Source organism: Fundulus heteroclitus, chromosome 15 (genome assembly GCF_011125445.2).
Source record: "Fundulus heteroclitus isolate FHET01 chromosome 15, MU-UCD_Fhet_4.1, whole genome shotgun sequence".
Lineage (NCBI taxonomy): Eukaryota > Metazoa > Chordata > Actinopteri > Cyprinodontiformes > Fundulidae > Fundulus > Fundulus heteroclitus.
In genome coordinates, this window is record NC_046375.1 from 27,610,182 (window position 1) to 27,732,306 (window position 122,125).

Below are 122,125 nucleotides of genomic sequence, written 5' to 3' on the forward strand. Positions count from 1 at the left end.
AGCGTACACATTTGCCTCGGCCGTCTCAGAATATTTCCCCAAAATAGAGTGAGTGGTTAGAGCATTACATTTGTGTCCTGGAGGTCCTGGGTTCAACTCCCACAGACTGCCACACTGGGTCCCTGAGTGCAACACAGTGGCAGCCCACTGCTCCCTGAGGGGATGAGTTAGATGCAGAGAACATTGGAGTGTGTGTTGCAATAAAGATGATGATGATTATTAAAATGTTTTGGCCAAAGTGAGATGGACCTTTGTGTTCTGTTCAGTCAGGAGTGGTTTTGGCCTTTGAACTCTCCAAATGCCCAGCCTGTTTCTTGCTGTTGAGTCATCAACACTGACCTCACCCCAGGCCCGCAGCGCTTCAGATGGCTGCTTTGTGAAGTCCTGAGCTGCTGATTCTCTCTATTTTGTCTATAATTTTGTCAGGCCAGCCAGTCCTGGGAAGGTTCCCCTCTGTTCCACCTGTTCTTGCTTTATGGAGGATGGTTCAGACTTTGTGGAGACCAAAAGCCTCAGATGTGGCATTGTCAGGTCACAGTGCTGATGCAGGGGTAGCGCACACAACCCTGGCCTGGACCTTTGCCACATGTCTTCTCCCCACGCTCAGCCCCACTTCCTGTTAGCCTACTGTCACAAAAAGGCCACTAGTGCCACAAAAAAATAAAATACTGTTGTCAATTACTTTGTTTCATTTCTATTTTTGAATTGCTTGATTGGAGCATGAAGTGTTACTCTTTGAGCTCTTTTAGCCTATGAACAGGTTCTGTTTAAGGGATTTCTTGATTCTACAGATCTGGCACCAGTAAGGCTTTGGTCTGGTTGAGGGAATGGGGTTTTAATCTAAATTAATTCCTGATTTAAATTGGAGTAATCAATTTTTACTATGACTAGTTTGGATTGGGTAGATTTTTTTTTGGTACCACTTTAAAATAAGACTAGTTTGTAGATGGCTGGTTTCTTGCCAAACAGACGGTCTAATCTGTTCAATTATACATCTAATCTAGAGTTACTTATCTTAAACATTTCAGACTAAGTTACTACTTTGCAAGCACAGATGGGTTAGTTTTATATCTTGTTCGCCCTTAATTAATGCATAATAAACACTTATGGGTTCTAAAGTGTTCACAGATTAATTAATAACTATAAACTATTTATTATCCTATATTTATCTATAAGGGGAGCCGGATTGTAAAGTGGTAGCGATTATTTTCCCCGTTAATGAATTTGACAAGTTAAGTGATGTTAAAATAAGTTGGATCTGAAATATTTAAGTGTAACAAACAAGCAAAAACCAAAGGAATCTGGAAGGAGGGGGGGTGGGGGGGGGTGCATTACTTTTTACGGCACGATTCTTATTGACAAACTGGACCATATATAATTTAAATATTTTGGTCAAATTTGAATTTGACCTGTTTCCTTTCTCTGTAAGCAGCGGTGAATTTCTTCGTGAATCAGTCCCATTTAAATGAAAGAATTTGAATTGAACTAATTGCCACTCTTTGGTTACCAAATAAGTTACCGTATATGAAAGAAGTATAAAAAAACAACAACAAAAACAAAAAAACCCTTCTAAACTAATACCACCTGGCGTATTTGTTAATCCTCTGCCTTGGAACAAGCCTGGCAGGCTCCCAGGAGGTGTACACATTTATCCAGCGTTTATTACACCACACAAGGAAGTGCTCAGACACATAAAATCCCTCAGGCTTGTCAGGAAACTGATCCCGGATCAGCTCCTGACAAGGAAGTACATTTACCAAGAGCTCTTCCTTGCTGGTTAGGGGCAGTTCTTTCTCTTCCTCCTGTGAGTAATAAGGGCAGCAGCTTCACACACACCGGTGTGTTTGTCAGAACGGCTGGCTGGCAGGAGCGCTTCACACACACACGACAGCCAGGACAGAGGGATCCTGCTGCCATCCGCCACCCACCCAGCGTGTAAGTCCGCAACACCGTCCTGCTTCAGCTATGTGACAGCAGTACTCTGCTGTTTGTGGCAAATTTACATTTTTGTTTTTTTGTGGTCAGCAAGGAATCTTGACTTGTTAGAGCTTGTCTTGTCACGTCTCAGACAAACAGAGAAAGAGGTAGGTGTTAGGGTCAGACTGCGGTCCGGGCTGAAAGCTGCCGTACAAAGGCAAACACAGATGTTAAGTCACACAGAGTTAATCACAGTCTCGAGTTTGAGAGAAGAAAATAGACTTGAGGGATCTGAATGTCGAGCGAGGGCAAAGGATGTGGTTTGGTGCACTTTGTAGCAACAAAGTGCAAGCACAGAGAAGGAAATGTCTGATAAATAAACGCCCTAGACGTAAAAGCAGAAGACTGGCTTTTTTTTTTTAAAACAGATAGGTGAAGCTTCTTAGCTAAAACTAAGATAAGCTGAGCATATTTTCCTCATTCTTTAAACCTTAGGTTAACTTGTGGAGATATTCATCAAGGCATCCAGTACGACAAGGCGGACAATGATTGAAAGATTTAAAGAATGATTGCCATCTGTTGTGTTGAGACTGTTTCACGTGCTTCGTCCAAGGCGCGCCCTTTAGGTCAGACTTCAGAAGCATTGGGTTTTAAACGCTGTCAGACGTGACGAATGGCTGTTGGAGGCTTCAGGTGAGAGTATCGCTTGCTACGGCAGGCTGCAGGTTGGGTAACTCATCAGATGTCGGCCTCAGATAGCCCACATGAGAGCGGTCCCCGGCTGAATAAGAGTTTCAGGGAGTTCCCGGACGGAACGAGACAGCCACTGGTGGAATGGGGGCGACGCTGAAAACATCGCTGCCCATTCACATTGTTTCCATTCATTCATGTTTTGGTGGCTGTTTTCAGTGAATCAGGAGTTAAAATTAGACCGGAGATCACAGCGGACCCCCTGGCTTGCTCTCTGGGGGTGCGAGGGGCTTTCTTTGCGCAGCGTGACGTAAACTGGTGTTTGCACTTGCGTTGAAAGTCATGAGGCTGCGGTAACCAGAGCAGATTCTATCGCTGTACGTAAGACCACAATCTGATTGTCTGAAAACCCCTTAGAAACCACAGCTGTGCTTCCTGTGTTTTCAGTGACAGAGCTCCTCTCTCTCTCTCTCTCTGTCTGCACCCACAAGCTTTGACACCTGTCAACTGTTCCAAAACAGGCCGTTACCTTGGAGACCGGCATCGGCCTGAATAAGGAGGCGAGACGAGGGATTCCCACGACACACTGTCCTGAGAAGACGGAGGAGCGCAGGCAGCTAGAGCAATGGAGCGCCAGCGGCAGCACGCCAAAGTGGAGCGATTTCTCAAGCTGGGTTACCCTCACAATGAGATTATGAGGGTGCTGGAGAGCTTGCATCACGATGCCCAGACCAACGACATCCTGGAGGAGTTGATAAAGACCTGCCACACTCGCACCCTCAGCAACACGAGCGGACCGAACAGTCCCAAGCTGGTGCCCAGAGGCTGCAGCCCCGGGCCCAGCAAGGCCAGGACCGGCCCTGACCGAGAGTCCAACTCTGGCTTCAGACCCGTGGTTATAGACGGCAGCAACGTGGCCATGAGGTGAGTCGGCTAAAGCCATCAGGCGGTGGGAACTCTCACCTTCTTTCTCTGGGGCTCCTCTCCACGTTCAGCTCAGGAGGAAGTAACTTAGGAGGAAGTAAGAGCAGCAGTTTAAACTCAGCATTCTGAGGAAATTTAACATGAAAACACAAACATATTTCCTTTGTCTGCATCAGGTCACTGTTTTATGTAGAGGTGTTACTGCGGATGGATCATGAAGCCTCCACAGATGTTTGTTTTATGTGCAGAACCTCTCAGGTAGCTCCTGTTGCTCAGACAGTGCAGTGAATATGCTCGTACGTTTAAAGTGACAATAACAGAAGTGTCACTCCCAGCAGTAAGAAATGTTTCCATCAATAGCACTATCTACTTCTCAAGCCAAATAAAACAGTGTGGGATATAAAAGGATTATTCTTTTGACATTATTTGTTTTGACATGTTTTTCTTTCTTTACTTCCTGGAAAGATTCTTTGTTGTACGGTGATGCGTTTGGAGAGCAGCCGTTCGTCTCGGCTCACCTTAGCTGGCAGGATCCAACGTTATAATCCAGCGACAGTGGTTTAAAAATATATTTTTGTTGCTTTATATCATCTTTAAACTCAGCTTAAGCATGTGATCGGAGAACACTTCCTCTTTGCAGATTGGGTTACTCTGCTTTGTGCTTGAGGAGCAGCCGAGCATGTTGTTGGTTTCAGACCTGCTTTTGATCTGAGGTGTTTGCTCAGGCTTTAAGAGTCTCGTTTTCCATTGTTCTGAGAAGAACGATGATGAGATGACTCCTCCTGAGACTTTAATCCCCACATGGCTCTGCTCTATTAACTACTGTGTGGGAAGTGTAGATGGGAAATTATCAACTATTTTCATTTCTGTCCAATTATTAGGCCTTTTGCACAATGTAAGCATTGAACAATCATGTATTTAGCAACCGTTTTCAATTTAGGCACGTTGACTCAACGCCCAGGGCGTCACTGTGTTAGGGAGTGGAACAAGCACCTGCACAAAAGAAAAGAAAGAAAAAAGTTTATTGTCTTTTTTAGTGGGGACCCCCGTGTTCTACAGTGAATGCTCTGTAAATATGAATATATGGCTGAATGCCACTGCTCATTAAAGGAGCTGGCAACGAATGTGTGATTCCCGTTTGGTGCTGAATTTCATCTGGACTGGGTCTGAGCAGCTCAGCCTCAAAGCCAAACACTGCTGTTCAAAGAAATGATTCTATGCTCAAATAGATTCTTTAAAACCTTTGTGTGAGATTTGTGGAAGCTTTATTCCATTTGTGACATCACATGAAGGAGTATTTGTTAATCTGAGCGTGAAATGTATGCTAAAGACCGCCTTAAACCCAGATGAAAGTGTTTTACTCAGATTACAGACTCTTTGAAGCACTTGGACTGGAGATGCCTATTTGTGAAAAGAAATCAACTCTGGAGATTCCTTCTTTTCCCAGAATTACAGTTAAAATCTCTTCTTGTCTTGTTGCTGCTGAACTGAGTATCAGGTCAAGAAGGAGGGGCTGGCCCATTCATGCTGGAACCGTCAGAGAGTGTGAAACTCAATGAGAATCGCTCAATAACATGCATCTCCATGACCTAGATTGATGAAGAAGGAAGTACTACACTAAAAGTGTCCCACACAGAGAGCATAGCGAGAAGATGGAGGAAATGGTTTGAATTTAAAACAGAAAATAAAGGAGGGATGTTTTTACAACACATGTTCCGGTAAAGACATGGAGCGAGTCCAAAGAGGAAGAGAACTGAATTATTTACTCTTGGCCATTTTTCCCAGGTAGAACAGAGAGGGCCACCTCAGGGATGTTAGGCAAAGTTATTCTTAATTTACCTGGCAGTTGTGAGCTTCCCCGAGTCGTGTCTTTCACCCGAATCTTTGATGAGTTACACGAAAAGGCCCTAAGAGGTGGGAAGATTTCCTTTAAATCAGGTAACTTCTGAGAAACTAAAACAAGCTTTTAGGCTCAAACCTAAACAAAAAGGTCACATCTTTATTTCCTGTGATGTATCCAGATCTGCGTTTCGTCACATTCTTACCTGGTAAATGCCGACTTGTTTTCAGTCCCACCGAGCACTCGCTCAGTAGTTCCTTCACAGCAGTAACGTTCTCACACTTTTGTCACGCTCACTCACAAAGAGTTAGAGGCAATTATGCAACTGCTTTGAAATGCAGAATCAGCACAACCCACATTCGCTACACAGGCAAATCTGTAACTACTACCGAGTATCTGGAGTATACTCCAGATACTCGGTAGTAGTAGATATATAAATGTTGGATTCTGTTTTGAGCTCAATCCCTGACGAGGATAGAGTTTGCTCTTTTTTTGGAAAATATACATGCAAGACAATGTTGTAAATTTCAGTCAAATGCATTCATAGCAAGGGGTTTTCACCACTGGATCACACCACGTTATTATTATGCTCCAACGGAACAAGAACTGCGACACAGACTTCAAACCAGAACTAGTTGCGATGATTATTTAGGCAAAATGTTAAAAAGGTGCTGAAAGCACAGGAAGCTAGCACCTCAGTCAGCTTACAAAAACTTTTAAAGCAACCTGCGGGCTTTGAAACATCCAAATTTAGAGGAGTCGCACGCAGCTGCCTTAATGGTCACGACTCTAATCAAATTACTGTAGATTTCCTGCCAGGAACCGATGCAGAAAACATGCTGATAGGATACGTGTCAGACAAGCATTTAGGAGTAAACTAAACTAATATTTTCCAAACCTTTGAGAGGGCCACGGCTGAACTAAACAGAAAGAATATTTATGGGAAATGGTGTGAAACAAAAACTAAAGAAATATGTTGGCTTTATGGTGCAGCTTTGTTTGCTATGCTTCTTTTAAGGATTGTTCTCCCGCCAGAAGGCCTGACACACCTGATGTGCAGCCTAGAATAAAATGGCCATTTTATTCTAACCAAGAAGAAATTATAACTGGCTGCCACTATCTTTTTCTATTTGGATCCAAAAGGGAGTAAATTTTTACAAATACAGTTTGAATCATGAATGGACCTGTGCTGCACATTTCATTGGCCTAATTTTACTTAAATTATGGATTTGAAAGAAATAGTAAATCCTGATGGAATCAAAGGGTACGCGACATTTCTCACAGGAAGCAGAAGTGAGAAACAATCAACATTTTTACCATGACTCAACAAGAGGTTAAGGTCCAGTTGATGAAAACTATTGTGGGGATAAAATAAAGTGCTGAAAGACATAACGGATTAAAGAAACAGACTATCAGCTAAAACACGCTGGGCAGAACTGGGTATGGGATATGATCTTTTTACCTGTTGTATGCAAAGCAGCTCATCACTTCCTGCTGATGGAAAAAATGGGGAAACTCCCACGTATTCACACATGGAGAGACATACCCGCCCGCAGCAAGCTAATGAATCCAGGTTGCCAGCTCAGCAGCTCACGTCTGCTAATGGAAGTTTGTCAGCAGGTCTGGGTTCAAGAATAAATATGTTAAATTGTTAGAAACACGACTCTCTGCTGTGGCTGCCAGTGGATCATAGGATTTTCACTAGAATTGAAGGGGATGGATACGTGCTGTTGCTGTGGGGGAAATCAGCAGGTCTGAGAGAAAACCACTCAAATTACATCCAGTTCTGGGTTTACATCTGACACAACACTGACTCCTGCCAAATGTCATGTTTCTTATGTGGTACTGCACCAGTATAAGGAAGTAAATGCCTTTTAAAGTGCAGGCACGCCTCTGTGATAAAAAGCACCACAATGCAGTCAGCCAACAGTTTAAATGCGTTATTAGAGAGGGCACATATGAAAAGTTTCAGTTCTGCATCAGAAGACCCGATTAGATGCTCAAACAGAACTCTGAAGCACATGTCTTGCGACATCATCAGCTTCCTGAACGGGGGAGAGGAGGCGTGCATGTGACTAACGTATAAGGAAATGTAAAAGCAGAAGTGGATCTTTTTTTTTTTTTTGTTGACACTGACTTTTGTTTCTGCAGCCATGGCGACAAGAAGGTGTTTTCCTGCCAAGGCCTCCAGCTAGCGGTGAACTGGTTCTGGGAGAAAGGCTTGCGTGACATCACTGTGTTTGTGCCCCTGTGGAGGAAGGAGCAACCGAGGCCTGAGGCGCCCATCACGGGTAAGATCACCTGCTGTGGCTTCGTCCACTCACTCTGTCACGCTGGGAGGGAAATGCCACGCTTCGCTTCAGAAATCCCTCCCACTCATCCATGCTCCAAACTGGGGAGGCTTTGCAATATCCTGGCTCTGCTGGAAGAGGAGGAACCAGATTTCATTTGTATGTAATTTCAGCGTATGCCTGAATGAAAAGGACTGAATGGATGTGGTCTGTGGGTTTTAATGAGAAGCACTGATCAAATCAGTGAAGCTCAAAATAAACGCTTTTACTTCTCTTTTATAGATTTCTTTTTAAACGTTATATAGTTGCCTGGTAACATTAGTCGTCAAAATATTAGCCTCAGCCCACCTGTTGAATCAGGACCCAGTTGACTTTTTAGCTCTCATTATCATCTTTACACAGTTGTGGTTTCATAGCAGCTAAGGAAGTTTACCAGATGCCAACTTTGTCCCATTCCTTGATAAAGTTTGTAGGTTCTGAAGGCTTATTGGTGAAAGAAGCCATGGTTGGGGAATGGTTGCTTTTCTTCTATCAGGTCTCGTAGCAGCCATCCCCAGTGAAGCTCTACAGAAGCTCCACAGGCTTACCTTGCTGTAGTCCTCTGGGTGTCTGATTCAAGCTGAGTGAGCAGAGCTTGACTCCAGAGGGACCTTTCAGTTTTCACGCAGCCATCTGAGCTCAGCCACGCTCAGGTGGGCTTCTTTCTGAGCGACGCACGTGTCTCTCACTGGTGCAGCCCTCACTACACTTGGATCAGTCTCAGTCCAGAGGGTTTTCTGTAGTGGTCTGCTGACGGAGGATGGTTACTAAGTTCTAACAGAGCAAACTCCCGACTCCATTGTCTTGAAGAATTGGTTACCTTCGTAATATCTTAACTCCTGACATTTAGAAAAGTTAATTTGGATTTTGTTGTTGTTTAGTCCTCTTGAAAAACCAAATTACAGTTAGACCAATGTCTGAAGCTATAGTTCTCAACCAGATAAAGGACAGTCTCTACGTCACCTTATGCAATTCAAGATCTTTATTTACGGGTGATAGGAGAATATAATGGAGAATGTATAAATGGATCAGGGGGTTTGTCTGGTAGTAGTTTGGCCACAGCAGTGACAGACAAAACACCCTCCTGAACATATGTCCTCTGTTTTATTTATTTATTTATTTATTTTAATGTCTCACTGGGAAAACACTTGGTTCAAACTGAGAACTTGCTAAAAATTGCCAAGAACTGGTCCCTTATAGGGTCAGGACTATAACCCACCTTCAGATAAGACAATGGTTGGATGAATGGATGGACTTCTAAAAATATCTCTTATAAGACTTACGTGTCTAATGAGAAAAGGCTTTTTTTCAGCTCTAATTCCTTTTTTTTGTTGCATAAAAACATCCATTACATATACATGTCACCAGCAGACATTGGGCAAGAGGCAGGCACACCCCGGACAGGTCTGCAGTCAATACAGGACACACACCAATGAACCTAACAGTCATGCTTTTGGACTCTGGGAAGACACCAGAGTACCGATGCATGCACTGGGAGAACATGCAAACTCCATATATAAAAATCCAAGCAGGGATTGGAACCTGGTGCTGCAAGGCAACAATGCAACCAACTGCTCCACCTTGTAGATAGCAGAAAACCTCCTGCTTAAAAAAGTAAATATAGTTGGAATTACAAGCTTTTAGTCATTTTCTCAAAGGTTGTCAGACTCACAGTGAAACAGCTGACCCATCTAAAGTGGCACTTAGCATCCTGATGGGAATTAGATCATGTTACTCAGTGCACCCAGTGCATCTGGTAGAAGTAGAAGTAGAAGAGACTAACCTGAAACTGTGACACACATGAAACCCAAAACACGTGAAAACAGAAAAACTACTTGTTTTGTTCAACTTTCTGTTCTTGTAATATTGTTCAGCCCCAGAGGAAAGTGTACTTTCATAAGGAATACTCACATGAGAGGAAATTATACCGTTTACTGGAAAAGAGACACAACAAGCTGATTCATTTGAATAATACAACAGGAAAGTAGAAGTCATCCTGTTCATTCGGCATGTTAAAACAGCGCCAACCTCAACTCCAAATATAATAAGTAATAAAAAAAACAATCAAGGAAGTAAGCTGCACCAGGTTTAGAGCTGTCACGGCATGCAATGTGCAAGGGAAGCATAAACTGATCAGTGCAGGTAAATTCCCATCCTCCATCTTTTCTGTTGCATTCATCCTGTTTGGCAGCTGCAGCCAGTCAGCGACTCAAAGCACCCTCAGCGACTCCCACTGAGCTCAGGTGGTTGAGGAAGAATCCAAACCAGAACGAGGAAGTGTACAGACCAAAATGAAATCAGGTGTTTGTGTTAGATCATGTCAACAAAAACTCATTTATTCCAGGGAAGCGCTTATCAGCAGGAGGTAACTCAGCAGCTTTTATATTTCCTGCTTTGAAGGCCGCTGTCAGAACAAGTCGTGAACGCTCATGTGTGACGAGCTTTAGGTCTCCTGGTTCACAAAATCTAACTCATTGCAGAGGTTTGAACATGTTCACAATGGCTCAGCTCCATCAGCATTTTCCAGTAAACCAAATGAGTCAGCTACACGCGAAAACGTGGATGCATAAAAGGCCAAAGCATCAAATTTTAACCAAGCGATTCCAGAAATAATTTGCTTCCTGTTCATGTTTTTTTGAGGTAGGAGGATTCTTGCTGTGTGATTGTCATCTGCTGCTGCATGCAAGAGCAAATCTTGTAGAAATCTCCCAATGATCTTTTTGGCAAGTGGGAAATTTTGAAGTTGATCTTCCTGTTTGGGTAACCGAACAAGGCTCCAATTTTCACGGCATCACCATTCGAATCTTTGAAAGCTTCCTTTAAAAAAGTTGTTTGCATGTATCAAGGTCACAAAAGCCAGTAAAACCTTTAAAATGCAGCTCAGCCCTAACTCCCAAACTTGATAAAAGTATCAAGCGGGTAGTTCTGCCGACTACAGTAGGAGCTGGTTTAGTCCTAAAATATACAGAAAAGACATGAGAGGGAAACGGTTCTCTCCCAAACAGAAGATTTTTCATGAGCTCTGCCACAGGTTGGACTTGTACCAAACAGCATTGTCTTGTGTCCCATAGATCAACATATTCTCCATGAACTGGAGAGGAGGAAGATCCTGGTGTACACGCCGTCCCGCTTCGTCAACGGCAAGCGGGTGGTGTGTTACGATGACCGCTACATCATCAAGCTGGCCATCGACTCAGACGGGATCATCGTGTCCAACGACAACTACCGTGACCTGCAGACAGAGAATCCCCAGTGGAAGAAGTTCATCGAGGAGAGGCTCCTGATGTACACCTTCGCCAACGACAAGTAAGCCTTCCCCAGATGTGCACAGGAACCGTGTTCTGCATGCCTGCTGTGGGTCTGCTTTCTTGTGCGCCAGCAACCATTGACCTGGCTTTATCTGTGCGCTGCTGCACAGGTTCATGCCTCCAGATGATCCCCTGGGTAGAAATGGTCCCACCATTGACGACTTTCTGAGGAAGAAGCCATGGATCCCAGACAACAAGCAACAGCACTGTCCATACGGTTGGTCCCCCCCCCCCCTCATAACTCCAAACAGTTCATTAATCATGTTCCTCATTCTGCCCCATTGGACAGGCTTGAAAAATAACCCATGATTAGCATCATACTTGGTGATACTTTTATGTAAAAATCAGTTTTATTAATGTTTGATGGAACTTTTCTGATGAGCAAAACTGTTCAATATTTTTAAAATTCAACTTCAGAATTCAGAGTATGACCACCATGAGACTAAATGATTTGTTTAGTCAGAACAGTTTGAGACTTTTTAATTTTTGTCAGGTTTTCTATTTTTGTGTCCACACTTTGTAAACAGGAAACACTTTACCGGCAGTTAAAAATAGCAACATCTTCCCTGTGGTGCTCAGAATTAACATAGACTTCTCTGTTTTGTTTTTTTCTAGGAAAGAAATGTACTTATGGAATAAAGTGCAAGTTCTACCATCCGGAGAGGGTGAACCAGTCTCAGCTGGCTGTAGCTGATGAACTGAGGGCTCTGGCACATCAACCTGAGAACAGATACGCCCTGCCCACTCCTCCACCTGGAAGCAGAGACGACCTGGTTCATAGCGACCCCGGCATCTGTCATAGGGACAGCAGCAGCCTGAGAAGCCAGTTAAACAAGAGTCCTAATTTTTACCAGTTCCACAGCTCGGAAGGAGATGAAGCCTTCAGCTCCATGGGGAGCTCCATGTCCATGCTCAGCCTTCAGGACAAGCCGAATAGCCTGGAGCCCCCTCTGACCAGCTACAGCAGTGGCAGAGGCAGCTACCAAATGTTCGACTCCTATCCCATGAACAGCATGAGGCCTTCACTGACCGGACAGTGTTACTTCCCTCCCCAAATCGGTTCGGTGTCCAGTGAGTGTCACATGTGCGGCCCGTGCCGGTGTGGATACCAGAAGATCAGGATGCCTGACAGCCACCTCCATCATCATCTGCCAGTGTGGAGCTCCTGTCCTTCACTGCCTCCACACAACGGGAAGCAGCCTGCTCATATTTCACAGATGCCTGTTTCTCACAGAAACAGCCACAGTTTGCCTCGGGATCCCTGGGTGCAGCCCAGTCTTCCTGTTACCAGAGGCCAGTCCAGCGAGCAGAGGAATGACCTGAGGAGCCAGCTGAGCACGCTTTTCCCCCAGAGCACAGTGGAGCAAGTCCTGAACGCTAACCCACACATCTCAGACACACTTGAACTGATTAGTCTCATCCAGAACTACAGAAGCAGCAATATCTCCTTCTAGACTGAAAAACTCTTGGTACATTCAAACTGAGCCCACCCTGGAGTTGACGTCCTAGAAATGGTGAAACCAAAGTGAATATTTCCTCAAAGAAAAGAGACATTTTATTTTTGTTTGTTAGAAAATTTGTCTTCTTCAATGAACGCATTATTTTAGGCATTAAAAAGGAAGCTAGTCTGATGCAGCTCGAATGTCAGCTATTCCTTTATCCTATTACAAAAGTGCAATGCACTTAGCTCCATTCCAGCTACTTATTGTAGCAAACAAATGTTTATTAAAGCAACATGTGTTGTTTTCTCATGTTGCCTCAAAGTGAGGAACACTATAGTCTGTACTTTTGTAAAGAATGTCCCAATATAAATATGAACTGTGAAACCTTGTGTTTTTGTTGCACCTTTCAAATAAAAGTTTCTCAAGCACTCTTGGTTTATGTTTTTGGTGAGCATACATATTTAACTATAAGTCAGAATGGCAAAAACAGGACATTTTAAAATCGGAGCTGTCCTTCAGGCCACGCCTGCAGTGCTGCTGTTAAGTGTTCCAGTGAATCCATGACAAAGGAGACATTATGACATTAAATATATTGCCAATCAAAGCCGTTCAAAGTTTCACATTTTGATTTCAAATTTCCATACTTTTCCACGTTCTCATTTCCAGTTATTTCTGTTTAGTTTGAACAATAATTACAAGAATCTAAACAGTAAAAGCCACTAATTTATGCAGATTTTTACTAAGCATATCAGCCAATCAAAATGCTTTACACTGGAGCCTTATACACCCAATCATGCAAACGTTCATACACCGTCAGATTAGTAGGCAACTATTGATTCAGGTGCCTTGCCCAGGGGCACATCTACATGTGACAGGAAGAAGCTGGAATTGACCCACAACTTTTGGATTGCAAGATAATTACCCTTCCCTCCCTTTTATATTCAGGAAATCAATGAAAAAAATAAAGATTTCTAACTGACATTCTCTACATGGAGGCAGAGCCACCAGGATCACGGCCAGTGAAGCTGGTCTTCTGTTTTGGGCTGAAAGGACTCCTCGCATGATTTAAAAAATGAGTGCACTAAAATTCTTTGATGAATATTATCTACCTCGGGGCTTTGTTAAATTATGTCTAACTATTCAGCACCCTGTGTTCTAGCTGGCTGGTTGTTGTGTTGCACGTTGCTCTCACCTCCGCTAATAACAGCCTACGCTGCTTATATGCAAGTGGAGTTTATCAGCTGTGGGGACGACAAAGATGGCGAGGGACAAAAAGGAGCGCAGAGAAATCAACACAAAGAGTCTTAAAAATGTGGGATCTACTTCAACGTAACAGACAAGAAAACAGTCTGTGTACTGGAAAATGGCATTAGTATTCCTTACTAGCTGCATTTGGACCACCAGACAAAGATGCTCTTTATCCCCACTGCCCTTTGCTCTGGCCCTAGAGCCACTTCCCGGTTTAACCCTCTTATACAGGGATACGGTACTAAAGAAACATTAAGATTTTGCTTTAAGCGGATGATATCCTGCTGTATACAACTAATTCTCAATGCACCATTCCAACCATCTTGGACATTTGCTCTCTCTTTGGTACTTTCTTAGATTATATGATTCATTGTAATAAGTGAATTAATGCCAATTAAGACCTGAAAATCCTCATTATTGCAAAACACTCCCTTAAACATTACACACAATAAGTTCACCTACCTACAAATACAGGTGACCAAGGTTTTACACTTGGTTTATGAAGTTAGCTTCTCCCCTCTTGTGGCAAGACTGCAAAAGAACATTCAGTTTTGGAATGTTATTTCCCGGGTGGGTAGAGTTTATGCAATAAACTTTTTTTTTCTTCCTGAGATACTGTATTTATTTCAAAATATTCTAATATGATTACCTAAGAAATTCCATACTCCATTTCTATAGGATTACAAAGCCTATCGAATTAGTAAAATCACTGTTGCAAAGCAATAAGTCATTCTTATGCACATTACACTATTACAATGTAGTTAGATCATACTTACACATCCCACCTGAAAAGAGTACACTGTACCCCTTATGACAGCAGAAACTCTGATTTTAAACCCAATAAAAAAACACCACATATGTTTAATATCCACAGTGTTATTTGCATTTTGAAGCAGATAAAATTCCAGTGTGGAATTGAGTCCATATCCGCAGTCTTATCAATAGCAAGGAACCCCTCATTTGCCTCTTCTACTTTAGATTCAGGTTTTATACAATGGGTGGACTTTGGTATGTGAACCATTGGAGACCCGATGGGATCGTTGCCTCCTTTTCTCAGCTTCAGTTCTAAAATGGTCTCCATAAGCACAACCACTTTAGATACCTACAGATCAGGTTGTATGTTAAAATGGTAAATGGCTTGTACTTGTATAGCGCTTTAACTAGTCCGACGACCCCAAAGCGCTTTACACTACAATCATTCAAACATTCACACCCTGACGGTGGTGAGCTGTTAGTAGTCACAGCTGCCCTGGGCAGACTGACACAGGTGGAAACAAACACCCACACAAACAAAATACGTGCATTCTAGAAAATACAAAACAAGGTGAGTTTAATGAATTCTTTAAATGTTACCCACATTTATAATTTATTATTGTCCATACTTGAATTGACAGAACCACAGCCTCTGTGCAGGGCTTAGGGACAGACTGGGAGCAGGAGCTGGGATAATGCTTTAGAGAATTTAGACAAATGCTAAGCTTACTCTAGGCACAATGCCATCTATTTTAATTGCATTTAGACTTCATTATGCTGAGACAAAGTTACCCAATGTTTTCCTTGTACATCCCCACTATGTGACAAATGCCTGACTGACATTGCTTTGCTCTGTGTCCTAAGTTATTTCCATTTCGATCTTGCACGTTCAAAACTATCAGATATGTTGCAGAACTGACACTGGTTGAAGAAACTCTATGAGTTATACTGCTATTTAATTCCCCATTGGGATTAATAAAGTATTTTTTAATTGAATTTGAATATTGGTACCATCTGATCCCTGCGGTAACAAGATGAAAGTTCTGGCAATGGGGGAGGAGGATATGATGTGCGTGTCTTTAGTGTAGGTTTTTTTCCCCTCTTTACTTTCCTATCTTCTATGTAAAATAAAAAGAAGAAAAAAAAACAAGGACCAATCTGTATCACTGATTGCTTCCCCCCCCCTCAACTTACCAGACAAATTGTTTAATAAACAAGTACTCTTCCAGACTCATATTTTTTCTCCTATCCACAAGACATGAAAAAATAAATAAATCTAAAACCAAATTTAATTTCAAACTTTGAAATAATAGATGGGAATTGACATCAGAAGGCTACACCAACTTTTGGTTTATCTAAAACCAGATCCCAGCTTCCATTTTCATCAGATGCAAGTCAGGTTCAGTAAAACAGAGGGTGACAGATCTACTGATGTCTGAGTTTTTAGAAATGACAAGCAACACTTTATCCATTTTATTATCCCAGGGAGCAGACCTTCAGACTAGACCTCACAGCAAGATTTCAATTCAATTCAATTCAATTTTATTTATATAGCGCCAAATCATGAAACATGTCATCTCAAGGCACTTTACAAAATCAAGTTCAATCATATTATACAGATTGGGTCAGATTATACAGATTGGTCAAAAATGTCCTATATAAGGAAACCAGTTGATTGCATCAAAGTCCCGACAAGCAGCATTCACTCCTGGAGAAGCGTAGAACCACAGGGAGAGTCATCTGCATTGTACATGGCTTTGCTGCAATCCCTCATACTGAGCAAGCATGAAGCGACAGTGGGAAGAAAAACTCCCCATTAACGGGAAGGAAAACCTCCAGCAGAACCGGGCTCAGTATGAACGGTCATCTGCCTCGACCGACTGGGGTTACAGAAGACAGAGCAGAGACACAACAAGAAAGACAAAAAAGCACAGAAGCACACATTGATCTAGTAATCTGTTCTTCATTAGATGGTAGTAGCGGGTGAGCCGTCTTCTCTGGATGATGTCACAGTTAACAGAACGCCAGACCAGGTGTACCTACTATGAAGAAAAAGAGAGAGAGCAAAAAGTTAAAAGCTGAAATGACGACAGTCATTTCAATGTAATACAATGCAAAACTGGAGAACAGTAGACTGAAGAATAGTAGAAATCAGTAGAGTGAGAAAATTAGACCCTGATGTCCTCCAGCAGCCTAGGCCTATCACAGCATAACTATAGAGATAGCTCAGGGTAACATGAGCCACTCTGACTATAAGCTTTGTCAAAAAGGAAAGTTTTAAGATTAGTCTTAAAAGTAGACAGGGTGTCTGCCTCACGGACTAAAACTGGGAGTTGGTTCCACAGGAGAGGAGCCTGATAGCTAAAGGATCTGCCTCCCATTCTACTTTTAGAGACTCTAGGAACCACCAGCAGACCTGCAGTCTGAGAGCGAAGTGCTCTGTTAGGAACATACGGGGTAATCAGAGCTCTGATATATGATGGAGCTTGATTATTAAGGGCTTTATACGTTAGAAGGAGAATTTTAAATTATATTCTTGATTTAACAGGAAGCCAATGAAGGGAGGCTAAAATTGGAGAAATATGATCCCTCTTGTTGATTTTCATCAGAATTCTTGCCGCAGCATTTTGGATCAGCTAAAGACTTCAAACTGCATTTTGTTGACTTCCTGATAGTAAAGAATTACAATAGTCCAGCCTTGAAGTAACAAATGCATGGACTAGTTTTTCAGCGTCACCCCTGGACTGAACGTTTCTAATTTTGGCGATATTCCGGAGGTGAAAAAAGGAAACTCTGGAAACGTGTTTAATATGGGATTTAAATGACATGTCTTGGTCGAAAACAACACCAAGATTTTTAACTTTATTACCAGAGGCCAAGTTAATGCAATCCAGATTAAGTGATTGATTAAGAACTTTATTTTTTGAAGACTCTGGCCCAAAGATTACAACTTCTGTCTTGTCAGAATTTAAATGCAGGAAATTTAAAGTCATCCAGCTTTTGATGTCATCAAGACATGACTGCAGTCGAAGTAACTGATTGGATTCATCAGGATTTATGGATAAATATAGCTGAGTGTCATCAGCATAACAGTGGAAATTAATCCCATGCTGTCTGATAATTTTACCAATCGGAAGCATATATATAGTAAATAGAATTGGTCCAAGGACTGAACCCTGTGGTACTCCACAAGTGACCCTAGAGTTTGAGGAAGATTTATTATTAACATGGACAAACTGGAATCTGTCCGACAGATAAGATTTAAACCAGCCTAATGCTTTTCCCTTAATCCCTACAGTATGCTCAAGTCTTTGTAGGAGAATATTGTGATCAACTGTATCAAATGCAGCACTGAGATCTAACAGGACAAGTACAGACACAAGTCCATTATCCTGAGGCCATGAGAATATCATTAGGTGACCTTCACCAGAGCTGTTTCAGTGCTATGATGAGCTCTAAAGCCTGACTGAAACTCCTCAAGTAGGTCATTACTTTGTAAATGTTCACATAGTTGATTAGCAACTACTTTCTCAAGAATTTTAGATAAGAAAAGAAGATTAGATATAGGTCTGTAATTTACTAACTCATCTTGATCAAGAGATGGTTTCTTAAGTAAAGGTTTAATAACAGCTACTTTAAAAGCCTGTGGTACATATCCATTTACCAAGGATAGATTAATCATGTCTAAAATAGGACCACTGATCAGAGGGAATACCTCCTTAAACAACTTGGTTGGGATTGGGTCTAACATACAGGTAGAAGGTTTAGATGAAGCTAAAATTTTAGATAGCTCAGAAAGCTCTACTGCTTTTAAACAGTTCAGACACTGCGTAGGTTCTAAGGATTCCTCCAATGCTGCCTCACTTACTGAGGACGAGGTAATCATGTTTGGGAGGATGCCAGTTATTTTATTTTTAATGGAATCAATTTTATTTATGAAGAATCCCATAAAATCGTTACTGCTAAGAGCTAAGGGAATGGATGGATCAACAGAGCTGTGTCTCTGGGTAAGTTTGGCAACTGTACTGAAGAGAAAACTAGGAATATTCTTATTCTCCTCAATTAATGATGAAAAATATGCTGCTCTAACTCTGCGAAGGGTCTTGTTATACAACAATAGATTGTCCCTCCAGATTAGGTAGGATTCCTCTTGGTGTGTAGAGCGCCATTTTCTCTCTAATTTCCTAACATTGTGCTTCAAGGAACGCAGCTCTGAATTAAACCAAGGAGCCAGCTTCCTGTGAATAATCACCTTCTTTTTCAAGGGAGCTACATTGTCTAATGCAGAACGCAATGACGAAGTCATACCGTTTACAAAGACATCTATTTGTGAATTGGAAGAAACAACATTGCTGCCATCTACAGGGCATTTCTGCAATACGGAGGATATTAAAAAGGGAACAGACTCTTTAAGTTTTGATACAGCATTATCCGATAAAGATCTACTATAATGGAACCCTCTTTTGGGGGTGGAGAACTCAGTTAGATTAAACTCAAATGTTATTAAAAAATGATCTGAGAGGACAGGGCTGTGAGGGAATACTGTTAATTCTTCACAATCAATGCCATATGTCAGCACAAGGTCTAAAGTATGGAGCCAAGAGTGCGTCGGTTTATGCACATTTTGAGCAAAACCAATTGAATCTAGGATAGTTTTAAAGGCTACACTAAGGTTATCACATTCTGTGTCAACATGGATGTTAAAATCACCCACTATAATAACCTTATCAGTATTTAACACCAAATCAGATAAGAAATCTGACAACTCATCCAAAAACTGAGTGTAAGGGCCTGGTGGACGATACAAAACAACAAACAGAAGAGGTTTTATTGCTTTACAGTTTGGATGAGGGAAACTGAGGGTTAAATGTTCAAAAGAACTGTAGTTATTAATTGGCCTGGGACTAATTATTAAATCAGACTGAAAGATGGTTGCCACTCCTCCTCCTCTTCCCACAGATCTGGGAATGTGGAAATTTGAATAATTGGAGGGAGTTGACTCATTTATACTAACGTAGTCCTCTTGTAGCCAGGTTTCTGTGAGACATGCATTTCAGGAGCTCTTCACGCGCTCTTGAACCTTGAGTTTCAAATGAAATATAGGACTTGGATGACTATGTGCAGTCCAGTTCTCTCTTTCCACACCCCCGGTAGTGAAACACTTCTGTGATTAAGGAGTGGGTTAACACAAGGAAAGTAACAGCTGTAGTCCAAGTCCTGGATATTTTGGTGTGGAGAAGCTCTGCCTCCAGCTGGATGGGCTTTGATTCACAATCCTCTCAAGGCTGCTGGTATCCCTGTTGCTGGTGCACCTTTTTCTACCACATCAACGACCTTTCACTCAACTTTCCAGTAATTTGCTTGGATACACCACACTTTAATGTTGACGTTTTGGGTCTCACCCTCCTTGTGGAGGGCTCCAATGACTGCTGGACATCTGTCAAGTCAGTAGTCTTAACGCATGACAATGACGGCCATATCTGGATTAAATTAACTTTCATAAAAGAAATTGCTAAAATAACTCTTCAGTGATATGCTAATTTATTGCGCTCCAGCTGAATAGTTTATTCTCATGTAAAAACCAGGAAATAAACAGTAGATAGCTTGAGCTCTGCTGCCATCTAGAGGACAAGCACTCTGAAGGCACACCAACAACATTCAGAACATTTTTTTTTTATTTTTACAAATAACTTATCTGTTACAAAGACAGTTTTCCCAGCTAAAATCCAAAAACAAAAAAACAACTTTAGATATCCAAATGACTTTTTCCTCCGTTTAATAAAACATGAATGAACTGCCTCTTCACGCCAAGGTGCAGGTAAAGCTGAAAAATGGATTCTTTGGGTCGGACAAGGAAGAACAAAGATGTAAGTGCTACAGAGACGATAATTCTTTTCTACTTCTAAATGGGATTACATAATACTAAGAATTTGGTTTAAAAGAATGGCACTTGAAATTTTACTGAGGAGATTGTCAATATAAATTCAAAGGCACTAATGCAAGGCACCAGTTCACAAACAAGGAACAACTCAAAAGTAACTATTTCAAGGCTACTATATCTTAATCACATTGAGTAAACTTTAGAAGCTCCCTCTTTGATAAAAGGCTTAAGAGGATAAAAATGAGCCAATAAAGGTAAGGAAATACAGACGGGACAACCATGTGCTTACATTGTGTTCTCTCTGCATCAGAAGTGTAACAATTCTAACCTGTGGAAAAGGCACAAGGGTCACAGAAGAATCATTCAAACAGAGGAAATGCATTTTAATCCAACGCCAGTTCATTTTTAAACTCGGGGAGCTCCACTCAGGCACATGGCTGCATGGGAGCTTCAAATCCAATGGGCTTTTCCATGAGCACTTTGAAATCAATCCTGCTGCGTTACAAAATGAGTCTCTTCGCACTGAGGTGTAGTTGTCCCCAAAACGTCGATCCTACATTCCAGTTGTCAGATAGGATGGCAGTTTGTCACTTTGTTTTTTGTTTTAAACCCAGCTCTTCCACCCCAACCCCAGAAAGTCCCCAATATGTCCTGAAGAACAAAACAACAAGAACTTCTCCATCGCCGTTACATCAACAGATCGTACACAGGAAACTCAGCAAATACACAAGCGATGAACGGACCGACACGTGTAGCTTCATGATGACTGTGAGGGTTTTACCAGCTCTGCTCGTCTTCTTCTGCAAAGCTTCAGCTCTCACAGATATCAAATAAAAAGCTTAAAAATGGAGCATGGTGCTTGTCTGTTTAAGGAAACAAACAAAATAGTGGATAAAGTCTATAAAGCCATACTTACAGGAAATACAAGCGATTCATAGTGTGAGGAGAAAGGTTTAAAGGCACATTCTAAAATTATGTACAGCAAAGAGCTCAAGGAGAGCTTCTGCTTCAATGTACTGTACACAAAGCATGCAACTTGTTTTTTCATTTTTCATCGAGTCATGACTAAGTGGACAGGAAGGGGGCGCTGGAGAGGCAATAATAAGCACAGGAACCTGGCAGCAGGCTGCCCTTTGGCATCCTCTAGAAACAGCAAACAAACGTTCAAGTCCAAGTGTCGTCTTTTTCCTTCAGTGGCTGAGCACAGTTCCCATCACCAGGTCAGACCATCACGGAGGAAGAAGAAAAACTCAACTCTGCAATCAGGGAAAGGCACACTAGCACCTGGACTATTTGTGCATGTGTGCAGACGTGTGCCGTCACTGCAGGGCCACGCTGGTAATACTGTGAGTGGAAGCAGCGAAGTATCCCCGGGGGTAGAGTGTCACCCAATGAGCAGAAAAGGGGAACATGATGCCAGTCTCTAAGGTGAGGTGTCGTCCATGAGCTGTAAACACTAGCCAGTCAGGCCTTCCTCTGGATGGCATTACGCTAACCTTAGAGAACAGGAGAAACAATAACTGAGGAAAATTAGGCTGCATGATTTACGACGACAGCCTGCCGTCCATTTTCTCTTTCACCCAAAAGCAAAAGAAGCAAAAGTCTCGTCTGCTTTCATCTGTGAGACGTCAGGTGTGCAGAGGAAGGGCGCGGCGCCCCGTTGGCTCAGAAGTGCCGCGGGAATTCGCACTGTTCACAGCGGTTGAGGGCGGGGTGGTTGAGGAAGGTGCAGGCTGTGCAGTTCCAACGGGGGCCCTCATCCTCCTCCTGCTCTGGGGTGGGCTTCACAATCTTGCTTCCTGGGTTTGGGTGGAAAGGGAAAACAACAATGAGATGAACACACTATGTCTAAGGTCTCAGACATGTTTCACCATGGCCATGGCGGGTTTACAGGGGTGCGTGGCGTTAGTCCAAATATAGCTGCTTGCATGTAGTAGAAAAGTCCAGCTGATGATGACCCTGCTTTACCCTGAACTACAGCTTCCTCCCTGACCTGTCTGCTGGCTTCTTTGGGCTCCAGGATGCTCTTTGTTCAAATATTATGCCGATTCTTAAGAGAAGTAGATTTTATTTAGGGCTATTGAAATAAAGGGGACTGGATACAATGCACCCTCACCCTATCACAGAAAATCTATATGAAAAACATTGATGTTTGTGACAAAAAACATCAAAGGGTCTAAATACATCTGCAAGGCGGTGTACATGAAAACAGGAATGGCAAAACACTGGATATTAGCAGACAAAGAAATAGGCAGTTCATGCAAAGACAAGTCATTTTAAGAAGATGGCAGTAAGGACTAGAAGGTATCCAGGAGTAGCCTTACCAACGGATGAAGTACCTTTGGGTTTGGGTGGGACAGGACCAAGGAATCCCATGTTTTCATAAAAATTATGGCTTTCACTGGGGTTTAAGTGTGGTCCTGCACACAGATGGAAACAGAACGGATGCAATAACTTGGTCAATCCTAATATCAGTCTGACGGTGGTAAACAGAACAGAAACGTGTGTACAATCATGCTTCCCTGTCACATTTCTTGGCTACTAAGCAGCTGAATTTGGGTCTCAGTTCTTTTATTTTATCCTTCCACTTTAAGAGCAAACCTTGCCTCATGTGATTTATGCTGATATGGAGGATTCAGCTCGTGTGTGCAAAAATAATTTCTCATGAAAAGCATAACCAATAAAATATTTATGAGGGAGAGGCACCACATCCTTCCTTAACGGGTGTAAGTCGCCTGGCCTGTGGCAGGGCAGTCCTGCCGTGGGGGCTGTAAATCTCTCGTTACCCAGCACCAACAGGATGCAATTCAGGAAGAACTGGTAGCTAACAGCACTTTGTGCAAAGAGGATGGTGAGCAGCCTGCTCTTACTGCTCCTGCCCTGCTGTATTTAATGACTTGCTGTCTTAGATGCTAAACAACACCAATGTTAAATAGAAAATGTATGTTTGCAGTCTTTTAAGCCAAAATAATGAGTACTGTACGGAGACAGAGGAGTCAAAGACACATACCATTTGTTTGAAGGTAATCAATTTCTTTGCTGAGGAGATCGATGTCAATCTGCAGTGACCGGTTTTTGCATCGCAGATTCTTCATTTCATCAATCTGAAGGAAAGGAGGAGACAGATTCAAATACATGCAGCTTAAACCCAAAGAACATGTGACATCCATGCAGCAAATCTGTAGCAGTGAGGAGGACTGGTCTCCAGCTCTCCAGAGTGTCATCTGGCTTCATGACACGTCATTTAAACTTCTTTCACTCTTTATTGAAGAACAAACAGCTGACTCAGCTAAGGCTTTTTCACTTAATTTAAAGGCAGAAACCACCAATAAAGTCACAAATAATGACTGCGTTTACATGTGCAGTACAGGAAGAAAGACTTCCTATTGGAAGAGCTTGAGAAGGTTTCTACACAGCTTCAAAATGAACCAGGAAGTTTCTGTGATGGACATAGTGTGGCCTGTCACTGTGAACAGAAGGGAAGATATTACATGAACCGTAAACGGACATGTTGTCAGTATACTGATAGGTCAGAGGAGTACTTATCCACAGAAAAATCAAAGGAAAGCTGACCTCGATGGTTTTTCTGCTCCTGAATTTCTCATCGCTACTGTGTGAAACAACGTATGGTGTAGGGCTGAAAACATGCAATGTTATTGGTGAATGTCACCATGTGATGTAACTTGTGATAAATAAACCAAATAATTACAAAACGTGAATCTCTTTCTGCTTTGGATTGGGAGCTAACATAAACATAAATTTGAAAAAAGGTTTATTCATTATTTTATTACGATGCGAGCAGAAATGAGCCTATTAATCTGTTGGATGAACACAGAGTGGTGTAATAGTTTAGAGGCGCCCTTCGTTTTTTACACTGCTGGAAGAATGGCTGCAGCAGGTTTATTACTTACAACGATTCATGCAAATGTCATTTCTAAGCTGCAGCCAACTACTTCATCCAAAACATTTCTCTAAAATCACTGGACGTAAATGTAGTCGATGTCCAAAGAATACTCTCTGTTCAGTTCTCAGTGTGTTACATTTGTCTAATAAAATGCTGCTGAGGTGATGAGTCCAGAAACCCTTTAGCAGCAGATCAAGCTGAAATGCCCTGGTCTGCTAACAAAGTTGTTTCCTTGCATTCCAGGTGAAGTTGTGCCAGAAACTTTGGGCTCTCCGATAAAAAACTGACAGCTCACAACATATTTAGGGTAGATATTTCTATTAAGGACCAGGCTTTTGGGAAGGAAGCTACAAAATCCAAAAATTGATGGAGAGAAAAGAAGGTAGGACACTAGGAGCAAAAAATAGGAAGAACACAGAAGCAAGGAAGGAATGACAATGCAAGCAGGAAAGAAGAAAGGAGGAACACAATGAGGTTGGAAGAACGGGGTAGGAAGGTAGGAAGGATAGAAGATGGAGGAAGCAAACAAAGTAACGTAGAAAGGACAAAGGGCAGGGGGGAAGGAGAGGACAACATTTAGACAAACATATGGAATAAAGTCCAGAAACACAAACATTTGTCTATCCTCTTCTTTTTTCTAGACTTGAATAATACTGAATTTGAGACTTCTCCATATTATATAAAAATCATGTATTCAAATAAATCAAAGTGGTGAAAATCATCTCTGCAAAATGATCTTACAGAAGGAATTTGGGAGGCAGAGTTGGATCTCTCCAGCCTTCTATTGGTCAGATCATTCTCCATGTCATTCACTTCCTCTTTTAGCTTCTCCAGCTTCTTCTTCTTCATTTCCAACTCATGCCACAGCCTCTCCATTCGAGCTTTCTGATGAACCAACAACGCTGAAAGCAGTGAGAAAAAAACACATTATTAGAAGCAACGATTAAATCAAGTGCTCTGGTAAAGCGTTAATATCTGCTAAAACAAGTATATAAAGACAGTAAGGAAGTCTGATACCTTAAAATTTCCCAACTGCATTTTAAAACACATGTCGGTCATCTAACATAACTTTGTGGAAGATGAAAGAAGTGGAAGATGTAAAATTTCAACCCAGAAGGAGTCTTCTGGGTTGAGTAGCTGGATCTGTTTATAGGCTCTACCACTTGTGTACAGATAACACTGGGAGTACAGATATGGGTTTAGAAACAATGGGCCTCATATATAAAGTGTGCCTACGCACAAAAAGCTTGCAGTGCATTATGTGGAAGCGTGCAGAAATGAAAATGAAATAACAGTTACAAAACTCAGCCAAATCCACTGAAATATGACTTCATTCAGTTTTATTTACCTCCAGTATCAAAGCAATGTTTTTTTTTTTGTTTTTATAAATTTCAGCTTTTATGGTATAAACCCGTACAAAGACACTGAATCGCATTTAGCCCAAAACAGAAATGTTCCACACCTCAAGAAATGATGGAAACAACCTCAGTCAGATGGACACTCTAAATATTCCTCTATTTTGTCACATGTAGATATAAATGTGCATCAGTCTGTGCACCGAGGGGCATTAATTGGATTTTTTTTTTTTTTGATTGTGGGGTTACATGGAGTGTTTAGACTCGGTCAATGTCTTCCCAGCAGGAAGCAGCCAGACAGTAATGTCAGTCTGAAGAAGAAGCAAACAAGGGGGAGTCAAACTACAAGCGCCACAAACGTTTAGTTTACAGTGAATTTGGTCTCTAAAGTGACTCAAAGTTAAGATCTTTGATGCAAGTCCAACAGTGTTTACGACTAGAGCTGAACTACTGTCTGGCTTAAAGGGACAGACACAAACAGGTAGTGCAGCAGCCTGCAGGGAGGTGACTCACGACAAACACAGCACCTCAAACTTCTGTTAATTAACTAAACGGAAAAAAAAGATGAAATATTAAAAATCCTGCTTTGGCTAAAGACACTGACGTCAACAGATTTTACTGTTGACACCATCGATGAGGTCTACCGACGGCAGCGGCCCGAGTGCAGTTTGCTAAACAATGTTCAATGTTCAATGTTCCCTTTAATAAAGTTTAGTTTGAATACTAAATGTCAGGGATGTTCTTTTTGTTTTAATCTTCCAGGCAAACAGTGAAGAAAAAAAACTCCCACAAACACAAACTGTGTTCAATGAGCAGTTCAAAGCTGATCTACGATTAGATTTAAATTGTTGCCATGGTGATATTGGTGGTGGGTCGTACCAATGTTACCCAATGGCTCTTTTTCCAATCAAGTTCCAGCAATTTTGAACCCCAATTGTACATTTAATGTGTTTAGTCTATGCTCACCAAGACAATCCGCCATCCCCCCTTTGTTTGCTAGAAGATGTTCAAAGAAAAAGCAGAACAGGCGATCCAAAGACTTTGTTTTTGTCAGACTGAACCAGTCTAACAGTGCAACCACATTTCAAACAGGTTTTCACTTGCATATCAGGAAAACCGTTGCGCAACACCAAAAATGATTTTCTGCTGCCAAACAAAGAGATATGATCCCGGCGACTGGTGGTAAAAACATTAGTGCTTAATTAGCCGTTATGTGGTGACAGGTGTGTCTGCATCAGGTGGCTTTAAATGGGACTCAGCCAGGCGTAGCACGCACGATCGATGCAGTGTTTTTAAACAAATGCACATAAAGTGTTAAGAGTTGTAGTCGCCACAGAGCAAAAGCCAAAGCCGGTGACTCACGCATGACACAGTGAAAAGTCCTAAAAAGGAAAGAGCAGTGCGCTGCCACATGTTTGACTCACTACAGGATCTGTAGTTAGGGGCTGAAGGGGGCAAACAGAGCATTTACTGTGGAGGACTCACACTACAGTCATCACACCGGTCCTTACTTAGCAGGTCACCTTTGCTTCACTCTGGTGTGGAAAAGACCATGCAGACCATGTCTCCACCACAGCACTGACAGGACGTTTAAACAGCGCCACTCACCAAGTGCTTTCAAAGTCCATGTTTTTATAAGAAACTTTTTCAAACTATACAGTGAATACGTTTTAGTAACTTAAACTTCAAGGCAGACGTTCAAGCCAGTTGAAAAGCACTTAGGGATAATAAAAGGAGATAAAGAAACTACATTACAATTCAAACCTTTTAGAATGAATGTTTCCAACGTTAACTCTGGGGGGGAAGGATGGTTTAAACCAAGAGTACTCTTTAGCCAGATATTAGGATACTTCTCAAACAGACTAGGCCAATGCAATAGTCGTCATTACAACGTTATTTTTCTCCCTGATAAAATATACACAGTAGTCTTATTAGCTTCATGTACTGGAAGGTTTCAAAAAGATAAACATACAGGAGAGCCTGCTGTGAGTGGATCGTCTGCTGCTGCATCATCTCCCACTGGGAGATTTTCATGTAAATGAAAGAAAAATAAATTAAGATCAATGTTTACGTGCTCAGCGTGGTGGAAGTTATTTAAACCTGTTAAAGCAGCAACAAGGAGCTTTGGCAGAGAACAGGAAGGCTAACGGGAATACAGAATGTGGCTTTATTTTATTCAACATTGAAATAAAAGCTCGGGATCTTTACCACACTGAATATACACTGAGAGACTGATGTTACAGCACCAAATGGTAACACCTATTAATAACGGATAATACCATAACATCTTCCTGGTGTCGTCTGGATAAAACATTTTCTTTTAGCCATTTAGTGCAGCATCTCTCAATCTCTCATGTACAAAGACAGTTATGGCTCCACTCGTGAATTAATGCTGAATAATTATCAGGATGTAGCCCTTTTCAGCTTTATTATCAGATTTACACTCTGTGAAAACTGAGCTTTTAAACTGCATCAACTCTATACCACAATATTGCTACAACTGGACAAAAACGACCGTTTAGTTAAAGCACCAAAAAGCAATACGTTTGTGCGGACATTTGAATTCAGAAACCTGCGTCGGATCCTAACCGACCGCACACCCCGGGAAGGAAACGGCTCAAACGAAAACATGCAACACAAACAGCAATTTGGTGTCGGCTAACCCTGAACTGGATATCAGATGGTGAAAATGATTCAGGCAGGAAATGCGCACGGTACAAACATGTCAGTGTAGTTGATCATGCCTTGTATTTCCTCAGAGGAAAGAAAAAGAAAAACACGCTCAGCATCAGAAAGGCTGAGACTCAGCATTGCTCACCTTGTGTGTACGCTGCATCATCAGAACCCATGCTGAGTCTGCGCGCCTCACTCGGCCGCTCCCTGTGCGGGGACAGCGGGTCGGACAGATGCAGGGGCTCTGTCTCCACAAAGTGGTGGTCTGAAGGCAGGCTGAGGATCTTGTTGGGCTCAAAGGTTGGGGACACGACTCCAGGGGACACGGCTGGGGGTTTATTAGGGGAGACAGTGATTTTAAATGTATATTTGGTGTTGGGCTGAGTCACTACCACGCGTGGTGAAGAAGCGGTGCCTCCACCCCCCACAGAGGGACGAGTCTTAGGTGGGTGGTGGTGAATGTAGGCGGGGCCCATGCTCACTTGCCCCCCCATGTTCCTAGCTCCCGAAGGCCCCTGGATTTGAGGGTTAGCTGAGATGTAGACTGTAGGAGGGTTTCTGGGTCCACTCTCATCACTGGCAGAAATGTAAAACTTGGGCTGGGAGCGGGAACCTGGTGGGGCCACGACCGTCTCCTCAGAGGGGGTAGTAGCAGCAGTAGGTGGGCTGGCAGAGATGTAAACAGTCGGCTGGTTGCGGCTCGAGCCCGGCCCTCCGATGGACAGAGGGGTGCTGGAGACAGTAGCCACTCCGGATGAAGAGGAAGACGAAGTAGGACAGGCCGAGGAGGATGACCAGGGCACGCTGCCTGTTCTCAGCACAGCTGTGGTGGAATTGCTCCTTTGAGGAGATTCAAGTTTGATCTCGATCTGATTCTTTCGAGGGCCAGTGGAGATGTTCTGGATGTTGTACTGGCTGACGGCCGACAGGGAGGAGGGCATGACGGAGGAGGAGGAGGAGGACGAAGGGGGGCAGGAGGGGACACTAGACGAAGACGCCATGCCTCCACTGGATGGAATAGCAGGCGCCTGGGGATTAGTGGGGGAACTAATAGGCATGTAGACGTGAGAGGTCCTTGAGGTATGTGAGGAGGAGTGCTGGGGGACAGACCGCGAGCTAGGGATGGGGGAGGGATGGGAGATCTGATAGATCTGCTGTTGGGGCTGAGAAGTGGGGCTGTACTGGGCCCTCCCACCTGGCGGATGGCTCTGCCGGGTGGTGTTGGGCTGACTAACGTACGGCCGGATAAAGATGCCCTGTGGACTACCCGGGCCTGACTGTGGCCCACTATGTATGTGCAAAGAAGTGGGGGTGTTGCGGCCTGTGGGCAGATTCGGGGCTAGTGTCACTGTGATGGGGTTGAAGCGTGGGGTCTGCTGCGGCCCCACGCTTGGTCCTTTCGGTCCTAGAGCGTAGAGTGCAAGGTTCTGTGGAGGCCGCGGTTTACGTGACGGCTCCATCACGTTAAAAACATTAAGAGTGGAGGGTACCTGCACTGGGGCTGACTGGGGCTCGTGCTGAAAATAGTCACTGTTGGGGGCCTGGCCTGTCTGGAGGGGCCCGTCACTCATGCTGTGGGCCAGAGTCCGGCTGCCATTCATTCTCAGGCCGTCCTGAACTGGGGCCACATGCACATTCTGAGACTGAAAGCCCAGGTTCAGCTGGGTCATGTGCTTCTGGAGCCGGGCGTAGCTGGGGTCTTCAGAAAAGCTCAGATTGGCGTCGTCACTGTAAAGGTATCCGGGACTGACCTGGGACAAGTATTTACAACAGGCGTCTAAATTGTTGTTGCACTGCAAGGAAAAAGACAAATTAGATGAGAATTAATGTGCTGCCGTTTCACCTCAAATGGTATTCACATGCACATGAAATGCTCAGAAGCATAATAAATGATTAAAAACACATCCCCTCTAACAGGTTAAGTGAAGCCTGTCTGAGATGCAGCGCTCCGCTCCTGTTCAGTCGGTTTGTGCATTGTCGGATCTCTGAGTAAACAAAGATAGATGCTCACTCCAGGTTAGCATCTCACTGTTAATGTTTCAATGCTTTCTCAATTTAGGACCATGGACTCCACATTTACTGAGAGAGACCCTACAACCCACCTCAGCAAATTCAAAGTTATTGCTGACTTTACAAAATTGTTCAGTTAATGCCAGACAGCCTTATACAGTTCATAACAATACATGGACTTCATTACTCAAGGAAGAAGCTGAATACTTTTTTGCAAGCGTGTCTCCAATCTGTAATCGCTGTAAGGCAACAAGACACACTCCTTTTGGTCATGTGCTCAGCTTCGCTCATTTTGGTAGGGAATTTTTCTGTTTTCTGGGAAACACTAAAAGGCTTTGAGCGTTTGGAAGAAAGACTCTGTGCCCACATTTGACCTGTGACTGGCAAATACGCTACACCTGGAAAAACTGAGATATAATGAAGACAGAGTCCATGTGTTTGATAGGATGTATTAACATTTTTAAATTCCTTCAATGAAAAGACTGCGAATGACTGTCACCTAATGCTTAACATTATACGTGCCCTTTTTTGTACTTGGCGGAAGATCAGTCTGTGATACATTTATTCCATGTTGTTTGACTGTGTAGCCGTTGATTTGTGATGTGCTGTCTCTGTGTGGGTGGGGCTTGGTTGGGAAGTTGTTACATGTTGTTAAAATGCAAAATATAATTTTATATATATATATATAAATATATATATATAAAAATAAAAGACCAATTTCCTCTTTGAAAATCAGTTACCTCACACGCCAAGTTGCTGTTCAATTGGTAATACAATAGAGAAGAAATCATGAAAGCTCCTGTGCAGATCAGTTAACCAACGCTTTCATTACCAACAGCAGGATGGTACCTCGTCTATTGTTTCAATGCAAACTAAAAGAGAGTGATTTGTTTTTCACACAAGGGTTCTGAATAATGTACATGTGTGATTTACTTGACCTAAGGCTGTAACTGGATAATTCAAAAAGTGCCAATTGTTAACACATCGTATTTATGTTACTATATTGAAGGTCCAGAAAACAAAACCAGCAAATAAAATGCTAAATTCATATTTAAGGTAAAGCAGAAGCTCATAAGAACTCCATTCAATAAATAACAGACAGAAAAATAAAACTAAATAGATAGGTACGTCGGTTTTAAGGCAGGGGTGTCCAAAGTGTGATTGTGTTGGTCAACAACCACAATTCAAAAATGGTACAATTTTGGCCCTGCAGCACAGGTGGTTGATACAGATAAGACATGTTTAAAAAAAATTTAGGGGAGAGGCTTAGACAAATAAAAATTCAAATGGAACAAAATCTAATTTATTTCTTACTTTCTGTTAGCATATTCAAAAGCAGCCTTTTTAGATTTTCTTTGTTTCATTAAAATACTGTGCATTGAGTTTACTGTTGAGCTGTAACAAGAATTCACAGGAAAACTGTTTCGATGTTTTTCATCAATAAAATCTGTGAATCTTTGCAGGCTGGCAGTACTTTCAACTTGGATATTTTGGCCCACATGGCAAAAACCAAAACTATCAGTCTAATATTTTAGCATTTATTGCTTTTTCAAAACAACAATGCTCTGAAGTAGATCACGGCCTGGTGTGGACTAAGCAAACGGCAGTTTTTATTGACCGATAAATACATCAATAACTTTTACCATAGTATTTTGTAAAACAAAGCTCGGCTGACGGTACCTTTTGCTTTAAAGAACGTGGAATTTCAAGCCTATTTACCTCCAAAACACACTGAGAGACGACACCTTCTGGGACTTCAGGGAACTTCTGGCGCAGGTCGTGCAAAACCTGAATGTTAATCTGCTGGCTTCCCTGGGCCATTCGTATGCTACCAGGTCAGGACCGATCGTTCAGTTCAGCGGACGGGAGCATCAGTTGTGGCAGAAACCCACCCTCATCCTGAACGCCTGAACTGAAAGAGAGAAGAGAGAAGCTAAGTGACTGATGAAAAACATTCAAGCAGGAAAAACAGGGGTGCACAATGTTTACAGTTAATAAACTTAAAGACATTTTTGCATGAAGATAAAGCTGAAAATCCTTCCCATTTAATAAAAGATAGTGAGCCTGTCCAAAAGGCCTACCATTTTATCAAGCTTTAGAGTTTACCAAACACGATTTCAGAGAGCCTTGATGAGAAGAGGCTGCAATCATGTCAGAGGGCCTCCTCCCGCCAAGCTCCTTAATAAAGGAGAAGTAGAGGGAGGAAACCACCTCTGACTGACTATACAGGAAACCAGCCGTTCCAACTCCCCTAACACCATAACTCACTTATTAAAGAAACAAGGAGGCTGAACAGTAGTCTGGTATGGACATATGTCTTTATTTTAAGTTCAACAATAAAACAGATCTGCAAAACAACTGGTACCCAACAAATCCACAGCAGGGAACTGAGGTCTGCCAATTTTTCAGCAGGATGAGCAAAATGAGCAGATAACCAGGAGAATTGTGCTGTGCAGTCAGTGAAAGTGTGAAATGGGTGACACTAAAGCCTCCGGCCATTCTAACAGCTAAAGGCAGACTCTAGAGGACACTGAGTGGAGCCGGTAGCTCCCACAGCCATGGCATCTGACCAGCAGCAGGTCTGAAAGCCAGCAGCTCAGACCTTCTCCTCTGTACCTCCTTCAGAGGCCGTGGGAGATAGACTGCTTGTAAACATGATCCATGTGAGCCACCTGAAATGTGTCCACCACCCCTACATCACAGGAGGCACAGCAAAAGGAAGCTGCTATTTCTGACAGCTCATTTCTGCCTACTATCTCACAGGTCCAAAACTACTGATCCCAGGTCAAATGACCGATGTGCAAAACCAGACATGGTTTAATATGAAAAACACGATTAAAATATCAGGACAAACCAGTTGACCTGAGGTAAAATGCTAGAGCTGCAGGGATATATTGCCAGGGGCAGACTGGTCATTAGGAGCAGTGGTCCAGATGGTGGCCCAACCTGGCACGCTGACCCATATTGCTAAGCAATGGCAAAGGTTCAGGTCACTCCTAAAGTTATAGTTAGTAATCTTGTTCAGAAACACTTATTGTTATCCTGGGTAAAATTGTCCTTCCTGCAAGTAGTCAGTACATTATGTATTTGCAAAAAGGAGATGTCTGTGAGAGCTTAGGCCTGTAAAAACTCTAACCAATCCCTACCGTTCAGTCCGAGCAACACTGATTGGTCCAAAAGCCCCCCCCCCCCCCCCCGTCTCTCAAGTTCTGGGGGTATCACCTTATCTATTGGTAGTCCCACATGCCAATCATTCTGACGCGCTCACGTAACGCCAGTGTTCGTGCTCGTTCCTTGTTAGTTTCCGCTAGCTAGCTGCACAAGTGCACTTCTAGTGTTTATATATCCGGTTAGCTTAGCAGCTAGCTTCGGTGTTAGCTGTTCATTGTAGCTCTGCTGCTCTCATCATATATTCTGAACATGGCTGAGAGTCACAAGAAGCAAACTGTCTGACACGTTTATTAGAAGAAGAGGAAGGCCTCAGCAGAAAGACATAAGACCAGAGTGGATTTGGGAGATTTTTTCACCCGATTCCTCCCTTGGGGAAACTTCCGGAAAAAATTGCAGCCTCTAGCTTTAATCAAAAACGATCCATGCTCCCACAAATTGCAGCTGTGAAGGGAAAAGACAGACGCACTCCCTCCTTTCATTTCCTCTGTTACAGCAGGACTGTTGCCAGCAACCTTTCAGACCCCTGCTCCAGCAGTTGATTTTATTTATTTATTTTCAATAAAAGCAACTTCTCGTCTTTTTCCTGTGCAATCGCGGACTTCGTGTGAAAGCTCAGCTCGGCCTCCAGTTACTTGAGGGAGCTGTAAGGCCCTTACCACTTCCCCGAGTGGTGCAGTCACAGAAAGCTGCAGCTGCCTCGTCCTGCAAACCCCGCCTGCAGACGGAGCAGAAACCAGGAGACCCACACCGCCCTGTTTGCACTTTGCAAGAACGTATCAAACGCAGTGCAGAGATACACAGCAACCTTGTAGACCATGTAAAATGGAGCGAGAAAGGAAAGAAGGAGAGGAGAGGGAGAGGCTGAAGAGGGGAAAAAAGCACTGGCCGTTGATCTAGAAAAGTTCACTAAACTGACATTTTTTCATAAGGGACCAGGTTAAATATAAACACTGTGAAATCGCTACCAGCCTGTCCTGCTCAGCTTAGTCTCACTTTGAGCAACCAAATGGAGTCAAAACTGAATCAATATAACAGGTTTTACACTATTGAAATCTTTAAAATATGGTTAACACAGACCCAATGGCCCAATGGGGCAAAAATATTTATTAGTAAAATGTTCAGGAATTAAGATTTAGTGTACCCTTCATAACAACCATTTTCAATTTCTATAAAATGATGAAATATTTGTTATAGTATTGTATTTAAATTTGTTTAACCAGGTGAATTTGTTTAATAGCCAATGCATAAAATAGTTAATTTGAATAGATGGAAATTTATGTGGGTGTGAATTTATTTTTTATTTATTTTTTGCAGTAAAGTGATGTAAATTCAGTGAGTAGCAGCAGTGCTGCAGGAACTCCTGCTGGCATGGAGGTGGTGAACGGTGGCAATAAGGAGCCAGAGCAGGAACCTTCAGGTACCTTATAAGAGCACAAAACACCCATGCAGGTTATATGGCTATGCTGGAGGTGGTGTGGCCTGGGGAGGGATCAAATTCCCGGCCTGAATTATTGCCCCTGTACGTCGCTATACAAATCAGGGACTTTTTCTATACCTAAACCCTGAAGCAACAACTGGAAAGGGTTTTCTGAGACACAAGTGACCCAGAATTGTTCAGTGATGCACCACGAGACTGGCTGGTGAACAGAAATGGATGATTTCCACCACGGCCGGCCCTGAACTGTGACTAGCTACTGAAAGAAGTTGAAAATCTGATGTTTTCCAATCAGTAAAAGCATCTTAGTGCTACCATGTCACACAAACAACAACACTTATCTGTGGAAGCTGTGATTATGGCAAGGAGGCTCAAGGTTAGCTGTTTTCAGTAACGGCACAAAATTTGTCAGAGGCTTCAAGGAAGGAAACTAAAAGGATCTGTCTGCTGGAGGACATCAACTTGTTTCAGGAAAATTTATGCTGGAGCGACCTGACCCAGAAAGGACTTCAGCAGATAACAGGAAGGATGGACATTATCACAAAGTTACTGGTTTTATGGTTTTGAGCTTTCAACCTCCATCTTTCATGGAACATGCTAGCCTCGGATATGTGGGCACACTTTTGGAAATGAACAAGTTTAGGTAAGGGTCCACATTCTCTAGTAAAATCACATGGATACTCATGTTTTTAAAATTTTAATGCCAATCACACTCATCACCAAGAAAAGATCCAACTCCAAATTCCTTTGTCTTAGTTTCAAATCAATAAAATCCTGTTTCCCTGCTACTGCTGTCTCACACAAGGTGACATCACCTCTGCTCCTAACATAAATAATGGCCGCTCATGGCAGCAAGGCTAGAAAGAAACATTATGAATGCTGCAGATGTTACAGAATAACCTGTAAAAAACACAAGAACAGAAATCAGCCACAAATCTCTCAGCAGTGATTTGCCAGATTAATCTCGAAACTAGAATGCAGGTTTGTTTTGAAATGAATATCCTGGACTTTAACGATGTGCTGACTCAAATCATCAGAACAGTTCTGAGCAGTAAGAGCGGCGCAGCAGGCTTTCAAAGAGGAGTCGTTGAAAACTGACAGAAGACTCTGGCTGAAACAGAGAGAGAGCTGTCCTGTTCTCACTAAATACAGAAAATATACGCTGATCTGGAAGCTGGCCCAAAGAAACCTCAACTGTGCAGTTTCACAGTGCTCTGCCAGCTATGCGTCATTTTCTTTACAGATCCTAATTTGAAATCCCAACTCAAGGGGGTGGAGGGGAATTTAAATTCACTTCAACAATCATAGGGTCCAGTGATGAGAAACACAGCCGCCTGATGTGGAACAGAGTTGTCTAGAGAGTTTGAAGTGCATGAAGGCCATGTTTTCTGTCTTCTGGCACTTTTTTTTCCAAACCACACTCTTTGAAAACATCCTCGAGTGGGAGGTTCAAACATGCCAATCAAAACATTGTGACACAAGAAGCTCTTCCTGTTCTGCTGTATTCCGATCGCCGCTACATGACGCACAGAGAAAAACCACGATAAAGCCCGAACTTTAGCTGCAGAAATGAGAGGAATTTTAAGGAGAAGCAAAACCAAGGAAGATATTAAAGATAATTATATGTGAGAAAAGTCAGACTCCAGTCACACCTGCTTCAAGTTTTCATCTGTTTTATCTGAGCTTTATCTATTTTATCTGAGCTTTGAGGAAGTCAAGTGTCATAACTGAAAAGTCCTGAATCAGCGCCGCCAAACATCCGCCTGCAGCTGATGATAGGAGAAGCAACAACTTGGCTACTGTCAAAGAAGACATGCAGGAAGAGGAAGCCTTAAGAGGGAAAGATCTTTCTAAAGGATAACAGGAGCTGCATGGGGGAAGGTTCAATTCAGCTGGATGGAAAATAAAACTGACTGAGCACTTCCTCATGCTAAGTCACTGCACCCAACTGTAAAGGGAACCTAGGCGGGCCATAAAGCCATGCCCTCTGCGGGGATTACACCATCTATGAGTTGCTCCTGCAAACTGCTTCTGAATGAATTTCCAGATAACTTGTTGGGTGGGTCGGTGGGTGGGGTCGATGGGGGTGGGAAGTGGTAGGGGGTAAAACAATGTACATACTGTTCTAAACACTTGGCTTAAGAGTTACAAACATATCAGTGAGCATCACAGAGTGGCTGTTTCTAGCCTTTTTTGGTACAATCTTTGCAGGGTAATGGGCTGTTGAGTATAAATTAAGGAGTTTTAGCTTGATGGACCCTGATCAGTAACTAGGTGGGCAAAAACAATTCACGTTAATTCCATTCTTTAAGGTTGCCATCTTTAAACAGAGAGATTCACTTTAGCAGAAAACAGGGAGGTTGAGCGTATTACAGCAAATAGGGGTAGACAATAATTCAATATCATGAGCTTCTTCATCCCTACTCAGCCCTCTCAGCCCCTCAGGTCAGCTGACCTGCATCTCCTGGAGGTACCGAGGTCTAAGAGGAAGCTCAGAGGGGGCGGGGCCTTTTCTATTGTTGGTTCTCCACTGTGGAATAACCTGCCCCTGCACATAAGAGAGGCTCCTTCACTGCCCAGCTTTAAAACTTGCCTTAAAACCCGCTATTATTCTTTGGCTTTTACCACGAAGGAGACTTATTTTGCCATTTTAAATTGTTTTTTATTGTTTCTTTTAAGTGTTTTATATGCATCATCTTTTTATTTTAGTTTTTTAATGTTTTAGTTTTTAGCTATGTACAGTGCTTTGTTCCAGATGTTTTCAAGCGTTTAATAAATAAAGATATGGTATGGTATCAATAAAGGTAGTAGGGCTGACGATAGGGCGATATGGCCTAACATCTATATGTGGCAATACTCAGACGACGCTTGCCTGGGGCGGGACGAGCGTGTTTGTGCAGGCATCTGTTGAGGGCATTCTTGGCATTTTTCTGTGGCTTTTATTGTGTTTATAATGACATAGTAATTATATTGTATCGACCAAAATTAGGAAATATATTGTGATAATTTCGGCCATATTGTCCAGCCCTAACAGCGAAATAGCTCTGTTGGCTCCTTTTGAGCTTGCAACCTCCAGGTATTACAGGACATGTTGGACAGGTAAAGGTTCGAAGTAATTTGCAAATCTAGGATAAAGATTCTGTTGGAAATACACACAGGTTAGATTTGCTAATGCTAACTACACTAAACTTGAGCACAACATGCTAAAGACAACTTTAAATGTCAGCTCCATACGTAGTTTGTCGTTTGGTTTTAAAATAACTATTAAGCAGGAGCTATAAGCAAAATTTTTATATTTTAGATAGAAAGAAGTAAAAAAACAATGATGTGAAGAAGTAAAGGTAATACTTCAGATGGACTATGACACCATCACACTACAGCTCTCTGTGTTGTTCTCCAGTCTCTTGTTTACATAGCTGGGCCGGACCGTGCGCATACATGCGGGCCTGTGCATGTGAACAGCTGCCACCCAGGGCTCAGCCCCTCCCTGTCCTAAAATACCACCATCAGAGCAGCGCAGTGTTGGAGCAACATGATGGACAGCACCCCAGCAGATCAAAATGTTCTCCTGCTAACAGCATTATAAAGTAAAGACTTACTTCTTCACTAGGAATGTTCCTCTGAAAGGTGATGCTGTTTTGCTGTGTTTTTGTCCTTTGCAAATATGCGCATAGAAGGCGACGCGTGAGAGGGGGAAGAGGGGGCTGGGTTTTGTTTTGGTCTACAGACAGTGCTCTAGCACCACCTAATGGTGAAACACCGCTTATTGCTCCTTTAAAACTACTAAAAAAATGCTTAAAGGTGCATAGCCACAGTATTTGACTTTTTTAAAATGTATATGTCAGTTCCTCACTCTGGTTGCATACAAAGTTTTTATGAAAGATTATCATGTCCTGCTGGTGTATTTACGTTTTGTTTTCGCTCAATTTGGTAGTAATAAATAAACCCTTTTGTGTTTATTTTTAATAACAGAGGAAGTACGACACTGAGTAAATGTTCTGATATGAGGCTCTTGTAGATCGTTGTATTTAATTAATAATTAAATACATAATTGGTATTCGATCACGCAGAGCTGCTGCTGTACTACGATGTATTTCAGAGGGTCAGGCTCGGTCCGGCATTATTTACAGGTAATTCATTAACTAAGCAAGCGGGCATTATGATAGTTCTGCGATACTGCCAGTAGATGTCCCCACGTCTATTTATATCTGCTTATCAGGCTTGGTGCTGGATTCTATCTAGCCTCAAAAAGGACCATCAAAACACTATCGAGATGGAGACTTGGTGTCAATAGCTTTATTTTATCATGATTGAATGTTTTTTGGACTTTTTTATAAGCATATAACATTGCTATATACCTTTCAATGCTCTTCTTAAACCAAATATAATCAATTAGTATTTGCAGGCCACAGCTTTTTAAAAACCAGACAACAGAAACTGACTCTAAAACTCTGATCTACAGTGCCTCTCCAATTTAGGCAGAGGTTATATCTTTGCATTCTCCTTCCTGACAAGTAGGTGATACAACCACATTTCTTTCAAAAATCAATTAAACACCAAGCATCATTCAGGCATTGTTTGGTCTTTAAACATCCAAGCAAATGAAAAGAAGGAGGAAGTACCATCTAATTCACCAGTTTTGTTAACTTAGCTCATATTTGACTACCTAACGATCAAGTATTTCACTTCACACATCATTTACCAATGGAGCTCTTGTTTGTTCACAACTAGCCGTGGTGCTCCCGTCTCTGCATTTCTGTGTTAATCAGAGCAATGATCTATCATTAAGAGTCCGCTCAGAAGGCCTGGCAGCTGCAGAGCTGTGGGAAAGATTTACTTGTTGACAACTGACCCACTTATAGGTCAAAATGTGGATAGACTGTTTCCCAGCCTCAAAAAACAACCAAGAAAAATGCACACACACCTCTTCAGTGGAGGTAATTATAGGCTTGCATGGCACTGAAAAGCATGGGCAGACTGAAGCTGGCAGATTAGGCTTGTTGTCCCTGGGGGCTGTGGTGGAACAGGGCCTGAGGAGGTGCTGCACAGCCAGCTTTGATAGAGACAAAGCTTCCTTTGCTGAGGCTGTTATTCACTGAGCCAAAGCATTGACCCACAGCCCCACACTCATTTCTGGAAGGACAAGGCATGCCATACACCATCAATGAACCCATTCACTCCACAGTACATGGGTCTAAAATTGTCCAAAGAAATTCAAACTGAAATCAGTCTTTAACACTTCAAGAAGACAAACCTTTGGAAGAAATATTGACTCCATACCTGATATTAGGCCTGCGAGTTGTCTTTTACAGTGAATTCTGATGTAAACAAAGAAAAGACACATTAAGCTGAAAAAGGCCCCACCACTGCATCTGCTGCTAATGGGGAGGGGGGTATTTGATGACAAATGTTTGGGACAAGATTACAGAAAAACATTAGGGCTGTACGATTCAGCCAAAAAATAAAAATAATAATTTTCAACCATAATTCCGATTTAATTTTGACTTTTCTCTGGATTAACCACCAGCAACAAAAATGGCCTGTAAATAAAGATGCTTGTAAACTATTTAAAACAAGACATTTGACTGTTTTTATTAAATCAGAACATTGTTATGCAAGAGAATAGCTTTTAATCCAGTTGGACCTCGATCCTTGTAGAACAAAAGGCCCGTTTACAGTACACTTTTTTAATCGAGCTGAGACCAGTCTGAGCTTGGATCAGTTAACCAAGCCGAGACGACCGTTTACACACCACACTATCCCGGTTCCTTGGTTGCTCCTCGCCTCCTAGTGGCGATCTGCGGTACTACTGCTCTCTGGAATTGAAGGCGGGACCGAGCAAATCAAAATGGCGGCGACGTAACATTCAGGATGTTATGGTTGGACAGAGTCGGCTTTTGGGACGTGGATAAGACAAACAAACGTCTAATAAGGATTTACAGACGCAGGAAACAACGACAGACACTGAGGTTCATCACACTGCTAAGCAGAATCATCTCTGGAAATCGTGTGGCACGGTAAGGAAGCTAGTATTATTATGAATGTCTGAAATTTGTCTGAATGGAGTGTGAATCGGGACGTGCAGCCAGACACGCCGGAAAACCGCGGACAGTCAGCTGACTGTAAGGGGATGACGCGGTCTGCTCATGCGCCCCTCGTTATCAGGGAACCGGGATAAAAAAAAAAAAAACAAGTCCGAGACCTGCTCAGGAACTGGTCTGCAGTTAGCGCGGTCCAGTTCAGTCTGCTGACTGTTTACACACAAGAGTTATCTCGGTTACCGAGCTCGGACTGGTCTCGGCTCGGTTAAAAAAGTGTAGTGTAAACGGGCCTATATAGTGCAAAGTGCAACCAACCAGTCTATGTATTAAACAGTCTGACCAGAACTTAATGCTAGGTTGAGATTCCTGAAAGTTTCTGGTAAAAAGTATGAGTATATAAACTATATTACAAATGTGATTAAATATCAAGCCTTAGCCCAAATTCTGCATTTCATGCAGAAAAACAACAATAACTAAAACATCACTTGTAATATAAATGGTGGAGATCCAAACGGACCCTTCGTGCGCAGCAGCAAGGACCTACCTATAAATTCATAAATTTATACAAAATAACAGTCCTTATATGAGCAACGCTGGTAAAGACATTTCTCTAAAGAGTTGCAGCTGTGACCGGTGCAAAATCTGGTCCCACCAAATATCCAGTCGAACACATATGGACGCCTCACTTTTCAGCTTTTTATTTGTGGAAAATTCTAAAAGCCCTCCATCTTTTTATTCCAGCAATAATGCAGTACTCAGTGCAGGTCTATCAAATGAAATCTAAATAAAAAGCTTTGTGGTTACGAAGTGACAAAATGTGGAAAGGTTCACGGGGCATGAATATGTTTGTCAAGCACTGTAATTCTAAATAGCAACGTCTCAGTGACAGTAACGGAGAGCTCACCATAACTCAGTCCCAAGGACCAAAGCACTAAACACAGTTCTCCTGCTTACGCTTGAGTTGTGCAAGCATGGTTCACCTAAACTGTAACCCTTCAGCAACAAGCAAAACTCCAGCCTGAGATTTACTCTTTTCATTCAACCAAGAAGTTTGTTTCTGACAGGAAATGACAAAGCCATCTCTTAAAAAGATAATAAAACAGCAGAAAAGGTAGAATCAATTTTAAAATAAATATGCAATACGTTTTCATCAATGTTTTGACAAAAAAAAAAAGTTATTTCAAAAATCAATCAAACCCTTCTACTGTAATTATTGCCAAGCAGGTTTTTACTGGTATTACAGTCATTTCTCTTTGGTGATGAGCTCCAAGTCCTTGAGATGGAAGCCCTCCTTGTCATCACCCTCCACCGACTCTTTATCAGATTCAAGTCAGAACTGTAACTGGGGTCCTGCTAAATGTTAATATTACTTCCAGAGTTAAAAGATTACTTTAAACCAAAATCTGCCTTTTAACTAAGCTTACACTTTCAAAGAATGCAACCAGACCTGGTCTTTTTTGCTGCATTTTGTTCTGATTGAATGACAGGCCAACAGCAGACTTTACCTCGTCCCTCACAGAACACAGGAATCCATGGGAATTGCACTCAGCGGTCTAGTCTTAACGACAAAAGTTTTAATCCCCAAACAGACTTGAGCCCCTGAGTAAAAGTGATTTCCCACTGCATTATTGTCAGATGTCTGAATGAACGGGGGGGGGGGGGGGGGATAAAACTCAACTTTTTTCTTCAACGATCATCTTTAAAGTCTTACACAGTCTGAAACTTTATGCTAAATCGTTTGGGATCTGTGCCTTGCAAACGTATTCAACAACCTAAGTATGAACGCGCACACTAAAAGGGGAGTGAGATCCTGCAGGAGAACTTTTGGCTTAATGCCTGTGATCTAAAAACAGCTTCCACTGACAATTAAAGCTGACTATGACAATGCATTAATGATTGCATTTATTTTCAATTTATTTCTTGATTTAAAAAGAATTCAGTTATTGTCATTATTTTAAATACACATTATGTTCCATGTTTTACATATTGTTTAAAAATAAATTACTTGCAGACATTTCAAAATAACACATTTGCATATGTAATTATAATACTGTCTGTGATAACGTGAAACCGTGTGATTTTAGCCTAAAGTTATCATACTGTCAGAATCTAATATCGGCCCATGCCTACCTGCAATTCCCTTTACTCTGATACAAATACGTGTAAAATGTGTTTTAATCTTATTTCACGGGATGGATCTGCACAAAATAGACTATGCTGGTGAAGCAATATGAGAAAAATATGAAATAAAGAGAAAAAAATGAAAATAGGCATGTGCACATGCCTTTTCCTCCTTTGCTATGCAGTCCCTAAGAAGCTCTGGTGCAACCACCTTAACCTACCATCTGAATGTCACATGACCTGCTGTTAGAAACACACCTTTTCTAAAAGCCCCCAGAGGCAGCAAGGCCACAAATACTCCTTTTCCATTGCTGTTATCTCCCCTGCATGGCTCTACTCGCCCCATCCCAGCTCTACTCCACTGTACCACTGTTGGTTTCTCACAGGCCTGGTAAGGCCTGTGAGAAACGGCCTGTGCGGATACTAGGCCTGTGCCTAGTATCCGCACTGAAGCTGGAAAGACAGCTTTTCAGTACTCTGCCCCCACAGCATGGAACAATCTTCAGAAAGACTGGAAGTTGAAGGATTTGATTCCGATTGGACATTTTAAACGATTGCTCAAAGGTTTGGAAATGAGATCTATGGTTTGTAACTGTTTTATGAAATTCTAATTTAGATAGATGTTATTGTAAACTGTAATGTAAATTGTAATGTAATCTTTTGCCGCTATCTTGGCCAGGACTCCCTTGAAAAAGAGATTGTTAATCTCAATGGGACTTTTCCTGGTTAAATAAAGGAATAATAATAAAAAAAGGCTGGTTGGTAAAGGCCTCCTGGTGGTGGCTTTAGCCCCGCCTCCAGCCAACAGTGTTGTGCGCATTGCTGCTATTAAGCATTACTGTGTGACCTTTACACTAAATTAATCGGGTAACTGATAAAATAATTGACACATTCTGCAGAGTTTTCACATAATTACTATTTACTTTGAGTAATATAAATAAATGAAAAAATGTTAATTAGCAAATAATTCAGTTATTTTTTTGAATAACAAGGAAAAATCAGCAGCTAAAAAAACTTCTAGGATCAAAATATTAAAACTTCATCCTTCAAACCTTTCTGGTTGACTAAAGATCAATACAGTGCCATAGCACATATAGTGAAAATGGTCACACACACACAAAAAAAAAAAAAAAAAAAATCATAAAGTTTAGCTTGCATATTGCATTCTGGATAAAAATAAATAAAAGGATAATTCTGTTCATATAAAACAGGACTCTTCTAGTGTACTTCAGGGCTAAGTTAAACTCTTTGTTTTTTTAGTCCACAAATGGACAATAAAAATAATTACATTCATCAAAAATGTAAAAAGCCCATTTAAATTCAGGAATAATAAATACTACATTTTTTTTCAAGTCATTCTTACCTACGTTTAATAGAATAGAAATAGCTTTATTGTCCCACAGTGGGTAAATTCAGGTGTGAATGTGGAAAAAACAGTTGGGCCAAGACACAAAGAAAAACACTGCGCAATTATTAATAGATAAGGCATCTTCATTTTTTTTAAACATTACATTTTTATCTTAAGAAAAAACAGAAGTTGATTTACAAAATGACAATATTTTAGTCAAACTTTTTTGTTGCACAAATTAAGACCTGCAAATGTATTCACAGAGCAGAACCAGAACCAAACTGCCCTGTAAATACAGTATATCACTTTGATTTGTCTCTGCAGGTTTTTAGTGGAACCTGCTCTTAAAGTTATTTTCATTCTGCAGTGAAACAGCTCTGCGTTGTTGTCTCCAACATCTTTAAACTGCAGCCAGAGGCTTTGTTTTCTCCTGTCCCTCATAGTTCATTTTACAGGAACACCTAACAAACTCACCCCCTACTCGCAGCTGCACTCGCTGCACCCCTCTCAGTTTTCACATAATGGTAGAGCCCTCATGTGATTGGCCGTTGGGCCGCCATGTTGACCAATCAAAACAAGATCAGGCGAATGAGGAAAGGTAAGGGCTGAGCAGCGAGAGAAGCGCTAATCTTTGGCAGCTACAAGTTCAGTCGACAGTTTTCATTTCTGTTAAATTTACTACACCTTAAAAAACTTTAGGTCTCTTTCTCCAAGTTGCTTTTTGTCTCCATAGCAGATATCCATACTTAGCATCCATGTATTAGCAGGCAAGGATATCAGTAACGTTAGCCGCTTGGCCAGAAGACACTATACGCTCAATATACAAACAATGTAATGAAGCTTCCAAGCAAATAATTTGGCCTCGATGAATTTTATGAATCGAAGTCCTTGAATCATTTGATGAATCGTAACAGCCCTAGTCACATTCTAGCTCAGCTTCAGCCCTACTCCACTCTGGCGGTTCTCCCTCCTGAGTAGGGCAGAGAAAAGCTGGGTATCATCTAGGATGAGCCAGTTTGATACAAATCTCCATACATAGCTCACGATACAATACGATTCTCGATATAGCTCAGCTTGATTTGATTTGACTCCAATATCGACATTTATTACTTTCAAATTAATGCTCATTCAATCAAAAAAAACAGCCAAATATTATGTTTATGTTCAATTCATTGAACACTGATATATTAACAGGAAAATAAAGTGCATCAGGTTTAATGCATTTAACGTATCACAGAAACCAAAAATGTGCCCAAACATCTGATTTCAGGGACAAAGGCACTTCTAAAATCCTCTCAGCCATTCCACAAATTCGTCTCACTTGCACTTCCTCACTGTGAACAGTAATGGCGCACTGTAATAACGCCCCCTAGCTGTTGGGAGGTATATCGATATTGAAAGCCAGAATATCGATATTAAATCATTTTTTAAAACATCTATATTAATCTTCGTATCAATTTTTATGCACAGCCTTATAATTGATATGGTCACAAAGCAGGTGGAGCCAAGTAGAGCCTAGCCAAGCTGATCCTTTGGAAAAGGGACTTAAGCTAGAGACATCCCACCATGAAGACCAAGAAGCCCTCCAAACAAGTCTGGGTAAAGTTGTTGACAAGTACAAGTCAGGGTGGAGTTATAAAGAAAAGATCCAGATCTTTGATGCTACCCCGGAGATCCATCAGAGAGACAGTTACAGAATAATATCTGAGACTATAATAAATTGATCCTCAGTGAGATCTCTCTAATTCTATTCACCAAGTATTCACCAAGACAATGCTGGCAGAAGAGCAACAAACAAAACAACGTGCAGAGCCTTAACTGTGCTAATCTCTGGGCCTCACAGTAAAGACAGAGCTGGGATCAGCACTGTGGGACGGCCTGCTAGGCTTTTAGTTGCCCACCATTTAAGCACAGGGGTACAAGGGCGATTGCGTGGAAGCATGTGTGTCTGCTTGGTGGGAGAGTGAGTGCATGCAGGAAATCAAAAATTCTTCAGCGCCGCAGCCAGCAGATGGTGGTTGATTGGAAGCAGGCAAAAGCAACAGCTCTCCAGGTTGACCAGCCCCTCCCACGGCACTGTGGGAAACTGGCAGGTTTTGGAAACATGGGGAGGCGGCTCACTCCAGGCCTCTCTGCATCGGCAGCGCCGTTTATCCAGTGCTTTGTTCTTCAGTATAAACTGTTTTTACTAAAAAGGGTTAGAAAAGGGCTGTCTGGTTACAACAGGGAGGTGCTTATTTGAGAAAAAGAAGGTGAAGTTCTTGGGCACTTGCTCCAGCTCAGTTCACCATGACCTCCCTCCTGCTTGCTCTGCCCTCCTTATTCTTTCCTTCTTTCTTAACAGATTTTTAAGGAGCAACACAAGCCAAAAAAATGTTGAGCTCATCGGGCTCAAACTTCTGAAAAGTCGGCTTGCTTAACGATTGATCGCGTGAGCTGTCACAGACGTTCCCATCTCAACCATGAGCAAAATGTCTGCGGCTTTTCTATGCATTTACTGGTTAAAATGGTGAACATATTGATCATCCAGACGAAGCTGTTCCTAATTAGGAATGTTAACTATAGCTACAAATGGGGTCAATTTACAGCAGTGTACCTGCCAATATGGCCCTTAAGCCCTGGCTGGGGGCAATTTGTCTGCATAAGAGGCATTAGATTTCATTTTGGCTCTAACAGCATTTAATAAAGAGTAATTTGATAGGAAAGAGGATGGCGAGAGAATGGGGAAACCTGCAGTAAAAGGCCTGAAACTGGGAATCAAACCAGGACAACAGTGTCTGCACAGCTGGTAGGATTTTTTTTGATTTTAAAAAAAATATTTTACCTGTCAGTATGTGCACCAAGCACAACCTGTCAATGCTTTGGCAAACACTTTTTGGCTTGCATGTTGCTGAGAGAAAACTCAAAGTTACCCATTTTAAGTAACAGGTGTAACAGGAGTAAGAAGGTGGAGAAAGTTTAGATGTGTCAGTCTCATAACCAGGAGGGTGTTACCATAAGAGTAGCTTGATGTGGACACAGACAGCTCTGTAATCTGTGCTTTTTTTTAAGGTCATCGTCTTATTTAGCATATGGGGTCTGCAGGCAGCTCAAATACATTTTTACAATAATAAGGGACAGAAGAAATTAATTCCATTGTAATCCGGAGACAGTTTCAGATTTAATCCCTAATGCAAGGTTTGCAAAATCCTAACTGAACATATTTAGGTATAAGAGCTGTTTAACATGCAGATATCTTACATGATAATATAGATTTAAAGAATCTATTTTGTACAGGGTATGTGATTGTATGTTCAGAGAAATTTATTATATTAATCTAATTTTTTAGCACTTTTTTAACCAAATAAAAACATTGACATTTATTAGTAGACAGTAAAAATTCTGTTAAATTCGATTCAACATGAGACTTCAATTTTCCGCTGGAACCTGTAACACTACAGATGGCTTGGCGCCCATTACTGACCGGAGAGAAACAGAGAATCGGATCTGGATCTGGTTCAAGCATAGACAACTAGAAACAGAAACAGGAAATGCTTATTCCTCTTTAATTCTCCTCTCTTTTTAAATCGCAGCTTCATGACAACATAATCATCCAACTTCCAGCACGTTGTCCTTGTGAAATGGATAGCGAGAACTTGAATGTCTGCATAAACAGGCTTATCTCCACATGGCTGGAGGTTTCTCACAGTAAAGAAGAGTAACAGATATTATACTCAGCAGTCATAAAAATGAGAACGCCTAGTTTGCATCTGAGCAAACATGGCAGGCAGTAAATCTGTGATTTAAACTGCCAGTAAAGCATTTACAGCAACTTCCATATAACAATAGATTGACAAAAAAATCTGCCAAAATCAAGTCAAATATCAAGATAAATATAGTAACAACGTTAAAATACTGAAATAGGAGAGGATGGCCAGGTTAGGACTTTCCCTCAGATACTAATCCAAGAGATTTAAGATCATGCATTTGCTGATGCCAAATCCTCATCCAATGCTTCATTAAAATGAATGCCACGTGTATGCAGTAAAATCTAACGCTGCATCTTATTAAGTATTAAATGGTCTCCATTAGTATTCTGATTGTGTCCCACTTCACGTTCTCACAAAGAGGCTACAGTCTTGGTTTCTCCTGACAGTTTCTGTGGGACAGCTTTAACAGAGCACCTCCAGCACAAGTAGACTGGCTAAGGCTAAATTCACACTGCAGGTCTTGATACTCAATTCTGATTTTTTGCTGAAATCTGATTTTTTTTTCTCGGGGTGGCCGTTCATATTAAATGCATCATACTAATGTATGAACGATTCAAGCACACAAAGCGACCTGCATGCGCAGATACCAGAAGGAGATGTCATGCGTGTTCAATAAAGTTTTATGTTAAAAAAAAAAAAAAAAAAAAAAAAACACAGCCGGCATCTCCCCTTGTTATTATTAGACGCAGTTGAGCCATGTGAGCCGACATTAAGACTACATGATAGGAAGATGAAGTAAGGTAAGAAGAAAGCAGCACAGCTATTAACAATCTTTCATGGAGCGCTAGCTGCTGCTGCTGCTGCTGTGTGGATGTGTAGTTGGAGCCAGGAGAACCACGTGAAAGACGGATAAAATGTGACATGACCTGTAAGACTGAGGTCGTTTTGAGAAATATCGGATTTAGTGGCACATATGGAAGTGGCACAAATTGGATTTGTTGGTGTTAAAAGATCATAATTGGGCCGTTCACAGTGCCGTGAAAAAGACGGATATGAGTCACATATGGGCAAAATGATGGGATTTGGATGGCATTTCCCTGAACGTAGCCTAAGAAACATTACATTTTTCAATGTTTTTTACCTGAAATATGCATGAGTATGTCATTTGTTTCTAAATATACAGTTAAGTGCCAAGTTATTCATACCCCTAGCAAGAGATGGATAAAAATATTGATTCAACAATGAATTGCAATCATTTTTTTCCTAATTGAATATTGATTCCTCTGAATCAATTAGTTACCCTGGTCACTGGGTTCATGAACGACCGTGTCAAATGACTTGCATTGTAGGGGTGGGACAATGTACAAGGCGAATATAAATAAAGGATTTTACTGCTGTGTCCATATAGTGGCCAATTGGGACTACTGGGGATTTCCCCGGTGGTTCAACCCCTGGAGGTCGTGTTGTGCTCTGCCCTGTAGAGAGCGACAGGACAGAGCACTGAGTACTGCAATACTTATATTAACTTTTATTACTGTGCTAGTGCATTATTTTCAGATGCGTAATTGTTCAAAAATTATGAGAAATGTCCCAGTTTCTAAGAGGAAAGGAGAATAATTTAGGTTTACATGCACTTTACTTCAATGTTAAAACAGTACTGTCATGTTTTCACTTTTGTACTCTATACTGATATTTATTTCCTCAAAAATATTACGACATGCTCTGGTATACTATACGTGTTCATGTTGAGAAAATATAAATAAATCAATATCTAAAATGTAACAACACAGTCTAAAATAATTGTGTACTTCTACTTATTCCAAAAGCAATCTCTCAGAATGTCAGAGATGAATATGAGCTTGTATTCATCACTGACAACAGAGAGGACTTTACTGTGGAATCTGACCAAAGACACCTAAATGTGCTCTATACATTTCCTCAGTGGAAAGGAGCCAACACTTGAATTTCCAGACCTAATACCAGCGAGTCAGCGACTGCAGCATCTGTCCAGGTAGGCCATGTTTATTTGGCTTTTTCTCAGCAGAATAAGAGAAGTAGACCATTCTTAACTAATATAATGATAATGCCATCTTTTGTGCTGTTGTACAGCTGTGTAATTGCAGTTTGTCACAGGTATGTTTTCCCAGGCAATTTCTATTGGGAGTCAAATGTTTGCAACTTTTTTCAAAATGTCAGCTTTCCAGCTAAACTAAAGGGCAGCATCTCCAGGTTGTCCTGGAGACGCACCGCCACACGTTTAGAAATAATTCAAAAATATGTTAAAACGATGTAAAACATGTGATATAGCATACTGCATATTTGTGCACTTATTCTTATCTTAATCAGTTTAAAATGAATTTACATATCATCAAATGTTAAAATTTACTTTACATTGAGAAGCAAACCCCTGCGGCTCCTGACTGTCTCGCTGCGTAGCTGCTAATGAATGAAGCTACTGGTGGCTACAGCGCTGTGCTGCTCTTGGTAGTGAAGGAAAACTACAGACGACAGTCAATGCTGCCAACTTAGAGACTCTGTCGCTTAATTTAGGAGATTTTCAGCAACTCTACTCAACTCTATCAACTTTTATTCAAACAAGCGACTAGAAACAAATCTAGTGACTTTCCTCTGTGTCTTTTGGCGATTTGGCAGCTTTACTTGAAAGCAGCAATCTGTCTACTGTTACTTGTCTCATGACAGCTGCTAGAGCTGTGTGGGGTCTCCCTATTCCCTCAGCGCTGTCTCACAGGCACAGGGAGCTGCCTCCTTCTCAAAGCCCTGCATGCTGTCAGAGCAAAGAGAGCAGCGAAGAGACCTGCTCACATTGCAGTTGTATAACGCAGAGCTGCTGATGATTCCGCCCTGGATTACAAAACTAGATATAAATATAAGAAATTTAGGTTTTAATCTTGTATCTTTTTCTTTCCTCTGTAACTCTTTCAATTAGATTTCAATGACAATTCCATTGTTTTTGAAAGCAATTCCATCCATCCATCCATTTTCTTACTAGCTTTGTCCCTTACGGTGTAATAGGGGGTGCTGGTGCCTATCTCCAGGAGTTCAATGGGCAAGAGGCGGGGTGAAAGCAATTCCATTTTTATTTCATTTTTTCATATCTGGACTAGAAGGGGAAGGGTGAGTGGAGAATGATGCTCCGGAGTGAAACCTTCTGTCAGCAAGTCTCTTTGAAAGAAAGAGAAGGAGACACAAGGAAATCAAACAAGCATGCAAACCGAAATTATCGAGCTAATTTAAATTTATCATGCAATTCATTTTAATTAGGTGATTGCTTTATTGATATAGGATAGGATTCCTTATATAGGACATTTATGACCAATCTGTATAATCTGACCCAATCTGTATAATATGATTGAACTTGATTTTGTAAAGTGCCTTGAGATGACATGTTTCATGATTTGGCGCTATATAAATAAAATTGAATTGAATTGAATTATTGTTACAGGCTTATAAGTCACCTTTAAATCAAAATATCAAACATTTTGACAACCCTTGTAGGAAATAATTCTAAAAAAAATAATTTTGCAAAAGATCCAAAGAAAGATATAACTTATATGTATAAAAGTTTATAGGGATGGATTTCCTTGTAGACGACTGAAGCATTTAGTGGCTGTCATGAACAGTGCAAATAAAACAGAACAGAAATATCCTTTATAGTTTATAGAGTGGGAAAATTCAGGTGTACCAGCAGCAAATGGAAACACGCAGATCCACACAGTGTAGGGCTGGCAAATAAATCCATTTAATCGATTAATTCCAATTTAGGTTTTTTAAGATTCAATTTTTGGAAAATCTGGATTTTATTTTGCCAATGCACTCATTGGGCTTCTATTAAGAGAATAAGCATGCAGTGCTGAATATATGTTTAGGAAAATATATTGTCAAAATGTTGTGAGGAAATGTTTTTTACCATAATATGAGGCACTTTAACTTAAAATAAACAATTGACTTGTTTATTTTAAGTTAGTTTGAAGCTGCACAACTGAAGTGAGGCCTATTCTTAACTCACTGTGTAAAACCACTAGCAGCAAAACATTTTGTTCTATTTTGATTGTTTACAATGTGAAGGCCGCCATCTTGTTTTACAAGCATGTTTCACAGCTTGTATTTAGTTGCACTTTGAATTCAGGTCAACTCCAAGATGAAATGCTTGAAATAAAAGCAAGTTTTAAATAGGATTTTTTTAAGAAGGAAAAAAAATGTGATTAATTGGATTTGCTATAATAAAATCAGAGATTTTATCTTTAAGCCATATGGCCAAGTCCTAACACAAAAGTACATAACTGTACAAATTACCAACATAAGAAAATACTATACAGTTATTAAAAACACTATACTCAGATTCAGCACATGTGCAACTGAGTAGGGTGGTAATACATTTTTTTTTTTTACACATTTGTTCATGTATATTTATGCATAAAAAAGCAACAGATTATTTACAAGAATGAAAAAGACTATAACAACAGCAGGGATGTAAACACTGATTGAGGTTGTTGGGAGCAGTGATGGTTGTAAAGTCTAACAGCCGGTGCGAGGAAGCATCTACAATAAATTAAACTGGTAAAGTGGTGGTAAGGAGGTAAAATCATTAAGAAGCATGTTTGTTTCCAATGAACCCAAAGCAGAAAGGCATTTGCTAAACCACAATCTAATTAACGTATTTATGTTGTTTTTTAATGGCCCTTTACTTTCAAAAACTGTCTCTAGGTGTTATAAAATATTTGTATAAAAGGTTTTGATAAGTGAATAAAATCAGGTTAAAGAACCAAATTTAGTTGAAGGTGCAACAGTTTAGTTAGACTGTAAACAATTCTCCATCTTCTGCACTAAACCTTCCTCTAAGGACCCTCCTTCGCATTTTATTTTCCCTAGGCGTTACATGCGAGGAGCAAAGCTTAAGCTTAAAATAGAAAAATCTCAACATCAAAAGCTTTTTTCAAAACCACTAATCGTCTGTTTGGCTGCCTTCAAGAAATCTGAGCTGAAAAAAGGGAGTGAGCATTTTATAAAGTCAAAAATTAATAAGTTAAAAGTGCGTAGCGCTGGCGCTTTCAGCAGGATCCTGTGCTGTGTTTTTTCCTTACATTGTGGAAACATTAACTGCCAGCTGACAAGCCCTGACAGAGACTCATTGAGCATGCACCATATAATCTATAAACTCCAGTTTCCAAATCTAATTTCAGGAAACATTTGTTACAAGTAGGGGTGGCTTTCCATTCTGAAGGCATTTAGTAAAACACTCATTCCCATAACATTTAGTTTGGATGATGTTTTCATACATAATGGGGATAATGTGATTAGAGGAAAACAAATGTTAAACAAACCCCTGGCCGCCATCACAGTTAGGGCAGATTCCCCCTTCATAAATCACAAGCAAGGTAAAGGTTAAAGCCAACAAATCCCTGCTGAGAACGTGGGAGACGGAAGCTGCAGGATAAAGTAGTTATGAACACATATCCCAAAAAGTCAGTCAGAACCAAACTCTCCTTTAATGATGGTTCTCTTCAGGTTTGTAGAAGTAATTTTCATTCTGCAGTGAAGGACACTGCTTTGTTGTCCCCAATATCATTAAATTGCAGCCAGAGGCTTTGTTTTTGAGGGTCCCTCATAGTTATTCTACAGAAAAACGCCACAAACTCAAGACTGCACTTCTCTCCGTTTTCACATAAAGCTATGATCCTGTATCCTCACGTGATTAGCCCCCATGCTGACCAATCAAAACAAACTGTCAAAGATAGAGACTGAGCAGCGGCGCTGAGAGCTAAGATGCACAGCGCAAGAAGCTCAGTCGATGCCAGCTGGCTCTGCGCAGTTTTCTTTACTGTTACGTTTAAAGTCACCCAAAAACTTTAATACTCTTGGTCTCTTTCTTGGCGCTTCTTTTGACCCTCACCGTCTTCCTCCATTGCTCATAATAAATTGAGTAGGCTATGGTTAGCCGTAACCGCCCGTCCTTCACTGTTTGCAGTAAGATGCTGCAGAGCTTCTATAAATCTGCTGTGGAGAGTGTGACCTTTACTGCCATTATCAGCTGCCAGTGACTTAACAAAGCTCAACAAGCTAATAAGGAAGGCTGGCTCTGTTCTGGGGACTCCTCTAGAACCTCTGAAGTCTCCAGGACAGGCTTTAAACTCCCAGGAGGAGCTCAGTGTTTTGGTCCTCAGCCAGAATTGTTCAGGTGAGCCCAGAGCGGTCAAGATTCTGTGTCTGCACAGCTCCCACTTAGGGAGAGGCTCAACACAAATGTACCAAACATGGCTTAGGTTTGATCAAGTTCAGGGTTTATACAGGAATTGCAGAGTTGAATTTACTACCTCTATAATATTTTTTACTACCAACACAAAACGGAGAAGCCGCCTATTGGAGGGAGCGGTGGATTCACAGCACTGACCCATGTATGATGACAGCCCACCTCACACCCACAACTAAAATTTATCCCACTTAGTTGAAGGTGTAACTGGGACTTTGTCACACACATAACTATTCCAAACGTATTTCTAGAAGTCTTAGGAAAGTATTTTATAAGAATATAGATGAAATGACAAATGGACTGAACTTATATAGCACTTTTCCAGTCTTACTGTCCACTCAAAGCACTGTACACTAGAGCCACATTCACCTAATCACACACACATTTCTACACAGATACGCAGTTCGGTAGGCAACTCGGGGTTAAGTGCCTTGCCCAGGGACACATCGACATGTGACAAGGGGAAGCTGGAATCGAACCCACAACCTTCTGATTGCAAGACAACTACTCAAATAACATCACCTGCAATGCAAATAACACATGGCAATGTGAACATACCCCTAAATGAGAAATCAACTGAAATTTTAATAAAAGAGGTAAAACTTATCTGCACTAGTTGAGCATTCATCAGCTGATACCATTTAATATTACTGTCAGATTGAGAGGGAGTGAAAGAGAGAGAGTGTGCTGTGGGGAGTGAGATGGCAGAGAAGAGAGACGGCTAGAGAAACACACTCCCTCTCACACAGACAGACGCACACAAGCCGTGCTTTCTTCAACCTTTAGAATGCCCTAACCCTAGTTTGAAATATCACATTAGACAAAATTCTAATTAACTCACTAAATTTCACAAAAGTTTTTACGCTCACTTGAGGGGATTTTTACTTTTTTGAAAAACAGTAAAAGCACTAAAGAGGCGAAGGAAACATTTGCTGAATAAGCTCTGATGTAGCAAACATTTACCTCACATGACTGATCAGCTGTTTCTGCTGCCGGCGTCTTCCTGAATGTTCCCATAACGCTCGCAAACATGGCTGGAAGCAACAACAGGTACGTGTGGACCGATAAAGACACTCGCACTTTTCTTAGTCTCATCCATCAAAAAAATAGCAACACATTGATTAGAACCTCGCTGCATTACATTATTCATGTGGTCCGTGCTAGTTAGCAACCTCTACTTCCTGTTTGTTGCAGCATAACGTCAACATGTGACGACATTACGCTTTGCGCCTGATTCGCATTTTCTTTTTTGCGACATTCTTAAAGTACGCTGAAAATTGGATGGAAATACGGCTACAGACACAGAGTGTGAAACACAAATACAATCAGAGAGAGAAAAAGACACAGATATAAGACAAGCAAGAGACAAATGGACAGCAGTGTTTCCCGAAGGAATTTTGTCTTGGGGAAAGATTTCCCTTCCACTTATCTTTCCATTACTATTTCAGAATACAGCTTCTGTCTCTCTATCTTTCCCTTACTATCCATCCTGTCTCCTTTTGTTTCTGTCTCGATCATGTAACTTTATACATGGTTAGATTTTGAAGGCCTCTTTTCTTTCCTATTTTCTACTTCTTCTACTCAGCGCTAATTTTATTATATTTGGATTTGTTTCTGATCTATTCATGTGGTTTACAAAAATGCTTATGTTGCGAAAATAAAACAGCCACCTGCTTTCAGATGAAGGACTAGGGCTGTATTAAAAAATCCATTTTATGAATCAATTATTATACTAATTCCTAAAGAGCGATTCATATAACCAAAGATCGATAACCAACCCCCCCATAGATTGGACACGAAGAAGGAGACAGGTGGGCTGAAAGAGTGAAGGCAGAGAAGGAAATGGAGCCAGAGTTGTGAAAACTTAAATTTTCCCATGGGGAGGCGGGAAATGACTCGCTAGTCTCAACATATTACAGGGTTTCCCCCGGCGTATTAGAAGCCTGGCGGGGGATTTACTCATCCCCCGCCAGGCTAAGCATCGGGTATTTAGTTTAAATACTTGGATGTTTGAGAGCGACATGAAACGGTGAGTACATTTCCCAGTATAAATAGCTAACATGCTAGCTGTTTTTAGCTCGACACACGGTACATTCACTCTGCGCTCACGATGCAACAACGTTGGAGTTACATCATTTTGTGTAACTATAGGGATTTGTTATGCAGAAGAAAATGTTTTAAAAGGAAATTACCACGTAAAGCCATGAGGAATTTGCCATCGTCACTATGGTATCATGATTACATGAGATAATGTTTGTCAATGTCACCATGACAAGCGCCCTAATGATAAATAATCAAATGCTTAGCTAAACAGTGATACTGTCTTTCTGCTCACTAAAATCCATCATATCATTACTGGCAGAGAGAGTCTGAATGTATGATACTCAAATAATTAACTAAAATCTAGGTTCCAGTAGTTCTTAACAATGGCTATATTGCCAACAGTCATAATGCAAGATTAATAAAGTTGCAGAACATTTTGCAGCCCTAATTGTCACAGGGATTCGTTTATTGTATGTCTTCCTGATAGCACACAGCTGTAATTAGCATTAGCCTGTATAAACAGCAGCTTTTAAAAAACATAGCTGCTGAAATCAGAAATTGTTTACAACGCGAGTAGCTGGTGTAACAAGTGGTCAGACTGAATAGGACACTATTCAACGTTTGTATCTGCATTGTGGTAATGTTATAACTTTGACAGAGGAATGTGTGGATCCTGTTGAGCATGGAAAAGAGATGGATCTTATCTAACAAGACTGACAGGGTGACTCTGGCGCACTGAAAGCCCTTGGTTAAGCTGCTCCCAGTGTTGTAGGACTCGAGTCCGAGACTCAAACACGAGTCCGAGTCATTAGCTAAATTTAGAGACTCGTGACTTGACTTGGACTTGAGCACTAATGACTCGAACTTGGACTCGGACTCCTACATTCAGATCATTCTGACTCGGAAATTGAGAAAAAGACTCTCATTCATTAGGCTATAATTTTAATATGTCATTAGAATATTATTTGGTGTATGATTTTAATATCTAAATGTCGTGCCGCGCACGTGACGTCACCACCTCATGAGCAACGCCCCTTGCCGCTAAGGTAGGGCAAACAGTGTGAGAGCGCACGTAGCAACCAGCCATTACACATGCAACAGATACAACGATAGGACCGACTTTTCAGCTGTTAAACTTTCACAAGAGGATGTCCAGGCGCCCATTTTACTGGTAGAACTGTGGAACAACATACCAACGTTCAGCTCAAATGATGGATTGAGTGTCGAGGGCTTAGAAAGACTGGAAAACTGGCCGAGTTGATAGGAAGGTAAGTCGTTGTTTTTCTCCTGCTCGGCGTTCATGCCGTCATTTGCAGTTTTTTTCTGTTTGTAGTCACCGTCCAGGAATCGGATATAAATTGTCCGACCCGCCGAACAATTTAGTCCGGCCCGGTGGCCAAATGCATTATCATTATCCAACGGCTGTATCTCCTCGCTGCATCGACCGATCTGCACCAGATTTGTTGTGAGTAATGGGGGAATGCTGCTGAACGCGTTTGTGGGAATCGCCCGGTGGACGGGCAAGGAAAATGCGTGACAGCATCTGCGGTGGCGGGCGGCCGGTGGTGCGCGAACCCCGCCCGCCGGCCGGCCGGAGCCGCGGCGGTGGCCAATAGGCCGGAGCGCGCTTGGCTGCGAGGACCGATCGACGCCGCTTGCGGCTTTAACATCCTTCATATGCGGCCTATCAGCGTACCTCGAGTCGCTGTCGCGTGTTCCATATCAACAATGTTTAAAAACCATGGTTAGGAGACGTCTTAGACTTGGAAAAGGCGGTAGTTTTACCGAGTAAAACCAAGGGTAACTACAGCGAAAGAGTTATTAGTGCAATGGAATGTTACTGCTTCATGTCATACATCACACGTCACGGCATGTTCCTACAACGAACTTGGATCAATAGTGACTCGACTCAACATAAAAAGTGGGCCCTGGCTCAAAAAATGTTGAGAAACACTGGTCTAAAGAATAAATGAAGACCAGAAACTACCAGCGTTGAAGCTTTCTTACACCTACGTCTGCGTCAGCCTTTGTTTTCAGAGGTAAAAGTATACTGCCGACTTTTCAGATGATTTAATAACTTGACAGCATCTAATTATCATGAGATCTGTCTGCGCTCTGACTAATACCTGCCATGCTGTTTGCTGACTTAACTATGCAGTGTCCTTGAGATGAAGTTGGTACAAGAGGTCACAAACACCAGAACTAACTTTCCTGTCAATGCCATTCCACTGCCCAGTATTCAGGAGGAAGTCTTTTATATGTTCAGACACCAACACTAAGCTCTGTTGTGAGGCACAACAATGTAAAACAGTGTAATCATCTCCCACCGTCACACCAACACCTCCTAATTCAAGAAATTAACACACAGTGAACAGTTTATGCGGTTATATCTAAGTGAAACTCAGTTTCTCTGGCCACTATTAATGAAATAATCTCTGCGTGGTTCACAGTCTCATTTGCCAACAAGGAAACACAAAGCGTTTGTCACTCAGTCCTTATTTACACATTCAGGTGCTGATGGTGCAGGCTGCAGCTACAAAGGCGCTGGCGGTATCGTTTCTCAACCCTCGCTAGGAGGCAGTTCAATACAACGAGGCCGCTTACAACACTGCAAGTATGCATCACTCATCACGCCCTTTAAAGCCTCTCTGACCACCCCTGAAATAGGGGCTCACTTCTGACTATGATGCAATTGTCAATACGGTCAAAACAAGAATACTGCTGGGATGAAACAAAGAGGAGAGCTTTGATAAAAGTGGGACCTACAGTTTGTTACTGGGCCAAAGCCACACTTCCAAAAGCTTCGTGCATGGAGAGGTATGGTGTGGCGAACACAGAGTTACTGGTGGATGCATCCTTGCTCCAGTGTGTTGCTGGATCTCCATCTGTCTGGCTGAGCAGAAAACTCTCCACCGGAAATGCTTCTTGCAGCTGTTAGGAGTATCATTCTCCACTTTGAGGCCAACCAAAAGACATAGCAGCAACGTCACGTGACTCCCCCACTCAGCAAATGCCATTCAGTCTTAATCCAGCCATGTCAAAAACATTCTCTGCTACTCAACTTGGAAGGTCTCACCACCAAAAGTAAGCCGTCCCAGCCTTTTGCCACTGTGGTAAGGGCAGCATTGCACAAGGACCGGCAATAATTAACTCACTCTATGCAAAGTTACAGTGTTGCTGTTGTAAGACTTGACAGAAAGACTTCCCTCGTCTCCCATGGCAACGGCTGCACAAAACTAATTAAGAAAAGTCCAGTAGTCCACGTGCGTCCTGGTCTCCATTCAAAGACGTCGTATTGTTTTTAGGTAGCTAACATGGCCGGTATGACAGCCGCTAACTGCAGAGTGATGAGGAGCATTTCACAAACTGCAGACAGTGATAAGATAAAAGGAAACTAAACTAGCCTGTAGAACAGGCCGGGGCATCCACCCAACATTTCTTAAGAAAATTTACCAACGTGATTATCGTCTTATCCTTGACCACAAGATATTTTTAAAACAGAAGCTGTTTTTTTTTTTTTTTTATAAAAACATCCACACTACTTTCTGTCTTTACAAACTTGCTCTGAAACACAAAACCAAACCCTGAAGCTTGAAATCTAGTTAAACACTGAGAAGTTCAGATACGCCTAACCCCCACCCCCCCCTCCTACTTATTAAATGCATCTTACATGTGAAATTTCAAACTTAATGAAGAAGAAAAATACATGATATCACTTTAAATACTGTGGAATGATTTTCAAGACATATTCTTTCTAATGAAGACCAGAAAAATAAAGTTTATGGCAATGGCGTTTGTCTTAATCGGTACAAAACCAGTAAATAGTGGGTAATTCAGCAATTATTCATTTTAGAAAACTGCCTTAAGGATGGTCTTGAAAATAAAACAAAGAACTTCAAGACACAAAATTCCTTTCTTCTTTAATTAACACAATTTGTTACCGTTGAAATATGTAGCATATAAAACAATCTTTAAAGTTACCTGTTTTTTTATTATTATCCTGCTAAGGGTTATTTTAATAACTTTAACCGTGAACACGCATATATAATAATTTACTACATATCCCCCCAAGACAGAGTTTGTAGGGGAAACAGTGAAATCTATAGTTACTTAGAGCAAAACCTGGCTCTAGATAAAAAAACTGAAGGGAAAGATTTTAAGCCACCTGCATTCTGGTTTATGGTGAACTTATTTACCAGTCCACTTTTTGGGAATTCTTACAAGGTTTATTTGCAGACTGTAGGGCTTTTCTTTCATTAAGTCAAACTGCAGCATGTTTTAATCTGTAAAGCCTGGCCTGCTGCTATCACATCTACAGACATGCATCATTCAAATAGGGATGGAAACAAGGAGATTCACTTCAAAAGAATCTCATCTTTCTGTATGTGACAACTTTAGTACTAAAGATTGCAAATGTTTTACCAACAGTGGGAGAGCGAGTCTTTCCTTTAAGCCTTATATAGATAAGACAGTTCTCTACTCCTATCTGCTTCAGATGGGTACACTGAATAAAGACTGGGTAGACCCGCTCCAAAAACGAAGGATGAAAAGAAATATTGGGACTAATTTGAGGGAGAAGTGAATGTTATCACAACTTGTATGGGTACTTCCCTTGACAAAGCAACACTTAACCACAACAGACAAGATTTTGAGTTGTGTGGAATTGGTTGTCCACCACACCCTGACAATATGTTTTCAATGTGAGACAGCAAGTGAGCCGGAGACCAACACAGTTGCTGATAGGATACCAGAGCAAAGCCCTTTCCCATAGCGAGCGCAACAACAAAAAAAAAAAAAAAAAACTGAGATTAAAAGTAGTCAGCAGAATTCAGGAGATATGGGCCGAGCAACACTTACACACCACTTCCACACAACAAGAGATGTTTTCTATGCTTCATCGGGGAAAAGCAGGAGAAAGAAGAACGGGTGAAAACAACGCAAAGAAAAGAGACGGCATCATCCTGCAGCGTTCAGAAATCATCCATCTAGGATGTTAAATCAATCTGTTTACAGTGAAAATGTTCATTCTGTCCATTTAGTAAAATAAGTAGCAAGGCCACCAATCCTAATCCACAGTGGCCGCCTCCTGATGCTGCTGCACTGCTAAAGGACATTACTGAACCCGGTTAGCTCATGAGGTTAACCATAGTAGTAGACTAGTTTCAGTTCCAGGCCAGTGCACCAGCGAGGCATTAGGCAGACTGCTCTAGTAGAGCTAGGCAATGTTGACTTTTGAATTTAAATCAATATTATTTCACACACAATAAAGATAAAAGATCAACTGGTAACCTGAGGAGATGACGTTCAGCTTGGTCAATCTGGAGAGGTGACGGCTGAAAGTCAGCTGGGTTTCCCCCACCGCATTATAAGCCTGCCGGCTCACCGGGCGTTACAGAGACTGCTGTATTAGGGATGCTAATGGTGCTAAAACCTAATGAAATGGCTAAAAACAGTATCCCCTCTGCTCCTGGTATGAATAATGAATAATGGCCACAAGGCCAGAGGAAAAGTTCTCTTTAGAAACCAGACTCTGCTGAAGTCTGCGTAGTCTGGTCAAAGCCTAAGAGAAAAACTAGTTCTGAAATTGATTGGTGGATCTCTAGTTAAACAGCTTCTGTCTGTACTAATATAGCGTTACCATGGATCAGACAGCCTGTTGGAGCTGTAAATCCATGCAACTGCTGTTTAAAGTCCTCCCCCCACTCCTGCTGGGCGAGCTGCAGATTTATTCCCCACGTAGTGACTCTGTTGGCAAAATAAAATCCAGTCCCTGTGAGCACACAGACTTGCTGCAGGCCCAATGCATCTCCGCTTGCTTGGCGGCAGCGCTACGTCAAACTGTCTGCATGCAGTCAGATGTGAGCGAGGACAACACCTGGAAAACAGAGCGGGCTGGAGCTGCGGCGCTCAGCCTGTGGCCAACAAGAGACGAAACAGACGTCACTCTGTGGGGAGGCTTCTGTAGGGAGATGCAGCATGTCTTCTACGAGTGATTTATGGAAAGCCTTGTTTTCCTCTGCCATTTGTTGGGCAACAAGCATGAAGGCAGTGACAGAAGCAAGTGATAGCGTGGAGTGCATCGTTGCTCTGGAGTGTTGCTATAGAAAGAAGAGCACAGTGAGCTTTGCACTCCAAACAAAGACCAACGTTTAATGGGGGACTTCTTCAGAGGAGAGCATTCATACAAGACATTCTTCAAATGATTAACACAGAACACTTTCAAATAGTGAAATGCATCGGGCTTTCTTAGCATTTCTATTATCTGGTTAAAGTACTGCGACAGTAACGTCTTGTTGGGGTTACTCATTTCCTTATTATGAAATGAACTTTTGTCAGCTTTTTAGAAGAAAACTAAGTTTAGAGCACGCACACTTTGTTTTAGCGGTATGCAAGCAGCCTCCGTCTCCTTGAACCATAAGAGTGGATGTGAGAATGCACCAAAGAGCAGTCTGTGAGAGCGCTGCAGCCTGAGAGGAAGTGTCTGTGTGGCACACATGTATGTCCTGCTGCACCGGCTTGTGTCTGCACCAGGAGCGCAGAGGCCAAAGATAACCATTGACCCATCTTCCTGTACGCTGCCACACAGCCTGTATTCATGCAGGAGCTGATGCTGTAACAGCGCCGCCGGTTAGGTGCAACAGGAAGGACAGGAAGATTTCTGAATGAAAGCGCGTAAACCAGCGGCGCAACTGTTACGAGCAAAAGATAGATGGCTTGTTGGTGACGAACACCGGCGTGAAAAGGCTCTGCCGGGAGAACCACTCTGATATTACAGATATGGAGATGATTTTAAGTGAAAGGAAACACACGTTTTCAGAAGCCTGCACTCAACACCACACGTTCTTTTGAGGGCAATGCAATCCTGCTGGTCGGCCACTTGCATTTTTATTTATTTTTTTAAAATCATAAAAAAGTAGCAGGGGTGGAAATGAAAGCTTGTAACAATGCTAAAGAGCTCCAATGCTGTCTTTCCAAATGTGCCCATTTTACACACCAGCAGCTCTGTTTCCAATTAGCTGAACTGGTACAGCCAAAGTGAGCCAGCCTAGGAGCCCCACTACGTTGCTTTAATTGATGCCTCTGCTACTCTCCTGCTTCTTGCTTCATAGCTGGGGCTCTGCAGTGGCCACCTGAAAACACCCTAAACAGGGAAAAAAAGCTCCACACCGATTATTTCACAGTGTTAACATCATGATCACAAGCTACGCTAACGGTGAGTCTAACAGCACAATCCACCACCAAGTCTACTTTTGTCTAAAACTAATAGAAAAGAAGTTAGCTTTGGTTCCAGTCATATTTTTCTGTTTTTTTCCTCAAATATTTTACTGACAAGCTCAGGATTCACCAATAGGATAATTCTGTTTTAGTAGCGTTTTAACACCCTGTAAAATATTTGATTTTAGCCTTGCTGCCATGAGTGCTCATTAATAACTCATATTCTGAACAGAGGGGATGTCCCACTGCGTGTGGGAGAAGGGCTCCTGTAAAACTGGAGTTGTACTCGTAATTTAAAACAAGGACAAAATGTTTACAGTTACCGTTTCAAACTATCTTTAGTATCTCAATGAGCATTAGTGTGGTTAGCTTTACTAAGTCTCTGTATGTATTACCTTAAGAATGCACACCTTTAAATCTGAATTTTACAACAACAAAAAACCTCCCAAATCCTGCATGTCTCATGATAAACGGCGGTAGGAAACAACCAAAACTGCACATGGATGCAATGGCGAAGGAGCAGAAAGAAAGGCGCCTCCTAAGGTGCAGGTTTCTGTTGGAGCCGCCTGAACAAAGAGCTGAAATATTTACGTCAACTAAAAGTCTGCTTTTAGAAAGCTTCTTGCAGCTTTTGACCTTCCTCTGACTTCACGATCAGACTGTGGCACTGAAACGACCACCTCTGAATCTTCTTCCACCAATAACAATTTCCACACCAGTTTTGTCACACACGCTGGTAGAGCTTTTCAGGTGTTCACTGATTGGAAAAAGAGAGTTTCTCAGTTTTCCAGCCAGTTGGGGCCATGCCAGATGACAGCTGGGCAACACCAGGCCCCCGCTGATCTCTGCATCTCTAAAACGAGACTTCCAGCTAATAAATGTAAAGAATCTGTTCAGCAACAGTTGGTGAGTTAGCCAAACATCTGATAATTGGGTAAATCAGTTTTTCAGAAATGTTGACTCCTTTAAATTAGGGCTGAAAAAGTATTTGGGTTCTGCAGCTTCTGATCAATGAATCTGACAGCTGAAGTGTTTGTCTGACCACTGAGGAGGAACTGAAGCATTAAATCAGCATTTTATCATGTGCACCTTTTTATGCTTATCCAAGCTTAAAGCTTTTGGTTATTTTAATGCATTTCCCTCAACTTTGTGTAAAGCCTGGTTCCCAAACATTATTCTATGTTTTTTTATTTGCAATTTCTAAATAATTGATATAATAAATATTAATAAACTTCTCTGACTGAATGAAGTGGTTGGGAGACCTAAATCTGCTTCAAAAACAGATCTAAGCTCACCGTGTGCCGGATAGCTCAGTCCACACCTGCCCCCCCCCCCCCCCCCCATCCACCAGAGTGGTGCAACAGCCAGAGACACAGGGAACAGGGAGAAAAGCCCCGTCTTTGTCAAAGAAAGAGAAATCGGGTTCCCCAAGGAGAACGGGACGACTAAGGAACAGGGAGATCAGTTAAGCAGCGTCTTACCAAGCAGGAACACCTCTGCTGCAGCAGCTGACTCAGAACGAAGGAAGCACACAAGTGCTTCATTTTGACCACAGAGCCTTTGATCAATTCATCAGCATTGACAACCACGTGACACCAACAGGCCACAGACCTCAGTGACAACGGTCTAACTCTGCATCAGTGTTTTAGCTCTGCACCGCTGACGGACCGTCACAGATTTGGTAACGACCAATTCCTGCTGATCTCCTGAAGAGGCCACCTTCATCACGGCATCTGAAGGCCACAGCAAGGATTTCTGTGCTACGTGCCAACAGAAACGGTCACCCATCAATCTTTCACATGAACATGGAAATGTTTAAGCTGAATATTGCTTTGCTGTTTGGTTGTGATCTGAGTGTTTCCCTTTTCAATAGGAGGACCTAAAATATATAAAACGTGTTTTGAGAGCTGATAAGATGTTTTTATAAGGACAGATTTTACAGTGTGTCAGACTAACATGTAATAACATAGTAATAAAGCATGCAGAGAGGATTATATACACAGGGATGGCTGTCGTAATGAAATATGCACTTACGGTGATCCCAGAAGATACACAGAGACATAAGAGTTTGATCAAATTAAAATTATAGGTGAGACAGAAATTGTGATTTTTTTTTATATACACGTTATATATTTTGAAGCTGGAAAACACTGACTTATGAAACCAACAGATTTAAGAGCCACAAGACTGAAATATATGCAAAAGTTGTAAAATTCCATAAATGGCAAACAGTCAAAAACATTAAGGTCCATGGAGAAAGTGTATTGTGGTAGGCAGCTTAAATGGAAACTAAGAGAGGCACTTATCTAGATTTTCCAGATCAGATGGAGATGGAAACAGACGACTGCAGGAGTGGAAAGCTCCTGTTTTCTTAGATCAGGGACTCTCAGCTCCAGTAGAACAGCAACAGGACTGCTGTCCTTTATAACACTCCACTTAATCTTACACATTCATCAAACACTTAGCTTTTTAATCAGCCATTACCTAATCTCCATGCATCATCATTCCCTTATCTGAACTTTCTTTAACATTTAAGAAGCCGGTCCTGCGGACAAGTAAACCTTGGCTTCTCCTGCTGTGTGCTAAACAAACGTCTGGATTACGGATGGGACGTTTGGTCCATGTTGCCCAGCGAACTCATCATGTATAGCTTCAGACTGCTGCAGAGACAACATTTCACAGGTCTTCTTAAAGAGCAGCATGAAAAATTAGCACATTGCATTATTGTCTAATTAAGCAGCTTATATAAGTGTTACTCTATAATGACCAGGATGGACAATTAACACATGCACCTACAAACTAACACACTTTTTGCTTAATCTTATGTTTTAGAAGGAAAGGTGTTACAGGTAGCATCGTTACAACTTTAATAATCTGTTCAATCATTGTTGCAGCAAAAATAATTCTTGCTTTTCTGTGTTAAACACCAGCTATTGGATCTTATTCTGGACTTTTCTTTAATAAGTCTTTATAAATACAGTGAAACAGTGATATTTTTACTGAAGGGGATCATACTGTGAGAAACTCATACTGGCCAAGGAGCCTGTGTGTCAGACCTACTTTATAACCACTATCAACGTTGTTTCATTAGAACGTTAGTGGATGTTTTGGAGCTTTTTTAATTGACCTTTTTGGATTCCCGTTTTAAACGTGCATGAGAAACAGCAATGAAAAGAGTGGCGCCTGACTCCCATCCATGACAAAGGACAACACAGGAGGAGGCGGTCATCTGTAGAATATTCAATAACAGAGCATCACATGGGCAACTCAAGCACCAATCAGGGCACTCGTACTTATTTTTTTAGTACCCAAGCTAGTTTGAATCAGAATTATACTCCAAGTCCTATATTATAGTGAATGTTTTGACTTGCACAAATATTTCACGTGTCACGCGCTGAAAAATGACATGATAAACATCACATCACCAGCCAGAGTTGACTCACTTTACTACAGAAGCAGTCACCTAAAAGAAAGGAGGTCGAGGTGATAAAGCGTTGGGAAAGCTGTAGGCCGGGCTGACACACAGCGATATATCACACCCAGCAAAGACGGGGCCATAAATGTAAACGCTCCACTCCGTGTGAAACGGCCGTAGCAATTAGGAAATACACCGGCCAATTTATTAGGCACACCTGTTCAACTGATTTTTAACACAAGGGCCAAATCGGCCAATCACACGTTAGCAACTAAATGCATTTGGAGGTTTAGCAGTGGTGAAGACGACTTGCTGCAACTTAAAGCAAGCATCACAATGGGGAAGAGAAGGGACTAAAAGAGAAAATAGGCCGTCAGCAGCAGTGGGGAGGGCAGAGACGCCCTGTTGATGCTGGAGGAGAATGAAAGAAAGGTCACAGTGGGTTTATAATGGGGCTTCTGCTACAATTTGGGCCCCTTGTAACGACTGGCATCTTTAAATGAAACAGACAAAGTATTGTTGCTAACCACGTCTGTCCCCTTGTGACACCTAGTGAACCGATCCTCTGAACTGCGTACTGTAAGCTTGGCGGGCCGCCGCGACACCTACTGCCAGGATTAAACCCCTGTCTAAGGAGGCTAACGCACCACGCCATGCAGCTCCAATCATCTTGAACTAGTCTCTTGAACGGGGACTTCCTTTAGCTGCCGAGGTATCTACAGGCAACAGCGCTCAATCCAATGGTGCCCAGTTGGGATACAGTGGACCTGGAAGATTCCTCAATTAGCGGCTCACAAACCTGCAGCCAGAGTGGGAAGCATCAACATCTTATAGAAAGAACCTTTGCATCAAAGAATGAAGCTAAATTAAGGGGGCCAGTAAGGTTATGGTAATGCACCATGAAAACAAGCTCTTAACGATTTGTCGTTGTCCTGGAGAGTCCCCACACATTAATATACTCTCCAGTGTCTGTACAAGCCAATACATTTAAGCCCAGGACCAACCAGAAGCCCCAGCAGCATTCCTTTTAAAGTGAAGCAGCCGACAGGGGGAGGGAGGCGCCAATAGGAGCCGCTCTTCCTGACAAGCACACAGTGGAGAAGGGGGAGGGTTACAAACACCAAGCCCTCTTCCTGAATCTGCTGTAACGGGCATGTGATGGATCCTTCCCTTCTACCTGACTAGAAGTTAGCTTTCCACGTCTAGCACAAGAGACGCTTCATTAACTTGGAGGACAATAATGGGTAAAGGAAGACTGAGCAGTCTGAGAGGTCCTGGGTCGGGCCTTAGCTGGAAGCACACTCACCTGGGATCTGCAGCCTTAAAGAGAAACTGGAAAGACACGGCAACAGAGAACGCCTTTTCCAGGGTGAAACCAACACTGTGGATCAGAGCAAGTTCTTTATTCACTCCAAGGTTGTACCCACACCAGGCACACTCATAATGCGTTATCATCCTTCCCTTTGTTTGACAGAGGGCAGTAAAGAAGGAACCCCAGCTAGGATTTAAGGTTTTTATGGATAGCACATTGTAGAAACGATAAGTGGAGCTTCTTTCTGATCACACCTGTTTTCCTGAGTGCTGGCACAACAACAAGCCTAAAACTTGGGTTGCACTCAAGAACGAGTCTAGGGCGAGGTGGTGGGGCATTTGTAGAACGAGCAACCCACGTACGGAGGCCTGAGTCCTCGGTGCAGCCGCCCCAGGTTCCTCCCCCCCGCCCCCCCCAAACATCCTGTCAGTTAACTGTCAAATAAAGGCCACTGGTGCGAAAGAAAATGTAAAAGCTAACTACATAAAAACAACACGCCTTAATTCAGCACTAGTTTACTGTACATAAGCAAGCAGATTGAACTTAGGAAAGAAACTGTTATTTAAGTGCTGGGCACATACTGTCACCGTTCATTCAGCCTTTGAGCAGATAGCTCCTGACGTCCCAATAAAGCAATTAACAGCCTCTCCTCCTGCACAAAACTCCTGATTTAGCACTTGTAACAGCTACTACTGAGTCCCTGCAGAGTGGCAAATCAGCCAGGTCTCCTGGCAACATGTTAGCCCAGCTCCAGGCACACATGGTTTGAGTTAGGGATCTGCACCTATAAACAGTTGGCCATGGCAGCTTTCTGGTCAGGAAGTGCAGTGTTGACTGCAAGTCAAGACAGGCACAAGCTGCTAATGAATGACATCTACTCGCACAGTTTAGCTGCTGCAGCAGCTTTGGGTTGGAGGCGCTTGGAGTCCGGCAGAGAAGTGACTCCGAGCTCAGGAGGAGTCCGCAATCTAGTCCAAGTTGTAAAAATAAAGGGTCGGTCCCCCTCTGCAGAGATGGAAAGAGATTTACCCATACCCATCCCTTCAGAGTGTGGTTCGGATGCATCACGTCTGAAGGCATGGACAGGATAAAACCAAAGCATTATGTCAGAAAGTTCACAGAGTTTCTTAACTGGCCCTTAAAACAACTAAACACAGACCGTCTCCTGTCAAAGTCCCTTTTCCAGCCATGAGCGTCACTGGGCCTCGTCTCTGGGATTCACGCAAACATGAAGGTGAACTTCAGAAAGAAAACATGAGCTAAAACAGTTTGGCCACCAGCTGAAGGGTGGCACTCTAAAAGCCAGAAGATGGCAGGAATCTGAACACAATGAGAGAGGAAAAAAAACAGCAATCTCCAAAGTGGACTGGCTCTATGTAAATTAAATCCCATCCACAATGACGGTCCAAAAAGAACTACACAAGGAAACCATCACAACAGCTCATTCTGTACAGCCACACCATCCACCCGGACACTTTCAGTGGCTCCACACGTATAAAGAATATCTGAGAAACAAGTCCAGATTCCCCTGTCAGGTTAACTCAGGCCAAACAATTTCTAACAACACAGAGCGCTCACATCAGAGCCATCCAAAAGGTCAAGACCAACTCCTCCTGCATAAGTCTTGGTGGCAATATTATTTAAAGGCTCTCATTGGTTCATTTAAACCCTTCTTTATCTTACAGTGAACAATTAAACATAAATGATTAAAACAAACTATTGTATGGTTTATTTTAAATTTATTAGAGGATTTTCTCTAAACCCCAGGGAGTCAAAATGACACGTTTAGGCTCAAATATATACATATATTCATCTAAACCTTCTCATAAGTGATGCTGAAGGTGAGTGCTGCACAGTACATCACAGATATTTATATATCATCCCAATATCACTGTGTGCAGTATTCCTATCTCAGAGGACTGGATGGAGCACAATTATTGCTGGCCAGTATATTCCTGTGTCCCAGCAGCAAAATCTCACGCCGACACAATGACGTTGCCCCAAATCCTAAAGGTAAAAGGGTGGTGAAAGCACAGATGAGAAAGAGAGGAACATATCAGATATTATTACTGCAATATTTACCAACATTATTGCCATCGCAAAATTTTCTAATGTTGCACAGCCCTACTGAAGGCTTATCTAGACCATGTTTTAACTTGACAATCCTAAGACCTGTAAACCTATTGGAATAAAAAGTGTTTTTGACGCACTGGCTTGTTTTGATTTTTGGAGCCGAAAATAGTTTATTGGGACAGCTCTAAAACAAAAAGGAAACATTAATCTGACCTTATAAAAGAATGGCACTGGATCAAAAAAAGGACAGTACCTTTGCTTTTTTATTTTTTACAAAAATCTATATTTGAAATAGCAAAAAGCCCCCCCCCCCCCCCACCTTGAAGGGAAACCAATTCAAGGTTTTCTCCAAATGAGCCGCATCTGATTTGATTTGAAGATTTGTGATGCGTCTAAACTGAGAGCAGATTCAATCCTTACGTATAAAGACTTTTTCCATTTCTAAAGAACTCCACATTCCAAGACTGGTTTAAGCTACTGCAACCAGATGCAAAAATCACGACCTTGACAAGCCTGGAAGAAGACATAAAACGTCACGCTCAACAACAAAAAAAAAAAGGGAAATTACTCCGGAACAACCCAGGAAGCACCAAAGCTCAGGTCCGCCATGGACTGGATGAACTGGAGCCACCGTCCACCGTAACAGAATGTCTCTATGCTCCAAGAAAGATTTCCCTCCGTCAGCACGGCTAACATGTGTGTGCAGGTGAGTCAGGAACACTGGGTGTACTATAAAGCACAGTGGTGGCGGCATCATGCTGCCAGAAGAACACATTTACTGCACAATGTAAGCAGAATAATCAGAAGAGAAGACTTCTTACTAATTCTTCGACTTTGCCTCAGGTCTACAGCTACATGGCTGCACCTTTTCCGACAGAATGATTCTAGCTGTGTTCCAGGAGGAACGCAGCAAGCTATAAACTACTGGAACCTTTTCCCCCAAAGAGCCGAGTCTGTGCCACAGAACCAAACAATTCAAATTAACAGTCCAAAAAAAAAATTTATTTATGTGAGAACCTTCATAAAGGATTCTATCATATAACATTATAAAAGTAAAGTTGTATTACTATGTTATAGTATGTTGTATTATTGGTCCATCATAGAAAAAAAAAGAAAGATCTAAATAGGTCAAAACACGTCCTAAAACAACGAACAGCTCATTTTATTTGCTGGAGACCATGGTGAGTGGATGTAGATGGCCGAGCTGGACTGTATCCACCAGCAGACAGAGAAAACCATCTAAACTGTCCAAATAACACCATCTTTGACCGTCCATCAGAACCACTTCTAACCGCCTTTCAGGGAAAAACAAAAACTACTCCTGGAGTTGTAATAAAGCAAGCCGGGCCAGGGAGCTCAGTGACTGTATAGCTTTATGATTGAACCTTTCCATCTAGACTGTTTTTTTTTTTTTTTTTTGCGAGCTTTCAGCAGGGAGCTCAATGGAAAACGTAGCCTGGGCTAACATGAGCTACAAAACATGTAGCGCCTGGCAGTGTAATACTCCAAGCAGGCGGCTAATAATTACCGCATTAAGCCATTAACACTCAAGTTTAACTTTGCGAAGACGTTTAAGGCGCCTTTAATGTCTTCTTTACTCGGCCAGGGAGGCGAGTGTCTGTAAAGCCTCAAAGTTAGCCGACTTCGCTAGCTGCCCGCTTGGAGACAAAAACTTTTTCCACACATCAGACTTTTCTTCTCCGGCTGCGGGGCTCGTACGGTACGTAGCGGCGCTTGGCCGTGGAAGACGCTCGGTTCGTGTCTCCGCTCCGCTAAGCGCTCCTCTCACGGTAAATGGAAAAAAAAAAAAAAGTCTCGTTCAGTAAACGGAGCCCTACCTTCCAGTCTCCGCCGCCGCTCCCCGGCCGGGCCGTCTTCAACAACCCGAGACCGCCGACCGGACCTCCGGAGGCTGGGAGAGGAGAAGCCGCGAGGGGTCCGGGCGCTGACTGGGAGACGAGCTAACAGCACCGAGGCCCCGGGCCCGTGTCCTCGAAACGGCAAGAAGCGGAGGCCCACCGAGCCACAGCCCTCCGCTGTGTGACAGAGACTCCGGGAGAACTTTTTGACAGCTCCTCGTCTTCGCCCCCCCTCCCCTCTGCAGCCCTTCGCTTTTCTCTTTTTCCTCACTTCCAGCAGATACGAATCAAAATACTGTCACAGAATATGGCGGCGGCTTCAGCGGGCTGTTATCGCGAGATGAAAAAAAATTGTTTCCCTTTTTTTTCCCCCCCCCTGAGTTTCCAAAGTTATGCTGGCGAAGGAGGACGTTTACGATCGCTAAACAGGCTGAGCCGCCTGCAGTCCCAGAGTGAGAAAGCAAAGAAAGACGAGAGCAAGAGCCGAGTTTACGGCTGGAAGGATGAAAACTGTTTTCTAAGGCAGTTAGTCACACCACCACCACCACAAGTAAATCTCTTTTTAGTCAGAGCTCAGCTGATAGGTGTTCCACAACCTGGAGCTGGAATAGTGAGAACTTCATCTGGGCACAGTCATAGAACTAAAACAGACAAGCAACCATTTACTGCAGCTTATTTAACTTATAGACCTCAGATTACTGTGCTTAGTTCTCTACAAATCATACTGGGATAACGCAGCAGTCCAGGTTCTGCATAGAGATCTTTGTATTCTTTGGGTCATCCTTTTCAAGATGTTCAGTTTTCTCTCTTTTCTGTTACGTCTTTTGAATGATTGCGTGACGATATTTGCTGCAGAGCCGCTAAACAAGGTCGTTGTCTTCCAGCTTACCAGTCTCACAGATGTGCCATTTTTAATTTTCTGAGTGATTTTGAAGACCAAGCTAAAAGGATGCCGAAGCTACAAGTGGATAAGTCATCAGTTGTTCATTACGCCATACCCCTGCATACTACAAAAATGGCCGAACTGGGTGGAGTAGAACGCTTTACATCCTGGATGAGGGGGTATGAAGCACCTCCTTTAGATTTAAAGAGACAGCACCAAAACGAGTTGCTCTCAGATGCACCTCAGAACAGGGGTAATAAGGGGGAGTGTGGGGATAAATTAACGAGGAATTTAGACCAAACCGCTGCTGCTCCACTTTATATAGACCACAACTGAATGATTTCAATGTGAAAAAGAAAAACTGAAAAGCATGCTATGTCCCATTTAAAGCCTTTCCAAGCCTGGTCATGTTTTGGTAAATTTGCAGTTGTTTTGTTGTCTTTGAAGTTCTCCATAATTTCATCTCTGACCTGCCCGCTGCGTTCGTTGTTGTTCAATAAATTGTTTATGATGTTCTCCAACAAACCTGTGAGGCCTTCAAAGAGCAGTTTAATTGAAACTGAGATTAAAGCTCCCCCATGAGTACTCTGGAGTTTGAATGCATGGATTTTATTTAGGAGTGTCGCTGGAAAGAAGGCTTCACACAAATACATGTCACACTTCCTTGGGTCTCTGAAAAGTTTTGAAGACCTACTTTCCTTCTACTGGCCCCCAAATGCACAGAGAAGTTGTCACTTTATTATTTTTATGGCATGGTTGTCACTGATAAATCAAAATATTATTAAAATGGAAAATGTTAGGAACAACACAAAGTATTTGTCTTTTATTAACCATGTTTTTTTTTACACTCAATAGGACTAAAACCATCCCGTGACTATTACTCAAAAGCAGACTTGGTTGCACCCATCTATTAAAAATGACTGAATTCAGCAGTGGTGGAGAAAGTACTCATACAATGTACTTAAGTAAAAGTACAAATACACAGACAAAAATTTACTCAAGTAAAAGTCAAAGTACCACATTATTATTTTACTTAAGTAAAAGTAAGAAAGTACAAGCTTTTAAAACTACTTAAGTATTAAAAGTAAAAGTACTTGCCAACCATAATACCTAACGGCTTATATAATGTCATTAAGTGTACCTATCGTATTTAGTTTTAATAAATCAGTAATGTACAATTTAAATGAGCAATGCTGCAGATAAAGCATGTTTTTATTGTGTTTACCCCTTGTGACAGTTTAGATTTAGATATTTTATTCTATGCATCAGAATTCCAGGGATCGATATCGATAGCGTTTAGCAACTTAACTTACCTCAATATGTTTTTTCAAATTTGATGGTGAATTTTTGAAAGATAGAATTTCATGCTTTCGGGGAAGGCAAAGATGGCATTAGAATCTCCAGGAAGCGTTTTTTGACCCAGTTATTTCAAAGAAATCTTTTAAATAAGGCCATGGGTGGGGCAGGTCTTCTGGAGGATGACTATCCTTGGACTCCATTCTGGGAGTTAATGATTCTGCAGGTCCTGCGTACTGTGCTGCTCTTCTTGAGGGAGGGCCTAATGGTTATTTCCCGCTTTGGATTGGTTCAGCGGACTGATTCTGCTCTCGCCATTGGATACTTTCAAACTAACGAACAAATCAAAAAACCGAAATGCGTCTTGGGTGTAACGAGTAACGAAACGCTGTATAGAAATGTAGTGAAGTAGAAAGTACAGATACTTACTGTTAAATGTAGTGGAGTAAAAGTAGAAAGTATCCATTATTAAATCTACTTAAGTAAAGTACAGATACACGGAAATTGTACTTAAGTACAGTAACGAAGTACTTGTACTTCGTTACTTCCCACCACTGGAATTCAGCAAGTGCTTTAGAAGAAACTGTAGCCCATGTTCCGTTGTTGCTGCTGAGTCTACACTAAAATTCCTCTTTAGTCCCATAAATTAAATCTTTAACCCCCTTCAAACATTTAGAAACTATGCTATGAAATGTATGAACCCCCCTTTCCCCTAAAGTTTTAAAACTTTTCACAATAAAACAATTTTTGTGTTTTTATTTAAATAAAAAAAAGAAAGAAAATATCAAACCTTTGTGTCTGGCAAGCGCTTTCAAGTTGCCGATTTTGACCCTCACAGGAAAAAAAGTTCATGTTAAAATGCTACATGCAGTAAATGATGCCTAAAATGTTAGAGAAAACAATTCTTATAGCCTGCGGTCTGGACGGAGTCACTCCAGCAGCATAAACATCCAAGCAGACGTGATCCTGAAGAGCTCTCTACAGTTCACCGGCCCCGTAGGGAGAAGAAGAGCAAACCGATGAGCTCCCTCATCGGGGGATTGTAAACACACTTTGCTCACACTCAAGCAGCTGATGGGCTGCCAGGTGGAACAGCAAAGAGCTACACTGTGATGGCGTTTTTACCTTTCCATCTGAAGGTTCTTTTTCAGTGGCTTTCTACTGGAAGTATTCGGTCTTTACTTTTGCTCCAAAGAAAAATATTCTATATATAAACTGCTACAAGGACACTAGTGGAGCTAGTTTCCGGCAAAGTTTTCTGTCTCAAGAAACCATTTTCCCCGAGAATGTAATTAAAAATAATAGATTGACATAGAAATAACTACAGGAGGAACATTGAGGTGGCGTTCCTAATGGGGTTTTTGGAGACTTCTATTAGCATCTTGCGGTCTGCTTTCAGGGTAAACCTGGTTAGTCAGTCAGACCTGGGCATGTTGGCGCATGTTTTCAAATACTTGGGCTTAGTGTTTTCGTACAGTTAAATGGATGATTTCAAACTCTAGCAAACCTTTAAACCCCTTAGCAGACTCATAAGCTGCTACGGTCTTCTTTCTAAGGGGCTCAGAAATCTCTTTGAATCTCACCATCTTATTCACGCTCATTTTAACAGGAACTGCAACCTCAAAGTAAATTTCAGAGGTTTAAACAGGGCAAACATCCTTCAAAATGTAACAATAATATTGAACATGTATACCCCATGTGATGTGTGTCATTTCAGTCATTTTAAGTGGCTATAAAGGTGGGGGTGTCCTAAAATATTCCTGACCAAAAATTGCATTATCTAAGATAAGATTCTACTGAAAGTTTTAAAAGGTATTTACTTCATTTAATTCCTTGGGAATATCAGTCGAATTTTTCAATATTGTTAAAATTGGTATTAAATATCCACATGTACAAATGTAAAAAAAAAAAGGTGTTCTATATTTTAAAATGGCTAAATTGGACTTTAAATGAGACTAAATGAAAATGTGTATTTCACTGGATGTCATGTATATCATAGGATTCAGTCAACATTGCTGCCACCTCGTTTTCAGGAGCACAGCGGTTGAAGATGCCGCATTTAGTTTGAAGCCGACCAGTTTTCAAATATGCTAAAAATATTAAGATATTAAATCGCCCCACTATCACCTCATTACTTTGCCCAATTTCATTTGTTTCCAGCTCCAGTGTTTTTGATGTCCCACGAACCAAAGTCTACTTCAAAGGCCTTCTCTGCCCACCACGAAACCAGAGTGTCGTCCAGTTTCCTCTTGCCGCGCTGCAGCCAGTTGTTTTCAATAGGAAACTTTCTTTTGTTCATTCCGCATGGACATCATAAACAGGTGGCCCATTTAATTTGCCTTTAACAAGATAATTGATGTGAACCACGTCTCCTGCTCGCTGCTTCTCGCTGCATGAACCCACTCATGGGGCTGAGTGAAAAAACAGGCTTGTGGGAACCTTTGAGAAAATCGACGGCACATTTGTTCTTTAGTGAACTGGGTGGAAACATTTGGCGTCTAGTGTGTCGGCGTAATGTGGTGACTCACGCAGAGAAACACACACTGGGATCCTGCCCCCTGCTATCTCGCACAGACTGTGACCCTTGACCCCTGAGCTTAAAGCCCAGGGAGCAGAATTCCCCTTCTCTGTGAGCAGCAAACTGAGGGGACAGTGCAGCCTCTTATGCTCCCTGAACACTGCTCTCATTACTTTGTGCAATGCCTTCCACCAGCGTGTGGCATGCAGGGTTTATTGTCGGCTCAGTGAATCAGCAGGATAACAAAGCTGATTCGAAATTGTTAAGAATTTCTAAGTACTTCGCTTTGTGAATGTGGCTGCAGCTTATGTCTTCCCCCGCTGTCAGAGTCCTTTAACACACTGGCCAGAAAGTGGAAGCGGACCTAATGCCTTTACCCTTTGCCATAGAGAACTCCACTTGCTCCCTGTCTCTGTGTGAATATGTGTCATGCCACGACGCAGAATACAAAGCATTGGAAAAGTCTTCACACGCCATGAACCTCTACATTTTATCACATTCACAACCGCCAGCTTCAGTGTATCTCAATTGGAATTTGATGTTTTAGAAAAAAACAAAAAAAACAATGGAGGGCATAATTGCAGCAAGAGTCAAGCTATATATGCTTCAAGTCTGGTTAAATAAAAATCTGACAGGGGTGGCATTAATCCAGTCAGCCAGTACCAGTTTTCCACATCTAGAGACCTGATTTATTGCCCAGTTCATCTTTGAGGAATAGCTCAAGTTCAGTCATGTTGGATGGTCAGCTTCTGTCAACCTGACTCTGGCAGTCTTCCTATAAATTCCCAATTGGATTTATTTCTGGGTTTATCAAGCCTCTTTTAACACATAAATCTGCTTTGATTGAAACCGCCCTGTTTTAGCTCTGGCTGAATGTTTTAGGGTTGTTGTCCTGCTATAAACTGAAACTCCACCAGAGTCTCAAGTCTTTTGCAGCCTCAAAAACAGCTTTTCTTCCAGGAGTGACCTGCATTTGGCTCCATGTAGCTTCCCATCAGTTCTGATTAGCTCCCATGTCCCTGCGGGGAAGAAAAAGAAAAAGCTTTTCGCAGCATGATGCTGCCACCATCATGTTTCACGGTGGGGACGGTGTGCTCAGGGCGATGTGTAGTCTGAGTTTTCTCCCCACCCAGTGCTTTGCGTGTTAGCCAGGAAGCTGAACTTTGTGTGTCTCTGACCAGAGGACCGGTTCCCATGTGCCATATTCCCATATGGTTTGTGACAAACACATGGGACTTCCTTTGGCTTTCTGTCAGCAATGGCTCCGTGCACGCAAACGTAATGAGCCGAAATATTTGAAAAAGGTGTATGAACATATCGGCATGGCACTGAACAAATACACAGCATGGCGTGCCAACTTGACCAACGCAGGAGCATGTGCACTGAACACTAGTAGCCTGGAGGAAAGAAGAAAAACACAGCTACAACCAAGCACACTCCTCTGATATGCTTGCTGGAGGAAGAAGCTGGCCACCCACATTCTTGGCATGGAAGGAGGTCTGTTTCTCATGGTCTGAGGACAGCTTGTCATGGGTCAGCAGTTTAGATCCAGCTCTGCAGTGGTCCTCCAGTCATTACTCCCGTCTTAAGCAAACGTCTTTGCTTTTCTGCTGGCCACTGGGAGAGGGTCATGCAGGCGCTCCTGTGCAAACAAGCTCAATGCAGAGATACTGGGGACTGAGGAAATGTAGGCAGAAGAACGTTTCTCTGTTCTTAGGCACGCAGGGTATCACACTACAAACTTCTGTCACGGACAAAAGAAAGTGAACAATTTTTATTGGAAATTTAACATGAAGATCATGAAAAAGCTCCTCACCAATTTTGAAAAGTCCAATCCAGTTCCACCTGGCATTTCTTTATATGAAGTAACATGTGAGGGTATGAACACTTTTGCTGGGCACTGTCTTTGGAGTTGTAACTGATTTGGTAATTGAGGAGCCAGATCCATGAAACAGGAAGAAAATGGCTGCTTGGATCAAACATACTGATACAGAAGGTACCGTAAAAACTAAACCAGGCAACACGAATATCCTGACAACACTAGCTCCTTCATAAATTTAAAACACAATCAGCGAGGTAAATGTGTGACAATGCGATAACAGAAAACAGGGAAAGCAAGCATACGAAGGATCAGACGAGACACACGTGGAAACACTGAGAGCACTTCCAGGAGCAGAGCTGCACTGTCGACGTTAGACAAGAAGTGGGGAAATGCAACTAAAACCAGGAAACCCACACCGAAGCAGACACCTAAACAGGAAACAGGAAACTAACACTTTGACATTTGGAGTGCAGCATTCAAGATGTTGCTTGGGAAAGCGTTTAACCAGAGATGGACATGCCAATAAAATCCCCCCCAGGTCAGGCTGCGCATTGTTCAGAGGGACGGCAAAACCCCCAAAGAGCTCCATGTCAGAGTCTATAGGGCTCAGTGAGCATGTTAAATGTTAAAGTTTGTCACAGACGAATTGGAAAAAGACGGACCGTGCATAGCTTGTTTGGAAGGGTTGACGGGAAAAGTCCCCCCACCAAACTGCTCTTTGTGAACAATTACTTTAGTAGCAGCCAGACTATACTTGGTTAATGTAAACTTGCCGCCATACTCTGTCCTAGACACGCCCGGCCCATTGTACGCCACATGTACTTTACATGTATGTAAAGTACATGTTAAATCTCAGCATTTGACCCACTATATATTCATTTGGATTTCAGATTGTATAGCCCTCTGTTATCCAGCAAGAGAAAGCAGAACCAAGAAGGGGATGTATCTCGCCTTTTACATACAAAGGATTTGGTGTAAAAAAAAAAAAAAAAAAAAAAAAAAGCAGGTAAATATATTGTTAGAACTTAATTCCATGTCTTAGTTTCTTAAATGTTAAATCGGAAACAGATTATTACTATTTGCCGTATGGTGTTTAAACAAGCAGACTGTGCAGCCATTGTTACTAAGGCTTGAATTCTTTGGCAAGAAAAAAAAAAAAGAATTTTGTGGAACAATTTGCTAATTGTTTGGTAACAATTTCACCGCAGCATCGTCTGCATGTTGAACTTTTCCTTCACTGAACTGTGCTGGGCAGCTCGTTGAATCTGCATAGCTGACATGTTCCAAACTTTTATTTGGAGTCTTGGTTGATTATCCAGCCTATGAACCCACAGCAGTAGAACTTGAGATGAAATATAAAAAGACATCCTTTAGGATACATGGTGAGCCAGAAAGTCTGATTCACTATTTGCTGCATTGGGAAGTCTCGGGAATCTGACACTCTGCACCTTTCACTTGTGAGCCTGTTGTTAGGTGGAGTTTAAATCATTTTTAATGTCACAGATTGGTTTCCTGAGATTGTCAAATCATGCAATGTTTATGACCTTGAAGCCATAATATAAACTGTTTGTTTAGATGCATGTCCATGAATGCATTTGTGGCTTTCTATAACACGTTTTCTTAACTCTTTTAGAACCCGTCTACCACAGGGTGACTGGACAGAGTCTGGACAGACTAAGAGACACAGAACAAAGAAGAGAGCCTAACACAATGTTAATGTTATAATCCTTAGGACTTTAGGGTTTTGTTTTTTTTGTTTTGTCTTTATTTTTGATAATTTCTTTGTTGTTTATTTATGTTCTAAAGGTCTTGCCGTAGTTGATTCAGATGTTAAATATTACTAGAATGGGGTCTCCATGTTAATTAATTCCTTTGTGTTCTGTTCTTTGTTAAATTAGATTTATTGCCATCTTAGTCTTTTCCCCTTGGTTTATAGTTTTGTTAACTCTTAGTTCAGCCTCCTCCTTGTTAATTAGTCTCCCTCCCTCAGGCCCCGTCCCCACGGGAACAGGATTAGGTGTATCCGCAAAGGTATTTTGTCGTTTAGGTTTTGCGTCCACACGGATACAGTGTTTTGGGAGACCGTAAAAGATCAGTTTTAAAATCGGGTCCCAGAGTGAATACATTTTAAAACGTGAGTTGTCTGCGCGTGCTAGTGTTTTTCGCGTGCTTCTGTGGCAGTGTCACAGCGCCACCAATGGGGCTGGCATACCAACTACAGCATTTTCAGTGATGCTGCGTCCTCTTATGTCAGCTCACATTTTGCTTAATTGTTTATGAAAATTGATGGTGTTCGTCTTTGTGTGGATGGGGCCTCAGTTTCCCTGCTTTGCTTCTGTCTCAGCTTGTCCACATTATGCCCTGATTGACAACCACATTCAAGGTCATTCTCTGATCTTCTCTCTGCATTTATTTTCCTGTCTTTTCTATGTGCATTACTGGATTCCTCTGTTATACTGTTTCTCTGCTGCACGGCCCGTTTCTTTCTCCATTTGCTGTCTGTGTTCCAAGACATGTTCTACTTGAGAGTCCCCTTGTAGGTTCTCCTTTGATACTTCTCTGGCAGAGGAACTCCAAGTTTTGTGTGAACATCATGAGTCAACGTTGTAGGGATAAAAAGATAGATACATGCATAAATAACACTTTTGATGAAATTAAACCTCAAACTAATAGTACTCTGACTCTTTAATTATGTAATAAATATATTAGTTTAATTACCAATGGGTTAATTTCTGAGTCTATATAAGTATCATTTATTTCTCAAAAGGCAAGCAAAAGATATTACTACCACACACTAAATGTTGACATGCTTGAGGCTGATATGAATTTTACTAAAATAGTTAACAGATTTTATATATTTTATATATTCTAAAAATGTAGGTTGCATTTTCAGTTGCTATTATTATTATTAGTAGTATACATATATAATTATACAACTTGTGCTTTTGATGTTTTTAAAAAGAAATCTGTTGTGTGTCTGTGAAAATCAGAAAAACTGATTCATAAAAATAAATGTGTGTGTGGGGGGGGGGGGGCAATCTTAATGACAAAACACATCCACATTCAGAAAATGTGTGGCAAGTCTTGAGTAGAATGGAGAATTTATTAGCAATTAAAATGTGAAGGTCAGTGGATTGTAAGCATCCAGTGAGAGTTGGGCCCTCCTCTGAACGCAGACTGGGAGTGAGTGGTGCGATGGCGAAGCTCCAGACACCAATCTCCTACCCTTAAGGTCAAACTGACTCTGTGGATGGGCCGAGTTCTCTCTGACCAGAAATACAGTGGGTAGAACAGACCCATGGCTGAAGCAACGCTTAAATGGCTTCTGTAAGGCTCTAAACATGAACATTTGCTGCAGTGTTCAGTGATGACAAGCAGCCGTCACTGAAACCTTGTTCTTCCCTATAGCTTACTCTTTTGCTGACTTTTGAAAACCTAAAAAAAATACATCCATTTTTAAAGTAATAGTTCAGATTTTTATCTGTTTAGAGGTAATCTGCAGTGAATTTCTTATCTACTGTATATAACTCGTAAGATCTTGATTTCGATTGAATTGAGACTACGTTTAGATCTAATATGTGTTCTGAGTGGGGCCAAGACAAAATGCTCTGGAGTAAAACAACTTAATTTTTTAAATTTTAATAGTTACATTTTTTCACATAATGTTGTAATAATCGTAAAAGTTTCAATTTTAATAGTTTAGACAAACACTTTTTAATAAATCTTGAAACGGCTGTTGTATTTGCAGCAAGCTGACTGTGTAAGGCTCCACAGAATGTGATGTGCTTGGAGCTGGAGGCTGGGTAGCAGAGTTGTTAGCCAACACAGCCCAGCACTGACCTGCATGAAACAACTACACCTCAGAGAGATATAGGAAAGAAAACTAACAGAAAAAGGTACAAACAACCCATGCCTTTGATAACGTCACTGAAAAATGTGCAGCATTGTTTAATACAAGATGTATTTAGTGACAGCCAAAGCTAATAATAGGGTTTATCTGTATGTAAGTGAATCTGTAAGCACCTGGTGTTTGTGAGAGTGTGCTTGTATGTGTAAGGTTTACCCATAAGCAAAAATTAACTACATTTTCAGAAGGCTGTCGACCCGGATTTGACTCACATCATCCATAGATGTTTCCATAATGACGTCAGAATTAAATGCTGTCCGAAGCTCCTTTCCTCCCAACAATAATGATCTTACTGTTGACCCCATAAAAGGTCAAAGTACGGAGCAAGGACAAAGAGATTATTACCATTATTAAGGGTATTCAGATGGAGCCTAGGTCTTTACATATCTTCTTACACCACTGCAGCCTAATCAGCAGATTCTAGTCAGGTGACAATGCCTGACCACACCTACTGGTAGAAACCTGTAACTCAGTGGACATGAACAAGCTCTAACGCACAGAGAAACTAATAATAATAATCAATATTATCTTTATAACATATATTCCAATAAAATTCATGCATTCATTTAGCTCATCCCTCAGGGAGGGGCAGGTTGCTGCAGTGCAGCACCCAGAGAGCGTTCTGGAGCTAAGGGAGCCACAATTTCAGTCTGTGGGATTTGAACCCAGAACCTTGGAGCCTCTCCAGGAGCTACTAGGCCACCACTACGCATGGTACCATAACAGTTACCTCTGGTGTAAAATGGCAGCAGTTCAGAAAAAAAGGAACCTCATACGACAGTCAAAGAAGGTGGTGGGAGTGTGATGGTCTGGGATTGCTTTGGTGTTTCAGGACGTTGATTGCCCGTTTCTTCTGTACTTTCCTGCTCGGTTCCATGTCCTATTGCCCCTGTGCCTTGCTACTAGGCTACTCCAAAGCTTCTGTCTGCGTTTTTGATCCCCTTTAAATTCATAATTCATGACACCTGGATGACTTGCTGCCGTTGGTGGAACCGCAAATCGTTCTGCAGAAACACTGAAGCAGACCTTTTCTGAAGGAGGAGGGGGTGAAAGTCCCTCCACAGCGATCTGACAGACTTATTAGTTATTGCTGTGGAGGACCAGCAGCCTCCACATGTGGGGCGGTCTGCCACCTATTAGCTCAACTTTTACTGTACCTTATATAAGAATAAATCTGATTATTAAAAACACTTTGATGCGCTGTAAAGGGATAGACATTAAAAGACGTGTTCATTAAAACTACTGTTTTTTTTGTGTACATTTTGGTTAAACGAGTTTAAAAAAAAGCCATGATTCTAGATTTGAATTCCTTCTAATAATCATTTGATAACTATCATTATTTGCATGAAATGCAAACAATGCCGATTAAGAACGAAAAAAATCTTAACCTAAAATGTAATACTAGTAACAGTGTACGTTTGAATGGAGACTGTGGGTTGAGGGGGTTTTGCACAGTAAAGCTGTTCTGCACGGCCATCAGATTTTCTATCGTTCTGCTTCTGCAGCTCCTCTCCCTCAGCAGGCTGGTGACAGCACAGACACTGTCTGCACCAGACACGAGTCTCTGAGGAGGAGGAGGACGCCAAGAAATCAGACTAACGTCCCACTCCAGCTGCTCAGCACAGAGACAGCGTTGGCCGCTGGAGGTGCATTACTGCAGACACAGAGTACAGAGCAAGTCTCTAAGAGAAGGGATGCTTTGTTTAACAGATGGAAAGTAATAATAATGATAAAAAACAAATCACCAAAAAGGAGATAAAGAAAAGTTTCAGGCCCAGTTGGTCAATTTTAGTTCACCGTTTGACATATGTTACCAACTTATTTCATTTATTTATTTTATTTATTACAGTAAATCAATTCGCTGAGTGAAACACATAATACAGATTAATGACACACAGACACATTTTAAAGCCTTCATTTCTGTTAATTTTGATGATTTTCTGCTTACAACAAATGAAATATTTAAGATTAGAATATGAAAATCAGATCTATAGGGAGAAAATAATAAAGAAATGTCTTAAAGAGCTGCTGTCTTGACCAAGTCACTCTTTGAAAAGAGGATTTAATCTCAATTCGTTTTTTTTTTTACCTGGTTAAATAAAGGAATCTTAATGAAAAGTAGGTTTAATAAAGTTATGTTCAAAAGGCCCTTTTAATCTGACAACTGTGCCTCATGAGAAGACATGTTCTGATTTATTGAGATGTACCTGTTTCATAGTGAGAACAAGTTAGCCTTGCACAACCTGCTGACAACAGGTTCTGCCTGCTCAGCAGAAATCATCAGGAGCAGCGAAGTCTCTCCATTAATGTGTTTTATAGCCATCCGATGCTGGTCAGGGGGTCTGGTGCATGGTGGGGGAGGCTGAGGTATAAAGGGACTGCAGGTAATCTATCTGTAGGCAGCGGAGAAGCAGTGGACACTCTGGACAGGTCACCAGCAGGGGAAAAGGCTGACCTCTGATGGTGAATAGGGTATTTATCAGCACTGTCTTTAAAAAATGGTAGGACCTCATGACCTTTTACAACCATAACGTTTGGTGTATTTTATTGGTATTTTTTAAGATATAGGAAAATCAAGAAGTATAGGACAAAGTTGTCAAGATGACTACATTGTTTCAAAATTGTTTGTGAATAAAAATCTGAAAAGTGAGGCATGCAGTTGTAGTGTCGGGTCAATACATTGTGGAAGCAGAATTTGGTTCAAATAGAGCAGAATGCCTTTTGGGCTACGTCTCTATAAGCTTGGTCAGAATAAAAGGTTGATCATTAATCTTTGTTTAAAAAAAAGCTAAAGACCAGACAAACTGGCCTGCCTAGGACATCCTCCCTCAGTGGAGTGTGGGCTTCTGTGGAGTTTCTGTCTCATAGTTGTCCTGACTACCTGAGCTGTGGATCTCTGCAGATCCTCCAAAGTATCCATGGATCTCTTTGCTGTTTCTCTGATCAATGCTGCCTTTGCCCAGCCTGTCAGTTTAGGTGACCTTTGTAGGTCTGCGGGTGGTCCATCCCTTCTCCGTGTTCAGATGATGAATGGAACGGAGCTTTGGGAGATCTTCACAGCTTGGGATATTGTCTCAGAACCTAACGCTGCTTTAAACTGGACCAGAACTTTTTCCCTGCACTGTCTGCTGTGTTCCTCGGTGTTGAAGAGGCTAGTTGTTCTCTAATGTCTTCTAACATACACCAGAGGCCAGAGACAGAACAGCTGCATCCATACTGATTAAATTACACACACCATTTACTAACTGGGTGACTTACAACAATAATTGTTGCAGTGGATTATAAATGCATAAAAATACAGCATAGATTGCAGAACATTTGGTTCCTCAGAGTCTTTTCTAGGGATGTCCTTGAACCTGACAATGCAAAAGTCCATTCTGCACACATTACATAACAGAGGAAGGAGGTGGTCTTGGTACTGAACATGGCCTTTTAGCAGTGTGAAATACAGATTGTTGTAAAATCTCAAAATGAAAAAATGTGATAAGAAATTTTAAGTCCAGTCAGAATGACTGATTCTGTTCAGGTCAGTTTGTTTATGTAGCCCCGGTTCCCATCACACGTCGTCTGAAGTCCCAGAAGCTTACCGTTTGATTTCTTTTTTCTGGAATTTCTTGCAGGTCTGAAAGGCAGAATTTGCCAGACAAGATGAAACATGAAACATTTTTAGGTTATATTGCCCGCAATAAAATCACTCAAAAATAAATGCCACAGCTTGTTTTTTTTGGTTTTTTGTTTTTACTCCAATTTTCATTCCGTTCAAGCATTCTCTGATTTGAGGTTGGAAAATAAAACCGAAGCTTTAATAACCCTCTTACTCATTATCAAATCCATTAGACTCATGAAATCGGTGTGTACCCTTAAGAAAAGTGCATTGTGGTTTATTTTACTCAGCGGATCCGTTCAGGTGCTAGAAGCGCTCCATACAGCGTGGCGTGTGAATTACATGCTGGTGAAAATCTCTGTAAAACTGCAAACTTCTTGATTAGTCACCAACTGATCTTCTGAATAATGCAAAGCTTTACACTTGTTGAAATCAGGTGTTATCCCCATGCGGTCTATTTTTTTTTGCATTTTCAGCCTGTTACAGCGGGTTATGCAAAATGCTTTGTCATGCTTTGAAAGTCGCATGCAATTGTTGGTTAGTAATGATGGACCCAACATATAGAGTCCCCATCTGCAGAGACCAGATTAGATAATGCTCACCAGAAACATACCTTGTTGCACCACCTGGCTTTGGCTTTGAGTCGGTCGCTGTGCAGGGAGCTAGTGTTGCTGCAGCAGCCCTTTAAGTAGGACACAGGATCTATTTTATAAGCACGTTCTGCTGAGCTCTCTACATGTCAGTCATAAATTTTTAGGCGGTGGCAGTAACACCGGAGGCTCATCCGTCGATGCAAAGCTACGCCAGAAGACGTGAGGGCATTGCCAAGTTTGAGCTTGTCTGCACTGGTTGCTCTCCTCGTTCCGGCAGGCCGCGTGGAGAGCTAGACAAATCTCCATTTCTGATGCACAGTTGTTTGTGATAGACCAAAACAAAGTTATCAATAACTGCGACATAAGAGAAAACCGATACATGTCTTTTTGTTTATTGTTTTTACAAAAAAATGCGAATAATTGTTGCACATTCTGCCCCCGCGAATCAACTTTGTAGAACCAGTTTTAGCTTAAAATACAGCTGCCAGTGTTTCGCTTTCTGTCTTTAGGAGCGTCGCACAGTTAAAGAATCCCATTTTTTGACTCTGCTTTGTGAAATACAGTTCCTCAGGCTCAGTCAGATTGGATGCAGAGTGTCAACGAACAGAAATGTTCAGATTTTATGAAAGATTCCCAGTTGAATTTAGGTCTGGCTTTCGACTGGTACGGTCTAAATTATAAATATGCTTTGTTGCTCTGTTGTGGCTCTGGCTCTATGTTTAGGGTTGTTGTCCTGTTCTCCACCTGAGCTCTGTGGATTTTTGGAGCTCTCCTGTTTTAAATAAAGCTCTGTGACATTTTCTAACCTCTGCATATTGTTTTCCAACCTAACCCTGCTTTAAACTTCTCCCTGACCCGTCTGCTGTGTTTCTTGTGACAAGGCATAAGTTTAAGATTCAGTTATCTGCCAACCAAAGATTATCATTTGCAAGTCCAGTGTAATGGTGGAATACCTTAAGAGTGTGAAATAATGCCAAACTATTAAAATATGATGTATTTACGTATGTGCTATGTGATAGACTGGCCTCCAGAATGAACACCTCACCCGGTGACCCCCTCAATGTCTTACTCTTAGCATTAAGGTAACTGTTATGTCCAGTTTCAAACAGAAACGGACACAAGCACCCTTTAGAAAGCACATTCATGTGTTTTTGCTTTCTCTCCCAACATAGAGTCCCATTGAAATCTGATTGGATGTTATAACATTTATTCAGGTAATAGCTTGCACGGTTTTAAATTATTGCAGCTTGATCCACCCCTCCATCCCAACATTGTCTATACACACTTTTCTATACAGGTCTATGGGCTAGCTGGTGCCCATCTTCAGAGGTCATTGGGCGGGAGGCGGGGGGCTCCCTGGACTGTGTGATGCTACCATGTCAATATGGAGCCAAATCTGTCAATATGGCATAAAGAACTGAGGAGGGACTAACTGATCCAAGGTGTTTATATATATATATATATATATATATATATATATATATATATATATATATATATATAAAATCCCTTGTCCTCTCATGTAATCCAGACAGTGAAGTTACCCTGGGGCGCCCTCATGTGGCCAAAAGTGTCACTAACGTTATCTAGTATGCCTCATACAGTATACTAAGGAAAACAACTGAGACAAGAGGTTTTTATTATAGAGGATATAAAATAAATATACATGACTTATTTCTCATTTAACAGTCATTTGTACAGTGACATTTGGACAAATTTGCTAAAAGCAGCTAAATAAACATCTTCTTGATTTTCCTGCGCTGGGCTATTGCTGCCTTATCTATAAACGCTATGAAAAGACAACACATTTAGGCCATATGTAGATTCCAAAGTCATGTGCACACGTACAGGCTCACTCACACGCACACACATACCCACACCAAATCCAGATAGGAGAGTGGACAGACGCCCCAACCCACATGGCCTTGTCTTTACTGCCGTAGCTCAAAGACAGCTTTTTGGGACAACCAGCAATGAGGGAAGCAAGGGCAGAAAGTTTTGTTAGGTATTTTTTCCCCCTGCACCCGGGAAAACATCACTAATGACAATTAAAAGCACTGATGAATGCTTGGCATGGCAGGAAGGGCAGGAGCTGAGCTGTGCAGGTGGAGCATCTGTCCGTCTGTACAAGCTGTGGGACAATAAGTGCTAATGTTCTCCACTGGAAAAAAGGCAGGCACATGCAACACTATCAAAAAACAGCAAGAAGAGAAGGAGAGTGGCCTACAGGTGCACCAGACTTTAATAGTGTGCACTGCCGGGAACTTTAGTGTCCAAAGCGAGACAATAAAGAACAGCAAATACTTTTTTTTTTTAAATTCATCACTACATAGGTATCTTAGCAACAACAGTGCATTAGAAGATAGTTATCTTATTAGTATCTCAATGAGGAAATCTTAAAATGTGTTTTTATGTACAGCTTCTCAGAAGAGACATGTAACCACGCTTCAGTAATGTGTGGCGCTGATATCTGTTGGCAGAGGAATCACGTGCTCAGGCTCCGTCTCTGCAGTCCTCTGAGGCGACACGCGGCAAAGTGAAGTCAAATGTGGATGTTTAGCTGCTACCGTTAGAAAGAGCAGAGAACGCAAACTGAAAGGGCATGTCTGGATGACTAAACAAAGGCACCATCCACGCAAAAATAAAAGGTGGATCATCATCATTCAGTACTGTAGAGACAGCTGTGGGACTGAGCTGGGATGGGAGCAGGACCCGGCGGAGAGGGAGCCATATATGTATATATATATATATATATATATATATATGTATATATATATATATATATGTATATATATATATATATATATACATATATATATATACATATATATATATATATATATATATATATATATATATATATATATATATATATATATATATATATATATATATATATAGTTCCCATATGGGCTAGAAATGACTACAAGTTACAGATTCTAGAAAAATGATTCATACTTTTCAGTTTTTTACATAATAACCACAAGCTTCAATAGGTTTTACTGGGACAGACCAATACAAGGTAGTTTACAATTGTGAAGTGGAAGGAAAATGATGCGTGGTTTTCAAAACATTATATAGATTTTTTTTTAAAATACAAAGTTTGGCATCCATTTGTGTCCAGGTCCCCTTTACTCTGATAGCCCTGAATAAACTCCTGGGCAGCAAGTTGCTTTGGAAGCTTCCTGATTAGTTAACTGAGGCCACTTTGTATAATTTAATCGTAGCATAAAAGTAGCTGAGAGAAGGCATCAGAGGTTTGTTGGAGAACATTAGAGAACAAACAGTATTGTGAAATGCTTATAAAAAGAAAGCCAGTGTTAAAAGGGAACCATAAGAAGTGAGGTTTTAAGGTTTACAGGAGCACTGGAGAAAACCTGTTGGAGGCTGAGAAAGACTCAGGGCTGAGGCGGACGTTTCCTTTCCAACAGGACAACAACCCTCAACATACAGCCAGAGTTAGGATGGAGTCGGAAAATTATTTTACATCATGCATCAGTTTCCTTCTCCTTCACATACTTGCACCACCAGTGTTGGTCTATCACATACAGCTCCCAAAAAGACACATTGAGGTTCATCTGCATATAACAGTTTTTAAAAGGGGAAACATTTTCAAGCAGTACAAGTCGATTTGCAAGGCCTTGGCTTCATAGCCCAATATTCATTTTCTTTAGAGGTTAGATGGAGGAAAAGTGGGCAACCCGAGGGCAGATGTACGCATTACCAATAGAGACCCAGCCAGTAGCTATACAGGGTTCCCAACTGGGTTGGACTACAAGGTTTTTTTTTTTAAACAACCCAAGTGGAAAGCCCATAATGAGCTCCTGTCTACTTAGTCCCCAACCTGCCCCACCAAGCCCATATGCTGACTGTGGAAAGGAACCACGGCCCAGTTCTACAGCTGTCGTAGTTAAGGCAGAGGAAAGTCCACGGGGTGTAGATGTTATGGAAATAATAAATATGATTGTATAATATTGATATATATGCATTTCTTTACAATAGATCATTTAACATACATTTCAAAAGGAAGTGAACTGTTGCACTGTTTGATTGCTAGAGTCATGAGCAAAACAGGAGGACCACACATCAACCATGTGATCTGCAGAACCTAAGCACAGGTGAAAGCTTTAGTCTGGGGTTTCTTTGCATAGGAGTAGTTTGACGGTAACGTGTCACTGGTGTCCAGCGCTCAGTTCATACTCGTGACACCTCGCTTCTTGTGGAGAGAGAAATTTACAACAAAGAGTCTTCAGGTATCTTTGCTGCGGCTCCCTTCTCATACGCATGCTGAAGGGAGGAGGAAAACCTTCAAATATAGCTGCTGGTTTTGATCCCCGACGCCATGAACGACTCGACCCTGCCTCCCCCAGGCCTGACGACCCGTCTGCCAGGATGCCACAAGAGGAAAAACATAACGACACAACAAACAAATGACTCGACACAGACTTCACACAGGAAAACTTCCAGTTTCTGCTTTAAAACTAAGAGATCCTAGCGAAAACGGCTAAAAGCACAAAAATGAAGCCTGCAAAGGAAACTTTACAGATGTATGGCTGATCACATCAAGATCAAGTGCTGGAAGGTGGGGGGGGAAAAAAAAGACCACATCTAATTGGTGGGTCACAACTCTGTTAAACAAAGTTCATAACCTAAAGTTTTTCTCGTGGTTTTACTACAGCTCTCTATTTCTACTGGGTCAGAGTTTTGTTTAGGGCCCATCACCCTGCCTCACAGGAAATCAATTCCTGCAGATTGCAAGATTTTGTCGACTAATGCTGACAGACCTTTACCTGAGCGTTGTCAGCTCCGTTGTATGCCAAATAAAGCCTAAAAAGAAACCCTTCTCTGAAAATACATTTACGCTACGGGTTATTCTGAACTATTTAGATCATGCTTAAACTCCTGCAACATCTTGAGTAAAATCATGTTTTCATTGGAAAGCAGTTCTATTTCCAGCCACCAGGTGTCAGGGTTTCTCTAATTCTATCACGGGCAACCTACCAGACAAAACCTGTTTTTTACTGTTTTGGGTTCATGACTGAGGGAAGCAAACACAGACACGCCCACAGTCCACGCCCTGGGCACATTCTTCAATACAGTCTGAATTACACCTGATCATGTGACCCACCAGGACCAATAAGGATGAAGAAAATGGTCAAGACGATCATCATTCATCATGTTCAGTCAACAACAATAAATCCCACTACCGCAGTGGAAAAAAACCAAGGACGGTTTTGGATCAATCCAAGTCCTTAATGTCTTTACCTAAGTTAAAGTAGTTAGCTCATATAAAGTGTGATCGAGGTGGATTTACAGCTCACCTGGTACTGAGGGTCAGGTTCTCCCTGTGGGCTGACAAAAAAGCCTAACAACATTATAAAAACTCTGAAACGCTGAGACAAAGTATCATGCAGGTCACAATCAAGCGTAAATCCTCAAACACACCAAATCTCCCTAATTAGCACTTTGTTGTTTAACCACATGCTTCAAACTTGCTGCTTTCTTGTGGGTTTATGTCGAGACGTGGTAAAACATAAACTTGCCCTCATTGAGTTCTTGGGATTAACGCATCAGGACAGTCATAATCTTCTCAGGGGTGCTTACCCTGTTATGTTCAGCTCCAAATATGACCCATACAACGCTCAAAAAAATGGCTAAACACCCAACAGCTCCATCTCCCCGCAAAGATGGCTAATACGTAGTTTATAGAAATGTTTTAGTTACTCTGTAAACGCTTTAGAACTCATTTATAAGTGTTCATTATGGTTAAATTAAGGGCGAGCAAGAGACAAAAGTAACTTAGTCTGAAATGTTTAATAGAAGCAACTCTAGAGGAAATATATAGTTGAACAGATTTGGCTCTCTAGTTGGCAAGAAACCGGTAATTTTTGTCTTTTGCTTGCCCTTAATTACTGCATTATAAACCCCTAATGAATGAGTTATAAAGCGTTTACAGACTGATTAATAACATATCTACAAACTGTTTAATAGACATGTATACGGGGAGCCGTATTGTAAAGTGGTACCGAAAAAGAAAATCTTAATGTGTCCCGATAGTCAAGACCAAAAATGAACAGCAAGATCTCATACCAACTTTCAAGCATGGAGGTGAAGGGCTCATGCTTTGGGCTCATCTGTATACCAAAGTATTCTAAAATCAAATGTGAGGCCGTCTGTCTGACTGAATGACCGAAAAAGAAATGAATCAGAGTGTTGCAATGGTCCAGTCAAAGTCCAGACCTCAATCAGATAGAAAGCCAGCAGTGTCACCTTAGGAGAGCTGTTCAGAAATAAATGCAGTTTCCCTCAACTAATGTAACACAAATAAATAGTGTGCCAAAATCCCTCCTTAATAATGTGACAGACTGGTGAAGTCGTACAGAGGACAAAAAAGGCGGTCCTCAAAGCCGCAGACAGTCAAGGTGGGCATCTTCCCAAACTGCGGCTGCATGTGGGATTAGCGTTTCATTAACAACAGCCCAGTGGAACATTTCATGTGTTGCTCCTCTGAGCTTGTATTCACCTCGTTATAAGACCTGTAAAGACCAGGTTAGGTTCTGTCCTGATACATTAAGCCTCAGAACTCAAGCATGGTCTTCTTACTTCTTCATGACTACACAAACAATTGGTTCAAGAAATTTAGTGTCAGTCCGGCAGTTTTTCTACTTCAGCCCGCAGCGCTAGAAGAAATGTACCTAAAGGTAGCAGCTTCTTACTGCCGTAGTAATCCATCTTTCCCTGCCACTCTAAGAACTTTTCCTTAAAGTCGATACATTGGAGTTGAGTGCACCTTGTTCTCACACAGGTTTTGTCAAAGATGGACTAGAAGTCATTAAGAAATACAACCAATCTTCGGTGCCGGTCAGAAGTTTACATACACTTATCATGTTCAATAATGCCATCTTATTTTATGCTTTTTTACCAAGCCTCTGCACTGTGTGACGATACAACAGACCGCTTCAATGAATCTTAAAAACAAGAATTAGATGCACTGCTTTGAATTTATCCGACATTTCCTCAAATTCACACCCCGTCATAATGATGCATCCTGGCTCAAATATATACATACACCCCAACTAAAATTTGTAAGAATGTCTCTTAGGAAATAACCAATATTTTAAACCTCTCATTGTGATTTCTCTGCAGTTTTCTATCACTGGCTGTACTTTGAGAAAGCATTTCAACAAGATTGAGGAAAGGGCCATTCCAAAAGCAAAGCCTGCCTTGCTTTAATCATTCTCTGATGTGTGTTTTGGGATGATTTACCTGTCATAAACCAGAAATGACAACTACTCCAGTGTCCCGGTCTGGTTTAACATCAACAAGAACTGAGACGGGAAGAAGTGCTTGTTTCTGTACCTTTATGCTTTATGGATATTTGTAGTTGCTCATAAGCACAAATGAAATGAATTTCTGAAATGTTTTATGGTCAGATGAGACAAAGATTAAGGGATTCAACCAAAGCGAGGAGAAATGCTCAGAGAGGTCGAGCCTGATAAACTTACTGGCACCACACCAGCTGTCAAGCATGGTGGATGCAGTGAAGATGTTCTGTACCACTGCTCGTGGTACCGATGTACTACACAAAGTGCAAAAAAACAGCAAAGAGAGGGGCTGCCCATTAATTCGTCAATGTCATTTCAACTCAACAGCTAGATGGTTGAATCTGGAACACATTTAGATGTTCCAGAATGGACAACGTATCGAATCACACATCAAAACTGCACTCATCAGGTTTCTGGACGAGCCCCAACTGCAAACCTGCGGTAAATGTATGGATAACGTTTAAAGGTCAGGTCTGTGCTTGGAAACCAGGCAACACATTCTAATAAGAAGAGAGAACAACTATCCAGTCAGAGCGATGCAAGAAGCTTGTTGCTGGTTTCTTTGCAATTTGCTAAAAAGAGATACTTAATCTAAACACTAGTGGGAATGTATGTACATATTTATGTAAAATATTGGGCCTTTTTATATTACAGAAAATCCCCAATACAGCCAAACTTGTACATCATATTTATGTTTTAAAATTCATTGAAGTCGTCAAACCACCCTTAAAAAAGGAATGGCTCAAAAATTCATATGGCATTCATAGTGATGATAAGTGCAGGTAGACTTCAGAGTTGAAAAGATTGAACATAATACTAACAATGATAAAGAATGCACCCTATATCTATAAATGTGGCCAAACGACAACAATCTTCTGTCATATTTTGGCAAATTAGGCCGAGGAGAAGAAGGCAAAAGTTCAGGTGACGAACACTCACCCATGGTTCCTTCCAGTTCTTTGTAGATAAGTTCAGCGCTCAGTGCAATTCTGGTACGTTTAAAGGTTTAAAAACATGCAGATAAAAAGTCATACTCGCACTCTCACACACTGTAGCCTAACGGTAATAGAAATAATAATAAAAAGCTTAAAAAACAACAACATAATCTGACATCAGGCAGTAACAGGCTCATGAAGCACACGTCGGGGGAAGGCAGGGTCATTTTAGCTGCCCTGTAATGCGCACGTTACATTTACGTTTAGAATACAAATTAAAAAAAAGACCTTCAAAGTTCTGATGGTCCGTGATAAGATGGGCATCAGAGCGAAGTTTCCACGGGCACAAACAGGATGTGTCCGGCCTCATGAAACCGCTGTCATCTTCACAGGGAACACACCGCTCACCTCCAAAAGCGCTGGACAGATCGGCAGATCCAGAAGGTAGCACTATATAAAGACGACCGCTTTTCTCGCTTTCCAAATCCAGATTGAGATGAATGGATCTAAATATACAACGTCTATATTACAACGCTTCCAATAAACTGCGCTTTAATATTTCCCTGCACTGGCGTCAGCTCAGAAGCTGATTTTTCTCCTGCGTGGAGACAGGAGCCTCTGGGTCATTGTGGCGTTTAAAAGGACAGGGTTAACTCCGTTTGCTCCGTTCCTTCTGATTATACAACACAGATGAGAGCGAAGGTCTTTTCCTCCTATGTTGTGTTGCATCCCGTTGCTCACACGTGTAAAAAAAAATTAGAGTGACATCAACTATCCAGGTAAACTTGAAACGTCTAGGAAATGAGCAAGAGAACAAAAAGTCTAATAGCAAAAGGTGCTGTACAATATACATATATGAACAGAGCTGCAATGCTTCCTGCTGAGGAAGGTTGCATTTATAAGTGCCATGATTCTCAGTCTGCTTGATGCCTTCACATCCCTTTTTGCATTTCGTTTTAGGTTTCTTTAGAGCTGCTTCAACAGCCCCGCAGGTCAGAACCTCACTTTTTTTGGTTCCTGTTTGTGTTCGCCTTCATGTTTCAGACAAGATGACAGGTGAGAACAGCTTCGAACTGAGGAAGGCCAAGTTGGAATGTCATCTAGGAATACGAGTCCAACCAAGACAAGGAAGGCTGCTGGGTGTTGGTTAAAGGTGAGGAGTTGTGTCCTCTGCTGGTTCCAGAAGCGGGGGTGGGGTGGCAGCTCTAGGACTCTCAGTATCGGTGCGTCTGGTGGGAGTACTGGGAGCTCTGCTGGGATGATGAGGAGTATCCCATGGTACTCTGAGACTGAGTGGACCCTTGGACGTTGCTTTGGTAACCGAGCCGAGAGCTGGAGTGCTGTCAAAGACAAACAGAAAAACTGTGTTAAACCCTTTCAGTCCTCACCAGTCTAAAGAACAACGGTAAAATACCTGCTGTGGTTTGTTCACAGAAAAAAGTGCTTTCCTAAAGTAGCAGAACTATTCATGGCATTCCACAGGGATGTGTACTTTCAACTTTATCTTTACTTTTTTTGTTTACTTGAATATTTCAATCAACTTGAATATTAACATTTTTGCTATTAACTATTTGCACACTTTTTTGCTTGTTAGTGAGCGTTTGTCTGGTACATTCACACAAATGTATCGTTTTACATCACTCTGTTAACTGACTGCTGGCCTTTTTTTTTTTTACTTGAACATTTATATTTTACTAGATGCTAAGGACTATTTGCATACTTTTTAGCCTCTCTGGAGGTGTTGTTTGGCACAGTCAATGTGAACATTCTATTTTTATCTGAATATGCTTTATTATCCATTAACAGTTGCACAGTCTTTCCCCCCTCCAATAAGTATTTCTTTTCTGCTGCACAGAGTAACTTTAAATTTAGCCTTTTCTTTTCGTAGTGTGTTTTTGCAGTTATGATGGTCTCTCCCAGGAATGCTCATTCTTCGTTTCTCCATAGATGTCTGCTTTGCATCTGTGTGTTACATGTGAATTTTGAGCTGGCGTCTCACCAAAATGTCACTATGGTAACAAAATGACGATAAAGATCATTGATTAAGTGTATAAATACTCACATGAGTACATTTTAATGATGAAGCCCAATGATCAACTGAATGTTGAGATCAGGTTGCAGAGGTCCTACGTTCAGGAGCAGAAAGCTCCATGTGAAACCCGAGGCATTCCCAGGCCAGAAGGGAAACATGTGTCTCCCAATGGGTTCTTAGGGTCATTTTCCAGAGGAACCTTTCATATGCCTGAACCACCTAGCTTAACTTTACGTCCTTCATTCTTATATGCTTCTCTTTACTTCTATGATGTTTTCCTGGAAATAGCTGAGAAAGCTGGCAGCCTTCCCAGAGTTGGGTTCTTCAGAAAGATTGTTCTTCTTAAGAGGGATTTGTCCTCTATAATAGTGAAGAAATGTTTGCCCAGATGAGTGTCTATAGTATATATGTAGCATTGCTTTAAATCAATGCTGTTGGGTAAAAGTGCAAAAGTCTTCCATTTCAGATTTCTCTCACATTAAAGTTACAAAACTGTATTGTAAACATGTATTTGCACATCTAGAGACAGAAACTCTGACCCATCTGATTAGATTCAGAGCATCTGTGAACAGCACTTTTCAAGTACTGCCAAAGTAGCTCTGACTGTAAGGTCGAGCTCTGCCCCGGTCCAAGATCTTTTGAAGCCTACAATACCAGACGTGCCAAGTATTTAGTTCCATCACCCTTCTCATCAGCTCTGATCAGTTACCTCCTTGTTGCTGAAGAAAGGCATCCCCACAGCATGATGCTGCCTTGCTTTATGCTACACATAGTGGTTTGGAATGCATGTAGCCTAAAAAGCTCCTGGTCTGGTCTCATCTGACCAGAGCACTTTCCTTCACATATCAGCAGTTTCCCCTACATGGCTTGTGGCAAACAGCAAACAAGACTTCTTATGGTGTTTTTTGGCCTTAATAATTGCAGGGGAAGCCTCTCCCTCCCTCCTCTGGATGTCCATCTGAACACACAGCCACAGGCAAATTTCAACACGGAGCACGGCGTCCTTGACTTTTTAACAACTTATTTTAATGCGGGCATCATAGTAGGTTTTACCTTTAATTTTCACATTAAATCAACTTCACTCTGAATTTTTCTCACAGTTTCTTAGCCTTTTCTCCGTGGCTGCCACATCACAATGATGAAAAAAACCATAAGATGACCCTTTTTTAAGCCACATTATTAACAGTCATGAGCTTCTTTGCATTGATCATTTATGGTTAAATCTGGGTGTGTAGAGGGCAGAACATGAGGTGGAACCCGGTATGCAAACGTTCAGGTACAGCTGTCATCTATGAAGGATAATTGTGTGCTGGTGTGCGGGGTATGGGTTTAAAAATCTGAATTTTTTTGCCATATGCCAATATCTTTTTTTTTTTTTGCCGTACGTACACTTTTAGAATGGATTCTACGCACAGTTTTAGGAATGAGACCCCAGAGTTGTGAAATGCATAAGTAATGGTTGTCCTGTAATTATTGGACAGGTTATCCTGTCCAATAATCTTTTCTACCTGGGCTGTGGACCTCGGCAGCTCCAAAACTCCAGAAGAAGAAGTTTTACAGCTACATCTACAATGAGATTTAAACATGTATCCTCTTTCAGAGCAAAGTCAAAAAAAAAAAACAGCTCCCGACTTTCTTTGGCCCTTTTAAGCTTCATGAGTGCAGAGCTGGACAGAAATGACAGCCAACACCTTTTCAGAAACACTTTTCCTCACCTAGTCTAGGAAGCATCACAAGGTCAAGGGGAGAAGGTAAAATCTGGCAGACTTCTCCCAAGATGTCATTGCTCTCTGGGGCCCTCATGGAGCTCTCTTCTTACAGACAAAGTGATAAGGGTCAGGCCAGCGATGCAACAGGCTCCCGAGTGGAGAACAGTGATTTCACATCAGCTCTGTCAGCAGGACGGCGTGGAATGCACAGCTCTTATCAGCAGCTGTTGCTGTCTGCTGTGTCAGTGTTTGTGCCACTCAAGAGGGGCTGCTGAGGCTCCTCGCACAGTAAGCAGGTCAGTGAAGTCAAAACTAACCAGAGTTTGTCAGAGACTCTTAGCCAAATAGGCTTAGGCGCATCACTACTTACAATATGTAAATTATTATGAAACGACATAAACCGATTAGCAACAGCGCAGCAGGATTTGCTGAAATCTCAAACGCCTCCAGCTGTTGTAGAGAGAACTGAGCTCTCTCTGCTGATGTCTGCCCTCTGCCCTGTGGAGTCATCAGCCTGAAGGGACAGATGTCACACACTTCCAGAGAAACGTAGTTGCTGTAAGTCCTTAGATACTAATTGTTCCCAGCAGGCCAATCAGTGACTAAGGGCCAGTTAAGCATAACCTCTCCTGATTTCAGCAGCCAGTCAGTTGATTAGTGCGTCGCTACTCAAACCTTACAGACCTGATACTCTGACTGTAGCACTCCTGTGCCTGAGGAGGCCCCAGAAGGCCCGATACGAGGTTTCTTGTTGGGCGGGCCCTGATCCTGGCCGTGCTGCATGCCGCCTCCAGCGGCGGCCCCCGTGGTCCCGCCGGTGCCGTTGGTTTGAGCCGAGCTCTGCTGGGAGGGGGCCTGCTGAGCTGCCACCTGCTGCTGGGTCTGGGCCTGGGTCTGGCCCGTCGTCTGCTGGTGCTGCTGGGTCTGGTTCTGCAGTAAAAGAGGGGAAGGCCAAAGTGAGAGAGGCAGATCAGCGTAAAGAAACCTCAGCGAACTGGAGTGTGAAATGTTGGCTACTGACTCTTGGCTGACCTCCTTGTTTTGCACTATTTTTATCTTTCTGCTTTTTTTTTCTTACACCTGCGACCCGCTTTTCCCTGAGATAAATAAACGTTTTTCACATCTGAACAATTTCGCTCTCACTATGGACTGATGCACCTTTTATTGTCTTTATAATCTTTTCCAGATTGGTGTGCAGCGACGGCTTTGGGTTCTCTAAGGTCACTGCTGATGTCTTTCCACCTTGGCATAGCGTTAACACACGTCACTAGCTTCCAGACCCATTTTCCTTCATCAATATAACAGCTGGTGTCACACACACATTGATAATCCTTTTGTACACAGCCTGTGTTTTCAAGTTTTACGTTTCAGTAGAGTGTAACTTGTTTTTCCTTTGCGTCTGTGTGTCAAAATCCTCTCCTTCCTCTTTCTCCTGAGCAAAGCACTGCAGACTGATAGCTGCTTACTAGACAGCTAACATGATGTTACCTGATGGATACAATCATCTCCCTCTCAGTGCTGCACGATCCTTCAGATTGCACAACAGAGAAATGCTTCTTTAAACCAACTAACCCCCCGTTGTAGTAGGGTGCAGCTTTTCAGCTGCTGGCAGAGCAACAACCTCAGCCTCCTGCCACAGTCTGCTACAACATGGATGGTGCATGCCTGCTTTGGCCAAGTCAAATCAGTTCAGTGATATATTACACTCTAAAAATAACTGCAAGGGAAGAGCAGAGACAGCAGACTGTAACAGGCGGCAGAGTTTTAAGAACCCGTCCTACTATAGCAGAATATGACTCATGCAAGAAACCAAATCCATGTTTTTATGACAAGAATGTGAAAGTATCAACACACATCTTGCGCTTTGAAATCATCCATGATGCAGTGAATGGATCAAACTGCTCAAAGTCCCCAGAGATCCCATAATCAAAGGCCCTGTTCACAGTGCAGGTCTTCATGCTCAATTCCAAAAATTTGCTTTGAAAAATATCGGATGAGTATCCGAGTTAGTAGCACATATGGCAGTGGCACAAATCAGATTTGTTGGGGGGTGAAAAGCGCGGAATTGGGTCGTTCACACTGCCGTGAAAAAGGCTATGAGTCACATATGGGCATAAAGATCTGATTTGAATCACATTCCCCGCAGTGTGAACGTGACCTAAGTGACTTTGAACCATGCGATATGGATCCTTACTGAAACAAAGCTACTGGTGCATTGACTTGGTGGCTTAAAGATGCCAGAACTGGGTTGGAAATATACAAAAATGACTTCATTTCAGAAACAATGGCTAGTAAGAGAAATATTGAGTTTATGACCGATAATAGACCAATAAAAAAAACGGACAGTTCTGCACCCTTAGTGCCTGACTTTACAGTACAAATCCGGTATGCTGGGATCCTGAAAATGTCACAGCAAGAAGGAAGCACTTTGTTCTCAACCAACCAATGAAATGTCAGTGAAGTTGCCAAAATCAGCTGGACTAAAGACAGAGTAGCTGATGTTAGAACTGTTAATATTTCAGAACTGGAGTGCACACATGCTACCTTTGATTTCCTCCTACATTAGCTGCTTTTCTCCAGCTCATATCAAAACCTCCTCAGTGGACGGCGGACCAGGTAAAAACAGGCAGAAGGACATGCCAGAATCTCCAGGATATGGATGGTCTTTATGACCACAACAGTTGATATTTGACTCATTTAGAAAGCTTTGAAATAACCCATGTTGATTCATGTGTTACAGGCTTAATGTGGACTTGTCTTTTGTCTTTTATTTGAGAGGTGATAGTTGGGGAAGTTCATGATCTGTCTTCTGTATGCTTCAGGGAAAAAAGCTTCACTCATCTCCCAACATTAACTGGGTATTTGCAACGCCTTGATTTCTTTTCTTTTCCAGCCGTTCTGTTGCAGATGTGTTGCTGTGTTTAGGATCACTTCTCTTCTCGTGAGCCAATTCCAGCCAGGTTTCAGTTTTTGGACAGATGGCCACACACTCGGCTTCAAAATACTGTGGAGCTTTGTGGACATTATGTTAACATCCCATCACAGCACATCCATCAGTTTGAGGTCTGAACTTTGACTGGGACATTGAAACATGTTCATTGTTTTGTTTTTGTCTACCAGCTGTTGTAGATCTGTTACCATTTGGATCACTGTCCACTTCTGGTTAAGCTGACAGACAGACGGACTCAAACTGGAACAGAGTGAGTACTTATCAACTGCAAGGAGCCCAGATGAAGGTGGGCTGCAAAACAAGGCCAAATGGTCAGCCCTCTACTTCCATGTCTGACTGCAAGACAGAGGTGCTGCGTTGATGTGTGCAGTGTTTGGTTTTCCTTGAACATGGGACTGTGCATTATGGCCAGGCATCTCTATTTTCTTCTCTATTTTCTGTAGGAGAAGTCTTCCAGAGCATTCAAAGGAAACTTTGCAGACCATGGTGGTGCTGCCATATTCTTTTTAGAAAGAAAGAATAAGCTTTCTCCTGGCACGCCTGCCAAACAAGCCCAGTTGGGACTTTTTCTAACTCTACCTCCCTGACCTTTAACATTTAACAAGCCCAGTGGGACCTGCACCATCTGTTATGGAGCTCTTGGGTTTTCTACCATCTCTGTGTGCATTGCTTGGTCTGACCCTGGAGTGAATTTGCGTGGATGTGTATTCCTTGAAAGACTAGCAGCTGTCCTGAAAGGTTCCCACTGGTGAATAGTCTTTGCTACTGTAGAATGGTGGACTTTAAATGCTCCTCCTTCCTCCCTGGTATTGTGTTAACAAACCAGTACGCTTCAGGACAACAAGCTGCAAAAAAAACCCTGCTTTTATAGAGGTTGTCACTTTCGCTGATGATCTATTGGCACCTTGCGGTTATTTTCCCATAAAATCCTATGAAAGCAACAACACTCGCCTCAGTTTTTAAAGTAATGTAAATCAGGTCTTCCACTTAGACTCCAGGAAACGACAGTGGCCAATAAGTGATAAACAACTTCCTAGCATTCATACCAAGCATGTATCTCTGTGAATAATTACCTTGTCTGTTTTTTCCTCAGGTTCGTCTTCATTAAGAAACTCTCGCTTCGGGTAGGGGATCTGACACCCAGCAAACACACTAGAGAAAAGCACATTAAACTATTATATAAAGCACTTCTCCACCAGCATACTGTACCAGCAACAGGAAGTCAGGATGAAAGGGGGAAATCCCCGAAGCTTAAAGACCTAAATCCCTGCAGGTCTTGGCGAAAAGAGAGAAGTTTACAAAAGACTCACTCTGTGGTGGGTAATGGCTCCTCCAGGAAGTAGGGGTCCTGCAGCGCCTGCTCTGATGTGATTCTTTTGGTGGGGTCCATGGTGAGGAGTTTTTGGAGCTGGAAGCCGAGAGCAGAAAGTGTCACATGAAATAAAGTTTCAGAACGAAGTGCCTCCCTGTCTTAAAACTGGGAGCTATGTATGAAGAGAACAGCTTCACTGTTTATCTGATAGTAAAAAACCCAACCGAGTCAATGACAAAGTCACTGTTTCACTTTAATCTTAGGGTGGCAGAGAGAGCACTGGAAAGAGGTGACACTTTTGAATAATTCATCATTGTCACTACAAGAACTTAATTGTATTAACTTGTGGAAAATAGCATTGTAAACAACATCCTAGAACCGTCAACGCTGCTTATTAAAAGATTTAGGTTCACAGAATCACATTTTAGGCTTTGTGTAATTTTGATTGATTATGATACAAGTTTGAATCTGAGAAACTCTACAGTAAATTTAAACCAGTGAACCCAGTCGTTGTCTGTTAAACCTGTAAACGATGTAAACGTTTGACTGCAACTATGCCTATATTTACAAGAAGAAAAAAAAGTGTACAGTCAGGTCCATAAATATTGGGACATCAACACAATTCTAATCTTTTTGGCTCTATACACCACCACAATGGATTTGAAATGAAACAAACAAGATGTGCTTTATCTGCAGACTTTTAGCTTTAATTTGAGGGTATTTACATCCAAATCAGATGAACGGTGTAGGAATTATAACAGTGTGTATATGTGACTGCCACTTTTTAAGGGACCTAAAGTAATGGTACAATCTGCTGCTCAGCTGTTCCATGGCCAGGTGTGTGTTATTCCCTCATTATCCCATTTACAAGGAGCAGATAAAAGGTCCAGAGTTCATTTCAAGTCTGCTATTTGGATTTGGAATCTGTTGCTGTCAACTCTCAATATGAGATCTAAAGAGCTGTCGCTATCAGTGAAGCAAGCCATCATTAGGCTGAAAAATCAAAACAAACCCACCAGAGAGATAGCTAAAACATTAGGTGTGGCCAAATCAAGTGTTTGGAACATTCTTAAGAAGAAAGAACGCACCGGTGAGCTCAGCAACACCAAAAGACCCGGAAGACCACGGAAAACCACTGTGGTGGATGACCGAAGAATTCTTTCCCTGGTGAAGAAAACACCCTTCACAGCGGTTGGCCAGATCAAGAACACTCTCCAGGAGGTAGGTGTATGTGTGTCAAAGTCAACAATCAAGAGAAGACTTCACCAGAGTGAATACAGAGGGTTTACCACAAGATGTAAACCATTGGTGAGCCTCAAAAACCGGAAGGCCAGATTAGAGTTTGCCAAACAACATCTAAAAAAGCCTTCACAGTTCTGGAGCAACATCCTTGAGAAGGGTATAACTGCAGAGCGTAAGAACGCCCCCACTGTCGGAACGCCCACACTGTCGGAACGCCCACACGCCAACGCAAACGCTGATTGGTTCGTTGATTTGCCCACTTCAATACATATATTTTTTCCCTCCATCTCCTTCATTCAGCGGGACGGACGAAAAATGTCCGTCCCGCTGAAAAAATCCGTCCCGACGAAAAAAATCCCTATCGCAGGGTATTAGTTTTACCTAGTTTTACCTGTGATTTGTAATAATAACGGCGTTGTATGCAGACAGATATTAACCGGCTCGCGGTGTCAGGAGAAAGCAACAGCGCGAGGACTATTATGACTATTATATGTAGTAGCCTACGATAGAATCCTGTCCTGTCAGGATAAGGGCTTCTACTGGAGAAACACCCCAAATATGCGACTGCACGTTCAAAAATAAAGCTAAAAAAAAACAAAAAAAAACAAAAAAAAAAACAACTCACGAAATTTACCAGCGACTGTAGAAAAAAAAAAGAAAGCATACAGAGGCAGAGTTGACAGCGCTGCTTCTGTCACACAGCTGCAGCGCAGCATATTAATTACATGTAATCCCAGGTAAAAACCAGATCCGTGCGAGTAGGCGATTGGACATTTTGCTGCATGGAGCCAGGCAAAGTTGGAAAAAAAAAAATCCGCTTCCTAGCATAAAGCCTGAAAAAGAAGGACAAATATGCGTGTGGGGCATTCAAAATCCGGACTGTCACCTGCCTTTCAACGGACGAAAGGTTCGGATGCTTTTGTGTAACTCTGCAATATTTTTCAATGTATGGTTTGTTTAATAAAAAACAAGTGTCCTAGTGTCCTTTTATTTGCGCACCCATAAGCGGAGCAAAAATCGGGCATCCTCGGACGGAGCTCTGGAAGTTTGCTTACTTTCAATACAAATTCGAAATAATTTATTAAGTTAGACAATCATTTATTTCAATCAATTGGTGCTATGTAGCCCCTAAAGAGGTGACGTTTTCAGTCAGTTGATTTATCTGGAAAACGGGTGAGAATTGACCGGATTCAGTGTCTGAAAACATAAAGTACATTTTCCTGAATTGACTTGTGTCTGACTGCACCTTGGTCTGACCTAAGATGGCCGCTCTGTCGGAACGCCCCCACAGTCGGAACGCCCACAGTCGGAACGCCCCCACAGCTCTGCAGTTACTCCTTACTGACATCCTTTGGACGGATGAGATCGAGATCACCAGAGTGATAGAAAAAGAGAAGAGTGTGGAGAAGGAAAGGAACTGCTCATGATCCAAAGCATACCACCTCATCAGTGAAGCATGGTGGTGGTAGTGTCATGGCGTGGGCATGTATGGCTGCCAATGGAACTGGTTCTCTTATATTTATTGATGATGTGACTGCTGACAAAAGCAGCAGGATGAATTCTGAAGTTTTTCGGGCAATCTTATCCGCTCATATTCAGCCAAATGCTTCAGAACTCATTGGACGGTGCTTCACAGTGCAGATGGACAATGACCCAAAGCATACTGCGAAAGCAACCAAAGAGTTTTGTAAGGGAAAGAAGTGGAATGTTATGCAATGGCCAAGTCAATCACCTGACCTGAATCCGATTGAGCTTTGCATTTCTCTTGCTGAAGACAAAATTGAAGGGAAAATAAATGCCCCAAGAACAAGCAGGAACTGAAGACTGTTGCAGTAGAGGCCTGGCAGAGCATCACCAGGGATGAAACCCAGCGTCTGGTGATGTCTATGCCTTCCAGACTTCAGGCTGTAATTGACTGCTAAGGATTTGCAATCAAGTATTAAAAGGTGAAAGTTGGCAGTCACATATACACACTGTTATAATTCCTACACCGTTCATCTGATTTGGATGTAAATACCCTCAAATTAAAGTTGAAAGTCTGCAGATAAAGCACATCTTGTTTGTTTCATTTCAAATCCATTGTGGTGGTGTATAGAGCAAAAAAGATTAGAATTGTGTCGATGTCCCAATATTTATGGACCTGACTGTATATATCAAGATCTCATGGTCCGCCACTCTGCTTCAGACTGAATCAAAGTTAGTTTAACGTGTGTGTGTTCTTGTACTTTGAGTATGTGTGTTCTTTTTTTGCTTGTTTTACTAGAAAAAGTGAGGAAAAAAAGGTCCTCACTTTTTTACTGGGCTAGGGGTTCAGTGTAGCACTGTGGTGTCAATTAGGGGTAGGTCAGGGTTAGGCCATAGAAAAGACTTGAAGATGAATGGAAGTCTATGGAAGACAAGGCATGGTCCTCACTATATACTGTACATGAAACAAGGATGTGTGTGTGTGTGTGTGTGTGTGTGTGTGTGTGTGTGTGCGTGCGTGCGTGCGTGCGTGCGTGCGTGCGTGCGTGCGTGCGTGCGTGCGTGTGTGTGTCTTACCAGGAGGAAAACCTTGCTGTCGGGCTTCACTTTATGCTTCTCCATGTACTTGATTAAGCTGCTGTTTGCATACCTGTTAGGGTGGAAACAATAACGCCAAATGAGATACTCTGTTAAAGCGGCTTCTGAGTTCATGATGACAGTCAGGTCACCGAAGCGTTCACTCACGTCGTCCTCCTGAAGTCCTTCTGCAGTGTGGGGTACTCTGGCATCTTTCTGATGTCTTCCCAGTCTTTATCTGCAGATGCAACACAGAGCAAACACATTGGTCAGTTTAGCATATCCCTTTAACCTTTGTTCCTGTGTATTTGTCTTGCCTGTCCACTGACAGATCAGGTTTTTGAAATCTAACCCAAAACTTCACAATGAAAGCTAATGCAGCTAACTCAACAGTGGTGGGCTGGTCTGTTATGTGTTGTGTGTGCAGACCTGCAGGGAAACCCATCACGCTGAATATCCTGTCCAGCTGGTCATGGTGGAAAGGATTACTGGTCTTGATGTCCTCCTGGCGACAGTGGAAGATGGGCTCCGACGTTAGAAGCTCCGCAAAGATGCAGCCAATTGCCCAAATGTCTGATGCAAAAACATACGGTTTTAATAATGAGTAGTATGTTGAAAATAGTTTTCAATCTGACACATAACCCCAAAGCTCAATTAATTGGCTTCATATGGTCCCAGATTAAGTATTGGATTGCTAAATAGAAGTCCCCAGGTGTTTTGCTGATAGGTTCCTGGGGATCGTGCATCTTTCTGTTTTCTAACCATTTTAGTATTATTTATTAGTCTGCTTCTGTTCTTTCCTGCATAAAGTTGCATAAATTGCTAATCACTCCAATGTGTGCCTCCCAAACTCTTGTCTGCCTTTCTGTCCTGCGACGACCTCTACAAACCTGACAATTTAATTTTGCCAGAATAATTTCCAGGTTCAGCTTTCTGGAACCGCTCTGGAAATACACCACCCTAGTCTTGGGTGGACTAGGGTGGTGTAGGGTTGTTTTTAAACAATTTTTCTTTGCCAGGAGGTGCAGATAATATGAAGTTTAAAGTCATGGTTACAGCACATGTTTACTTGGTCACTATTTATGATTTCCATACTGCAAAAAAACCCTATAAAGTATCTGGATCAGTGTGGACAGACACTTGGCGCCACCAGTTTGGCCTAGAACAACTAGAACAACTACATCTGGACAAGCAGACAAACACCTGTTTCATGGGTGAGGGCTGCGTCACATGCAGGATAAATCAGACTCACCAATAGCTTTGGTGTAGTGCCGGGCCCCAAGGAGCAACTCAGGAGCCCGGTACCAGAATGTCACCACCACAGGGTCGAGGTCTGCCAGTGGCTTCAGGGGAGAGTTGAAGAGTCTGGCAAACCCCATGTCAGCTGCAAAAGACAAGATGTGCTTAGCAAACAAAGGCGTTATCTGACAATGATATGAGAGGAGTGAAGGATGCTGTCAGGGTCAGAGGCATTATCACATGTGGTATTATTTTAAAACCCGCTACAAATGTGTTTGACACACTACTGAGATGGTAAACAGTGATCCATATCCACTATGACCTCCTTCTACATCAGAAGAGATTTTACATTTTTAGACACTTTCCTAAAATGCTGGTTAAAGAACCATCTAAGGTAGAGATATTCACCGAGAAACTGGCTGGTGGCCCTTTATCAGTCTATGTTCATAGTGATGGGGTGGGGGGGTCACTGATGCTTGGCTGGTGAACACCAGCCCTCCCCCTAAAACTAGGGTTAAAACTGTCCTTGTTAACAAAGCTTAGTTAGAGTGGCTTAAGTTACCCTAAGCTATCTCTATAGTTATGCTTCTAGTCTTAGGCTGCTGGAGGACCTCAGGGTCTATTTTTCTCACTAGAAATGGTAAAAATAGTAAATGGCTTATACTTGTTTAGCGCTCTAACCAGTCTGACGACCTACAAAGCGCTTCACACTACAGTTCAGTCATTCACCCATTCAAACACACATTCACACCCTGACGGTGGTGAGCTATGTTAGCAGCTACTGCCCTGGGGGCATGCACCGGCACCACCAGGCCCTCTGACCACCACCAGGAGACAATGCAGGTGAAGTGTCTTGCCCACGAACACAACGGCAGAGACAGTCAGAGCGGGGGATTGAACCGGCAACCCACCAATTGTAGGCCAAATCCCCTACCATTTTTTTCTCTGTCATTCTTTTTCCTTCATAGTAGCTACACCTGGTCTGGCGTTCTGTCAGCTGTTACATATTCCACAGAAGACAGATAATTCGCTATTACCATATAACGTATAATATAGCTTGCTCAGTATGAGGGATTGCTGCAAAGCCATCAACAATGCAGACGACTATCCACTGTGGCTCTACGCTCTGTCAGGAGGAGTGAATGCTGCTTGGAGAGACTTGATGCAATCTACTGGGTTTCCTTAGAGAGGAAACTTTTTGACCAATCTGTATGATTTAATTGGATTTGACTGAGTAAAGTGCATTGAGATGACATGTATCATGAATTGCTGCTATATAAAAGTTTGAATTTGAATTGAATTAGAAACTCAACAATCTCATGTAGTGAAGGCACCATAATTAAGTTCTCACATTACGTGGAGGTAGTTCTTGTGAATAGAAGACATGAAGTCAGCTACTCTCTGTCAGTGAGGTGTGAATGAAGTCAACACACTTCATTTGGGGATTGTTAATTGATACATGTCAATTTATATTCAGGCAGAGACAGAGTACAAGATTTTAACAGATAACAGGAATCCAGCGTGAAGGAAGGTTTCTGCATTCTATAGAAAATACTTAGTCATGCTAGCTATGCTAACCAATGCTAAAGACCGATTAAAGCAGCGCTGCCCAGCTCCAGTCTTGGAGAGCTGCTGTCATGAAACTTTTAGATGCATACCTTTTCCAACACACCTGAATCAAACTGCAAAGTCAGCATTCAGTCATTCAGCTCTGCAGAGACCTTTGACAATAAGCCATTCAATAGATTCATGTGTGCTAGAGAAGTGATGCATCTAAAAATAGTATTGCTTTCCAGGACTGGGCTTGAGAACCCGTGGTTTAAAGTATCAGCTCTGTAATCACTTTGTCTGTGTTTTAAAATAGTAAATCCGTTTCCAAATCCCTAATTTAACATGGCTGCTTTTGCAGACGTTGTGTCTGTTCCTAATATAAGTAATTAATTACTGCTCACAGAAGCTAGGAAAGATCAAATTATTATTTTTGAAGAGTCTCCTACATTTCATAATACCGTTATTATGGAATCTGCAAAAACTGGCATTAAGTACAGGTCATTCAATTCTGATCGGTGCCTCTCTAATATAGAGAGAAAGAAGCAACACCTTGAAATGATTTTACATTTGAAGAAACAAGAGCCAGTTAAATTGACCACTTTTACAAACATAAAACTAAATATCTAAACTAATTGAGAGCGTAGTTATTTCCTTACTCCATAACTGTTGACTTCTGACCTCGTCCCTGCAGGCTCAGCCCTGTGAAGCTGGGGTCAGTGTGTCCAGTGAAATCCTCCCTAGCTGCAGTGTTACTGCTAGAGTCTGGCTGCACTGCTAAAACACCTTAGTACTATTAGTGGGAGGCTTTAAAAATAGATTCCAGCTCTGCAGCATTACCCTTCAACAGTCCCTGGCCAGATGGCTTATGTAACACTGATCTGAGCTCCCTGACAACCTCTCAAGGGAAGGGTTAAACATTGCAGCTCGCCCCACAGTGAAAAGCATTACCCACCCTGTGCTGAGGATATCGGCACATCTGCACTGTATATTAAACCGATGTAAAAGCATGGCAGTTTAGAGCATATTTTATTTACCGATTTTAACTCTTCCTCGTTCAGGACCTTCTCCCATCACCAGGATGTTGGCTGGTTTCTGTGGAAGACAAACAACAACATACTTTAAACACACACGGCACAGTGAAATTCTGTTTCTGCAGCTTGTCAGGAAGCGCGCTGCACAAGGCAGTTTAGACAAGATAAGCGCCTCTGGAGGTGAGAAGGTGGAGGGTCTTGTTAGAGGGCCTGACACTGGCTGCTCAGCCAGGCAGAGGGCCTCTGGCCTCCTTCTGAACAGTAACCCAGACTGGCTGACCTGTACTGAACCATGCGACCACATGACCGTCAGTCAGACATTTTATGAGGGTACACCAAACACTGGGCTACTGACGGGAATGAAGATGAACTCACAAGCACACAGCTGAGTTCCTTTACGTGTAGATTAGAAACTAAAGAAGCATTTGTTTGAGGATGTGTAAGATGTGTTATTTTGCTTCATAAAAGTTTTTCTTCTTAACAAGTAAACACAAATCACAGCAATGACAAAGGGAGAAGTTGTAATCTCATTTAGAGGGTTTCAGATACATTTCAAACTGGGAGGCTGCTTTGAAGAAGCAGTAAACTAGCCCCTGCACATCCTGCACTTCTTCACCTATTTACTTATTTCCATACATTTCACAGGTAAAATCAAAAAATTATAAACTGTCAGATGTTGGAACAAGAGATGTGAAAAATAAAAATGACTGGTGACCAAATCTGATTTTTTTTAATCCTGACTGGCACAAACTGGTGACTAAAATCAAACCTTTTCCTGATCACTGAATGCATTTTGGTTTTCGGTTTGAAAGTTGTTACTGATGGAAGAAAACAGAAGGTTATCAATTTTTGTATTAAGTGTTTAAAAATATCAGAGGAAGCCTTTGTGCTATAAGAAGCTATTTAAAAAGAAAATGCCTGCTGTATTTAATGCTGCAATAACAAGATTTCACTAGGTGCTGATTTTTTGTTTGCCATTTCAAAGTTTTGTGTCTGCAGTGGAACATGCTGGATTCTTACCTGTCACCGTTAAGGTCTATGTTCTCTAGGGTTCTACCATGTTACTGTTACAAAATTCAATACTTTTCCAGAAGCAGTTTTCTAGATTATTAAATTTTTTAAAGACATTATTGACACGTTGCAAAATATTCCCCCAGTTTGGCTTTCCACAAATCATCATACAACGCATTGCTGAAGCTAGTTTCTGATTGGACAGTATGGTAAAGTAAAATTTTGATTTGCCATCTGGACAAACTTATCAGATCCATCCAAATCTATAATGCTGAAAGATCTGGAAAGGATTATTCTACATTAAATAGTAGTATTTTATGAAATGGTGCATTCAGACCAAAAGCGTTTCAGGCATGAAAAAGGCATCCAATGCTTCAAGTTGGACACTTGTGCACTTTGAAGTCAGACTCTTGACATCAAGTGTCAAAATCGCTTTAGAAGTCCAAGATATGCATCTGAGCAAACTATGGACAGATGGGCATTGGGAGGCGCTACCCTTTCCCTGCCATTCTCTTGTGTACAATGGCAGATGCAGTCGAGAGAGTGGCTTGACCTTATTTGATGAATAAATCAAGAGAATGTCGCGGTTGGGTGCCTCTGCTCCGTGCCAGGGTTCAACCGGTTAATTCAGAGGCATTCAGAGTTTGGTGAATTTCACCATTTGCTCCAAGACCTGCATGCATATTAGGGTCACTTTAAGCGCTATTTTCGTCTTTCTTGGGCCCAGTTTTGACGATCTGCTGACCCGCATCAGCACCTGCATCTCATACCAGGGAAACCGCATCTCATACAAGGTCAACAACTATAAGGGCTCTATTTCAGCTGAAGAGTGCCTGTCTATATGTCTGTGGTTAGTGGGCATCTTTCATTAATGAGGCTTAGCAGTTTAATATTGTTTATATGTATCCTTTTAAGATGTACTTGATTCTTGAATGCAACATCACAATACTGTGTCACAACGCATGTTATGCTGTCCAGGTGTTTCTGTCAACAATAGGGCTATCAACATTAACTGCTAATCAGATATATTTATTTTCAAGTTCTGTCTCACATCCACTAGAGCAAAATATACATTCTCAGAATAAAAATTCAGCTTTTACATTTGTAGTGATCACCTGAAATGTCGTAAATGACAGAACGGGCACAAACCGCGGCAATACGTTTGTCCTCTATTGTCTTCAAGACACTTTGTGGGATTTCCCAGATTCTTTCTAGTCCTTCCGTCACTACATCACAAAGCTAGGCTTCTCTGATTAGTTGATGTGTCGCGTAAACTATTTCCCAACTCTTGCGTCTGCTGTTTGGATGCACTGTACACCCTTTAGATGATTGAACGCTCAAAACGAACAGTGCTCGATGTGTGTCCTCTCAACGCCCTGAGACGTGCGTGCACCATAGTCTTCACATGAACACCAGAACCCCTGACACTCAAATTGCATTTGGTCTGAACGCACCATAGTAAAACCCTAATTTTACAATTTTACAAAAAATTAGAATTTTGACTGTGAAACCAAATCAAGACCGAGAACCTTGGGTCCAGTTTAAAACCCCAAAGTAAATGGATCTAGAGGCCAAAAACCCCAACTGTAACAGTGAAATATATTTAGGAATAAATGTATGTAGATGTTTCTCGGAATAGAATTTTCCGTATATTTTCATTAGTTTTATCCAGTTATTCTGCACTTCCTTGAGTCAAAAAAACATTACTAACTTAAAAACAAAAATGTTTAATGAGCTGAACAAAACTTAAAATAATGGTTATTATTGTAATATAAATCCATGTGAAAAGTCTCAACCATGGCAGGAAGTAGGAGAAATATTTAAATGATTTATAATAAGGTTAATCTGCTTTTCACTAGTCAACCTATAAGTAAGGTGAGTTTATAACTACCCAGTGGTCTCAAAAGGATTTGGTCTCTATTAGAAAACCCTGCTGCACATTTGCTGCAGGGAGAACATCACCAGATCTGTGTTTTTGATGCTCACAGCTGCCCTCTCTTGCAGGAGGACTCAGAATCTGCATTTAATCAAACCGTCTGTTGAATCTCCTAGGGGGTCTACGGGCAAATGAACCCACTGACCCGCCAGACACCGACCTGCCTGGCAAAACCGCTTTGTTGCTATAGAGACGGCACTAATAAGGAGGTCTATTATTCACGCCAACAACACGACCCGCTGCGATCACAAAACACAAAGAGGAGCGTCTCTACAAAGAGCCGACAAGTTCAAGCTCACCAGCTCCTCTGACATTCTTCACAGATTCTGTGAACATCATTTTATCTCCTCTATGGTGTTTAAAAGACCTGATGTACCTTTTGGACAAGCATAGAACTGAACAAAATCCTATTGTGTGGAACTGAACACAACAACAAAATACTGACATACTGATACTGATAATACTGACATCATAGGTTGTTCATTTAAATGTGTCGCATGTTAAAAACAACAGCATTAAAAAAATAACCAAAACTGAGTCTTCCGTTTGAATGTATCCAGGGAAGTTCATCAGTTCCAGTTGGCCAGTTTTAAAAATGGATCAAGGGCTGAGGGAAAACCTTCTCTGTCCCTGTGGGGAGACAGAAACTTGGTCCTTAGGGACAAAGCCTCCTTTAACAAAACATCCACATATTTGTCTTTACAAATGGGTCAACCAGGAGTCAGGAGCTCACTTATAAAACTGATAAACAGGAAATCTTAATGCCTATAAAGTGGGAGCAAACAGCCCCAACAATGTAGTAAGTCAAGGAAATAAACCCCTTCCTGCTTTGTATACATAACTATATCGGCCCCAAATTGTAATTTTAAGGACAAGTTTCAGTTACTCCTTGCCTAACACAGCATTGTGGTGTATCTGGGACACAGGTTTTATTTTTAACCTTTGCAGCCAATCTGCTGGATAAATGGCTCTGGATCTTTCTTAAGCTATATTTAGTTTCCTCGTGTCTCCTTTGCAATATTCACAGCAGATGCTGTTTGCAGAGATGAGTACTATGCTTTGTACTATCGGACTGAGTATAAAATGACACTCAGCGTCGTGCTTTGCATGTAAACCACATGCAAATGTTTACTTCTTTGAATTGAGAGGGAACCATATTTTTTCCCAGGTTTAAAATAACCCGTCTTTGTATACCTTAAATTATTCCTAGATATTTGAACTTTAACCTAAATCCTCAATGGAGTCCTACTGCGTCATACCCCTGCCATGCTATTGGTTTTCTGTCTTCTATTGTAATGGCATAAGATACACTGTCTTAAGAAGATAATGCTCTATAAGCAGCTTTTTTAAGTCCTGTTAAAGAAGCATTTGTAATGTGATCTCTGGCTTAGCCAGGTTTCAAAGAGTTTTTGGGATGTGAAAATATACTGTGGCACTAGCTGTGGAACTTAAAGATGTCATATATACTGCACACATGGACTGCTGGTTTTGAATTCAAGTACAGCTTTGCAAATGTTGTGACCTACCAATAACAGTTACTTAACCTCATGGTACACTATGCAAACACTCTGTCTGCACCAATGAATATTCACTGGCTTTGGGATGGTGAAGGCTTGGATTGGCTTCAATAGCTGCCAGGCTTATTCTCTTCTTCTTTTTCTCCTCTGAGCAGACAACATATAAACCAGTGCATTATTTACCGCCTCCTAAAATAACTAGATAAACCTGTGTACCTGAGTGGAACATCATTGGACAACTGAATAAAAAAACAAATGAATAGTGAGGTAGGAATATTTAAATCACCAAACAGGATCAAGTATTACGTGTAGTTGAACTTTGGACTAACTGCAAGTTAAACAACTGGATTTGCAACTTGCATATATTGGTAAATGTATACCATGCTCCGTCCTGTACTTTGGACGCTTGCGTTATCAAGTTTAAAAATCTCCTTTTACGCTAAAAAATTATCATAAGATAATGATCAAGATTGTTCCTGTAAAAAAATCTCAATATTTTTTGCCATATTCCCCACCCCTATGTGGGCCAATCAGCTTAAAATTAGGTTATTTTGACAAATTAGTGGACAGTTGCCACACAGAAGGGAACATAAAAAAAAGGTTCCTTTAGTCTGAAAGTCCCAAGTCTTGGTTAAACTGCTGGGGACCCTGGAAACCATTGGATCCTTCTAGACAAGGCAAGGAAGGTTTATTTTTGAAGCACAATTCAGTAACAAGATAATTGCAAGTTCTGTATATGAACAAAACATAAGAAAAGAAAACATACAGAGGAAAGTACATTCCAGTGGAATAGTAGCAGTAGTTCAAGATAAGTTGTACTACAAACTTAATCTAATGATTTTTCTGTGAACTACAACAGTTTAAATTGAATATTAACGTTTCAAGGCAACTCTAACCAATAACATTAGAACCTTGATTTAAAGGAACTCAGGCTTTCAGCACTTTTACAGTTTTCTGGAGGTTTGTTACAGATAAGTGGAGCATATAACTAAATGCTGCTTCTCTGCGTTTGGTTCTGGTTCTAGGTATGCAGAGTAGGCTAAAGTCAGAAGACCTCAGTGGTCTAGATGGTTGATACACTGATAACAAGTCTGTGATGTATTTAGGTGCTAAACAATTCACGGATTTATAGACTAACAGAAGTATTTTAAAGTCTATTCTCTATTCTCTGAGATACAGGGAGCCAGTGGAAGGACTTTAGAACTGGGGTGATGTGCTCTGCTTTCTTACTCAGTGAGGATGCGGCCAGCAGTGTTTTGTATAAACTGCAGCTGTATGATTGACTTTTTAGGCAGACCTGTGAAAACACTGTTGCATTAATCAATTCGACTAAAGATAAATGCATGGATTAGCTTTTCGAGATCCTGCTGAGACATTAGTTATTAATCCTGGAAATCCTGGAAATGTTCTTCAGGTGATTTAAATCTGAGCCTCTAGGTTAAAATAATTTATTTTTTATTAAATTACATTTTTAACAACTAAGGTGTCTTAACTGAACCATACTGCTTTATTTTGCTGCATTAGATAATAGAAATCTGCGATAGACTGGCGACCTGTCCAGGGTGTACCCCGCCTCTCGCCCATTGACAGCTGGAGATAGGCACAGGCACCCCTCGCGACCCCAGCAGCATAAACGTGTCGGAAAATGGATAAATGGATGGAGATCATAGAAATAAAATATCTCTCTGGATAAACCAAACATGAACCAGAAATACCCAACCCTTTCATTCTGTCCTTTGTGAATAATATTTTATGTTTAAAATTGATTAAACAGAGGTGTTATTGTGTCAAAAAAGCGCACAGAAATGTAAAAAATTAAATGAGGACTAGACTGAGGGCCCCCACATACTAGCACAGACATGAGCCCATTCCCAGCGAGTCCACGCAGACAGGTATGTGCAGAGCAAAATTTTTATGACTATGTACGCGGTATCATACTATAACCTGCTCGGTGGCAAGAAGTCTTTACATCGAACTCTTTTTATATGTGACACCCAGCTTGATACACTGAGCTGCTCCAAGCAGGCAGTCGCAAAAGATGTGCGGCATTACAGTCCCTCTCTCTTCACACTCACAGATGGGGGTGGGTGCTTTCTGGGGAAAAAAACGGCTCTAGGTGCTCTACTGGCTAATCAAACATTTTAACATCCCACTGGCAGAAAGTTAGGAAAATGTAGGAATGTGTCACAAGAAATGTAGGCAATAGGTACGCTCGACTATGAAGGGTTAAAAGTTAGCGCGATCCATGCGGTTCACTGACTTAGACTTTATTGTCATTCAAATGCACATTCACAACACACATTTGAGCGAAATGTAATTGCAAGGCTCTAAGTAAAAACATTATAAATATAAGTATTTGTCAGGAATACAAAGGAAAACCAAAAAAGACATTTAAATGTACAGAAATATATATAATATATATAAGACTATATGAATAGTGCAAGTATATGTAGCAGCAGGATGTGTTGCATCATTGAACAGACCATATCATAATGGAGAGAATGCAATTACTTAGTGCAATTGAGTTCACAGCGACCATGTAAAGTGACTAGTTTTATATGTGTGGAGAGGGATTATTGGGGCTTTACCACTCTTATTATGTGTGGAATGAAGCTGTGGTGTTGTTCTGCACTTGATGCTGCTGAACGTCTTAACAGAGGACAGCAGGGTGCCCATTGGGGCCTGTTTGGGACGTTAAGCGTCCTACGTTAGAGTTTTTGTGAGGGATCCCTGGAAAACTAAAGGGGAACCTAAAGCCAACTGTATACAGCGCCAGCCAGATGACCATTAGAGACGGTTGATCATTAACCTGCTGAGAGACCCAACCATGACTCATCTTTTACATTACTGACAGATTCCACCTGGTTTGTATCTAAAATCCTTGTTCATTTCAAAGAGTTCATGTCTGGACTTGCTCTAAAAGTTTCTCTGATGGATTATTAATAAGAAGTTTCTAGAAACCATGATCAACTTTTAAAAAAAGCATGGTTGAAACAATGCTTCAGTTCCATTTATTTAAAAGGGAATTGCTTAAGGGTACCGGCGATTTTACCATAGGTGATAAAACAAACAAAAAAAAAATCCTTGTGATATATTACCAGTGTTAAAATATGCCACTGCAAAAAAGATTGATCCTTCAAGGCTTTGTTCGCATCTTTACAAAAGACATTTGCCCAACTCTGTAGACAAACATAACGAAAGCAGAAAGGGCAACAGCTTCAGAGGGCTGACTACAGTAAATGTTCCTTCCTGTCTGGATGAATACGTTTTCAGTTACAGCTGTTTTAATATGTTAGTCTAAACCTAACCATTTGACAGATGCATCGTTTCTCAGCGACACTCTTCCTGTCTCCTGCCATCCAGGTGAGCAGGGATGGTACAAGTGAGTCATTTCCATACAGCGAATGATCTTTGTTTGGGTTACCTGCTAAGGCAACACCCTAGGAGGGCTGTCAGCTCCGCACTGAATGGAAGCTTTTACATAACCCCTGAGGCACGCCACGCAGCCTCCAGTGAGGAGGGTGGTAGCAAGAAAGGAGGTGGGGAGAGTAAATAGGGGGATGGGCACTGTGCAGTGGTGCACTGCAGAGCACATGCCTGCTTCCAGACAGCCAGAGCATGCTACACACGAGCACAAACAGACGCTTATGTAACAGCCCAAGTACTGCAGCCATGATGGGAGTGCTGGAGGGAGCACCACTTCCCCACGGATACACAGAGAGCCGCAGATTACATGTTTGCAGTGCGGTTCCTATTTTCTAACTCTTCAGAGGAGTTCTGTTACAGATCCCGAGGTCATTTTCCAGAAGGCATCAACAGCCACTCACTTCTTTTTCTTCCTTGTTACTCAGTCAGTGAGAGAGAAGCTAAACAGGCGAGCACCTGCACGAAGGGCGACAATCGGGCAAACAATGACAGCCAGGACAAACTACACAAGCCGGAGTTTGAATAGGCTGTGGCCACAATGGCAGGAAGCCCTGGCAATGAAACATTAAAATAACAGCCCTAAGGGTAATACATCAGAGCTTTATCTGGCTGCAGAGAAAATAGTTGTGCGAGGACGGAAGTGTTGGTGCACCGATAAGACTGGCGTGACCTTCACGGAGCAAAACAACCAGACTACCGCTGTGGGAGAATTCAGAGACAAACAGGTTTCACTTTTATTTCTGCACAGTAAGCCTCTGTTCATCTAAGTCAAGTCCGTGACATTACGGTTTAGATTAATATATAAAATGCAACATTTTTCCATAGTGTTTGTCTCAGCTGTTATGAGAGTTAAACACAGGCTGACAAGCAATGGTAGCCTCCTGGATATTGTTGCACTGATTTGAGGTGGGAGCAACTCGAACTTGGAAGCCTTCCTGCTGCTACATGAGCGTCCTTCCACAGTAGTGAAGTGTTGGAGTGTGCCCGGCTCCAGACGCACTGCAGAACAGCTTCTCATTCGCAGTTCGTCTTCTAATTTCCCAGCAGCTTGTCGTATTCCATGCCTTAAGACCATAACGTAGATCAGAGCAGTTTAAAAGTTGCTCTACATTTCCTGGTGGTCCCGCTGCTGATGAGAAGCTGCTAATATCTAAAAGCAGCAGCAGGAAGAGCTTGCTCTTTTATTTGCAGTAATTTACCTCTGCTACTGCAGGGCTGTACAAGACAGCATTGTGAAACAGTCAGTGTATCATATGTCATTTTATGTAGGAATTTGTTTGTTTTTTTCACATCTACCTTTTTCAAGTAAAGTATAGCTGTCTTTTCTTGCTGAATATATCAGCAAATGAAGCTGTTAGTGTATCAAGCAAAGCTCAAAGTTCACTGCGACTTCAAACCACAGGGACAGAGGTAAAAGATATCCAAGTGCCTGGAGCTGCACACTGGGAAGGTTTCAGATAACTATTGACCAGCATAACAGCACGTGTTCCTGACAAAAGCCTGGCCCAGGAGGGCAGACGGTCACAGGTTCAGTGCAGCTGACTCTGGAACGGAGCAGGGTCACAGCGGCGTGGCTCAATGCCAACATACCTCAGTGTAGGACCACATGTCCACTGGACAGCTGAAACAACCTCGGTTACCCCTGTTGGAAACCGGTACCTGCGAGGGACTCAGCACCCAGGCACAGGGAGGATCCACGCCTGCAACGTGAGCTAAGGTTCCCACATGGCAGCACTATGACGACTGTGACCTGTCTACAGTCAAAACAGAGACCTAACCATTATATCGTTGTTTATTTGGAAACACAATTTCAGACAGCTAATTAAACTGAGCGCTTGAGTGTTCCCAGGTGCAGCCGCCGGCTGGACTGTTCGCTGACACTGGTTCGGTTCCAGTTCTGATCGAGTTGTGCTTGAGATTTTAAACATGTCAATAAGTCAAATGGAGCTATTTAACTCAGTCGCATAACGTTGGGTGACACACACTTCCCCGATGAGTATGGAAAGCAGCACATAAAGGGAAAGTAGAATTCATGTCAAACATTAGCCTGAAGGTTGTCAAACATGTGATACATTTGTTTAACTTGAAGTTTAGAATCTGTAAATGACTTGATTAACTCACTACCGGGATATCTCAAGAGTAAGAGTCAGCTCATTTTTACTGACAAGCTGTGATTTCAGTGCTTTAAGTCTCTGGGTTTACACATCAGGACAAAGTCCAAAGTTTCAGAGCAAAAAATGCACTCTCATCTGTCACTTTTTTAGGTACACCTGTTCAATTGCTTGTTAGCACAAATAGTGATTCAGACAATCCATTGCCTGCAAGTCAGTGCATTTAGCCATCTAGATGGGAGGGAATAAAAGTGCTGCTAGTGCCAGACATGCTTGTTAGGTCTTTCAGAAACAGCTGATTCACTGGGATCTTCAACGACAAAACTCTGTTAGGTCTACAGAGAATGGCCCAAAAAATCAGAAATAGTCAACAGCCGTTGAGTGGATGAAAATGCATTGTTTTTTTACGTGTCCTGTCTGGCTGTGTAGCACTAAGAATTGCTGTCTTAATGCCAAAGACAGCCCAACAGATTTACTTTCACAAGTGGAGCATTACTGCTTTAGCTATAGTGCTCCGCTTGCTATGCATGCAAAATCTTATTTTGGGATTATTTAAAAGTCAATGGACACGGAAACGGAAAGGTAAATGAGAAAGAAAGGAAGAGAGAAAAGTCAGGCTTAATGTTAAAAGAGAGAAAAGGTGACAAAAATAGAGCAGAGGAAAAACAGAGTTCAAGATAACATCCTTGGTGTCTGTTTCGCCTGCTTAAAGAGAGATAGAAAGAACTACAGAACCAACACAAAACATATCACAGGAACAAACAGCGTACGCCTTTGATAATGTCACTGAAAAATATGCAGTATTATTTAATACAAAATGATATGGTTTATCTGTATAGAAGTGTATCTGTAAGCACCTGGATCCAAGCACCTGTGGGTGTTTGTCAGAGTGTGCTTGTATAGCTAAGGTTTGTCCATAAGAAAAATGCTCAATAGTAGTTGCGAGGAGCCAAAGACCTGCCCCCCAGGGCGCCGAGGCAGACACCAGGGAGACCAGAACCCCAGACACCCAAAAGGTTCCCCAGAGGGCAGGACACCAAGGACAAACACAGCCAGCTACACCAGAGTAGATCCAGCCATGGGCCCAGAGACCCGAAGCCCAAAGACCAGTCACCAGGAGTGAGCTGGCACAGACCCGAGCCCCCACCCCCGGACACCGAGAGCCAGCAGTGCACCAGCGGGTCAAGGCGCCAACCACCGGCAGGAAGTCTGATGGGGAGGATGGGCCCCACAATTAGAGGAGACCTGAGATGTCCCAGTAGTGGGGGGTGACCCAAAACCCAACCTTCCAAAGAGACAATCACAGGCACATTCATATTTACATTCACAGGTGTATCGGTCTAGGTACCGATAAAATGCACAATCACAC

The 122,125-nt window shown here is 41.8% G+C and overlaps 3 protein-coding genes across 7 annotated transcripts in view; 1 reads left to right on the top strand and 2 right to left on the bottom strand.

Annotated features, from left to right (window-relative positions):
- Nucleotides 1–1,681: 1,681 nt before the first annotated feature.
- LOC105937115 (probable ribonuclease ZC3H12D) lies at nucleotides 1,682–12,879 on the top strand. 2 transcript variants are annotated; one of them, XM_012878264.3, is made up of 6 exons: nucleotides 1,682–1,935; nucleotides 3,129–3,531; nucleotides 7,523–7,662; nucleotides 10,773–11,007; nucleotides 11,120–11,226; nucleotides 11,625–12,879. In XM_012878264.3, the coding sequence occupies exons 2-6, from the start codon at nucleotides 3,233–3,235 to the stop codon at nucleotides 12,461–12,463; spliced, it is 1,620 nt and encodes a 539-aa protein (XP_012733718.2). In that variant the 5' UTR covers nucleotides 1,682–1,935; nucleotides 3,129–3,232; the 3' UTR covers nucleotides 12,464–12,879. The 2 variants fall into 2 exon arrangements, with proteins under 2 accessions (XP_012733718.2, XP_036003003.1); XM_036147110.1 differs by lacking the exon at nucleotides 1,682–1,935 and adding an exon at nucleotides 2,032–2,984.
- Nucleotides 12,880–20,105: 7,226 nt separating this feature from the next.
- Nucleotides 20,106–72,747, bottom strand: tab2 (TGF-beta activated kinase 1 (MAP3K7) binding protein 2). 4 transcript variants are annotated; one of them, XM_021324393.2, is made up of 7 exons: nucleotides 72,245–72,746; nucleotides 31,995–32,187; nucleotides 28,411–30,058; nucleotides 24,979–25,139; nucleotides 23,344–23,437; nucleotides 22,673–22,753; nucleotides 20,106–22,132 (listed from the first exon to the last, which is right to left on the bottom strand). In XM_021324393.2, the coding sequence occupies exons 2-7, from the start codon at nucleotides 32,094–32,096 to the stop codon at nucleotides 21,999–22,001; spliced, it is 2,220 nt and encodes a 739-aa protein (XP_021180068.2). In that variant the 5' UTR covers nucleotides 32,097–32,187; nucleotides 72,245–72,746; the 3' UTR covers nucleotides 20,106–21,998. The 4 variants fall into 4 exon arrangements, with proteins under 4 accessions (XP_021180068.2, XP_021180067.2, XP_021180070.2 ...); XM_021324392.2 differs by having other exon boundaries at nucleotides 22,658–22,753; nucleotides 72,245–72,744; XM_036147104.1 differs by lacking the exon at nucleotides 20,106–22,132 and adding an exon at nucleotides 22,139–22,384 and having other exon boundaries at nucleotides 22,658–22,753; nucleotides 72,245–72,747.
- A 21,062-nt stretch (nucleotides 72,748–93,809) lies between these two features.
- Nucleotides 93,810–122,125, bottom strand: part of cdk19 (cyclin-dependent kinase 19) — a 62,763-nt gene continuing 34,447 nt past the window's right edge. The window contains exons 5-13 of the mRNA XM_012878271.3: nucleotides 110,759–110,816; nucleotides 108,187–108,318; nucleotides 107,364–107,507; nucleotides 107,103–107,172; nucleotides 106,935–107,007; nucleotides 103,150–103,247; nucleotides 102,913–102,991; nucleotides 99,574–99,819; nucleotides 93,810–96,488 (exon numbers count right to left, since the gene is read on the bottom strand). Of these exons, the coding sequence (XP_012733725.1) occupies nucleotides 96,363–96,488; nucleotides 99,574–99,819; nucleotides 102,913–102,991; nucleotides 103,150–103,247; nucleotides 106,935–107,007; nucleotides 107,103–107,172; nucleotides 107,364–107,507; nucleotides 108,187–108,318; nucleotides 110,759–110,816 (1,026 nt within the window). The 3' untranslated portion in view covers nucleotides 93,810–96,362. The remainder of the gene's footprint in view (nucleotides 96,489–99,573; nucleotides 99,820–102,912; nucleotides 102,992–103,149; nucleotides 103,248–106,934; nucleotides 107,008–107,102; nucleotides 107,173–107,363; nucleotides 107,508–108,186; nucleotides 108,319–110,758; nucleotides 110,817–122,125) is intronic.

Excerpts from the sequence above, each read along its gene's own strand:
- LOC105937115 (XM_012878264.3), top strand. The coding sequence starts at position 3,233 with ATGGAGCGCCAGCGGCAGCACGCCAAAGTGGAGCGATTTCTCAAGCTG. Across the intron at positions 3,532-7,522 it reads GGCAGCAACGTGGCCATGAG|CCATGGCGACAAGAAGGTGT; the intron begins GTGAGTCGGCTA and ends TTGTTTCTGCAG. Across the intron at positions 11,008-11,119 it reads TACACCTTCGCCAACGACAA|GTTCATGCCTCCAGATGATC; the intron begins GTAAGCCTTCCC and ends GCTGCTGCACAG.
- tab2 (XM_021324392.2), bottom strand. The coding sequence starts at position 32,096 with ATGGCCCAGGGAAGCCAGCAGATTAACATTCAGGTTTTGCACGACCTG. Across the intron at positions 25,140-28,410 it reads TGATGCAGCGTACACACAAG|CGTTGTTGGTTCATCAGAAA; the intron begins GTGAGCAATGCT and ends CACTGCTTTCAG. Across the intron at positions 23,438-24,978 it reads CTGCCTCCCAAATTCCTTCT|ATTGATGAAATGAAGAATCT; the intron begins GTAAGATCATTT and ends CCTTTCCTTCAG.